This window comes from Trachurus trachurus, assembly GCF_905171665.1.
Source record: "Trachurus trachurus genome assembly, chromosome: 17".
NCBI lineage: Eukaryota > Metazoa > Chordata > Actinopteri > Carangiformes > Carangidae > Trachurus > Trachurus trachurus.
In genome coordinates this window covers 10627436-10739808 of record NC_139900.1, presented here as the reverse complement: position 1 = coordinate 10739808, position 112373 = coordinate 10627436, and the positions used below count along the sequence as shown (strand labels likewise).

General features: G+C 41.6%; 1 protein-coding gene across 1 annotated transcript; it reads right to left on the bottom strand.

Annotated features, from left to right (window-relative positions):
- Window positions 1-307: 307 nt before the first annotated feature.
- st6galnac3 (ST6 (alpha-N-acetyl-neuraminyl-2,3-beta-galactosyl-1,3)-N-acetylgalactosaminide alpha-2,6-sialyltransferase 3) lies at window positions 308-105198 on the bottom strand (the record flags this gene model as incomplete). Its single annotated transcript, XM_083991668.1, has 5 exons — window positions 105072-105198; window positions 69465-69659; window positions 58410-58819; window positions 4432-4539; window positions 308-497 (listed from the first exon to the last, which is right to left on the bottom strand). Exons 1-5 carry the CDS (start codon window positions 105087-105089, stop codon window positions 308-310), a joined length of 921 nt encoding a protein of 306 aa, XP_083847794.1. The 5' UTR covers window positions 105090-105198.
- Window positions 105199-112373: the final 7175 nt, after the last annotated feature.

Here is a 112373-nt window from a genome sequence, read left to right as displayed (position 1 = left end):
GAAGATATGTTTTAACCGTCCAGATGAACCGTCCAATGAGTGTGCAGCTGCTGGATGTTGGAGCTGCCACCTCCGACCAATCAGGACTCGATGTGGACGTGCAGAAAAAAGTTGTTTGTGCACATCATCAGGGGACACTGTGTGTGTCAGTGTAGCGATCCGGTCGGTCTTTCAATGATGATGATGATGATGATGATACCAGTGGTGATGATGATGAAGATGATGAAGGTGATACCAGTGATGATGATGATGATGATGAAGATGATGATGATGATGATGTGGGATTTCCGTGCTGGTTCAGCCGGGGTCATGACAGCTGCCACGGCGGGTTGAAGAACTTGATGGCGTGAGTCTTGGCCCACTTGGAGAAGACGGACTTCTCCGTGATGAAGCGGTGTCCGCCGTAGGGGGCGCTCTCGTGGAGCAGGTACTCCGCACACTCGTCCCGGCTGCCGGCCTCGTAGTAGTGGTACGGGACCTTCCTGTAGCCCTCCGTCCTGGAGGAGGAGAGGAGAGGAGAGGAGAGGAAGATGAGACCAAAACCCTGAAATATGACTTTTTATCTTTATTATTATTTATTTTCATTCCAGGTTGTAGACTATGATTTATTTTGAGTCCTCTCTGGTACCGATCACCTTTATCCTGTAGCCATTTACTTCAATTATATTATTGCCTACTGAATGTCTCATTTGATATGTTAATGTGTCTTGAACTTACCCACTCAAAATCAATAAAAATTGAATTATATATGTATAAAAAAAGACAAAGATTAATTAAAGGGATACTTCACCCAAAATCGATAAAAGCCACGACATGAAAAACTCTGTTGATGTTTGATTCCACTGGGCTACATCAAGGCTAAAAACAGAGATCAAATTAATTTTTTCCGAACAACTTTTTCATGTGGCGGCTTCAGGACACTTGGGTCAGTACAGACGAGCAGTATGGAGGTATCTGGATGTTTCATGGTGTGTGTTTTGGACGATTCAAAAGTGAGCTCTATCCACTGCCATTATATGAAATTCCGTTGCCAGCCGGACCCCCCCTGGAACTCCTAAAGCGTTTTCATAACTCTGAAAGTTCTCCAAACCCTTCCTTGGCATGACGGTGAGTAGAAAATTGGTGAATTATTGAGTTTGGGTGAAGTATCCCTTTAACCGTCTGTTGATGTGGAGTCAGTTTCCTCTGTAGCCTGATCCTCATCTCAGTTTGAGGCTACATTAGCTGCTAGCATAACACACCTGAGTCTCTGACCAAACTGTGGGTGATGGTGGCGCCAGAGAAGGAGAAACATGTCGAATACAAACAAGGACAATATCTCTGGTTGTGGTGCATCAAGCTTGACCCTGGTTTTGTTACGGCCGTCTGTCCTGAGCCTGACGTTGTTACAGGAGTGAAATGCTGCGTCTTCGGAGAAATGTTTTAAAAACAACCAGAGCAGAACATTTGGTTTTATGTCTCCAGGAGCTGTTTTACTCTGCTGCAGGAGGCTTTTTAAGTGGAGTTTGATCCCTGCTATCTACAATATATGGTCAGAAGAAGATAACTGAAACCTTCACCTGAGCGTTTATAATGAATATCCATCACAGCAACGGATTAATATTATTTAACACATCAAATTTCATTGCATTATTCTCTCTTTTTCTATCCTACGTGGGTGTAATATTCACATTTAAAAAAAATCTATTTCTTGCCCCTGTTTTGATCTTGTATTTCTGGTTAAAGAAATAATGCAGCATAAATAAAACATCTAAAGAAACTTCATAGAGAATAACAAGTTAAAAGTTCACAAAATTAAAACAACACATTGATTGGATGATAAAACATCTGCTGACTCCAAGTGAGACATATATTTACTGTCAGAAAATGCTTTTGCTCTGTCTGTGAAATATCAGTTTAAAGCACGACTGGGATTTTAAATTTGACGGTTTAATATGAATAAAAAATGTGAATAAGATTAAAATAAAATAAAAAAAAGCAATAAATACATTTAATTGCACTAGTGGAGGTTTATTTAAAGTCATCATCTTCTCAACCAGTTTGGGACAAATCCCAGTCTGTGCTTGGTTCCAAGTGTCTGTGGTTTTGATTGACTCAGCTTTACAAACTATGAAGCCAAATAATAAGCAAACTAAATTACTAAACTATTAAAGCGAAGATCCTTCAGGACAGCGTTCAGCAGTTTGAAATGAAGTTGCCTCAGGCAAAATTCTCCACTCAGCAGGTCCTCTCATTTATAAAAAAAAAAGTCGCTGTTGGCAGCAGAAAAATATTCAATAAATACTCCTTTAACTAAACTGCATTTATTTGTAAAACATCAGGATAATATTAATTTTCATTCTGAGCTGAAGTGAATCTGAACACATTCAGAAAACTGAGTGAAACGGAGTCTGAGAGTTAAAACCTCTCTGACCTCAGTTGTATCTGCATCCTAAAACTCTTAAAGGGATAGTTCAACATTTTGGCAAATTGTCCCATTGCCATAATCCCTATAGCTTTAGGAGTAGGTTCGTTACCTTTAATTGTCGGTGCAAGCTATTTTTAGAACGGCAGAGCAGAGCTGCTCAGAGCTACGGAGGCTAATGGGATTTCTTGGTTTCCCTCATCAAACTCATCAAATACACAATCCAACAACTCCAAAACGCTCTGGTGGACAAGTTGTGACCTGCACATTCACCACGCTATGAGATAATAACAGAATGTTACCAGACAGAGTTGTTTTAGAGGTAAATTCATGCAAAACCGCTGATACGCGTTCCTGTTGGGAGCAGTTTTTCACAATCCAACAACTCCAAAAAGCTCTTGTGGACAAGTTATGACCTGCACATTAATTGCCGAAAAACTGCCCGTGACGGGAACATGCATCAGTGGTCTTGCATGAATTTACCTCAGAAACAACTTTGTCTGGTAACGTTCTGTTATTATCTCATAGCGTGGTGAATGTGCAACTTGTCCACCAGAGCGTTTTGGAGTTGTTGGATTGTGTATTTGATGAGTTTGATGAGGGAAACCAAGAAACTCCATAACTCCATCAGCCTCCATAGCGTAGCTCTGAGCAGCTCACGGCTCTGCTCCGCCGTTCTAAAAACAGCTTGCACCGACAATTAAAGGTAACAAACCTACTCCTAAAGCTATAGGGATTATGGCAATGGGCCAATTTGCCAACATTTTGAACTATCCTTTTTAAAAGACGAGAATAAATAAAAGCAGGTGAGGTAGAACAAACTCGTTGTGGATTCTGCTGCGAGTGTTTTTCTCTGGGAGAGGACAAGACGATTTCATTGGGAGAGCGGATACAGATGGAGGAGAAACAGCCATCACAACAGCCAGCCGAGTCCACAGAGAGAGAAAACCCGACGGTGGCTGTCTGCCAGCGCTCGGTGATACACAGCCCAATCAGCGCCTCCCCCTCCCTTTGTGTCACACTGTGGTTCGTACCAGTGTTCACAAATAAATTCAATTTCACCCTCTCTGCAGCACCTGTTGAAGTCCCATTACAGCACAACTGCTGGGGTCAACTCTTGACTATAGAGCCTCCAACATCATCACACAAAACATCACTTCTTCTGCTTCTTTGTGGAGTGGAGGCTGGGGCTGCCAGCGGGAGAGTGTGACACTAAATTGTCCATTCTGAAAATTTGAGGAAACACAATATCCGCCCGTCTCACACAGGAAGGAAGGAAATAAGTGAGCGGCGGGCGGGAAGAGGAGGCCGGCCCTTAACTGCCTCAGTGAATCATAAAATCCTCTGTGCTGGTTAAATTATCGCTCCTTTCTGCCGTGTGTCTGGGGCTGTTTTTATGTCCTGCTGTGCGCGGGGAACACAGAGAGGATAAAAGACGGGATTTTCACCGTGCATTAGGTAAAAGCGTTTGATTCGGGGGGAGGATTGAGGCAGCTCAGGTTGAGCTGCGGGGAGAACACAAACGCAGAGTCCGTCTGAGAGGAACTTGAGACTGAGCAGCCACGCTCACAGCGACAGCATCTTGTTTGTCTTCCCTCCCACGGCCTCGCAGCGACAGGAGCTCACTCACCGACGAGTCAGAAAGACAGAGAGAAGACGACAGGACAATACACAAATAAAACTTTAAGCAGAGGAGGAGCCGGGTGCTGCAGCCCAGCCACCCGCAGCAACCCAGAGTCTGCAGCCTGCTGGGTTTCCAAGGCAGGAAGACATAATGGTATTCACGGCACAGAGGACCCAATATGGATTTCAGCATTGAAATTCAGCCATTAAATCCAAACTGAGGCGTTGGAAATGTATTCCAACAGACCCCAGTTATGGGGGAGGCTGCAATTGGACGGCGCCGCTATGAATGTGAATCTAGTTTTCTAAGTTTTGTGGGAATGTGTGCATTTTTCATCGCAATATGGGGAAGCGAATGGCAGTGGGGGGAGCGGGTGGTGGTGGTGGTGGAGGTGGTGTCTTACTTGCAGTAGGTGTCATTTATCATGCCGTAGATATGGATCTCTTTGCACATGTCCATGGCGAGGATGAGGGTGAACCAGCCGGTGCTGAGGTAGGAGCCGGACTGGATCCTGCAGAAACACACACATACAAAAAAATAATTTAGCTGTAATATTCATTTGCATTTGAAAAAAATCATAAAAATCCCTTGCATTAACATAACAACATCTACAGAGTTTGCAGAATACTGTTTCTCTGACCTTTTGTGCTCTTGGCTCTGGTGCGCTGCTTGTAATGCAGTTGATCTGAGAATTGAAATTATTCTAACAGATGTTCTTATTGTACGCTGCTCTGGAAAAACCGCCTCAGCGAGGGATCAGAAATGTAAATGTGAATGTAAATGTTTCTGCAGAGCAGCAAGACGTCTCCTCAGACGTACTGTAGAAGCATATGTCTGTCACACTCTAACTTTTAACATGAGCCATTTGCCTAATTTTAAAGACCCATTTATAATTGCGTGCATGAATACTTAAAGAGGTTGTGTGCGTTGAGGAAATGTGTAAAATTCAGTATCTTCAGACAGGAAGAGAGAGAGAGAGAGAGAGACTTGTTGGTTAGCCGAACAGCGTTGCACATGTCGTCCCCTGTGAGCGATGCAGAAACCCCGAAGACCAATCAATAACAACATGCATAATTCTTTCATCAGCATCAAACCTGCAGTGTGTGAGTTATATGACCTATCAAAGAAAAGAAAAAAAAGTACTCTTTGATCATTTTCAAACACACAGCGGAGATGCATCGAGGTTTTTTGCCAAATCCGGACTAACAGCATCTGAAGTGGGTCATAAAGTATACGCTCCCCGCCCCGGCGAGGCGGGGGGCTACGACGGCCCTGCCTCTCAGCGATGCAAAATACTATGAGAAGCCTTAGACCTGGTGTAAATTAGAGAGCATATGCACAGCATGACACTGATAATGATGTAGGGGAGAAAAAAATGGAGCGTGATCGTAGTATCACCACAGAGAAGATGAAAGAGCACAGGTGTCATGTAAATGGCGATAAAAGAGACTAATTACTTTAATTATTGGATATTTAATTAACACGTATCGACACTTTAAAAAGACAAGAAAAAAAACTGCATAATTTAAAGTCAACTTTCCTAAAATAATAAGCATAACTCCTCCAAGCTGTGAGTCAGTGTCACTGTATGAAGCACCATGGACAGCTCCTGTAGCGCTGGCTGATCCAGGATCAGCACCTTGGACAGCGACCAACACAAACACTGAGTCACAATGATCTAAACCAGCGCTTTCACCACATTTTTCGGCTTGTGACACATAAAAAAATATCCATAAAACATTTCTGCGAGCCCTTTTTGACCCCTTATGAATTATATGATCTGCAAAAAGCTTGAGCATGATATTACAAGTGATTGTAGATCAGTAAATGTCGGTTCACCGTCACCTGAGAGGAGTCTACACACCCAGGTACAGTGAGTTCACATTGAGAACTGCTGGCATATGAAATCACAAAGACACAAAGACCGGTTGCTGATAAAAAAAAAAAAAAAAAAAAAACCTGAACAAAACTCTCCCAAAGCTTGAAATGATGAATATATGAATCATTGAGTCTTATTTGCATTCTGCCTAGTGTCAGCTGGTTTCAGCTCTTTATCTGTTTGCCTCCCTCCTTCTCCCTGTGCTCACATATAGAGAGTTGTGGTGCAGCCAAATTCCCAATAATGCTGCTCTAATTTACTGTACAAGTTGTTGTTTTTTCTGTTCCAAATAAGTTCAAAATAGTGGAAGAGGATGCTGCTGCTGCTCTGCCTCCCTGTGCCAGTTCAGAAACAATGGAGGAATCATGATCAGTCAGTCAGTCATAAACATGTGCAGTTACATTGTCAGGCCTGCTGTGGAGAGAGGCCTCCACTAAAGGCAAACTGCACCAGACCTCAGGGAGTTGTGTCGCTGTGCTGTGTCCAAAATGTTGCATTTGGGTTTGAAATTTTGACCTTTAATTAACGTGACCTCATACGACCAGCAGCTCTCATTTATCATGTGTGCAGCAGGTTCTGAGTTCCTCCGACAGCGTGGAAATGATTCGCATTCGATGCATTGATTGATGGATCTACAGAGCATATTGATCCTTACATGGCCTGAATGTGTTAAAGACCAAGACAGACAAAAGCCTTAAGACGGAAGATGACCATTGTCTAAAAAATGTTACATTCACTTGGTTCACAGAAGGCAAAATTCACCGGATGCACTGCAGTGGCCTCCTTAAATATATTCTAGTGCTACTGCAAAATTTTATGCAAACAAATGCATCATTAAATGCAAAGGGGTCACATTTTAACACTGGAGAAACATTTACATATTGTAGGTTCCACATTTTTACATTTCACGGGTTGCCGCCGCTGCCGCCGCCGCTACTGCTGCCGGCAAAACAATGAGCAGGTGGAGGATGCTGCGTTGTGTTCAAGGACACTTGGACAACGACAAAGCTGTTGAGCCGCTCTTTGTGGGAGTGAACCTGTAAACTTTCTGATGACGCTCGGCTCGGCCTCTCGGTTTAACCACACGACCACCTTTCTTGGCAGCGCTGCTCTTTGCCGTTTTGCTGATGAAGTGCGTCTGTCTTCGGTGCTCGGTAATAATTGCAGAGGTATTTCTGCTCTGAGTGATGCTCTTCACGTCCGTGTCCTTGGTCTCCGACTCTGTGAGCTCAGTTTCTGTAGGTGGAGCGTGCACTGTCACTTCGGCTGTGGCTTTCTGCAGATTTATTCAGAAATTAACTTCTGCATGTTCCTGCTGATTAACAAGTGAAAATGTGTCATGTGCAGCTGGGGATCTGATTTTTAAGGCGTTAGCTGACAGAGTCATTACTGGGAGACATTTTAAAAAGATAGATCATGATTGAGTCACTAGATACAGGTTTGCAGCCAACATTTTCAAAAGTCCAAATGGGCCAAACAACTCCCACTCCACCTCAAGTGCAGATCATTTGCGCCAGATATCTTTTTTTAATGGATATTTTCTGTTTTTCTTGGCCTACAATAGTCATATTAAAAAGCATCTTTAATGACTCTCCAGCTCATTGTTTTCGGTTTCTGGCTGCTGCTCTCATAATGATGTGCTACTCAAGAAAACCGGACAGACAGAGATTAACTACCTCCTGCTCACTGGAACATCTGGCAGCTACAGAAACAGATGTTTTTACCTGAGGAACCAGTGGACACCACAACACAAATAAAGAGGACTTTATCTGCTGTGGGGGCAAAAAACGTTGCCCTCTGGTGAAGAATACGAAACCATAGAGGCCTGCAGAGGTTTTGAGTATTCATTACAACCCTTTATCTAACTAAAGTTCTTACTATTCGGCCGAATAGGGTGCAGCATCTCTTAACCACAAAGGTCTCAAGAGTCTGGACACCCACTGTCAGGATGACTGAGCCTTAAATACAAGATAGTTACAAGTAAACAAACAGTTCAAGTATATAAATACCACTGTCTAGTCCAAAGTGACTCACGACATCAGCTACAGCTCAGAGCAGCAGCTGACCCTTATTGATTAAACAATCATTCCTCTGTTTCTGAGGTGATTAAAGGCAGCGTTGGAGATCTTATTCTGGAGCATTTTTTTTTTTTTTACAAAACTGTCTGAAATCCTCTTCACGCTCCGAGCGCAACAAATTAATTCAATGCTTTTTCACAAAAATGAAAAAAGTCAGTCACCTGTGGGACGGACAATCCTAAAAAAAAAAAAAAAACATCCAATCATCTTGAACGCGACGTTCAAGTCAATTGGATCTTGATGTGTCAATCAAGCTGCCGTCTCTGTCCCTCCCTCTCTCCTCTGCTCGTACCGGTCTATTGCACTAAACGCGTGCACAATCAGAGTCACAACATGGAAAAGACAACGACAGTGATCAAACGAACCACACTGAAGTCTGGTTGGTGGCAATGTAGCTCTAAGTTGGATGTTGGGTGGTTTATTATGATGCTAGGTGTTTTCTTTCACATGAATGAGCCATGAGAAAAAGCTGGAGGAAAGTTAGGGAGTAACTAGCTTATTTTCAAAATGTGGCCTGCTAGAACTGTTTTTCCAGGACCTCCAACCCAACCCTTAAACAGATTAAAACCAAAACTTTCCCTTACAAACTCCATCATTGCTCTGTGTCTATTAGATGTGTAAATGTGCATCACCAATATCAACTTAAAGGAGCTTTTTGCTGTTGCTACATGTCCAGCATTAGGAGATGATGCAAGTTTGGCATCAAGTTGAATTCCTTTTCTCCAGTGGGAAACAACCTCATCGGTAACTACTGAAGTTAGCATGCTAACCAGCTTGCTCTCAGCCCCACTTTTCACTATCTAACAGTGGCTCACCGCAGCCTTCAACCTATAGCCCGATGGTGTAACACTGCTCTGAGGGGCCTATTACAGCCTCCTGCCTACAAAATGACCGTCTGGCTGCGACAGTACAGTATATAGCATTTTTCAAAGTAGCCTTCATAGAAATAAAGAGTAATCCAATACATTTATATAATAGACCATCACACATGTTCAACAGTAGAATAAAACATTTCAAAACTCAGTATCCTCTATGACCCTATAACTCATTGAAAGAAAAGCATCATGTTTTGGTCGAGTGCTGCTCTTTCAATGGCTCAGTAAATACGGTGGTGCACACTCCAAACACTCGATTGTGACCACACAATGCCGATGCACAAACAGGATGAAATTAATTTGGGAACTAATTAGCAAACTAAACTAAACTTGAAACGTCACAGCTGTGAAATGTGCATTCATGGGCACAGTTGTATTTTGGGCTTTTGAGTTTGTGCAGCAAAGCAAAGTATCTCTCTCTCTCTCACACACACACACACACACGGACACGGACACTGAGGTTGTTGGGAGGTGAAATTACAAAAAATGCAATTTGTTGAAATAAGGGTGTGGAGGGGCACAGACGGGAAATGGCACATTATCACTGATACACAGCTCGGCAGCTCTCAGCTGTCAGAGCTGTCAACACATCACTATTACCCTGCATTATTCATTAGCCATTTGCCACTCCAGCAGCAGACATACAGGCTCTCGCACACAAACACAGGCACACATTCATACTTCCACACACATACACCACGTCCCCGGTCGAAAGCTGAATGTCCCGAAGCAAAAATAAAAAAGAAAAGAAAAGAAGAAGAAGAAGCCAGCTGGAATAAATGAATAAAAGTGGGCGGGATCTTCTGCTGACCTGATAACTAACAACTCAAAGCAGGAAGTGGAGACGCGGCCACAGCGACTGATGGAAGTCAAGGTCTGGAGCAGGCTGTGTGTGTTTACCTATGACAATTATAATGGGACAACTTAGTTGAAAGGATGCTCTTATTGCATGGCCAATTTAAAAAAAAAGAAAGAAAAAGAAGATAAGGCAGAGTGTGAAGCTGCTTTGGCAGATGACAAATAACATCCAGAGCCCGAGGACAGAGCGAATGCAATTTGCTTGTTTTGTTAAAGCAGAAAAAACGCAACCTTTTACTCAAAGACGGCAAACAAAAAGTGTCATGAGGTCTGGCTCGACGCTGCCTGGCTTTCCACCAAGTCTCTTTTAGTCCCCGCTGTCACAGTTTACTTGAAAAATGAAACATAAAGTCCTTATGTTAAATCTTTTTTTTTTTGTCTCTGCAACACAAACCTGAGACAAGTGAGGCAGGAGCGATTGGGAGTGACATGCTGGGACGATGCAGAGCTACCGGCATTGAGGGAAATGACGGGTGTTTGAGAAATGAAGTCAGACACTCTGAACGGGGTCTAAGTAAATAATCCCCTAAGTCTGACTGAGCTGCAGCTTGTTGTGCTTTACCTGCCGAGCGCCAGGGGCTAAGGAGCGATGGAGAACTGCCCAGGATCAGTGAGAGGCTCCTCCACCGCCGAATCTGTTCAATAATTCGCACTTGACATTCACATCAGGGGAGCTGTCCATGTGTGTGAGAAAATCCACAGTGACAACCGGTTTAGTCGAACTGCGCTTTATGATGCCTCCGCGGCTGCACAAATATGATACGACACCTGTCAGAAACACTTAGTGGAATATAGCTCAGCTCCATTGTGATAGGGCCCGATCCGCACTCCGCCAGGGAATCATCTCGGCTGCGATAAGCTGTTTTACGTCACACAAAAAGTAAACGATAAAGTAATATTAGACCAAATCTTCATATTATCACAGCAGGACACTTGAAAGTCACCGATTCACTTGGACGTCCAAAAGAAGCACCTGGACTCCTCCTGCACAGACCAGAGAGTTGATCTGAACAATGAAAAACTTATGGGACTTTTAGATGTTTATAAATCTGCATGACACTACATTTTGAAGCTTGTTTGCCTCCAGAGTAAGATGACATTTTATTTTTAAATAATTTATTTTAAAGGTCCAGTGTGTAAAATTTGAAGGAAAACCGTGATATCTAGCGTTCAGATTCTAGTTTGCACTGCAGCACTCGCTTGTACTCACCCCTCCTGTCTGCAAAGTGACGGTGGCCTCCGAGGACAAAAAACTTGTTTACCATGACTGGGAGTATTTCAGGAGCATGGAGCGATGAAGTGAAGATCTAAACCATTTTACGATATGTCTGCTGTTTCCTCCTCCTTCTTCTTTCCTTACGCCTTCTCCTTCGTTGGTTTATTTATGAATGTGAAACTCATGAAACGTGCTCTCTGGCTGGCTGGATTTACCATTCGGGCTGCCGTACAAACATGGCGGCACAAGATGGAGACACTAAAGCCAGACCCTTGCTATATGTATATATAAAAGAACAAATACAAGGCTACGAAAACCAAACACATGTTTTTTTATAGCGGTTATAAACTTATACAAATTTATTCATGGGTAGTATATTCAGATTTTGCCAATAAACCTTGCCAATTATTACACATGGGACCTTTAATTATTTAAGTGTTCTGTACCTAATGGTGCCTAATATAATTCACAATTCAACAACAATAATCAGCATGGCCTCAGAGCAACTCATGATTAAAAAAACATTTCAAAGCAGTTGATTTCTACAGCAAACTGGATGTAGTTTTCTCTGTGATTGGACAAATTACAACTATTATACTATAATTCTCCTCTATGAAAGGTTACCCAGTATATAACAAGGAGTCTTGGGTACGGTTGTAAAAGAATAGTCCCCCGTCAGTATGTTTATGGGTTGTGAATGGCCAACAAATGGTTAAATTTGATTTGAAGCTTTGTTATTTCATATAGTGCTACATGGTGTTGTAATACTTCCAGTATAGTTTAGTTTACGTCTTGGTTTATTGTCTATTGTGTTGTACACATGTTCATGTAAGAACAGCTCCCATAAAAAGGTAAACAAATAAAAAGTTAAACTACTCCTTTAAGCTTTAATATGAAGCTTCTGTTGAATGCAGCTGCACTATTTGATCTTTTCATATTAACAGTGGCTCAAATAACCATGTGAGCGGTGAAAGTGTTGACTGATGAACCCACAGAGAATTATCACACAGCTGTTTCCCCTCAGGTCTCATTTTCACCACAATAACCCACTGACTGTTATCGCCACTAAGTTCCAGTGAGAAGCTTTTAACTATCTCTCAGCTCGTTGTTTTGATTTTCTAACCCATAACTTTGCTGTTTTTGGTTTCCCCCCTCGCTGCTGTAATCAGTGTTATTTGTAGCAGCGACAGCCAGCTGTTTTCATCAAAAAAAAAACCCTCTAATAAACTCACCACAGCAGAGAAACGAGTGGCAGACAGAGTGAGAGAGCAGCTGGTGAACGCAGAGCCGCTACAGAGCCAGATATTTTCTCTCACAATCTTTCAGTTCAATTTAAAAAAGAAAAAAAAAAGAAAAACCAAGAGTGAATATTGGACGTGGATTCATCAGGTGGACAGAAAACACAGCTACAAACAGATGCTAATGTGCCTCTGGATATGTAAATATGCAGCTGTTTGCTAAAATATTCACTGTATCAATTTTTATTAGCTGATAATAATGTTAATGTCGTGTTTACAGCTCGTTTCACTGCCACAGTGACCAAAAAGATCAATCCAGGAACATCAACTAAAGCTGTTTTGGATTTTCATTATTATCACTTCACTGAGCATTTAAATATTTCTTTTATTTTGTTCTTATTTTACACCTCATTTGTCGTCTTAATGGGTGTCTGATTCAAAATTTTCCAAGTGAAACCACAGAGCCTAACACATGGGCTTACGTTATTTATCTAGGTTTCATACAACAATTGTTTGAACAATATTTTAATGATCATATTTTCGCCAGTAAAGAATTCGCAAAAAAACGTTCAGACACCAGGACTGTTTTCCTATTGTTCTCACTTCATCAAATCAATTTCCTCAGCTCGACAGTATTTAGGACCCGTTTTATTCATTTAAAAGCTGCTGTAAAGCCGCGTCATTCATTTGTATCAAAAAAAAAAAAGCACCAGTGTGTGGGGATCTATACACAAAGTCTGTAATTATGTTTTCACAAAAAAACTGAATTGTTTTCATTAGTGTAGATTAAAGCCTTTCATACCAAACACATGTTTCTACAGTAGCCCACAGTGGACAAACTCACCAGGAGTCTAGAGGAGGTATTTGTGTTTTATGATACCTCAGAGCTTCCGTATTCTCTCATTTATGTTTAGAAAGGGTAGAGAAGAGGAGGAAGGGGGGGTTTGGTTGGTTGTTCAGTTCATTACAATCTGCTGCCTCACCTCGAGACGCCTCTAAACAACACACTGCTCCTTAGACGCCTTTTGACTTGCAAATCAGCAAACAGGTGCTTGCTCAGAATCTCTAATGGCTTCCTCTTGTTTTCTTGTCTTTTGAAGGTGCTATTTTATATATTATTAGTATCATTTTTTGTTGTTGTCATGATGCTAAAGGAGCAGGATCAATGCAGTAGCTCTAAACCACGTCTGCTCCGGTTCAGTGTGGGGTGACCCGGGCCCTCCTCCTCCATCCAGTTAACTTCAGACACAATCTCGTGAGAGCATTTCATCAGACCAAACCGCGGCTCCCTCGCTCCTCAGAAGAAGGGGTGGACATTATATCAACCATGTCTGTCTCTCTTGATCTCTCCTCCATCTCTTCTGTTCTGCTTCAAAGACGCTGCCCCCTCGAGCAGAGCTTCGCTTGTAAATTGTCCGGGTTCGCACAAGTACCATCGACTACGCACTGCAAACAAACAATGTTATTTTGAAGAAGGGCTTTCTCCCGCTAGATGTACTGCTTTAAAATTGATCTGAGCACCAAGTAGACTCTTAACTCCAGATATGTGATTTTCTTCTGCGGGCAGGAAGCAGCCCGATGCAGAGGAGTCTTTTGTCATTAATTGATTATTTCCTGCAACTACAGGCCAGGGGACAAGTGGTTGTGTTTGCCCGTGGGCGGTTTTTTTTTTTTTTTTTTCCCGCGTCCTGAACCGGGCCCAGAGCCTCTGGGACAAAACAGTGACAAAATCCTGAGCAGAGCCGCGGGGCGAGAACAGGCTCGCTGAGGCGTTTCTTAATGCTGCCAGGAGGCAATATGAATCGTCTGGGGTGACCTCTACAACCTGCATTATGGAAAAGCCTGTTTGCTTTCCTCCAGTCTATTTTGTTTACTCCCGCACCAGGCGATTATTCACCAGGAGGAGGACATTAGACACCTGTTCATACTGATGCTGCATCGCTTTTTGAACGATGTCAGGTCACAGAGAAACTCGCTGTTTATGTCTCTGAGCTGTTTTGGGTCTTTTGGCTCCTTCCCACATCGACTCGAATAAGGCAGACAAAATAATAGGAACTACGGTTGAAAGATACATCCATTTTATCCATTAATTCAGATTCATACTTAAAGGGATAGTTCAACATTTTGGCAAATTGGCCCATTGCCATAATCCCTATAGTCATAGCAGTACTGTAGGTTCGTTACCTTTAATTGTCGGTGCAAGCTATTTTTAGAACGGCGGAGCAGAGCCGGGAGCTGCTCCGAGCTACGCTATGGAGGCTCATGGGATTTCTTGGTTTCCCTCATCAAACTCATCAAATACACAATCCAACAACTCCACAACGCTCTGGTGGACAAGTTGTGACCTGCACATTCATTGCGGTCATCAGCTGTTTGTTTCCCTGTAAAACAAGTCTGTCTGGTAACGTTCTATTATCTCATAGCGTGGTGAATGTGCAGGTCACAACTTGTCCACCAGAGCGTTTTGGAGTTGTTGGATTGTGTATTTGATGAGTTTGATGTGGGAAACCAAGAAATCCCATGAGCCTCCGTAGCGTAGCTCTGAGCAGCTTGCGGCTCTGCTCCGCCGTTCTAAAAATAGCTTGCACCGACAATTAAAGGTAACGAACCTACTGCTAAAACTATAGGGATTATGGCAATGGGCCAATTTGCCAAAATGTTGAACTATCCCTTTAAGACGTTCAAAAATTAAATTAAAATTTGACTTACTCTTGGTTAATTACAGTACCGAGCTGCTTCCCTGAGCTCCAGTAGTTTGTATTAGCATGAAAGTTTCTTCACACACAGGTGAAACATCGACATCAAAGCATGAGCCAATAAAAGTGAAGAGATTGTTCCCAAACAAAGGGGAAGCCTCTGCAGATGTTCCACTAGTAATTTTTATCAGTTATAAGGATTTCTGACAGAGGCAGCAGCTGAGTGGGAGGAGTGTTCAGCACTGTGAGTTGCAGAAGACGACAGCAGCTCGACAACTTCTGCAGAAGCTAATATTAGCAGATTAATTTTATTCATCTTACTGTATAAGAAGAAGAAGAGACACTGGCGGAAAGACAAGACAGATGAGGTGATGTTTGTAAAGATATGGTGTCACGTATACAGCTGACTTTTGCAGTTTGTTATTAAAAGGGATAGATCTAGGTGTCGAGAGAGTGCGTGCTATTTTGAGGTCATATCACCAGCTCTAATAAGATAATGTATTACATGTTAACGTGCTGCAGTGGAACAGATGAACCAGTACCTGTTTGTCAGGACACTGTTGAAAGTAAAGTAAAATGATATAAAATACAGTATAGAGACAGTAAATAATCATGTAACTTCAACTACTGGAGCTATAAATCTGAACTGAACGTACAAATCACAGTTTAATAGATAAATTAAAAATAGGACGGAAAAACACCAAACAACATGATACAGTAAAACACTGAGGCAGTGTAATGTCTCTCTCTCTCTCTTGCACCATTTCTGTGTGTCTCCACCAGAGAGGGAAGCTTTTCATTTTCTGGCAGTGTTGTGTGAATCCTTGAATATCTCTTTCAAAGCCCTGATGAAATTTCCTTATTACAGTATAGTGTATTCAGAACAGAAAATGTCGCTGTCGCTGCTGCTCTTTGTAAAATATTCATGTGGCACTGATTACACACAAGTTTCACTGTTTGTCTCCATTTCTAAAAAAAAAAAAGAAAGAAAGAAAGAAAAAGAAAAGGCCACTTTTACCCTTATGGAGTCCTTGTTTTGTTTAGATTCAATTTTCTGATTTTACTTTGTAAAGATGTCGTTGCAGGGAACAAAGAGCACAGCGGTTTGTTCTCTTCGCTTCTTTTCACTATGTTTTTATGGATGAAGAAAGTTTGTGGCTCTGAAACAGTTTTACAGTTAGTTTGCACAAATCTCACTCCCCACACATTTGGTGAAAAATCATATGTAAGAAGCAGCTGAGAACGAGACAAATGTTCTGTTTCGCTTCTTGCAACATTCTGCTAAACTTCTTCATCTCTCCAGGTGTTTTTACTCTTTTACTGGCCCTTCTTCTTATTTTTGAGCTAAAAGGTTTTATAGATCGTTGGGTTCTTTGTTATTGTTGTTGTCATCAATAGTATTTTATCTGTTGTTTGTTTGGGTTGTTATTCTCTTGTGATGGGCATTGAATTTATATTTATTGCATTGAACTATGATGTAATGTGTTAGTGCTACTTGGGCGGTGGCTGATGGGCATTAAAGGAAATGAAGGAAAATATCTTTAATGCAAAGCTATGAATCTATTTGATATATATGATAAATATAAAACTGAACTAAAGTGAAATTGAATTCCTCTTCACAGCAGAGCTCAGATTCCTCCACTTCACTAAAAACAGATCATGGATTTAAACGAGAGTTAAAGCAGAAACGCTGCTGCAATTTTCTAACTCCACAGGCAAATTTTTTGAAGCGACTGGAGGACTCAGCTCCTACGGGGTGAACACACACACAATACACACACACTATTTATAGAGAAATCAACACACAATCTCCCAAATCGACACGAGAGTGAAGCCTTAAAAAACCAATTAAATCCGAGTGAAACAAGAACGAAGCTACAAAGAGGAAGCAAGAGGTCACCGAGAAGAAAACAACAGCTCTCACAATAACAGGTGGTGAGATGATATTTCAAGTTTATTCAAATAATTTTTTCCTATGATGATGATTATAGTGCTGCATAAAACTCATCATGTATAAAACTGCTCCTCCTCCTCCCATCTGTCTGCTTCGTGTCAGTACGTCTCAATGACAATAACGCGTTGAAAACACACGGCGCACAACCAAAAACTGAATGAGTCACACTGTCGCTCTGTGTGTCACGTCCTTTTTATTACTACAGCACATTCAGGTGAATTCCTGCACCCCCACTCCCACTCCCACTCCCACTCCCACTCCCACTCTCTCTCTGCTGGAAAGACCCACCTGAGCTCCACATGTGTGTTCATCTGCAGCCGAAAATAGTTCCCACCCAGCGAATCCACTTTTTTCCCCTCCTGTTTTAATATTTGCTTTAAAAAAAATGAAAAAATGGAAGCGAGCGAGCGAGCGCACATCTCTGTCAGGATATAACCGAGCCCCTTCTCAGAAATGAAACATAATATTTGTGAGCTGTTATTACATATTTACTTTCTCAGAGGGAGCAAATGGGTTTTTGGGGGGCGAAGTAACAGACAAAACTCAGGAAGTACACAAGAACTGAGAGGTTGTGTTATTGTAGTCTACAGGCTTCACTGCACACTTCATTTTCTGTGCACATGGAGTTTCTTCTTTCCCTGTTGAATATATTTATATTGAGCCCAGTGTGACACGTTGGATCAGTTTCCCTCTGAACGTCAATAAAAACCATGAAAACGCATTTCTGCCTTTATTGTTTTCCCTTCGTAATTATTAAATCTGTCTGCTTTTTGGAAAGGAACCAATTAGGTTTTTAGTTTTCAGAGCTTTGGGACAAAGAATCCATCCATCCATCTGCAGTACAATAATCATAGTTTTTTGGCAATGACATTATAATCAGCATATTTATTCTCAGTCCTGTTAAAGGGATAGTTCAACATTTTGGCAAATTGGCCCATTTTTTCTGCAAGCAGTCTCTGCATTTACCTCTAAAACAACTCTGTCTGGTAACGTTGTGTTATTATCTCATAGCGTGGTGAATGTGCAGGTCACAACTTGTCCACCAGAGCGTTTTGGAGTTGTTGGATTGTGTATTTGATGAGTTTGATGAGGGAAACCAAGAAATCCCATGAGCCTCCGTAGCGTAGCTCTGAGCAGCTCGCGGCTCTGCTCCGCCGTTCTAAAAATAGCTTGCACCAACAATTAAAGCTACCCTAAACTAAGGTCCCTAAACTATAGGGATTATGGCAATGGGCCAATTTGCCAAAATGTTGAACTATCCCTTTAAGTAAGTTTAAGCACTCTTCTAACCTCCATCCATTGTTTATTCTTTATTGCCTTTATATATAAAAAAGAAAAAATCCTTTAAAAGACGTCTGTTGGGTTGCTTTCTCCAGTTTGTCTTCTGATATGTAATCCATTCTTTCCCTGGAGATTAGTCATTTGTACTTCAGTCCTCTGGGGCCTCGTGATATTGGATTTTAATCCCCCTGGGAATCTCTTTGTTCCTAGTTCAATATTCTTGGCTGTTTTCAAATTTTCTTTCACTCCAATGACCCTTTTTTCACCATTTCCTGCTCACGCTCAATCTCCTCTCCTCTGTTTTTATCCCCTCTGTCCACATTTTCTCCTCCTGACCCTTTCAACTCTCTTCTTCCTCCCGTCTCGCTCCCCTCACCCCCTCTCCGCTGTACTCTCTGTTCTGACCCTCTGTTCCCTGCCTTCTCCTCTCCCTCGAGTAAATGGCCTCGTTGTCCTCCTAAAGCAGATGCCGATACGAGTGCAGAGAGAGGACAGAGGGCAAAGAGCTGGTAGAGATGGACAGACAGGCCCTGAACTCCCCGTGTGGAGGCTGATGCCCCAGCAAAAGTCCAACAGTCGTGATACCGCGCGAGCTCACATTTTGTGGCGGTATCCTGAATAATCCTGGGCACAATAAAGCTTTCACTTTCACTGCAGTCAAATTGTGTTCCATTTTAGTGACGACACAGAGGAAGAGGACAAGAGGACTCTGTGCCGACACAACCAAGATACAAAGAAAATACCAAAGTCGAGTAGGATTTTACTCCCTGAAGTGTCCCAGAAAAATGTCAGAGCTTCAAAGTGTGCCGCTGCTGATGAGACATTTATTCGGCTACATTATTATCATTACTCAGCCTTTTCCAAAGTGAGATCCCCACTTAGATTGTTAAGTACAACGTCGGCCTATTTGGGCTGGGAAATGTCATGATTTATCAGCGGTAAAAACAAACTTTTTAGGGACTTTTAAAGGTTGATTTTCTCTTTCAGGGTAAAAATACAAATGGGAATCCGGCAGTAAAATATTCCACAGTAACTCTATTTCAGCGAAAGAGAAAAGCATCAGGTTTATATACGGCTGAGGCAGCGAGGCCTGGCAACAGTTCGGACTCTGCTAAGTCTGGTAATGTGGGATCATTTGTAGGTGTTTCATGCAACATCAGCTTGTGCAGGCAACAAGAATCGAAACAATCAATCCTACACGACATGAAAGCAATAAATACCGTGCAGCATCAGCCCTATGGTACAAACCTCACTAAAAAATAAAAAAAACAATGGCAGATAAAGCCACAAAACAGTTAATTGACACATTTACAATTAAGACAGGTCAAGTTGTCCACAGTGGTGTCCTCTGATCCAACACCCACATCTCTAATCTCATCAGCAACACCACCACTTACTCTTCCCTTATACACGGCTACAAGTACAGATGTTGTAACAACTCTAACATCTGTATCGCTCACTAATGAGCCACCCCCTCCCCCGCCCCTCCAAGCACGAGCAAAACCACAGTGTAAATCTTATGATCCAAGTCTCATTGTGTAAACTGACTAATCTGGACCAGAGCTTTTCAACTTGACAAGTGGCTCTTGATTTTGCACTTATTCAGTAATGAGCTGCTTGTATCACTAGAATCACTTCCTGGTCCGGATTTGATGTCGACTTGAAATGAGAGCACTTCAGAGTCGCGCATATTCGTGTTAACGTCGCTTGGATCTATGATATGAACACACAGAATCTATTATTGTAATCATCCATGGAGGAAGGCATGCATGGAGTGCCAGCACTGTATGTTGTCTAATTATATGTGGCTCATTATTATAATTAGCAAATCGGCTAACATCTGCAACGAGTGATTCTGAAATTATGATGATCATGATCACATAACTGATGTTGTCTGTGCGTCTCGCATGAATCTATAATACCTGAGGCGTTTTCTACAGTTGGTGTAGGGATGAGGATTACTTATTTACTCCTGTGGACATTTATAACAACCTTAAGCATGTGACTGGGGAGGATGAAGAGGAGGGGGAGGAGGAGGAGGGCAGCTGTGCCTCTTTTTCTGACACATGGTTCCCAGCAGACTGTCTGTGCTGTTAGCATGAACCAGGCGGCTGTGTCCACAGACACTCTCTGCATGTGGAGAACATCTATCATCCTAACTTGCTCTGCACTCGCAGCACTTGTCCCCTGTCGCATTTACAGAAAAAAAAACACACAAACACCCAAATGACCGACCAGATGGTGCTAAGTAGAAAAATCAAATAAAAAAAGAAAAAGCCAACAGCCAACATATTTCCCTGCCTGCCCCGGCCCCTTGCATCCTCACGGCTATCTCTACTCTCTCCCCCCCCCCCCCCCCCCCCCCCCCGTCCTGACACACACCGATCTCATGGCGAGGGGCTTCCACTGATCTCCTCATCTCCGCCCGGCAACCAGCACTTTAATAATTCTCTCAGAGCAGAAGTAGACATCTGATGCTTTTATGCCCACCATCACTCCGGCAGTTTTCTCTCATTAATTTCACAGCACCCAAGTGAGTCTGAGGCAGAGACACGAGGAGAAGACAACACACTTACATCTATATCTGTTTTTTTTTTGTTTTTTTTAATCATTATTTATTTTGGAGGTGTAAGGTGAATCTGTCTAAGCTGTTTAAGTCCCACAGCAAAAATAAATGCATGATTATGTCTCTTGGATGACATTAAACCCTTGTTATAATTCATAAATCTGAGCTATTCAGTATTAGATCAAATTCATTACACTGCTGCATGTAGCTCTGACAATGAATCATAATTAACTTCCTGCCTATTCCCTAAAATAGACAGGTGTCAGGTGCCATTAGCTTTGATGAAAAGATCTTAAGTCTGACAAATTCTATGACAAATTTCACATGATAAAAAAAACAAAACAAAACCTATTTTCCACAGCCCCCGAGGAGAAGATAATATTTCTAACCATAGGAGAGAAATATGCGGATGATTTGTAATATCGTTACTATTTATTCTTTTAATTGAGTTCAACTGATTGCGCTCAAATGCCTCAAAAGTGAGTCAAAGTCAAAAGCAGTCTGCCTGCACTGATAGCAGTTTCACACAATTACCACCCACAGATAATTTCCCCTGTTTCAGTCACACTCCAGCTAAAACTTCAAAAGAAAAATTTCTCTACTGTTTCGTCTGAAACAACCGGGCAGATATTTCAAACTGATTATATAACCTCATCTCTCATTTTAAAAGACAAAGCCAGATTATTGTCAAATTGAGCTCAGCAGTGAATCAAAGTGCACCACACACGCTAAGCATAGTTTCATTTTCAAGTAATTTAGCTGACGTAATTAATCCTCGGCGACGTACAATGAGCAGAACGGCACATTTCCTACTTCCTACGACTCATTTTAGTATTTTTAGTTATTAAAAGCTCATGTTGTGATTCAGTGCTCGCAGTACTTTCAGTAATCAGAGTCTTCCCCAGATTTTCTCTTTGTTTTATTGTAGGAGAAACTCTGAAACAACATTCAGACCTCTAGAGGCAACACTTCATCACATAGATGAAGTTCAAAATTTCTTTAAAGCTCACATTTTCTCTCAGGTAAACATGCTAGCAGCTATGTAAACAGTTTATTAAGGTTAATGTAAATATAAGACAATGGGCCCTAGTTTCTTAGACCGAGCGAAGTCTAAGCTCAGCGCAGCTTCGCCACGCCAACGGGGCGTGGACCAGGTCCATTTCGCAAGATTGGTGGGCCGCGCAGTCAGACTTAGACCAGCGCAGCCCCTCCCCTCGTCCCTCCCACCGGCGCAAACGGCGAAGAGGGAGGAGACAGGGCGGGAGGGAGACAGGAGGAGGAGAGAAAGGCGTGGAGTGGGTTTGACACAGCCGAGTCAGATCTTCACCAATCAAATGAGCTCCTCTCCTCACCTTTAACTGCGCGGAGGGCGATGCGCGCTGCAAGTTTGTCATTTTATACTTGGACATGGACGGAGGAGACAGCGACGCCAGAGGCCGAACCTCTCCCCGGAGGAAACAGCTGTTTCCCCGGAGGTCCGAGCTCAGAGTGACCAATAATGAGTTTACTAATAATAATACAAATATCCTTGTTTGATCAGATACACTGAGAACCCCTGCCCAATGAAAGAAACAACAACTAATAAACTAATAAAGAAACTCACATTTATTCAAACCCTGTGAAGCAAGATGAGAGGTGTAATCACAACATAAACAAACACCATGCGTAACGGATGAAATCAGCGTAAAGGACGCTCTCTCTCTCTCTCTCTCTCTCTCTGTCCGTCTCTTTTTTTCTCTTTTTTTTCTGTGATGGAGATGCATACTGTAGTAGGCTATATACTGACTATCTGATACCGAGGCTGTGGTGGACTAAGAGAGATGAAGATTTGTGTTTTGTTTTTCATTACGGCTGCCTGATGCGCTAATGAATTAATAAGTAAATAAATAAATAAATAAAGCGATCATCACAAGGGCAGAGTGGTATCTCAACACGGCAGCGACATGCAGTCATCCACCCTCAGTCCTGCTTGGGACATCCACAGCTGCTTTTCAGTGCCAGTTCGTCCCTGCTGTGTTAATTCAGGTGGAGTTTCCATTACGCACCGACAGCCTTTGATCTCTGCTTTGATCTGACGTCAGATGTGACGGGACAATCTATATAGATATAAATTCACGTGTTGATTCCATTAGTTGCATTAAATAGTGGTTATTGTGGATATTTATTGCATTGAAATGTGTCTGGAACTGTGGAGATCTGCCTGTGAGGTCTTGGTGACGTGTGTGCACTGCACGTCAGTCAGTCAAACTTCCACTGCACCTGCTGCGCTTCGCCCTGCGCTGAGACTAGACCTGGTTGGAGGTGGCAAGCTTTCAGCGCAACCTCGGCGAGACATTTTCGCACAAAACTTCCACTGCACCAAGCTGAATCTGTGACGCCTCCCCCTGCTGCGCGGCCACGCCTATCTCAGCGCAGCGCGATCTACAAATCTTCCAATCTGACTTTGCGCTAGGCTGCGCTGGTCGAAACTTGCATTAGACCAGCTGCGCTACCTTGCGCCACCTGCGCTGCGCCAGCAAACTAGGGCCCATTGTGACAAAACCAAAGCTAACACACTGATGTTTAACATGTACAATGTTTACCATGTTTGCAACTTCAGTTTAACTTGTTAGCATGCTAATATCTCACCAAAACCAAAGCTATCAGGCTGATGTGTGATGTTAGCATGCTAAATTAATCAAGAGGGAGCATCAAGATACCACTGCTAACAACATGCTAGTGTTTATGCCAAAGTCCTTATAGGCAATATACAGTAGAATTTCTCTGTTTATGATGCGTTCAAGTTTCCGCCCTCCTACTTGAAAAAGTGCAATCGAATGCCACCTCATGTCGGAGCTCCCACTCGAGGAAGTCGGAGAAAAAAATCTACCCCGACTTCTCAGAGAATCGGTTTTCTGATGTCAGACAACAATCTGCATGCTGAACCACCTAGTCAACGGTAAAACATAGATTAAAATGCATTGTAAATGCCAAAATACATTTAAAACATTATACAATTTTACTTCCGCTTACAGATTACATAGGTTATTGATGTTGTGGAACACAGTAGGCCTAAATTCACGCTTCTCTGAAATTGTTTTTGTGATCTTTGTACTGTTTTAATGCCATACTGGAGCTGCGTGAAGCACTTTGAATGCAAGTTTGTCCCAGTCTGCCATGTTTTTGGTTATTTTGGCCTCTTGAACGCTTTGAAGCCTGAAATCTGAGACTTCAACTGGGAGATTTCAAGTTGCGAGTTGTCTCGAACGCAGCATTAGCACATATGTTTACTACGTTCTCCATTTGAATTTGGCTTGTTACCTAATCTTTGTGATTTCACACACCATTCAAGCTTACAGCCTAAGTATAAATTGACTCTGCATACAGTACCTCGATGTGCTAACCCCCTGGACATCTCTTAAGTTATCTGGAGTCACATTTCTCCTCTTGTGCCTTCCCCTGCTCAGACACAGCCCAAAATTAGTAACAGGTGAGAGGAATCTTATGCACTCCAGCACTTCCACTAATGGAGATCGTTGCTCCCGGAGTAGGACAGGATATAAATCGTTCAACGGGCCACTTCAGAGCGACTGAACCCAAATGAAACAGTGGAGCACACCGATCACTTCAGTGGCCTAATGATCAGGTGTGAACCACTTTTCGTCAGGTTCAGTCGTTCTGAAGTGGCCCATTGAAGTTATCAGGATCGCTACCCCGCCGTCTAAATCCTGCAAAGACAGCGAATAAATCGACCTCCAGATGTCAAGGTCGGGTCAGTTTTTATTTGCACAGTACCACAGAAGTTATCTCGAGGCACTTTTTTCGAATAAGAGCAGGTCCAGACCTTCTCTTTGTAATATTATTTATAGAGACACAACAATTCCCACCAAGAGCAAACACTTAGCGACATCAGCAAGTAAAACCTTTTAAGAGCACAAGCACACTGCGACTGTAATTCCTGATGTGTGTGTTTAATGACAAAAGGTTACAAAGGTGAATAATTTTAATTTAGTTATTGAATATCACATTCTGTAGTATAACTCTATATTAGGAATTAATAAGCTAATACTTCTTCCTACTCCTTTTCAAACATACAAAGCATTGTATCAACCAAAGTGCTTCAAGTGTGATATATATCATTCACATCTTGAAATACAGACGTCATTCATTCATTCATTCAACACTTTGAAGTCTGAAATCTTGTTCTTAGACCGACAGCATTAAAGGTATTCAGAAAAGAAACTGTGGGTCTTAACATTAGTGTAATAACTCATCTATCAGACGATGTAGCCCAAACTTTGTGCAAAAATCTATTTTCGAGTAAATCCGGGATGAAAGTGTGGTATTTTTTTTCCGCATTGGATATAATGCAGGCGCACAAATTATGCATCACGCTGCTCATGATTCATCAGCCACTGATATTGGATCCGTCATCCGTCAATCAAACGTCTGAGACACACACACACACACGGAGCTCGGTCTCGCCCCAAACATTGAATATCCCGCCCGCTCGATAACGACCAATCAAATTTGTTTTCCTTACTCGGGTAAACTCGTGCGGCAACTCGTGGAAACTCGTAGAAGGAGGCGCGACAAACAGGACAAACGGCCATTTCTGAACACCTTTAAAATCCAATCTACTGCAGGAGTCTGAAACCTGTAATGAACAACCATTATTCTGATTTTTAATTCTAATAATAATAATAAAAAAATTCTACATACACATGCCAATAACTGATCACAAGGGGAACAAGTGTCTGACTCATCAAACCATGCACCAGACATAATAGCTGAACTCTCCCACCTATAGGCCGCTCATGGCCAGGTAATAAGTGTGTGTGTCTGTGTGTGTGTGTGTGTGTGCTCCGGTGTCATGGAGACAGGCCACCTGTCAACCGGCAACCTTCCCACAGCCCACCTGTCACCTGTCAACAGCCACTTCATTTTATTTTTCAGGTGGGAGATCGAAACACAGGCAGACGTGAATGGCAGGTTTGAATTTTAATTGTCTGGGAGAGAAAAAAAAGGGAAAAAAAGGAGCTGCAACACCAATAACAAAAGGAATTTTAAAATGCCTCCCCTGCTGCACTAAACCCAAACTGAATGTGAAGTACGTCGTGCTGCTTAGACAGAGGAATTATTTGGTTTTTCGTTTTCAAATTCTTGGACGGCAACGCTCGATAATAGTATTGATTCTTGTAGCTTGCGCTGAATTCCCAGAGTCAGACTGCATCTTCGGTGTTGTAAGTGCTGTACTTTGCCTCCAATAATAACCTTAACAAGCCGCACACAGCGAATGTGAACTGGTGTCTGACATGATTGCATTAGATTTTGGATGGACAGATAAAGCTGAGAGCAGAAGATTATACAGCTCCAGTTCATCTTGAATTTCAAGTTACTTCAACTTGTGTTTCTTCGGCATCTGCAGCTCAATAAAACAACAACTAACCTCAGAGAAATAATTTTAAAAAACATATGCGAGTTTCATAAAATGGCCCTCATACCCTTAAATTTGAAGTGCTCTACTAAATTGACTGAAAAAAAAAATAACAAATTGACAATTTTAAAAACCAATTGCTGAGTCATGCCATTTGTGGATCAATAAAACTGAGTCTCGGCCTTGTTGCCTGCTCTTAGCACAGTCTTGCTTTGAGCTAAATGCAAATTTTAATATACCAACAGGTAAATGCTACAGTGTTGACTATGTTTAGTCTAGTTTGCATTTGTGCTACAGTAATAATGTTTCTAACGTGGACAAAATGGTTAAATGATTACAGAAAAAGCTAATTAACAAATCAATCAAGGAGCATATTTCAAATCTGTCACAATATATATACGTTGTTTTTCACTTCAGCGCTGTGAAATTGAGTTTTAAATGTCATCCGTGCAACAGTTTTCTCTGCGGTTCACAGAACAATACGTTGATAAATAAACCTGGTGGTTTATAAGCCCGTTAGCTCCACTTATCAAAGCTCTGACAAACAGCCCCGAGTGAAAGAATCCCATCATTATCCACGACCCAGCCAAGACCTTAACTCACTTCACAGGAATAAAGGCCGTTTGTTTTTGCTCAAAGAGCAGAGTTTGATTTATGCATTATTCAAAGTGAGTATAAAGTGTCTCGGAAAATGAAAGCCTCATGCAGGTTGAGATGTTTATCTTAACCCACTTTAGTCAGAGGCATAAGGAATATAGACTTCTACATCGCACAGTCTTTACCTCAAAGAGAAAGCAAAGCATCAAGCAGCTTGTTTTTATTCTGCAGTGATTTCACCGCCTGCCATTCTCACCCGTCTGCCTCTGAAACCAGTACAGTCACCTGACCTGCTGCTCCTTCCTGCTCACTTGTTGCACGCTCCCTCATCAGCCTCCTACTGTAATATAAACAGTTATTGCTGTGACTTGCATCTTAGGCTGGATATACACACTGGACCAGTTTAGGCCTGAAGCGTCACCAACCGGATGTTGTAAAGCACTTTGTGATTTTATCTATGAAAAGTTCTATATAAATTAAACTTACTTACTTACTACTTACTTGCTACTTTCACAGACTCCAATGGAGAATACAAGAAGAGCAGCAGTTATTGAATTTATGCCTTTATAATGTCTCAATACATTGCAATACAGCCCATAATAGGATTGATGCAGAGAAAGGTGGATGCATGTTTGATCACGTGAGTTTCTGAGAGATTTACAGAGATTTTGTGTCTGTAAAATCTCCTCTGTTCAAGTTGTTACTACAAACGACAGGTGTGTGGGTTCACGGTCTGGCTGAATCATCGAATGTGTGTGTGTGTGTTCACAGGATTATAATGTTTAAAACTGATTGAAACTGTCCTCATGTCCATGGTCTGCAACACTTTTAAAACTGATTAAGATTTGAAAAGTGTCGGGTGTGTAGCCAGCCTCAGGTTTTCTTCTTCAGCAGCCCGTTGTCGGCCTGATTGTGTTTTCAACTTATGCCTTTGTATTTTTTTTTCCCCCGCCTCAGTCTGACCTTTTGTACTTTTGTTGAATCCTTTCTGAAACTCTTTACTTTTTGCATCTGCCTCCCAAGTCGTGCTCTCGGGTCCCTTTTTTCTGAGAACTGTGACAGTCACCAGCCACCGTCTCCGTGCGCACAAGCACCATAAACCATTTATGAAGATTTATTTGGTCGAAAAAGGCAGAATAACAAATGGCGGAAGGTCAGAGGAGGAGAGCACAAGTCTGAATGGGTTTGGTCTAAGTGAGCCATTTTTATGACTCCGGGGTAGACAAAAAAAAAAAAAGCAGTGACGAAATTACAAAAACAGAGGTAGCAGAAAAACAGTCTGAGGAGAGCGGAGGAGTGGAGCAGCTCTGCAGCCTATTCAACATGTAAATGCGACGCCTGTCCGAAAGCAGGGAAGTAAAAGCCAAAGGATTAGCAAAACAGATGAGGACCAACTTAAGAGATTTCTCCAGGGACAGAGATCAAGACAAAGACCTGAGATCCAGAATTACACACAGAACTGCTGATGATCATTGATTTTAAAGCTCAATAATCAATTAATCTCACCGGTACTGTTTGAATAATTTAGAGAGGCAGCCTCTCTCTCTGGTGACACACCTTGGAGAGCTTCACAATAGGGAGTAATCCCACGCACAAGTCCAATAACCGTGCTGCTATTAAGCTCTCCCCGACTGCTCAGGCTGCTTTTAAGCCACACCGGGTCCCCTCTCTTACAGTAAAGAAGATTTATGGCGGCTCACAAAGAAATGTGTTACGACCTTAATATGCAAAAAAAAAAAAAAAACCTTCGCTCCGACAAAGCAGCACAGCTCCTGGTTTTACAGGAGGGCTTACAGCACACGCTGCCATGGTTTTACATTTTCATGTCCATCACACCACGTTATGAAGAAGGTAAATGATGCCGCGCACACAAATCAGAAATCTGAAAGGTGTGACAGACGGAATAATGGAGTGATTATTCTTCCCTTTAACAGGTAATACATTCAGCAATTTGACACATTTACACAATGGACGACGCCACATCTCCTTAGATTCATTTTCCACATCGGTACGTTCATGTGCTCCATCTGTCCATAACTCCGCTAAATCTCAACACACACACACACATCATACACATCATACACATTTTCCTTTTATTTATCTTCAATGTGACTTCACATCGCCAAGGATATCATCACCTCTAATGTCTATAAATCCTGAAAATTATCACGATGCTTAGTTTTCACCACTATCCAAGTAACCTAGACCAAGGGGAATTCACAATATGGAGCTAAAGTTGTAGCCAACAGTGAGTCACCAGTGACCCAATATACAATATCATAATGATACTATTTTACCTTTTTGCAACTGCAAATTATGTCGCGGAAAGAAAACTTCATCAACATATACAGTATTTTATCTGATAAGATGAAGTTTTCAGTCAGTTCATCTCACATAAATCAATTTTATTCTGGCAAAATAGGATTGTCAGAAAACTTTGTAGATAGAACTTTGTAAATAAAGTTTGTATTTTTAATATCTACTGTATAGTAAAAGTTAATTTATACAATATTGCCACACAAAATATAACATTATTGTTTTACTTCTGCCCCTTAAAATGAACTCCACCCCTATTAGCTACATTTGTTGTTATAACTCTCCTTTTTCTAAGCATAAATGCCAGGAATTCACTGGCTCCAGCTTCTCAAACATTAATTTTCTACTTTATTTTTCACTAGAAAGTTGAAAATTTAGGGTTTAATTGGATGGTTGATATAACAAAACAGCCATTTGAAGACATCTCCTCAGAGTCTATAGTCTAACACTGATGAGCATTTCACATAATTCAACTGACACTTTAACAAAACATTTACTAGATAAATTAAGAAATAACTCGGATAACTCAATACTGAAAATCTAATAGCCAACAGTCTGCTGGGATCATTGTGCATAACAACACATTTTCTCTTTTGCATTTTAATGAGATAACCTTCTGTACTTTTTGTGGTATTATTTAATTTAGGAGTCCTTTGTGCCACTGTTTATGAAGTTTAAACTGGAGATGAGAACATGTTGAATAAAACTGACATTTGTAGCTGTTTGTACCTTTTTAAACATGGGTGTAGCTACATGTATAATATAATATAATATACATTTTCCTGAGACTTAAGGCTCCAGATCACGGGGAGCTGCTCTGCACGCTGACCAGAGAGTAAACCAACTCACTTCACACAGCTCTGCAGATGCACACGGAATTCTCTGTCTGGGATTATTACTATGATTATCATGTCAATGCATTTTTTTTTTTTTTTTTTAATCGTAAACAAAATATGACGCTGTAACTGTTGAAAATCACCCAGAAATGCTGGTGTTGGTCAGGCAGAGCGGCCGGCTGAGTGACTGTTTGTCGCTGGCTGAGGAACTCTCTCGAACCGGCGTCGCTCTGTTTGAGGGCTTGACAATTTTACAAGCAGATTTTAATGCGGCTGCCAGGAGGTGATTGCTTCCCTTTTCACACAGCGTCGTGCGACTATAATCTGAAGTGACTAGTTCACATCCAATTTAGAGCTGAACATATAACAGAGCATCAGTGACAGGATGCATTACAGCTGATGCTGCACCGAGCCTCGTGGCTGCACCCATTCCTCTTTCCTTCGGACACCGGGAGGAGATATAGTATCCTCGTCCGGCCGGCCGGCACCGGGCTGGAAGCATGTTGTTTTTATGCCTGGTTTTGCAGATTATTTGATTGTGATTCCACAGCGCGGAGAGCACGGAGAAACAAGTCCTTAACCAGCCCAAACATCAGAGAAAAGCTTGTTTAAGTCAGAAGGTGTTAGAGGATCTAGGAGACATGTAGAGAGAGGAAGTTATCTGCTCTGTCGGAGGACTTAGGATTCAGCACCTGCTGCAGTTAAAATGTCAAACACCGGCCTGGGAAAAAAAGAAGAGGAAGAGGAGGAGAGAGAGGAGAGAGGAGGAGGGCAAGTGTTAAAAATTTACAGTGTTACACCTGTGAAACACTCTGAGGCCTGACCACAGCGCTCCACATTCACAGGCTCTCACCTTCACGGCAAAACAGCCAGCTCTTAAACACACACACACACATACACACACACACACACACACACACACACACACACGCACACACACACACACACACACACACACACACACACACACACGAGGCACTGGCTCGAAGCCAAAGTCACATTAATTGCTTTTTCGCTGCAATGGTTCGGACAAAACCAAACACTTCCAGTGCATACATACGTACGGCCGCCGTGTGTGGACCAGATTAATGTGGAGACAAAAGATATTTACAGACCATTACCATCGCTGCAAATTCTAATTACTTCTCTATATTTACACTTAACATCACGCTGCACATACCAGCACTTCCAGTTCTCAGAGGCAGATGATTTATGTTACTCATTTTGCATTTTTCTTAGCCAACGCTGCGGCGATGTTAGAGCCGAAACTTGCAATTACTTTCGAGCTCGATTAGTTTGACAATTATTTTCACTATTGTTCGGTCTTAAAAGAAAAAACCTCAGCGTTTCCTCAAGACACAGATGGCAAATGTCCTGTAGCCTATTGTCACATTAACAAAAACTTGAAGAAAAGTGAAGAAAATATCCAATTCCTCTCATCAATTGTTGACATTTTTGTTTGAAAAATGAATTTCAATTGTTATTTTGACAGAAAACGTCCAGATTTATGTTGTTGTTGTTCAGTTAAAGTTGTAGTCTAAAGTACAATCTATGGCTGTCTCTCCATTCATTTGAACACTGACTGTGTGCACCAATGCCGTCCAATTTCAAATGCTCCTCCAAAAATATGTCCGGCGACGAACGCAGCCTTCATCCCCTGAATTTGAAGGATCCAACTATCCAACCTCTCCCACAATGCATTTCAGCCCAAAGGGATTACTGTGTGGAGATGGCGGCGATGGAGAAAACATCAATTTTAGATAATTCTAATAACATTTTCTATCTTCGTGTCCTTTGTGTTGCATTGGTCGAGTCTGCGTTGTATTCCCATCGAGTGTCCGAACTATAGACCGTCTCATTGAGCAACGATGTGCTCTGGTCCACCGGTCTACAGAGGACAAAGTCTTCATAGAAAATGTGAAAAATGATGTAAAAATATTAATATTCTTGATGTTTCCACACTTATCATGACCTACTTTATATTCTGGTGCGCCTTCTTTTGTTTCTCCAACTGGATTCCAGTTATTTTTTGCTTCTTCCATCTTCTCTGGTCTAAATGTGGACAATACCGCCTCATATGAGTGAAAAATAAATTTCCTATATAAAAGCATAAATATTCAGGAAACTGTCTGGGTGACACTGCTGCACAGACATAATGTTAATACACACTGACACACAGTGTGGAGCTCTGTCTTATGAGGTTATTTTATCTCTTTAGAGTGTTATTTTTCTGAAGCCACAGAAGCATGTAATCCAATAAGGCTCGTTAGATGGCTGGGTTGCTAGGCGACTCATGATGCAGGTGCGTATGTGCGATTGGGAGATGTCGCCCGCTGAAGCTTGTGAGCTAACCATCGTGTCTGTACCAGCGTTACTGCCCGGCAGGTAGAATAAGTGATTCATGTGAGTCGGACATGATGTTATTAGCGTTCTGCTGCAGACGGGAGGATTTTTATTCAAAAAAGCAGGAAAAAGCAGAAATGGGCTTCTCCAGAAAGAGCTACGAGAAATATGCATCATTTCTGTGACAGGTATTGTTGGTGGCATGAGAGTAATTCGCCTTTTTTTTTGACTGAGCTTTTCTTTTTGAGCTTTTTGTGCTTTTTCTAACACTGAAAATCACATCAGGTATAAAAAATGAGAAGAGAGGCCAAAAAATGCAGCCACAACAGTGTGTGGACAGTCTGAATGACAATACCAGAAAACCAGACCTATAAAGAAAGGGTTTTCTGTTTGTTGTGGAAGACCTAGTTTGGATCTCAGTCTTTTTTTTAAAGGGACAGTATGTAGCTTATTTGGCTTTTTATGAGCAAAAATCAAAGTATTGCTTTCATAAATATGTATTTACCGAAGTCTAATCACAACCGCATACAAATGAAAGCTGTCTCGTAGCTTGGAATGAGTTGTTTTATGTGGCGGTGCACCCACCGGAGGCTGTCATGTTGCATCGCCATCTTTGAATACGGTACGCGAAAGCGAACAAACTTGGCTCAACGCACTATTTAGTGTCTGTGACTTCTAGGCTTGTGCCCGGAGGATGATCGACGTAGTTGTTTTTGGTACACACACGGTGCTACAGCTGAGCAGCATTAGCAGCTAGATAGTTAGCGTTTAGTTTGCGAACGTGTTTGTCCCATAGACTGTAAAAAGAATGGCCGTAGCATCCGTGACATCACCCAATGGTTTTGGAGAGTCGTTTTTGTGACTCCAATATGGCGGCCTGAACAGCGCCATGTTGGATTGGCCGGCCGAGAACCCGCCCACTGGCCCGAAGCAGCCTGTCTCCGGACCGCTCCGGACCTGTCACTCAACGTTTCCGCGCCCTAATTGGCCAGAGTTTTAACCTAATAACAGTAAAACGGTACAGTTAAAAAAAATGCACCCCCCTCAGAGTGTGTGCGGGGTAGAAACTATCGATTGAGACCAAAAAACGTGCTGACACCAGGCTTTGATCATGTTTATTGAGGATGTAAAGTCGGCGATTTTAACATGGGGGTCTATGGAGAATGCTCCTTTCTGACACCAGCCCCCAGAGGAAGCCGAGGGGATTGCAGTTTTTTGAATGCGGAAGTGAGCTTCACTTCTCACACCGACAACTGCCCCCTTGGTTTGTCCTCGGCAGCCACCGTCACTTTGCCGACGGGAGGGGTGAGCGAATGAGCTCTGCAATCTAGAATCTGAAAAGTTGGACAATGTGAGGTTTTTTTTTTTTTTTGTGAAAGTCTCACCTGTATTTTTTCTATACACACTTCAGAGGCATCGAACATTACTCCTCATTTACAAAGTGCAAAGTGAGACTGAGCTCCACAGTGATGTTCCTCTGCAGTCCGACGTCCAGGAACCATTTCTTTACCTCTGAATATGAGACCACTGCAGTGAAATTGTTGTGTTAACGTCCTGTCATTACTCTTACTCTAACTTGCGAGGTGTGTAAATGTGTGTGTGTGCAGCAGTAGGTAAGTGAGCCTTTCTTCTCCTTGTTTACTATCATCAATCTCTATCTCCTTTTTGCTGCAATACATTTTCTTTTTTGTTTGGCCAGATGAAACAAGTTTTGAACACCACGCCGACACAACACCGTCTTGACATTATCACCCATTTGGTTTTTACGGCCCATTGATAAATGTAAGTCCACTTTTCACAGCTCATCTGGCTCCGTATTTTTGGTCTCTGCTGTAGTCCGTAAATAAAGATGGACGTGATGTAGCCTTCGTGACATCAATCACAGGTTTCTGACAAAGCAGGAAATTAGCCGTGGAAATCAAAATGTTTTTGCACCAGGCTGTAAACATTGACATTTTTTTAATTCTGTAAACTTAGATGGGAGTTAAAGCAATACTAAAGAACTTTTTGGTTGGGTTTGGTGGCGCTAGTGGACCAAAGCGGTAGTGTTTTGCCTGAAGGAAGACCCCATTTCCCAGTAGCACCAGCGCGTAGCGTCGTAAACATCCTGATCTCCCGGTCGTGTACAGTACAGTTGGATTGGAAATTAACAGAAGACGGGTCCAAATTACATTTCTGTTTCCAGCAGATGTTTGAGGGATGAATAGCGATGAGATAATGTATCTAACTGTGGTTAAACAATATCATGTGACGATGTTGAAAATAAGAAATGTTTAACTTTGTTTTAATACCATTATATGTAGTATTATGTGAAGGTTGACAAGTTAGTGTTGGTTTAATGGGAACTTAGTCACTGTTGACTCCACTAGTTTTTGGTTCTGTGTCGACTTCACTTTGGAGCCTCTGTGGTTGTTCCTTGTTCTCCACCAATCCCTGGCTCTTTAGCTGCAAAACGCTCCACTATGTTCACTTGTCATTCAAAGTGAATGACAAGGATCTCCATTAAAGCCTCCAACGTGTATGTGAGAGCGCTGAATAAAGCTGAAGGGGAGCTGCAGCTTTTTTTTATTCTCTGAAGGTTCATTACTACAAGTAACACCTTTGACAATGTTGACATTGGCATTTTATGCGCTGATATTATGAAATATATCTATTATAGCAGCTTGAAGGTCATTACGTGGTTAAGCCATCATGGCTAATACGTCCCTGACGTGTAGTTTTATTTTTAAGGAAATGTCAGTGAAGCACCTTGGCTCCTCAATGCACATGTACTATAAACCACCCGACACCATCAACCAACCTCAGTCCTCATGTGGCTCAATGGGACAATATCCTGTGTAAATCTTTCATAGATGATAGAAAGGTTGTGTTATTAGTCAAGTTAAACACTCACAATGGTGTTATGTATAGATGTCCACATTATAATTACACTACAGTGGCAATAAATAGGAGAACAGTGAGAAATTAAGACATGGAGCGAAGACTACTGTTATTGAATGGTTTTCATCAACATTTAACTTATTTTTCTTTTTTGGTTGCTGTTGTAGCACTTTGAGATTTTTTTGCTATATAAATATAAAGTGCGTTATAAATAAAATGTATTATTAGGGTGAATGCTGAAAGCATTCACACTATTGTTATTCAAATCTTTATTATTATTATTAGGGTGAATGCTGAAAGCATTCACACTATTGTTATTCAAATCTTTATTATTAAAATTATTCTGTACACTTCTTCCGTTTTTCGGTCTTTAACTACTTCTTCATACTTTCTACTATTCAAACAATTCATATATCAAAACGTGCGGCTTCTTCAGGAGATCATTGGATGCATTCAACTTTTTCATATCATTCATACTTTTCAAAATATTCAAACTTTATTGAAATTTTTTTCCCATAGGAATACATTGAAACGGTCTTCAAACTCTTAAAATCTTCTCCTTCTTTGAACTTCAACTGCTTCAACATACTTTCACCTACAGACCTCATTCAACTTTTAAAATGTTCACAAAACTTTCAAGTATTCATGTTGCATTCAACTTTTTCATATCTTCTACCATTATTGATCAGTACCCTTCAACTGTTCATGATCATTTTTTGACAAAATTCAAATTTAACATGCAAGTCAATGGCACGGAATGTTCAGAGCTAGAGTGGTGATGACATCAGCTAGAGTGACAGAGGGTCTAAAAATCCTCTGACACTTTGCTCTCTAACCTGTCACCACGGCCACAAATTTCACTCTGGACACATAATTTCCCCCACTTTGGTAGACAAACTTGTGCTGTGTCTCACAGTGTGCTCGAAAACGCAGAGAGACTAACAGAATTTAAACTCGGAGCCTCTAAGTGCAGCCAGTTCCCTCTCTTCCTCTCATTGACTCCCATTGAAAAGTAGGAGCAGATTTTCTGAGAAAAGCAGAAATGACCTCCTTATATTTCTTGCGACTGTGAGAAAAGTTTTTGCCCTACAAACATTTAATGCACATTGGCTCGCTCAGGAAGGTCTCCTTGCCCCGATAGTCATGACCAAATTCTGATAAGAGGTACGGTTCTCTTTTCAGAGGCTGTTGTTCGGGAGCTGCACGGAGCTCAAATCTCACTGCTCTGCTCTGTGTGGTGCAGACACAGAGAGAGAGACACACAGACACACACACACAGACACACACACACACACACACACACACACACGCACACAGAGAGAGACAGACACAGAGACACACTGGCTTAAAGCTCATAATCAGCCTCTAAATGAGTTCATATCTTTGAGGGGAATTTTTAAACATCTCTAATAATTTATTTCTCTTACATTTCAGTTTATTCTTGTATTGGAGATTTCAGGATTTGGAGCTTCTTCATGTCCTGACTTTCCTCTTTAACCCTTTACTTTGAAGGACTTGAACTTCTTTTTCCAACAATTAAGACCATTTCTCAACCATTTAAGGACTTTCACATTTTTCATTTATAAATGTATATCTTCACACTCTTTTTTTTATACACTTGTCTTAAACAATTCTGGCATTTGCATCCATTCCATATCATTCAGCCTCCTGCTCACAAGTTATACACTTCAGGTATTGCTTCATCTTTATACATATTTGTTCAACAAATGCTTTCAAGCTGTTAATAATATATTTATTTATTTGAGAAGACTTAAATGTTAATTTTTTCATACTAATCTTCAAAAATTCAAGCAATTTTCCAAACATTTCATACAAATTCAACACCCTTCTTATAAGTTTTACTTTTTAATATTTTCTTACCTATTTCAGATTTCAACCATTCAACTGTTAAACTATAAAGATGCAGGATTTCTTCATTTTCCTCAAATTTTTTATTAACATGTTTAACTTTTACCCTTCAGATATGTTGTAATTATTTTTAGTTATTCTGCCCTTTAACGGATTGTAACTACTTCTATATTATTCTACTTTTACACTTCAGATATTGTTTCATCTATATTAGAAATGGTTCGAAAATGTTTTCAAACAGTTTTAAATAAATCTGAGTGAACTTTAACCTTTCAAGTCATTCATACTATTCTTCACTAATTCAAGTAATTACCACCCATTTCATACATCCTCCATCTTTCATCTTCTACTTTTACTATTCAGATATTGTTTAATCTACATTAGTAATGGTTCAAAAATGTTTTCAAACTGTCAGTTTTAAGTAAATCTGAGTAGACTTCAGACTTTCAATTTCTTCATACTGATCTTCAACAATTCAAGTAATTTCAAACCATTTCATATTCTTCATATATTGTTTCATCTCTTCAAGATTTCTTCAGCAGTTTCTTAACATAATTCAGCAAAGTTTCAACAATTTATTCAGCTCATTCAGCTTCCAGCATTCACCCGTATTTCCTTCAGGAAATGCATTTTCTAGTTATTATTATTATTCTGTACACTTCTTCCGTTTTTCGGTCTTTAACTACTTCTTCATACTTTCTACTATTCAAACAATTTATATATCAAAACGTGCAGCTTCTTCAGGAGATCATTGGATCCATTCAACTTTTTCATATCATTCATACTTTTCAAAATATTCAAACTTTATTGAAAAAATTTTCCCATAGGAATACATTGAAATGGTCTTCAAACTCTTCAAATCTTCTCCTTCTTTGAACTTCAACTGCTTCAACATACTTTCACCTACAGACTTCATTCAACTTTTAAAACGTTCACAAAACTTTCAAGTATTCACGGTATATTCAACTTTTTCATATCTTCTACCGTTATTGATCAGTACACTTCAACTGTTCATGATCATTTTTTGACAAAATTCAAATTTAACATGCAAGTCAATGGCACGGAATGTTCAGAGCTAGAGTGGCGATGACATCAGCTAGAGTGACAGAGAGTCTAAAAATCCTCTGACACTTTGCTCTCTAACCTGTCACCACGGCCACAAATTTCACTCTAGACACAAAATTTCCCCAACTTTGGTAGACAAACTTGTGCTGTGTCTGACAGTGTGCTCGAAAACGCAGAGAGACTAACAGAATTTAAACTCGGAGCCTCTAAGTGCAGCCAGTTCCCTCTCTTCCTCTCATTGACTCCCATTGAAAAGTAGGAGCAGATTTTCTGAGAGAAGCAGAAATGACCTCCTTATCTTTCCTGCGACTGTGAGAAAAGTTTTTGTCCTACAAACATTTAATGCACATTGGCTCGCTCAGGAAGGTCTCCTTGCCCCGATAGTCATGACCACATTCTGATAACAGGTACGGTTCTCTTTTCAGAGGCTGTTGTTCGGAGCTGCACCGAGCTCAAATCTCACTGCTCTGCTCTGTGTGGTGCAGACACAGAGAGAGAGAGACACACACACACACAGACACACTGGCTTACAGCTCATAATCAGCCTCTAAATGAGTTCATATCTTTGAGGGGAATTTTTAAACATCTCTAATAATCTATTTCTCTTACATACATTTCAGTTTATTCTTGTGAGGGAGATTTCAGGATTTGGAGCTTCTTCTTGTCCTGACTTTTGGCTTTTCCACCTCTTTAACCCTTTACTTGAAGGACTTGAACTTTTTCTCATTAATTCCAACAATTCAGACCATTTCTCAACCATTTGAGGACTTTCACATTTTTCATTCATAAATGTATATCTTCACACTCTTTTTTTTTTTTTTTTTTTTTACACTTATCTTAAAACAATTCTGCCATTTGCATCCATTCCATATCATTCAGCCTCCTGCTTACAAGTTATAGACTTGAGGTATTGCTTCATCTTTATACATATTTGTTCATGCTTTCAAGCTGTTAATAATCTATTTATTTATTTGAGAAGACTTAAATGTAAATTTTTTCATACTAATCTTCAAAAATTCAAGCAATTTTCCAAACACTTCATACAAATTCGACATCCTTCTTATAAGTTTTACTTTTTAATATTTTCTCACCTATTTCCGATTTCAACCATTCAACTATTAAACTATAAATTTGCAGGATTTCTACATTTTCCTCAAACTTTTTATTAACATGTTTTACTTTACCCTTCAGATATGTTGTAGTTATTTTTAGTTATTCTGCCCTTTAACGGATTGTAACTACTTCTATATTATTCTACTTTTACACTTCAGATATTGTTTCATCTATATTAGTAATGGTTCAAAAAATGTTTTCAAACTGTTTTAAATAAATCTGAGTGCACTTTAACCTTTCAATTCATTCATACTATTATTCACTAATTCAAGTAATTACCACCCATTTCATACATCCTCCATCTTTCATCTTCTACTTTTACTCTTCAGATATTGTTTAATCTACATTAGTAATGGTTCAAAAATGTTTTCAAACTGTCAGTTTTAAGTAAATCTGAGTAGACTTCAGACTTTCAATTTCTTCATACTGATCTTCAACAATTCAAGTCATTTCAAACCATTTCATATTCTTCATATATTGTTTCATCTCTTCAAGATTTCTTCAGCAGTTTCTTAACTTAATTCAGCATAGTTTCAACAATTTATTCAGCTCATTCAGCTTCCAGCTTCCAGCATTCACCCGTATTTCCTTCAGGAAATGCATTTTCTAGTTATTATTATTCATCATAGGTTTTTATAAAACTTGGTGATGAATTTCAAGCTGTTTTTGTTTTTAAAGACACAGAGATCATACGGAGGCTGTGTCTACATCCAACACAGATGAGGAGTAAGAGGTTTTTTGACTTTCTGACATTTCCTTTTCTATTAACCTGTTTTTAACTAATTTCTTATCTTTGTATGTGTCTTTTTTACCTTTGCTGCGAGTACTTGTACTTACTGTATGTGTGGTTGTAGGAATGTGTACTGTTATTATTATTGTGTTGGGTATGTCTGTGGTATGTAGGGATGTGTGGAGAATAGTAATAAACAGAATAATAAAGCACTTTTGAATTTGAATTGAATTGAAATATACTGTAGTAACCCAGCGTCCCTCACCCACTGCTAGATTTGTTAGCATCCTCTAAGAAACATTACATCATTAGGTTATAAATGCAAATGGACTTTGAGGAAAACTGCTCTTTGCCTCCAGCCATTAATCTGCCCCCCTCCAATGAACCACAGTCACACTGACCCGGCCTCTCCCCTGCTCTCCCCCCGTGGACGCTGTGATGGCTTTCTTGATTTTATGAATTGACCGGCTTTGACCTGTTGAACAGCCACCCAGAACGCCGGGGTTATTTGTGTTTCAGGGTTTCCAGTGGCTTCGTTTTAATAAGATAATTTCACAGCAATTACGAGCTTTCAACACAGAAATGTAATGTCATTACACGCTCGCTCGACGACAAGCCGCTCGCTCTCGGTTTGGATGGAGAGAGGGCTGATGTTTCGGGGGGGGGCCTGTATACGGCGGGAATCACGGATCCACGTGGAGAGGCACAAAAGGACTCCTCCTGCTCTCTTTTCTTTTTTAAACGGCTCGTCACGATAAGCATGAAATTACAGTTATGTGGCGATGCGGCGAACACCGTGTTTCAATCTCCAACATGAGCCAACAGCAACGTTCCTCCTATCTGCAGTTTTCTTCTTCTCTTGACATCCAATACACAAAGCAATTACAGATACAGTCGCCTCGCACGCACCCCGTAAACAAGCCTGTGCACAGTTGGAGAGTCATTTGACATCGAAGCCGGCGCCTCCTCTCAGTCACATTGGGACACAGAGTGCATCACCGAAGTGCAGTGATCGGCGTTTTCTGTCAAATTCCCCCACTTTGAATTACTTCAGGGTCAGGCGGCAATTTTCATCCTCTTTGTCTGAGGTATCGCACATTTCAAAAGATACATGAGAAACTTTCTTTTTTTTAAAAATATCATTATAAAAGCACAATGAAGAAGTCGGGATGCAACAAAGGAAAGAATCCCATTTCTCTAAAGTGAAATTTGGTTTTTTGTATTAAGTGCAATTGATTTCCCTGCAATGATCGGACTGAAACTTGACAGTGTACACGCACGGTGCCCTCAGCAAATGGGGCTGTTATTGTTCTCTTTGTGAATGCGACGCAGAGGAAAGTGGGCGAGCCGAGCTGAACGAATGAGCAAGACACCAAAACATCTCAGAAGAAACGTTTGGACGTGGAAGCATTTCAGACTCTGCATCGCATACAAAAGACTCATAAAGATGAGTAAAGACTTTTCAAAACTGCAAATCTAACTTACTTTTTTTTTTTTTAAATGAGTCAGTGGCCTCACAAATTAATGGTGCAATATCAATTTACAACTTTGACTTTTAGTAACTGTGATCAATTACTCATTACATTGATTACTCCTGCTGCAAAAGTGATGTTACATTATTTTCACTACTCATCTGTCAGCTCTGCCAGGCTGCCTGTAAATAACACAAAAATCCTTTCACCCACACGGCTTCGCTTTTAATTTAAAGGTTCCACATTGTATAAAGGCAGATTTCCATGTGTTTATAAATCAGCTCTAGGTTCTATATTAATACTGTGAAAGGATCGAAGCCTCGGCCCACAGAAAAGCACACAGTCTGCATTCAAAGACTGAGCCTTAAAATGAGCCGTCTGGACTTCCTGTGTCTTTGTGATGTCACAACAAAGCAGTCAAGCCCCGCCCATCTTAACCAACGATCCAACCTTGCAGCATTTTGTTTCTCTTTTACCTAAATGCTATATTTTTTATTGAGTCACTCAGTAAACAGTGAACCAATCAGAAGAGAGCCTCAGAGCCTCCTCTCTTCTGATTGGCTGACACAAACCAGCCTGAAAGAGGAGATGTAAAGCTAACACTGAGATGGGTTTTTTGGTTCTTAATAAAAACCACAGATTTACTTTCTCCTGGACCAACACTTCAAATATTACTCACAGCAAAAATCCATAACAAGATGTTGTGAGGACTCATCCAGACCTCGAGCAGCAACACAGCAGCTCCCCACAGAAAACTGAACCCACACGCACTCAAAATCTAAACAACACACAGGAAGTGAATACAACAACTCAACAATCGTCATGTTTCTCCTCTTTGTCTAGAAACTCCCTCATCTGATCCTCACCAGCAGATCCAGGATCAGTCCAGAGAGCAAGCTGGTCACACACACACGTTTTCTTATAGTAATCACATTACTACTATAGTACACACCTTATTGCTCAATAACGGTTATAATTCCCTCATTCCTACAAACATGAAAGTCCCAATGCTGAGGTCACTAGATGGAGCTCAGTCTGGATCCAGATCCACATCCAGACGTCATCCAATCACCTTCAATCTATTAATTATTAAGAATTATCACATTTTATCAGAGTTGTATTGCAGTTTACAGCACCTTGTCTGTCTGATGGTGCTACAGGAAGATGATAAACTGCCAAAGAAATGAATGAGGACAGTGGGATATAAAAGCAAATTTAAAAAAGAAGGTGTTATGTTCTTTTTATAGATCTCATTTTCCTTGAAATGACAAATATGATAATTATCATTATTGAAGTTATTTATAAACCATCCAGTCGACTCGATTTTGCCTCAGCTACGCCCACGCTAGCCGCTGCCAGCAGCAGCCACCGTGTCACAAGCCTCCAGCTACATTTATAAAAGGAAGCAAAGAGCCTCCAGTCTCTCTGAAGGCTGTGAAAATGAATTTCTGCTGCGTGGAAAAACAAACTGGATCAGACTCAAACTCGCGAGGTCATCAGGTGTGAAACCTTGAGCTCTTTCAATGAATGGAAGACTGAATTACACTTTTGTTTGAGCGTTTATGTCTATGTGAGTTGCTTTATTCCGTGGGGATGTTGTCGATTTAACCCTGACACCACTCCCTCATCCCTGCAAAATCCCTATGGGGTCTTTCTTTACTCTTCTTCTTTTTGTGTCTTCTGATCTGTTCTGTTCGGAGCTGCTTCAGGCGTAACATGATAAAAATTAAAGCCGCAAGCGGCGATGGCGGGCCCTCGCTCGCCCATGCCACCGCGGGGCCTGAGGCACGCCGGTGCTGTGGCGCGGAGCAGAAATGGAGAAAAACCTGGAAGGAGGCCAAAAACGCAATGTTTCGTTCATCCACCAGGGGGCAGTCACCGCATGTGGTGTGGTGCGTTCAGGGGCGGCCCCTCATCACTCGTGTGAAGTTTGGAGTGAATCGGACAAAGCATGAGGGAGTTATGAGCAGTTAAAGGTTCGTCCACTAGGGGGCAGTAATGGGATGCGTGCAGGTGCGTTCAGGGTCAGTCCCTCATCACACATGTGAAGTTTCTTGGAAATCGGACATAGCATGAGGGAGTTATGAGCAGTTAAAGGTTCGTCCACTAGGGGGCAGTAATGGGATGCATGCAGGTGTGTTCAGGGTCAGCCCCTGATCACACATGTGAAGTTTCGTGGAAATCGGACAAAGCATGAGGGAGTTATGAGCAGTTAAAGGTTCGTCCACTAGGGGCAGTAATGAGATGCGTGCAGGTGTGTTCAGGGTCAGCCCCTGATCACACATGTGAAGTTTCGTGGAAATCGGACAATGTTGATGTAAAATATGCCACTTCCTGTTTCCACTAGGGGGCAACATGAGTGAGATCGCCTATGAGCATATGGAGACGTTGAGGTCGTGACCCTGGACCTGTGTACCAATTTTCATGTTGATACGAGTTCATTAAAGGCATCATAAAGCCAAACGTATTTTAATGGCGAGGAATGGTCACCGCATCGCCACACGGTCGCCATTACGCGTAGCTTCACAGCGTTCATGATGTAGCTTCACCACCTTAGTCTGCATGTTTTAGAAGTGGAATGAAGTTGATGGGGTCAACTATGTGGCATCAGTACACGTTAAGGTAAAACCTGGCCACTTCCTGTTACCACCGGGGGGCGCTATGAGTGACGTAGGAAATTAATATATCGGGGCGTTCAGGGCGGAGCCAACATCATGTCCAGCAAGTTTGAAGTTGATCGGATAAAGTATGTGGGTGTGAGAGCTGTTCGAAGGTGAAATGGCGAGCAAACGAAAAGTCGCCAAAATCCTCAAGGCCCCAGAAGCCACGCCCTTTGACCTAGAGACCTGCGGAGCACAACTTTTGATCAGAGTGGCATCTCGGTGGTCTCTAGCCAATTTGAAGTCAATCGGACAAAATCTGTAGGAGAAGTTAGATCAAACAGGTCAAAAGTTCAAATCAAAATGGCCGACTTCCTGTTGTGATTTCACCATGACATTAAGAGGCTTTTTTGTGTGTCTTGCCATGTTCTATAAGCCCACCAAATTTCATGCATGTAGGTGAAACGCAAAGGAGGGGCTGATGTTTTGAAATTTTGTAGGGGGCGCTATAGAGGCATTTGGCCACGCCCATTTCCAACGACTTTAAAATATCAAATTTTTCGCGAGTCCTGATGTGCATGCCAAAATATACGCGTTTTGGGGCATGTTGAAGCCCCCAAAAATGCGATTTTAGGGAGAATATAATAATAATAATAATAATAATTAAAGCCGCAAGCGGCGATGGCGGCCCTCGCTGCCCATGCCACCGCGGGGCCTGAGGCACGCTGTGGCGCGGAGCAGAAATGGAGAAAAAACCCGGAAGGAGGCCAAAAATGCAATGTTTCGTTCATCCACCAGGGGGCAGTCACCGCATGTGGTCTGGTGCGTTCAGGGGCCGCCCCTCATCACTTGTGTGAAGTTTGGAGTGAATCGGACAAAGCATGAGGGAGTTATGAGCAGTTAAAGGTTCGTCCACCAGGGGGCAGTAATGGGATGCGTGCAGGTGTGTTCAGGGTCAGTCCCTCATCACACATGTGAAGTTTCGTGGAAATCGGACAAAGCATGAGGGAGTTATGAGCAGTTAAAGGTCCGTCCACTAGGGGGCAGTAATGGGATGCGTGCAGGTGTGTTCAGGGTCAGCCCCTCATCACACATGTGAAGTTTTGTGGAAATCGGACAATGTTGATGCAAAAAATGGCACTTCCGGTTTCCACTAGGGGGCCACATGAGCGACACCCCTATCAGATGGAAGAGGTCTCCACCCTGGACCTGTGTATCAATTTTCATGATGATACGAGTTCATTAAAGCCATCAAAAAGCCAAACGTATTTTCATGGCGAGGAATTGATGGTAGCCACGCCCCCACAGGGACGCCATTACTCGTAGCTTCACAGTCTTCATAATGTAGCTTCACCAACTGGTTCTGCATGTTTCAGAAGTGGAATGAAGTTGATGGGGTCAACTATGTATTTTTAATGAATTTTAGTTCACTTCCTGTTACCACCGGGGGGCGCTATGAGCGACGTAGGCAAATAATATGTCGGATCGTTCAGGGTCTCGCCATAGATTTTTGCACCAAGTTTGAAGCGTCTACGATGAAGTATGTGGGCGTGAGAGCCAATCGTATTACATGGCGAGCACGCCAAAGTTAATTGAGCGCTGGAAGCCACGCCCTTTGACCTACGGACTCACGGAGCACAAGATAAGCTCAGCTAGGTCTGACGATGTTGTGTACCTAATTTCAACTTGATCGGGCGAACGCTGTGGGAGGAGTTAGTTTTAGGCGGGAAAAATCAAAACCAAAATGGCCGACTTCCTGTTGACATTTCACCATGACATTAAGAGGCTTTTTTGTATATCTGGGTATGGTACATATGTGTACCGAATTTTGTTGGTCTACGCCAAAGTAAGCAAAATTGTCTATGGGACTTTTTAAAATTTGTAGGGGGCGCTATTTCGCCATGTCGCGTCGGACATGTGCGACCGCCACATATATCGAATTTCGGATCAGGCCGGACGTCCGGGCAAAAGTTCACGCATTTTCGAAGTCGGGAAAGGGGCCAAATTGGGGCATTTAGGTGACGGAATAATAAGAATAATAATAAAAAACAACGCGATTTCAATAGTCCCTCCGGCGAGTGCTACTCGCCGCTCGGGCCTAATAATAATAAACAAAGCAGAAACAATAGGGCTTTCGCTGGGCGACAGCAGTCGCCGCTCGGGCCCTAATAAAAAATAAAACACACACACAAAAAAAAACCTTGTGACATCTATAACACATCACTTTGGTAAAGAGCTGTTCACATTCACAAATATTGAAGTGAGTCTCTCCGCCTGTGATTATAATGCAGAGAAGCTGTTGAACTAAGTGCTGTTTCATTTTCCACCCCAAACTATTTTAGGATGAGTAAGCGCCGACTGCCGGGGGCACGCACAGTCATATGAAGTGGACGGCTGCAGATTATGAAGCATGATTACACAGCCGTGGCATTCACGCTAATAAAAACAGATTAAAAATAAAAAAAATTCACCACATATTCCGAGGCCCGAGAGACTGGAGCATCTGCTATTTAGTTCATCTCTGATTAGACCGACTCACCTCTAATGATAAATTGGAGATGAAACATCCATTTTCGGTTCCTGCGTCTGACTGATACTTAACCAGAGGCATCAGCGAGCCACTTAAGGAGAACATCTGCGCTTTTTGTTTGGTTCCTGTCTGACATTCAGTGATTCCAGTCCGTCCGGCATGAAACATCCATTTCCTCACACTCACGGCTCAAATGTGAAGACTGGTGTGTAACGCCCGCCAATGTAATAATGCCCACAAACGTAATAAACCACAAACGTAATAAAAATATGCAGCTTTTAATGTAATAATCCTGCAAACGTAATACATTTTCCACAAACGTAATAGCCGCTGCCTACTACAAACGTAATACGCGATTTCCCACAAATGTAATAACTATTACGTTTGCAGAGATTTATTACATTTGTGGGGAAGTGAAAATCTTCAATTTTCAATGTAATAAAATGTAATAACGCAATGACTAATGGTCGTTGTGTTGGTTGTTGTTGTTTATATCTACTAATAGCCTACTGACTGTGCGAAATCCAGCTGCTGACTCTCCGCTCCACGATCACGGAGAGCCCACCCCACCCTGCCCACCCCTCAAACAGCGCATCTCTCTCTCTCTCTCTCTCTCTCTTCCTCCCAACCATGTACCTATCACAATCAATCCTAAGCAAATGTTTATTATAGAAGCATCTGCAGGGGACAGCGCGTGTCATAAGCAGGAGGACAAAAATGTACGCAAAAGAAGCAAAAGAAAAGAAAGAGGTATCTCTCTCTCTCTCTCTCTCTCTCTCTCTCTCGGGCAGCGACACGCTGTCATTCATTCATATTTCAGCACTGAGACAGCGGACAGCGGCTTGGTCATATTCAGCACTACTAAGACAAAATATCAGCAGTTCCCCGATAAATCCATGGCACTGTCCATAATAGTTATGAGGCAGAAAGAACTCAACACTGTCTTCTCCCGAAGTAGAACAATATTATATAAATAAATAAATATATGATAAAGACAACGTTTCGAGCGACTGGCTCTTCGTTGTATTTGACTCCGTACAGCAACAATAATAATAATCATAATAATAGCCTAATAATGACTATATAAGACCCCCCTACAGTGGAGCAGTTTGCAAGTAGCCTATGGTGTGTGTTTTAAATAGATAGCCTGGATAGTTTTACGCATGCCTCTGTCAGGCATACAACAACCACTTCATGCAGTTTAGTTAATTTTTTAGTTAATTTTCGTTTCTTTTGAATTTTTGTGCGTATTATGGAGCCGTTTTGGTCCATGTTTGTAAGTCTTTTTTTCCCCCTGAATTATATTTTCTAAAGATGCAACAAGCGGGGTCGGAGTGTGTGACTGAAAACCACCACGGTCTGCTCCCCGTTCACGTATCGCCTCCTTCGGATGCCGAGACTTTGTGATTATTAGTTTTAAAACATCATACGTCATATATGTCAAACAAGAGATTACAGTTTACGGAGCGCGTTTGAGCCGCGGACTCCGAGACAAGAGGAGAATGACACCGGGTCCGAGCCTCTGATCAGCAGGTTTGGTTTTTAGCCAGGAGCCTCCACTCTCCCTGTAACAAGCTCCAAGTCATTTGTCAGTACAATTAGTCCCAAGCAGTTTAAAAAATGAAACATAAGGTAAATATCCTGCATATTTTCTCTTTTGCTCCTCTGACCAGGTCGCGTCCATAGCGGTGTGTTGGCAACGGTCTGTCATACAGAAATAACAAAGTAACACACACGCATCACATTATGAAAGTGCTTGTGATTTTTTGGGGGCTAAAGTGGGGGACAACAGAGCTCAGCCTGGTGGAGAGCGTAGCTATAGCGCACACCCTAGTGTACATTCCAATGATAAGTTAGTTTAACATTAGGTCGGAGGGTTTTCCCCCTACCTGTTTATTGACAGGGCTGATACTGACAGAGGACACATATTGTGATTGACAGAGGGAGATGGCCTGATTTTTTTTTTAAAAAAAGGTAAACACAACACTTATCAGTCTAAATAGGCATCTAAAGGTTTATTAATTCAATTCAATTTTCCCGCAGACAGCGGCGAGAGAGAGAGAGAGAGAGAGAGAGAGAGAGAGAGAGAGAGAGAGAGAGAGAGAGAGAGAGAGAGAGAGAGAGAGATGCGCTGTTTGAGGGGTGGGCAGGGTGGGGTGGGCTCTCCGTGATCGTGGAGCGGATCAGCAGCTGGATTTCGCACAGTCAGTAGGCTATTAGTAGATATAAACAACAACAACCAACACAACGACCATTAGTCATTGCGTTATTACATTTTATTACATTGAAAATTGAAGATTTTCACTTCCCCACAAATGTAATAAATCTCTGCAAAGGTAATAGTTATTACATTTGTGGGAAATCGCGTATTACGTTTGTAGTAGGCAGCGGCTATTACGTTTGTGGAAAATGTATTACGTTTGCAGGATTATTACATTGAAAGCTGCATATTTTTATTACGTTTGTGGTTTATTACGTTTGTGGGCATTATTACATTGGCGGGCGTTACACTGGTGTTTTAGTCACAGTCTCTCTGTCTTATCTTGTCTTATCCTTATTTCTGGAAGTTGTCGGATGAGAAAATCTGACAACGAGAAACCGTGTGTACGAAATAATGTCACCTGACAGATTCTTTCTGTCACATCCAAGTCTTTTTTTTTTATACCTGACGTCTCAACAGGAATTCATTTTTTCAGACAGATGTAACACCATGAAAAACATTTCTGTGCAGAACAGCGAGTCCTCCGCTTTCATGCTGGATGTGATGAAATGTGCAGCGGAGTAGAAGAAAAAAAAAAAGATGTGAATTAGCTTCGACTAAACAAAACGTGGGGCCTGTGTTGTTCTGAAATTAAAGGTCACCTGTGGAGTTTTTCACCACGAGCTCTGCTTTTGAGTAATGGTCTGAAACTGTGATATGGACGCTGTTGTATTTACAATACTAACACGAGCGTGTGGATGTGCAGAGCATGACCAGCAGGAGCACAAGGCCGATGTGACAAACATTTCTGCCGCCTGCAGTCGCAAACACACAACATTAAAGTGTTGCGCTGGTGTGTCTAGAAAAGTGAAATGGCTCTAACAGTTGTTTGCTGCTACATACATGTTTGATCACAGACTGTGTTTGAAACCCACAGACAAAATAGACTATAGCAATATATTCTGTTGTTGTGTGGGGTTACTGTGATGATAAATGATTCCCTCTTTTTGCAGGCTCCACTTAGAGAACAAGAGACTCAGACGACTTTGTTTGCAGGACACAGATTCATTTTGACACTAACATCCTGGTTTGATCAGATATGGCTGAAAGTGTCCTGGCAATCCAAGTGAACAATCCCACAACTGCCATCAGATTTTAATTAAAACACTGAAAAACCTTGTTGCACAGAAAGAAAAAAAAACCCAAACAAACAGAGAAATCTAATCTCTCATGTGTAAGAAGCAAAGTTGTTGTAACTTTGGCAGAAAATATTCTGCTGATGTAAAATCACTGACCCTGTCCTCATGGGAAGCTGATTAAAGGACAATTCCAGGCGAATTCAACTCGGGGGTGTATGTTCCTATCATTTTAGGTCTAAAAGAAGGAATCTGAAGATTTTCAGTTTAATTGCTCCTGTTTTGCGGTAGTTGTGTCTATCACTCAAAGTCGCAATTTTTTCCACAGACAGCGTCAGATGGCGACTCAAACATGCACCAAGAAGTTTATTTCAAGCAAGCCGACATATTTGTAAAACTAGATCTAATTCAAAGTCTCCCAGAGTCTCGCGCGAGACCCAAGTGGCCGTGCTCGGTGTGTTCAGCTCCCGTTTGTGTCATAAACACAGGAATATCAACTCTTGCCTTGCTTCAAGTAAACATTTTTTTCCAGACAGCGTCAGGTGGCTACTCAAACATGCGCCGAGAAGTTTTTTTTACTTGAAGCAAGTCAAGAGTAGCCATCTGACGCTGTCTGTGGAAAAAAATGCAGCTTTGAGGAATGTAAACAGCAGCAGAACTTGCATCCGCTACCATTCATTGCTGCCGTGGCGATGCGGGGACAGACACAACTACCGCAAAACAGGAGCGATTAAACTGAAAATCATCAGATTCCTTCTTTTAGACCTAAAATGTTAGGAAAATACACCCCAGAGTTGAATTTGCCTGGAATTGTCCTTTAAGAAGCTTGTTACATTGTTTTTTTAGAGCTATTACGGTTTCACAATCTAAACAAATAAAACCTCGTACATGGCTGGACCGTGTTCTGTATAGACAATGTGTGAACTCAAGGACGGAGCTGGAAGCAGCTGTGAACAACTCATTTCAAAGGAAGGTGTCGTAGAAAAGTGACCTATTATTACAGGTCCTGCATCACACTGTTGGAGCTTATTTTACTAATAATTATTCCACTTAAGAAGCCAAACATTAATTAGCCGGTCTTACATTCTGCAGCTGGAACTGCGTCCACAGCGAAGCACAGTGTGTAACCTTCACTTAAGATCGGCCCACACAGTCTTGTTCCACTTCACACTTAAAATGAATCAGTTCAAGGTTCAGCTCAAAATGAACTACTTCACAGTCATTTGTTGTGTTGTTTCTAATAAATAGGCTGCTACTCTTTTCCAACAATCAAACCTCCTTCCAACACCAACACCACTGTCCAACTAAATGACTCATAGTGTAGCTATACCACTGAAGAATCACACATTACTGTACATTTAAAAAGAAAAAAAAAACAAGTTTGAGTATATATTTTACTACTTAATGTGTCATACTATTTTTATTTTTATTTTATTTTTTAATTAATTTTTAATTTTTGGTGGCCTATTATTATTAGTACTGTTATTGTTTTTGCTTGCTCTGTAAAGCACATTGCGCTTCCACAAGGAATGAAATGTGCTATATAAATAAAGTTTGCTTGCTTGCTTGCTTGCTTGCTTGCATATTCTGCTGAAAGTGCAAAGCAAGGTGCAGATAAGATTTACTACGTATGGAAAGAATCAGCGGAACAAAACCCTGTGTTATTTCCATCTAATTGTTCACTTGTTTGTTCTTAAAACTGCTTCAAATGCTTAAAACAAAGTGGCATCAGCTGTAGTAGATGTGTCTGCAGCTGCTGCAAATCTGTCGTAAAACATTCATAATTGGAAACTGATTTATATTTGTTTATATTTCACATTGACCTGAATGTTTCCAGTGATGGTTAAAGGGATAGTTCACCCTAGAATGATATTTCGCTCATTATCTACTCACCCTCATGTTGACTAAGGGCTGGAAGAATTTTCAGAGTCCACCGTCCCTTCTCTGAGTTACAGGGGGTCTTGGCGTAGCAGTGCATTTCAATGCAACGGTTGCAAAGGGACACCAGAGCTCTTCGTAAAAAAACACACACAAAAAAACATCCAAATACCTCCATGATGCCTTGTTTGTAGCGGAAGCTTCTCGAAGCTCCTCTTCCTGGTCCGTCCAAATCTCGCGTGATTTGCGTCGGCGTCAGTGCGGTTACTGCGAATCACGCGAGATTTGGACGGACCAGGAAGAGGAGCTTCGAGAAGCTTCCGCTACAAACAAGCTTAAAATATAGACTTATTTAATTTTTTCGGGACAATTACGCAATTTGGGGCTTCAGCACAAGACGGACATTACATACGAGCATCATGGAGGTATTTGGATGTTTTTTTGTGTGTGTGTTTTTACGAAGAGCTCTGGTGTCCCTTTGCAACCGTTGCATTGAAATGCACTGCTACGCCGAGACCCCCTGTAACTCAGAGAAGGGACGGTGGATTCTGAAAATTCTTCCAGCCCTTAGTCAACATGAGGGTGAGTAGATAATGAGCGAAATATCATTCTAGGGTGAACTATCCCTTTAAGTGAGATCAGGTGAATGGGACTTCTCTCTCTAGGAATATTGAAGTTGATGGCACTTATCACTACATTACTTTGCTTTACAGGCAACACAGAGCGGCCCTCACTGGTCCTGCTGCTGTTGTCTGGATTGGGCGACACGATCTCGCTCCACTTCCTTCCTCTCTGAGCCCGGTATCTCCCGGTATCTCCTCCACATCTGTGCCGAGTCTCAGGCTTATAATCTGCCGACTGGGAGGAACCGGCCTGAGAGAGGAGCCGGACAGCTGTGCTCCTCTGGGCTGTGGTCGGTGTTACCTCCTCGAGAAGCCCAGCTGCCCTGCCTGCCCGGCTCATTTGGGGTGATGTTTGCCCAAGGAAGCTGTGAGGCCACACGGGCTCACCACAGCACCACGTGGCCTGTCTGTGCAGAAGCTGTTAGAGGTAGAAAGCTTTAGCTTCAGGAGGGCAAAGGGATAAATACAGTTTTTTTTTTTTTTTAAACTGGCAACAGGGCAGTTTTTGATTGTCAGTCTCTCACAGCCTCAGTCTGGATAACACATTCCTGCTGAGTCTAGAGAGCAGGCACAGAGTGAGATTTGTCCGAACAGTCTGCTGACGTAATAGAAACTATTTGCACCAAATCATTTGGATTGAGCCACAGCAGCCAATGGGAAAAGCCCAACACTTGGCTGATCAATGATGTAACTCACTCACAGACACTTGGGGATGAGACACCAGGTTGTTTTCAACTAAAAGGTCGAGACAGTTAAATAATCCTGATTCAATGCACTGACTGGGAAACAACATCCTGAAGCAACGAATAAACCCCTCGCCCACAGAAAGCTAAAACACAAACATCCTCTTCCACTTTTAAAGGAATAGTAGCATGTTTTTTTTAAGTGGGGTTGTATGATCTACAAATAGCCCCTAAGTACTTTAATTGCAGTAGAAGACTCTCTACACTTCTCCCGTTAGCAACGCCAGCCCAATGCCCTGCCCAGAGATTTACAACATACATTGTTGTGAATGGACCCAAAGAAACGGCCTATTTTCGCGGCCTAAAATAGGTTTTACGTGAAAAAAAATACACAGTTCCATTGTTTACTATAATATAATTTTTTCCAGCCCTTCAAAGTGCAGGAAAAACACAGTTTTTATTTGGACCTAACCAACTCACGTATCCCTCCGCCCAGGGTTAGCGCCCGACGATCAGCAGTTGGTTAGCTCCAAATAAAAACTGTGTTTTTCCTGCACTTTGAGGGGCTGGAAAAAATTATAGCGAACTATGGAACTGTGTATTTTTTTTCAGGTAAAACCTCTTTTAGGCCACGAAAATAGGCCGTTTCTTTGAGTCTGTTCACAACACTGTATGTTGTAAATCTCTGGGCAGGGCGGGAGGAGTGCAGAGAGTCTTCTACTGCAATTAAAGTACTTAGGGGTTATTTGTAGATCATACAACCCCAAAAAATGCTACTATCCCTTTAAACTGGAGTGCACATAGACACACATGCTATGAAGGAGCAGCTGGCTGGGAGGCAGAGAGCCAGGTCACGCAGGCCCAGGCAGGCGGCGGCGGCGGCGGCGGTGGTGCTGTAAAGTGACAGTGTGATTTAAGTCCAGTCTCATGGTATGGTCCCGTTATCTACCGAGCGCTAACAGGGGCCGCTGCCGATACGGCCCCGACAGCCAACCACTGCAGCTTGTGAGGTAGAGCTGATAACGGAGAGGGTGACGCCTGTGTAACTTCCAGCTGCCGCGGCGCAATTACATGAATCGTGCGTCGAAGCGGCTGACAGACACATTTACATCCAGGGCTCCTGTTATTGATTGGACTGAAATGTGATGATTTATTCTGGGGTTGTTTTCTCTTTTCCTGCTCGGCTCAGGAGAGAGGAAGAAGAAGAAGAGAGGATTGATGGGGGCAGAGACAAGAACGACAGAGGACAAATTTCCTCGGCTGCATTTGAATCCAGGACGCTACACGACATTAGACAGCTGAGACCTGCAGACACAACTTTGTCTTTGTCTAGAAATACTTAAACACAGATGTTTTATCCTGCCAACTGACAAAGATAAATCTGTTTGATCTGTGTTTTCAGTGACCGGATGTCACTGACGTCTTACTAAAGTCCTAACATAACATCACATTATTGTTATTATCCAGAAGATCTGCTTCCATCCTGACATCAAGTTGCTTTTTTACAGTTTACATATAAAAAACATAAAAAAAAATCAATGTTCTTTGCCGTTTTATTCTGGGACAATTATCTAAAAGTCTTTCCCAGGGCTTCATTTACTCTGTGACTTTAGAATAACACCGTTTTCCCTCCCCAGCAGGTTCATAATGTTTGTCTGTGTGCTCTCAGAGGTGTTTGTGGCGCTGCCTTTCATTACTACCACCCATTACTATTTTCTTCCAGCTCCTCAATTTCCTTTGAGGAATCACATAGTATAGTACCGGCAGTTATCGGCTGCACCTCGGCCTCATACTACATGTCTATTATAAACATTTCCCAACTCTGTTGACTCTGAAAAAGTGTGAAAAAATGAGTATGTACTGTAACAACTCCTGCTGCCATCAGAGGGATGTCTTTACTGTCTCTGTTCATATCATCACTATTTCATCTCACCAACTTTGTTTTTTCTTTCCTGTAGTCGGTGCTTTTCTCTCTCTGTCTCTGTCCTCATTCTCTGTTTAATATGAAAATACAATCAATAAAGACATTATAAATTAGGTTGTTAATCGAGATTTAAATATTCATAATCACATTTATAAATTACGCACTAATTAGCATCAATGGGGAGTGACATATAATGATGTATTTGATGAATGGCTTATCAATTACCAAGTTAATTAGTGCTTAGTGTGTGGTCAGTACAAAGTGTAGGGATTGTGATTTGGCACTAAATCAATTGAACTGAACTGAATTGAATCTTTTATTGTCTTTCTTCCTGGTCTTGCTCAGTATCTGAGGTCCTGGTCTTGACTTGGTCTTTGATCCTTGTTTTGACCTACTGAGGTGTTTTTAAATTTTTATTATTATTATTATTTTATTGTAGCTCCATTTAGATCATTGGTTCCCAACCTGGGGTCCAGGCCACAGAGATTTGTCTGTTCTGAGGTTGTGAGGTTATCAAAATTATTATTTGTGCAAATTGAAATTTTAAAATCCCAATAACACACTAAGATTGGATAATCAAAATCATGTATAAACAAAGACAACAGGAACAAAAACCTACAACCTAGTTTCTTATAGGGACATGATAACAGTTATGACACAACAAAGGAAAATGGACCGAAAGATAAAATAAAAATAAAATAAAACAAAATAAGAAAGAACAATAAAGAATCAGATTAATAATTCAGGATGGATTCAAAATGTATATGGGGCTCCTTATTGTAATAACATGCCCATGGGCTCCACCTTTTATCAACTGTTTATTTTTGTAAATAAAAGTTTGTATTTTTTGACGGTCTGTGCAGTCAGGGGTTGTGGATGGATTGTGGAGGGGGGGGGGTGTCCTCGACAGAAGCAGGGTGAGGCTTCAAGGAAAAAAGGTTGGGAACCGCTGATTTAGATGATCATAACCCCTCCACCTCTGAGTCTCCTTGAGTTTTCATGTGGACACCTCTGTCCAGAGATGACCCATCTTCCTGACACTTTTGACTGATGGATTTGGTTTTAAATTACTGGCTGAGGGACAGTTACTTGGACGACTGGACGAGTCAGTCAGACAACGCTACAACCCCCCTCCCCCTCCCCCTCCACCCCTCCACCCCCACCCTAACCCACTCCTATCTGCATAGCTGAAAGTCTGATGTCACGTCGTGCAGGCGGCTCACGGCAAACCTGGATAATTAGAGCTGTGTTCGATCACTGTAGCATCTCAGGCGAGCCGATGATTATCCCTCGCGCCGAGCAACGAGCGCTGACAGTAAACCAATGAACACGCACACGCAAGTGACAGCGTGGAAGGCAAATGAGCTGCTCCAGCGAGTACTTTAAAAGAGCGTTATGTTGTTGTGTCCTTCTAGACATTAATGAATGTATCTAGCAAATAAAATAAAAAAAAAACAAAAAAACCAATCTGGCTGTTTGTTAATGATTGTTATGTTGCTGTGGACTAACACAGAAAGTGATATCATACTCTGAGCTCATTGCTGTACGATCATAACTGTTCCTTCTCTCTAATTACATTAAAATATATGGCGTGTTACTGCAAACAGATTTCAAACGAACACATATAGACACAGGCGAGCATATAGAAACAAAATCCTCTCGGCGCTCATCACATATTCATTAGATACGGTTCATTGTTCCACCCTGAGTTTGGTCTCTGTTACCAATCAGTAATGACTGAAGCGCTGCATCACACCCTGGAGCATTATGTCCTGTAATGAGATTCTTCTCCCCGAGCATCCCTCCCTAATCCAATGTCTCTATCCGGCGCTTTGCGGACCTTTCGGAAAAGCTGAGTCAAGCCGAACACGGACGCTCTACATGAAATTCAGTGTTAACCCTGCCATCCTGAAAAAGAGCAAGACAATGGAGCTGGAATGGAAAGGATGCTGTGCCCATTACCGAACATGTTAATCCTCTTAAGAAGTTAAAAGAGGTCTTGATGACATGTGGGAGAGACGGTGGGTGTGGGGCTCAGTGGAAGTGAGCGCAGGCCGGTCTGAGAAATGAGGTTCATCCTAAACAATAGCTGCCCGGGAGCCCGGCTCTCTAAGTCATTAACCTGTGATTCTCTTTGGGGAATTGGGTCTGCCTTTAAGTCGCTGGGTGCAATTGTTGCGTATATTGTGCCAAATGGGAAACAATCATGATAAATTTCTCTCCTCTCCTCTTGCAGACTCTCCGGGTTCTCCTTCACCGCTCTAGTCTGCAGCTTGAACAATTGCACCATTTTTGCACTTTCAGATTCTGCCAAGACACAGTCGGATAAGTTTTGAGAGCAGCTGCTATATACGAGAGAGTTTAGAGAGAGGCTGCCAGAATAATGCTACCTCATTAACCAGATTTCCCCAGACCGGCATTTGGCTGATGTCTATAACCCCGACAACACATCACTTCTGAGGATCCCCATAAAAGCTTCTTTTGAGAAAATCGCCTCCTGGGCCGTGTCGATCCTCTTCAGCGGGGGGGAAGTTGAGTAACTCACTTTGATTACGCCTCATGAAAGGGGAGATGTGAGACAAGGAAAGCGCGGAGCAATGAGCAGACCATCAGCGCCGATAAGGTCGATATTATAGCGGCGGAACAGAACAGTGAATGTCAAAGTAGTGAGAGGTAAATTTGTCAGAGTGATACATCGGAGCGTCTGCTGAGGAATGTGCTGCCCTACAAAGGCAAAGTGCAGTATCTGCATTTTTTCAATTTTTTATGTTTTGACCAATCAAATTTGGTACTGCTAAAAATTATTTAAAGGTCATAGCTACAACTTTTTCATCAAAAGGATAAATTTTTCAAAAATAATGCATCCACAGAATGTCTAGAGAGGTGCAGAATAAAAGTATTAATTTTACTGAATTTTTAAAAAATAGTATATAAATAATTGTTTAATACATTTTGGCGGGTCCGAAATATGTAAATATTTACATCTGGTTACGTTGGCAACGTCGGCATGGAATGATCTCTGTGGCAACAGCATTAGTGCGTTGATGTCATGTGTAACTGCTGTAACTGTAAACCAGTAAAACAGAAGGTTGGAGCGAGAGCAGGCAGTTCTACACCTACTGGCCAGGAGGAATTAAACTTGTAGCTATCACCTTTAAGTAATTGGGCTTTTTACTTTGCTGTCCATCCAAAAAAGCACTGTGAAACCAAGGCAAAGAGCTGTATCTGTAGCTAATAGCAAGCCAATGTGCAGTATTTGCACCAAAACTAAGGCAAAAGTGCAGAATCTGCCATAAAACGGTCAAAATTGGTCAGAAAGACAAAATACAAAATACATTTAATTCAGTCCTCCTTTATCTAATCAATTATAGACTTGGTAGTTATTCATAATTTTATGCTTAAACCTGACCATGAAAAACACAAAAAGCTGTTTTTCTCCGTTTGGCATTTTTACAGATACTGCACTTTGCCTTTGTAGGGCAGAGTAGATCCACAAACACAGGAGATCTCCCCCCGAGCCCCGACTCACCTGTCCTTCCCCGTCTCCTTCTTGAAGACCATGTCGCAGTAGTTCATCCTGTCCTCCGTGGTGACGTAGATGCGAGCCTGCGGGTAGTTCTCGGCGGCCTGGCGCAGCATGTTGTACACGATGCCCTTCCCGTCCTTCCGCATGTTCCGCAGCGGCCCCCACACCACGTAGATGGTGTCGTTGCTCTGCCCGAAGAAGTACTGGGGCTTCTGCAGCAGCAGGGGGACGCTGGTGTGGGACACCACCCTCAGCGTGGTCCGCCGGCCCACGTCGTGCTCGAACCCTCGAGTCGGCGCGTTGTTCATCCGCCAGATGCAGGGAGAGCGGTCGATCTGCGGGCCGGCCGCCTGCCCCAACATCTGGCCGGAGCTGGACACGATGCTGCAGAGCTCACAGTGCAGCTTCAGCGGCTGGAGGAGAAGGAGCAGGTGGGTTACAATGAAGTACTGAGTGAAAATATTTAGTTTTGGCAGTATTGCTTTAAAGGGATAGTTCAACATTTTGGCAAATTGTCCCATTGCCATAATCCAATGCCAAAATAGTTTTAGGAGTAGGTTCGTTACCTTTAATTGTTGGTGCAAGCTATTTTTAGAACGGCAGAGCAGAGCTGTGAGCTGCTCAGAGCTACGCTATGGAGGCTTCTTGGTTTCCCTCATCAAACTCATCAAATACACAATCCAACAACTCCAAAACACTCTGGTGGACAAGTTGTGACCTGCATATTCACCACACTATGAGATAATAACGTAACAACGTCATTTAGGACATTTTTTACAGCCTAAACTGTCCTGTATTAAATTTGCCTGGGGTGATCTCTCATGTTCATGCAATGCACACGTGAACGTGAGAGCGCACCCCAGGCAAATGACGTTGGTTCATGTAAACTCTGGACTATATCCCTTCAGGACACTTGGATTGCAGCGAATGAGCAGTATGGAGGAATATTACAAGGTTTTTGTGTAGTTTTATGAACCTTTTGTGTCTGGTGCTATTGACTCTCATATTTCATTGGACTACGAACCCCCCTCCCGGGTCTCCAGATGAACTTTGAGTAATAAAAACCTACTCCGGAGTATTCATCAGCATGAGGGGTGAATATCATTTTTTGGAGAACTATTCCTTTAAATTAACAAAGATAAATCAAGTCGAAGTCAATGTAGACACATTCAGGTCAAGGCTCGAATCAAAATCTATCAAGAAAAGTCAAAGTCAATCAAGACAAATCAAAGAGAAGCACCAAGTCAACTGAGACAAGTCTACGTTGGGTCTTCAAGTGCAAGTCTCAAACTAACAAAGACGTCCAGCTCAGCTCTCATGTCTCTTAAGACAAATCCATGTTCGTGTGGAAACTACGAGTCAAGGTCAAGGTCTTTCAGAGACACATGTTCACCAGTACAATGATATTAAAACATTTCTCCTCTCCTGCCGTACCAGGTTTTTAACAGTCACTCCAATAACAAAACGCCGTTGTCTTTGCTGGGACTCTTCTCTGTGAGTCTGACTCGGGTCCAACTCTCAAGGCTGCAGCCGTGGTTACAGAGACAATAAGTCACTTAGTAACTTCTATCAGTTACCAAGGGAACGTCACTGGGCCTGTGCTTCTGCGTACACAACAAGAGGACACAACAAAGCAACTGATAATTAGAGCAGAGACTGAAGAGAAAGGATTTATATCAGAGTGTAAAAATACTGTTGTCGTGTCTGTATAGACTGGTTGCAACATCCTCCATCTGTTACAAGTGAATAAAGAAATCATCATGGGAAAACATTACACAGACCACCTGCGGGAGGTTATAGTCAATTTCTGTCCTGCAACAGAAAATAAATCATTATTTCTCCCATTTATTTTAAAAATATATAGAAAATAGATACAATTTTATTCTATAATGAATTAATTAACAATTAAATTTCCCATTAAGGCCTTAACTGCTGAATTCACCTGCAGACAAGTATGTTTGACTTGTGTCCTCTAATTAACCTTCATTCAATTCTAATTCAATTAAGCCCATTAAAAGATAAAAAAAAAACTAAATGCCAAACTCTGAGTGTGTTTCTCTTAAAATATACTGCGGCATCTCATGTTGTTTAAATTGTTTTAATGTTGTGATGACATATTTTATATGTGTGCAATATTATTAAAGTGCAGTTTTGGCAAGCCAGTTGTGTGATCAGAGCATAAAGTGAAATGCATTTGGAAATTACGTATAAAAAAATATTCATCAAGGTTTTACAGCCTCTATATAACTTTCTTTTATGTCCCAAGATTAATGCCATTGTGCCCAGAACTAACATTGATTAAGTTAATTGAATGTGGGACCTCAGAGTTACGACAGAGACTTACTGCTACGACGCAGAGCAGAGACACCAGGAAGTTGCGTCATTTATCTTACTGTATTTTTTACTTTTTTGTATTTCATATTATACTTTGCTGGAGAAAGGGGATTTGTAATGAATCTTGAATAATTGCTCTTAGCTGTGCTTTGCCAAGGGAGGAAGAAAGCCCTCTCTGAATCTGGAATGAGAGATTTACCTAATTGAAGATAATATGCTCGGTTTGTTTTGATGAGATTAAACTTACTTACGTGAATGAATGCAAGGAAAAGTTAAAGAAGAGAGAAGCATTGTGTCATGACTAAGCCCTGTTTGATCATTTGCTTAATGGAGAATAAGTGTAATGTCACTGGTTTGAATACAAATTGCATCTGTGTTGAATTCTTGATGGTTTTTTGGGTTGTTTTTCTTTAGCAGCAAATGTGAAACTCTCCCTTTATGTTCTGCAAAATGAATCCCACAAGACGATCCAGTAAATTCAATTACAACGACTTGGCTCATCAGCACTCATTGTTTTACGCTCTGAAGATCAACGGGCGTAGGAAAGGAAACGTTACACAAGCAGAACTCTTAAGGTGAATTACTCCGACACTGCTACCTGCTATCGGCTTTTCTCCCATGAATGGATTTAATCACGGGTCAAGAAATGATCCCTGGACTGGACCTGGGGCTGGTGAAGCTTCTCCATTCTGCCTGGTGGTTGAGACACACGTCACGGCAGCCTTGAGCTGTCAGCAGCTCGTCCATCACCCCCCCCTCCTTCAGCCCATCTCATAACTCCATCACGCCTCTCAGCACACACAGATTGGCTGGGCTCTGCTGGCTAACTGCACGCCAGACACATGGCTGCAGCGTGACTGGAAATACCCACCGCCGCCGCTGAGGAGCCTCTGAGCAAGGCACCGAGCTCTGGGATGCTGCAGGGGAGCAGTGGAGTGATAAACAACAAAAGACCAGTGTTGGGCATGTTACTTTTTAAAAAGTAATCAGTTACTCCTTACTTTTCCCCAAAAGTAACTGAGTTGGCAACTGAGTTATTACATTAAAAGTAACGAATTACCAGAAAAAGTAACTACTGTGTAAAATGCTCAAATATGTCAAATTACTTGGACTTTACCTGGAACCAGTGTTGGGAAGAACGGCGTTATAAAATAACAGCGTTTACTAACAGTGCTACTTTTTTTAGTAACGAGTACTCAAGAAAAGGACAATAAAATGTGCCGTTACTCGCCGTTATTTGACCCAAGAAGTCCTGTCACAAAATAATAATACACCCGTGATGGTCTACGTCAGGGGTTCTCAACTAGTCTCACTCTGGGACCCACATTTTCCCATGGTCATTAAGTCGCGACCCACTTTTATAGAATTCAAACCAAGATTTTTTTTTTAAAGCCTTTAAAAACTAATTTTGCTCTTTATTGAGCAAAGTGCAATGAAACTGAGGAGGACCATGACAACTGCATGTACGGAAGTGAATAAAAAAATATCAAACTGCACAAAATGGAGACCAACAAAACGATATATTTGACTTCTAATGCATCTCTGCATTCAGAGCATATTTACAAAAGTGAATAAATATCAAATTGCACAAAATAAAGACCCATAAAACAAAACAAGATTCACTGCATTCAGGCCACATTAATAAGAAACAGATATCTTTGCATTCAGAGCAAATAATAAGAAACTGAGGAGGAGCATTACAACTGCATGTGTTCACGTGTCTCGTGCCTTTCAATATAAGTTATTTTTCAAAATAAAAGACATGTCCAACATCAGATGTGCATTAAATATTATTTACTTTTTTGACCAGCTGTCCGCAACCCATCCAGAACGGGTCCGCGACCCACTTTTGGGTCCCGACCCACCAGTTGAGAACCACTGGTCTACGTTATATACAAATTTTTTTCAGTCCATCAACTAGTCGGAAAAAAGCAAACTCACTCCGTACTGAGTGCGTTGGTTAGCTCCAGATAAACGGGAGCTTGGGGGGGGAGCGACTCCAAGCAAGACAGATTCGAACATTTTATAAAAAAGTAACGCAATAGTTACTTTTCCTGGTAATTAGTTACTTTTATGAGGTAGTAATTCAGTTAGTCGGTTACTAACCAACTCACTCAGTATTCCTCCACACATTCACACTGTGCGGAGGAAGTTAGTTCCAGACCAGTTGATGGACTGAAAAAAATGCATAGCCTACGTACACTTAAACGGGTGTATTATTATTTTGTGACGTAACTTCTTGAGTCAAGTAACGATGCATTTTATTGTCAGTAACTGTAATGGCGTTATAACTGGAGAAACAGTAACTTTTTTGATTACTTGTAACTGAAAAAAGTAGCACCGTTAGTAACGCTGTTTATTTATAACTAAGTTATTCCCATCACTGCAGAAAACTGGGTTTTATTTGTATTGAGGTTAAAAAAAGGTCACATGAGCATTTCCTTGTCTGAAAAAGCTTCATTGAAATATAAAAACAGACATCTGCTTAGTTTATAGTCACAAATATCTGAAATGACACTGAACATTATTCGCTTCCCATTAACACTAATCACATTTACACGCATTAAGGAAGTGTCTAAAAAAAACCTTAAAATGTATTACTACAAACTCCACTGGAGCATTTTTATTCCAGCACACGCTACAAGACTGGAAATCCAGCTCCTGACAAATCCATTAATATTACATCCTGTAAATCAATAAAACGTTATAGCCTCTCCCTCCACTCAGCTGTGATTCACATTTCAGCCTCGCATTCACGACGGCGGAGCTGTTTCAGTGTGCCGCGCCGCCATAATCGGAAAACAGAGAGCACTTTTATAATCCCAATAAATTTGGCACTCCATGATAAGCACAGAATCACACAGCAAAGCCTCAGATTTTAATGCATGAGTGTGCTAAAAATAAAGTGGGTTATTTAAAAAAGAAAAAAAAAAGAAAAAGCAGGCTTAATTCCGGGGACACGGTCTTCATTAAATTGCACCGCCGGGATGTGAACTTAACCTTGACGTTCATTAAAATGCTCTAAACACGATTAATTAATAAGCAATAATTATTACGCTAACGTGCCAAGTCCCAGTGTAAGACGCCTCGGTGGGAGCTGGAAGTCCTTGTGTTTAAAAATTCATTGATTAGCTGGATGGTGCTGGAGAGTGATTCACTCCGAATGCTCTTCCTGTCGGAGAAAAACACACTGTGCTGAACTGGAGAAATGCAGCTTCCATGTGTGTGTGTGTGTGTGTGTGTGTGTGTGTGTGAAATGTCATCTTAGAGAAAATAATGGTGAAAAAATAAAGAATTATTTCAGATAACTATGTGAAGGTTTATCTGCTTAGTTTTAGTCACATGTCTCCATAAAAGGGATGTTAAGAGATTAGACGTGTGGCTAACAAAGCAAATGACAGCTAACCTGTTTATTGGAGGTTAATATAGTGGATAATAAACAATATCTGACCTGACATTTGATCATTGATTAGTTTAAACGGCTAAGAAGCAAAATGTCAATTAAGTTAAATGAAATACAAAATACCAATCAATCTAGTTTAGAGGAATAATACCTCTGGAACATGTGTCTCTATTTGTGAATGCATAAATAAAACAAAGCCGTGTTTTCATTTTCTTGTTGGTTTAGCAGAACCATGTGGCTCCTCTATTAAAATCTGTGTTTTGGAAGTTGTGTTGCAGCTTCTGATGCTGCAGCGGTTTCCTGTTTCCCCCAGTTTAATGCTTTTGATCATAAGGCTTCTACAGATGTTCCCTGTTTACTGATTTACACATCACTGAGGCCTTCGCCAGCCGAGGAACTCCTCGAGTTTTAATGGTGCAACTAGCTCGAAGCTAATTAGCTGGTTGGTGCTAAGGGAGCCTTGGATCTACCAACAGATGGAAATCATCCAAAAGAAAGTAGAGGCACTTTTCCTCCATGTTGGTTATTGTGTACATTTCAAAGGGCCTGTAAGTTTTCAGGTCTAAATGAAAATATTGAGTTTCTGTCTCCGGCTCTGATAGACCAGAGGCATGAATGTAAAGTGCCACAAGACAAATGTTTTCTATTTCTCCTGAAAAGCAGAGCGGGAACAATTTATCACACCTGGAGACAGACTCAATCAAATGAGGAAAATAAGGCAGACCATTCCCATGCTGCCGGGTTATGCATTATACATGCCGGCGAGAGGTTTATAACACCTCAAATGACACCTCGCTGTGGATCAGGTAAGATTGCCTCACTGTCCGGGGAGAAATATTACTGCTTCTTAAGGTGTTGCTGTGTGCTTAACACAGGCTGACAGCTCGCACAGCGGGATTTCATCCTGGACTTAATCACTTCTGACACCATGCATGCGCGTATCACCTTGACCAGACTTCTGCAATTCTGTCCATCCTTTGTCAGAAGTTTTCAGGCGTGAGCAACGAACGCTTTCGGCGCTCACGTTCAGTCAGGCCGATCGCCGCCCGATCTGATTTGCTGCTGAAAACACACACTGGTGGGTTAACACGAGCCGAGAGGAGGCCTAATGCTGCAGAAAGTGCCAGTCTCTTCCTATGATTTGCATAAATATCCATGAGGAGAGGGCAGTGATTTAAGCAGGCTTGTCTGGAGGCAGGAGGAGGTGCAGACGTAGAGACTGGTGTAAGACATGATTGCCTCTGGGCCCGTGTTGTGTGGATGAAACTCTCCGGAGATGGGGAGGAGGGGGAGGAAGAGGGGGGTTGACGCTTCGCATTAATCTGCCAATATCAGACTGCGGAATATGAGGCATCCACTTCGCATGAAGGACCAACGTATGCGTTTGCGACTCCAACTCCAGATGTATCGCCGCCCCAAACTGAAAGCGCAGACCCCCCCACCCCCCGTCAACCGGAAACGTTGCACGCTTCTCTGCATGATTTTCCAGCGTGACTACTCCATTTCCACCAATATGAGCACGATTTCAGTTCTTTTCGCCAGCTGCCTCCCCAAATAACAAATACACAGCTTGGTTTTTTACATTTTGATGTGGTGGGAGTTAAAAGGCTTTGATATTTCAATTTCCATAAACTGTGCGGGGAATATACAGCACAGAGCTGTTTGAAGGAAGGATGAAGAATGGGATCACGGACACGGGTGTTTAAAATTACAAAGAAATAACGCACACGAGAGACATCAAACAGGCGTTTTCATATCCATCACAGAGACCCCTAATAAAATAAATGTAAAAAAAAAAAAAAATCCTCAAGGAGGTGCTGTGCATTTGCATGAGTGCATTTGAATACGGCTTCATTATGGCGTGGATGCTGTGTGATGGAAGGTTAATGTTAATGGATGGTTATAGAATATAAATGCACCATAAAAGAAAAGGTTAGCGGTGTTACAACACTCACACTGAGACAAGACGAGCGGAGGAAGGTTAATTGTAGAACGTCAGAGGTTGGAAATTAAAAGTTTTTACATGTGTTCTTGTGTGTGGATGTGGATCCTGCTGCGTGGAGCGATCTAAATAAAGAAATACAGAATATCAGGGTTGGGGAGGAATGGTATTCCATCACAGTTACAGTTTAAATTGGTGTATTCTGAATACAGATACTTTCTTTAAGAAAAATGTATTACTTGGATTACTTGAGCCAATCGCACTACACGCAGGTTGCACTGACTGTGCAGACACTTGTTGCACTGTGGCGAAGTTATAACAAAAGGAGGGTTAAGTGCCGGCCGTCTCTGCTGAAGTTGGCTTCATTTTGGTAATGTAATCAGGATGCCCAGCATATTCCTCTTCAATGTCCGGTCTCTGGCAAACAACATGAATGAACTGTGACAGGATCACGTTGTTAAAAGGATCCTGGACTGTCGTGATGTTTATAATGAGCATAGTTTAACAGCAACGTCACGCTGTTTCCAAAACCACACCAACTTCAGCAGAGAAGTGAGTTTAGGTACAGTGGCTCCTGTCGTTACTTTATTTTTTTAATTTATTTTTTAAATGGGAACAGGCATATACAATGTATAAACCGACAATACACTGACCAATAAACAAACAGACAGAAGACAAAAGACAGAGCAGACTCAACAACACAACATACAACAAAAACATACCTCTTCTCCCAAGCCTACGACCTCCCCTACCCATAGCCGGTCTCTCCATCACCTCGCTCATTAATGTCTCACTGTGTACTGTCTCTCCCTGGTCTCCCCCTGTATGTCTCTACCCTGTTTCTTTTGTGTCCTTGTAAGCGTCTTTGGGTTATTGAAAAGCGCTATATAAATTAAATGAATTATTATTATTATTATTATTATTATTATGATGACCAAAACAGGACAGAAAAAAAAATAAAAAATAAAAACACGCACAAGAAAATAAAACTAAACTAAAGAACAAAACTACAATAAAAAAAGGATGTGAAACTACTAAAATTAAATTAACAGTAACTACTTAGTATACCTTCACTCAAAAGTCAGTTTTTCCCATTTTTTGTTATGCATTTCTATCTTGCCTTGATTGGATGCGATCCAAAAGAAATTGGCGTTGCACTTTATTTAAAAAACAAAAACAAATTCAAATTGTCGTTCATGACTTTATTTTCAAAATATCATCATGTTGCTTGTCCTACACACCCAAACAAAAGCGATGTTAAATTGTGTATTTTTTCAAGGGCATTCTGCATCAGTATTAGAGGTTGAGGGGCTGTAGTCTGGACTGTAGAGCAGAGAAAGCTGCTCAGTTTTAATATAGCCTAAGCCTACTAATTTAATGTGATTGGCTATTTAAAAAAAAAATCTTAACAAATTAAACTGTGGTTTGACAAATTCAAACATTTATTAATGCTTTAGTTTAAAGGAGCCACGGTAGCCTAATGTATAAGATCATGTGTAAGATCATTCTCTAAAACAAATTAAAGGTTAAAGCAAGTTAAAGGCACTCATTTTGAAGTAATCTAAAAGTAATCCAGAAAGTATTCAGAATACATTACTTTACTTGAGTAATCCAAATACATTACAGATTACATTTTAGGACATGTAATCAGTAATCTGTCAGGGAATACATTTTAAAAGTAAACCCTCCCAACACTGCAGAATATACTGTGGTAAATGTTCATGTCAATCAGCTCTTAGTTATTTTCTCTCACACACTAATTACTAATAACAATAAAAACTCTCTCAGCTTGCAGCATCACCACTTTGTCCTTCATCACCATTTATCAGCTGTCATGTTTATTTCCATCATTTCACTACATGTTGTTGTGCTTTGTTATTTGTCGCGGTCCTGACTTTCACTCTGCTCATTAGGGTTTTTTCATTCACTGAGTCCAGTTGTTTGTTTGTGCACATGGTTTTAATCTGCAGTCGTTTCAGACGCTGCCTCCCCCCCACACAGACCGGTCCACTTCCAGATCGTCTTTGCACCATGTGCCTTGGTGTTCCAGTTTTTTATTTTTGTTCTGAGCCTGGTTGTGTTTTCTACTGTGCAGGAGAGGAGGGGGGGGGGTTGCCTCAGTCTGACCCTTTGTTCTTTGTTTGCCTGTTCAGTTTCTTGCATCCCAGTTTCTCTCTAAGTGCAGATTATGTACTCGTACTCTTGTACTCTCTGGGGTCTCTTTTCTGAGAATCAAGACAGTTATTTGTATAACTCTATAAACATATCACCGCCGTGAACACACACACAAAAAAGATGCTTTCTCTCCTTGAGTTGTGTCTGTGGAAAAATGAAGGTTTCAGACGCTCGATCAATCGGCTGAGCTGAGCAGAAGTGTCCTCAAACAACCAGGTAATGTCCTCGGTAATTTGTTATTTACACACTAAAGTGAGTGTGACATAACAAACTAAAACAGCGTAAGATGTTGTTGATTTTGTGTTGTGAGAGTAATTTCACAGTAATGTATAGTACATTTAAGTCACTTTGTGTGTGACGGCTCCACTTTGGCTTGATTATTCTGCCGAGATTAATGAAAGTAAAAATCAGCAGCGCAAAATACAAAACTTAAAGGGATAGTTCAACATTAATCCCTAGAGTTTTAGGAGTAGGTTCGTTACCTTTAATTGTCGGTGCAAGCTATTTTTAGAACGGCGGAGCAGAGCTGCGAGCTGTTCAGAGCTACGCTACGGAGGCTAATGGGATTTCCCCCATCAAACTCATCAAATACACACTCCAACAACTCCACAACGCTCTGGTGGACAAGTTGTGACCTGCATATTCACCACGCTATGAGATAATAACAGAACGTTACCAGACAGAGTTGTTTTAGAGGGAAATTCATGCAAAACCGCTGATGTGCGTTCCCGTCGGGGACAGTTTTTCAGCAAGCAGTCTCTGCATTTGCCTCGAAAACAACTCTGTCTCGTAACGTTCTGTTATTATTTCATAGCGTGGTGAACCAGAGCGTTTTGGAGTTGTTGGATTGTGTATTTGATGAGTTTGATGAGGGAAACCAAGAAATCCCATGAGCCTCCGTAGCGTAGCTCTGAGCAGCTTGCGACTCTGCTCCGCCGTTCTAAAAACAGCTTGCACCGACAATTAAAGGTAACGAACCTACTCCTAAAACTCTAGGGATTATGGCAATGGGCCAATTTGCCAAAATGTTGAACTATCCCTTTAAAAAAACAAACCAAAATGACATACTTCAGGTGAAAAAACAACACATGGTGCATCTATTCATCTGGGCTTGTGTTGTGACTGTGTTGTGTTGTGTTGTGTTGTGTTGTGTTGTGTTGTGTTGTGTTGTGTTGTGTTGTGTTGTGTGTGTAGCGCCCCTCACCTCCTGCTTGGGGATGCTGACGTAGCCCAGGTGAGGCTTGAAGGCCTTGTACGGCTGCTTGGAGAATATCCAGTGGCTGCTGAACGTCTGGCCGAAGACGGGCTGCAGGAGGAAGTACGGCTTCTCCGAGTAGTTCACCACGACCACGAAGAGCGACACCACCACAATCAGACTGGTGGCGATGACAGACTTCCTCTGTGGAGAGAGAGAGAGCGAGAGAGAGAAAAAAAGCTTTTAAGGACGAGTCAGAGAAACGCAGAGACATCACAAAATGAGCCGGAGCATTTTAATCAGAATTTAATTTTCATTTCTTCATTGTCAGGAGCTTAATAGTTTGAATCGAAGAGTAAACAAATAGAGTAGAGGCGCTCCAGCTGCATCATAAATCTGCCAGCTGCTGCAGCCGACAAATACAGTTCTCTGTTTAATAACAGTTAGATCCTGTATTAAAACAACACACAGCGTTTAATAACAAACAGCCAATATAACGACCAGATGATTGGAGAATATTTCTAAAGCACAGTTTTTTTATATACAATATAGTTCAGGTATCAAACCGGTGTATTTGATGTTGTGACTGATTTCTGTATTTTTCAAACAGAAAATTATTCAGAATTAACTCTCTTAAACAATCAGAAACAATAAAACCAGTCATCTGCTTTAATGTTGTTAAAGGGATAGTTCAACATTTTGGAAAATTGGCCAATTGCCATAATCCCTATAGTCATAGCAGTAGGTTTGTTACCTTTAATTGTCGGTGCAAGCTATTTTTAGTGCGGCGGAGCAGAGCCGCGAGCTGCTCAGAGCTACGCTATGGAGGCTAATGGGATTTCTTGGTTTCCCTCATCAAACTCATCAAATACACAATCCAACAACTCCACAACGCTCTGGTGGACAAGTTGTGACCTGCACATTCACCACGCTATGAGATAATAACGTTATGTTACAAGACGGAGTTGCTTTCAAGGTAAATTCATGCAAAACCGCTGATACGCGTTCCCGTCAGGGGCAGTTTTTCAGCAAGCAGTCTCTGCATTTGCCTAATAATTTATAATAATACAACCTATCAAAACTGTATTTGCCATGCTCATCTTTCCAATTGCCTGCCAGTCAAAATATCATTCATGACATCATAAACTGTTCGTTATGTTGGCATGGCGGTTTGCTCCTGACATCAAGCCTTCAAGAGGAGTCTCTTGGCCTTGGCATGGAAGAGTTTGGGAACCCCTGCTTTATCACACTGCAGGAAAGCTTCACGGTGCAGGATTGTGAGCTGCATAAAACTTGATGATACGATTTCGTCACAGAACGAGTGACATCCTCAACTTTCAGTACAAACCGATCCAAAGAAGCAGGGCAGCGGAAATACGTGGTGCATCCAACAGTGATGTGATTCTTAAAAGGAGAGTTTAATACATCCTGAACCTGTGAAATCAAATCTGCAGCTTGATTTGATTTTCTTTAAGTTGAAAGAAGAGAAAGCCTCAGTTCAAGTATTTCACTTATAAAACATATTCTCGGTATAGCGCGGTGGTTAACTGACAAAAGTTACCCTGGTTTTTTCAAATTGTATATAAATATAGACATTAGCCAGGAGAAAAGTATTACATCTTTCTTCCTTCTGAATATATTTTTCTGTCATTTTTGTCAACACTACTTTTTTTTCCCTCTGTTGTTACTTTGCATGTGCACTTGATGCAACTAAACAGAGTAATTGAGAGGCGTCTTTGAAGAGATTTCAGTCAAGTCGCTTTCTCCTCCAGAGATACAGTTGACGTTTGTGTGCTTTGACTGTCTCTTCTAAGCCCGGTCGTGTTTCTGACTTTGTGACAGTTTGCTGCTTTTGTTCAGATCATTCACCACTTGGTTAATTTCTCTCCACGAGTCTTAGATGTCGACGGAAGCCGTGGTATCACTCGCTGTGTAATCACTGGTACAGATCACTTCTGTCAGCGTGTCTGAGCTTTACTCAGATCTTCGTTACAACTGACGCTGATTATCGGAGATTGAACACTATTGTCTGGATCTGTCTCTGTCTCTCAGTCAGTTTGCTGTAGATGCTGCGGCAGACGAATGTGAGCTACACACCTCGTCCACACCTACGCAGGTGCTATGTTCTGACTTTTTAAACTTAGTATTAAAAAAAAAGTTGGTAGATAAAAGTGCATCAGCTCAGGTCACTTTGAAACTGTTTGAGACGACAGCTCTGTCAGAGTCAGGAGAGACGTTTGCGGAGCGGCGGAGAAAGCTCATAACGTGGAGAGAAGACAGTGTTGAATTCAATCACTTCAGTTTTCGACTGAACACAGACGACTCACGGCGACCTCCTCCCTTCACTTCAGATGTGACGAGCATGATGAGATCTCTCTATCCCTCCTCCTCCTCAGATCGTCCATTTGCACAGATTTACACTGAATCTCTGCTAATTGAAACTCCTTCAAAGACGCTCACACACTGTCCCATTTCAAAGGCTCCTACAAATATGACCAAGATACACAAACTTCTTCTTCTGGACAAGGACGCATCAACAGGTGGATCAGTCATGGTCTAACCTATCCCAAGATGCATTGCTTGCAGGTAATGAAAACAACAACAACACTTGGGGTCGGGGCCCCACGTGGGGTCGCCACCAATTCAAATGGGGTCACCTGTAATGTCTAGTAATTGATAAAAAAAATTCTGATAAAAATAGATTTTTTTTATGATTAAAAACACCACAGACAATCTTAAACAACTATATTCGATACTTTCCCTTTCTTGAATATAAATTCAAAAAATGTTCAAATAAAATGCAGCATATAAAAATAACTGAGCTTGCGCATCTTGATTGAGGGTCACCAGAAATGCACAGATACTGGTCCATTTATCTAAAGTAACACTGAATTAGTAGGAATTAAATGTTAGCGTGTCATTTGTATTGTGAAAAAAATGATTAAAATAAACTTCAACATTTGATATAGATGACAATTAATGACTTACTGTAAATATAACTGGTCCTATATTAAGAGATTAGTAATGTAATTATATTTTGACTATATTTGATTTTACACATTCATAGTGCTGTGAAATTTATTGATGCATAATAATCGTGATAATCGTAATACCGTGATTATTTCTCTGACAATAATCATACCAAGAAAATCTATAATCGTGACATCCCTACTTTACACATTATGTTTCATGGGGTGCTCGCTAGTAGTTAAATGTTGGCATGTTGGCGTAGTCCAAAGCGGTGATCGATGGTTGAATTCTCGACCAAGATGATCTTTACCAATCGTTATTCCCCCCAAAAATCTAAAAATGTCCCCAAAATATAACTTAAAATAAAACAAAAGCATTGTGGTTTAGTACACGGGTTAAAGCCAGGGTTTGGTCTCTGATGACAACAACCCCTCCAGAAACAAAGAACACTTTTTAATGCTGTTGACCAAATGGTATTTGTATTTACATTTAAATGTGTACAGAAATGGCCGTTTGTCCTGTTTGTGGCGCCGAGTTGTCACGAGTTGCCGCACAAATTTACCCGAGTAAGGAAAACGAATTTGATTGGTCGTTATCGAGCGGGCGGGATATTCAAAGCTTGGGGTGAGACCGAGCTCGGTGTGTGTGTGTGTGTCTCAGACATTTGAATGACGGATGACGGATCCAATATCAGTGGCTGATGAATCGTGAGCAGGCTGACATATAATCCGTGTACCTGCATTATCCAATGCGGAAAAAAAATACCACACTTTCATCCCGGATTTAATCAAAAATAGAATTTTGCACAAAGTTTGGGCTACATCATCTGATAGATGAGTTATTACACTAATGTTAAGACCCACAGTGGGCTCCAATTCAATTTTCTTTTCTGTACAGCTTTAAATAAAAACTATAAAACAGTAATAGGTTGCTGATTAAAAGAGAGGGAAACATCAAGAAATGACAAACAAAATTTTTTGTATCTTTTCATCCAAAATCAACAAGTTGAAATTCGTGGATCGACAACAGTAAAATGCTGCTAATCCACTCGTGCATCACTTTGGTACAGTCCAGTAATGAGAGGTCATTTTAAATCCCAGTGGCGGCTGAATAGTTGACAACCTACTACAACCACCTCTGGAATGATGATTCATACAGCTGTGACCTCCCAAATACTGATAAAGACATGTCACTAAATCCATCTGCAACCCTATACAGCCTAGGATAAAAACCAATGTCAAGTTTTGTGAAAAAAGTTACATGTTGTCATGGTGACAGAAGCTGCACTGTGTGATGCAACGGTAATGATGCCACAGCTGGTGATACATTGTCCCAACCCCTACCACACCTTTGAATGCAGCACAGGGCCTGAACTGAGCCGCCACGGCTTTTGTCTAGTGTGCACAAATATAATAATAATCTACTTTAGCGATAAAGCCACAGCTGAGACGGCGTTGTTCCATACATTGAGAAACTGCACAATGATGGTCTGGAGGTGAGGGGTATTACTGCACCGGCAGAAAGAGCAAGAGAGAGTGATGAATAATGGATAAGAGATGGAGGACACAGAAAGGTCTCACAGAGGAGGAGCCATCGGCAGGGCAGCGCTGGAGATCAATGCACAAAGGAGAGAAAGAATCAGACGGAGATGAAATAAAAAAAAAAGTCTGCGGCGTGTAACACCATCTCAGAGTGTGAGGTGATGACAGATTTCTGTGGAGTCAGAGACAGTTTTTTTTCTTCTTTCCTCCAGGAAACTTCAATAACGTGCTGCTAATCTAACAGACAACACCAGTGGGGAACTCTGGATTTTTTAGGAAGGTGGTATTTCACAGATTCTTTGAAGTTATCTGATGGTGAGAAGATTGGATGTGGCACGACATAATGGTGAAGCCCCCACAGCCAAAGTGCCTGCACCACCACCAGCTCTGATCTCCAACATCAAACATCCCAAGGGAGCAGCCGGAGGCTTCGCTTCTCAGAGACGAGATCAAACATGCGGCGGTGGTGGTGGTGGTGGTGGTGGGGGGGCGGGGGGGTGTGGAGGGTGGATGAAAAAGACGGTGGCCATTTGCTGCCCTGACAAGCGCATTTTACCAATTGCATGCGTGTTACATCACGTATCATTTCGTGGCATTACCATCCATCTTTGATCACAAACAGAGGGGTCTCAACTTTGATCTTGTATGAGGCAGCACAAAAGGGACAAATGAGAAATTCTCCATTGCCACTCAATACTTTAAGTATTTTACAAAATAACTCGTCGCTCTCTTGAAGGGACTTTTCAGTCTCGCTCTCCGCCGTTCTAGAAGAAAAAACAAATGGCAGGTCATTTTCTGAAAATGTGCCGTAATAGCTAGTCATCAAGAGTCCATTATGGAGCATGAAACCAATCCCTTATGAAGCAAGATGGTTCTTCAAGAGTGGACTGAAAAAAAGAAAAGAAAAGAGAAATAAAAAAAATAAGAAACAACCCTCGGCTCGAGCCGCGGCGCCGCAACATCCATCTGTTCTAATGAGGACGGAACATTTCCTTGTCTCCTTCAACCTCAATCTGGCCACAAATCACGGGGGAAATAATGTGTCAAAGTCTGGAGGCGATTGGAGGCTCTGCGTGGGCTATAGCAGGGCGCTGAACCTCCACCAGCTCCCAGCGCCATGCAGGCTCCACCACTCCCCTCACCGGTTGGCCCATCCATCAGGGTGATCACGAGTCGGCCTGTTGAGCCGTTTGACAGAGGAGCTGAAAGCCCCCCGACGCCGAGGAAGCGGTGCGGTGGTGGAGCGGGGGGGGGGGGGGGGGGGGGATGGGAGACCATTAACACCAGCAGAGACGCAGCGGAGCGGCCATAAAGCTTCAACATTAGAGCTTTCGGTCAATGTTAAAACATTTTGCTTGAGGAATACGACTCCATATGCAGCTGCAACGACCTTGTTTGTGACCATCAAATCAGACAATGATGGCCATTAACTGCGGTGCCACTTATGGCCGCCAGTGGCCCCGGGACGTTTCATTTAAAGGGATAGTAGCATTTTTTAAAAGTGGGGTTGTATGATCTACAAATAGCCCCTAAGTACTTTAATTGCAGTAGAAGACTCTCTGCACTCCTCCCGTTAGCAACGCCAGCCCATAGCCCTGCCCAGAGATTTACAACATACAGTGTTGTGAACAGACCCAAAGAAACGGCCTATTTTCGTGGCCTAAAAGGGGTTTTACCTGAAAAAAAAACACAGTTCCATTGTTCACTATAATATAATTTTTTCCAGCCCTTCAAAGTGCAGGAAAAACACAGTTTTTATTTGGACCTAACCAACTGCTGATCGGCGGGCGCTAACCCTGGGTGGAGGGATACATAAGTTGGTTAAGTCCAAATAAAAACTGTGTTTTTCCTGCACTTTGAGGGGCTGGAAAAAATTATATTATAGTGAACAATGGAACTGTGTTTTTTTTTTCAGGTAAAACCCCTTTTAGGCCGCGAAAATAGGCCGTTTCTTTGGGTCCATTCACAACAATGTATGTTATAAATCTCTGGGCAGGGCGTTGCTAACGGGAGGAGTGCAGAGAGTCTGCTACTGCAATTAAAGTACTTAGGGGCTATTTGTAGATTATGCAACCCCACTTTAAAAAAAATGCTACTATCCCTTTAACACACCAGGACCAAGAGGCTTTCTGGTGCTGGAGGGGCTATAGTTTTAAAAGGTGCTAAAACCTATACTCCCCGAGCAGGTATTGATCTCAGTCCGCAGACACAGCGTGTGGGATCACCGGGACCCGGGACACCAGGGAGCCATAATGTTCTCCCTGGTCTCTCCTGCGGTGAGCTTGTGTGAGCGGATCACAGACAGCAGGAAAACTAGCAGAAAGTTATTGATGGCCTCCTCGTCCATTTGTGGCAATGACCTAATTGAACCATCGTAAAGTGAGCAGCCGCAGCCGCAGCCAGCGTGGGAATGTGAGCAACAAAAGGAGCTCAAATTTAAGAAACTTGTTTTTTTTTACCTCAGTGTTTTCATTTTCTGTGACTTTATGCTGTATTTGACTTTTATATATTTTTTATATTGCCTATAACAGAGGTGTTCACCGGAGGGCTCATTACAAGTTATTACATTAGTTATCAAAAGGAGATCAGATTTATTAGTCTAGATGTGTGTGATTTGGTCAGAGAGATACTTAAGAGACGCAGTAATTTAAAGGAATTTAATCTTTTTTTTCTACTTTCCCAGAGTCAGAACCTGATTAAAGTCTCCACACAGACCTTTTTAATGTATTTGGTTTAGTGTCACGTTATGTCAAACAGGCAATTTTGAGAGTCTATAATCATGATCCAACAACTGAGCAAACATACACTTAACTTGTAGAGTATAAACTCCCCACAGGCTTTAAATGTACAGTTAAGCTGCAACTAGTGATTATTTCCAATATTAAAGACTGAGTTGATCATTTTCTATATGTAATGTGAAAAATATGAAGCCAATGTTTCATCTGGTAGAAAATGAAGGATAAAATATTCACAATTTGAAAATCTGGTGTTTTCTATTACAATTAAATGATTATCAAAAGTGTTGCCGATCAACTAATCTGTTGATTGATGAATCACTACAGGCAACATGACCTCTGTGTCTAATAATAACTGAAAGAGGGGACTTTCATGTCTTATTCCTTTTACTCAGCACTTTAAAGGTAGAGTCTGTAGGTTTGTTGCTGCAGTTTGTCTGCAGACACAGTCACCACCACACAAGAGTACATGTAGACGCCCATAGGTGATGATTAAGCAGGATTTCTTTTGTATATATATATCTATTTTGATTTTTAGGAAAATCCTACAGACCCTGCCTTTAAAGGGATAGTTCACCCAAAATTCAAATTTCACTCATTATCTACTCACCTTCATGTCAAGAGCTGTGAGAATTTTCAGAGTCCTCCATGTCTTCTCTGAGTTACAGGGGGGTCCGCGCAGCAGTATTTGTCCATATAATGGTTGTGAATGGTGCTCACTTTTCTTTTTCCAAAAAGACACACCAAAAAACACCCAAATACCTCCATACTGCTCGTCTGTAATGTCCCTCTTGTATTGAAGCCCCGACATGAGAAATTGTTCCGCCGGAGGAGCAGTGAACTGAGACACTGGGAGCTTCCGCTACAAACAAGCTTAAAACATAGACTTATCTAATTTTTTTCGGAACAATTTCTCATGTCGGGGCTTCCACGAGGGACATTACAGACGAGCAGTATGGAGGTATTTGGATGTTTTTTGGTGTGTCTTTTTGGACGAAGAAAAGTGAGCACCATTCACAACCTTTATATGGACATGCAGTGCTGCGCTGAGCCCCCCGTAACTCAGAGAAAGCACGGAGGACTCTGAAACTTCTCCCAGCCCTTAGTCGACATGAGGGTGAGTAGATAATGAGTGAAATTTGAATTTTGGGTGAACTATCCCTTTAATAATATTCATTCCCAGTGTATTTTTATGCTGTGGTTGTAGCATGTTGAATACGAAGATATAACGTTTTTCTGCTCACCCTTTGGTCCCTACAGAGATGATCCGAAAACAAACATCCAAACATTAGTTTCTCTATCAATCACGGCACCAATCCTCCCACTTAATGTACACCAAATAGGCAATAAATTTGTGAATTACAGAACGATCAACAAGTAGCGCCCCATTCACTAGTGTGATGAATGAAAACTCAAAGCAAATTAGCTGTTTATTTCCCCATATATAACGTGCAATCAAAGTTTCACCTCCATCAGGCTCTATCTGGGCATGAAGAGAATACAATTTCCCCACAAAGACTCGGGGGCTGCAGCTCCGTAAACAACAGGACCACACTGAAGTTCAATCCAAAAAAAGCTAATCGCACTGGGTATTGGAATAATGAGAAGCTCAACCTGAAGAAAATGGCTCATGAAAAAACATATCTGGTAGCGATTTTCGAGTGCCTCCTGGGCAACGGGCAAAGGAGGGTGGAAAAAAAAACAAAAAACAAAATTACATTTGCAATGCAAAAGCGCTACCTCCCCGATACCTGATTTTTGCCACCACGGTCCAGCGAGCAGTTAAAATCCAATTTCAATTAAGGCATTTGAGAAAATATTTACCAAGATTTTTTCTCTCACTCCCCCCAGCACCACCTCCTCCTTTCTCCAAGCCACAGCCTCTCCAGGGCAGCAGGAGAGGGGCCATAAACAAAGAGCTCACTCCCGAGATTGAGCGAAGGGTCCAGACACACGACTTCATTCGTGTCACATTTCCACCAAAGGTCTCACTTCAAAAGTCATCCAAGTACAAGATAACAAACTATTCTTCTCCCTCGAGGAGGAGGAGAAGGAGGAGGAGGAGGCGGGGGCTCTTTGCTGCTGGTAAAATGGTCACGCACAAGTTCCCCCTCCAAATTTCACCCACAGGAGCTCTGAGTGCCACGAGAACTGTGAGAGAGAATTAATACAATTTGTAGATGTTATTGCATTTAGATTAGGTTTGTGATTAACTCCATTCATGAGCCGTCTTGTGGGTTTTTTTTTTACTCATCACACATCCACTCTCTTTGTTTTCTTTCCATTTCATTTTCAAATGAAAGCGAAGATCATTAACTTCATAGTGCAAATCTCACTTAAGTAAAATTATGTATGTATAACGTACATATTATCAGCAAAAAATGTGCTTAAAGGCCCTTTCATGGTGCTATATACCGCATATTGTAGGACTTTTATCACCTTTATCACCTCAGAGTTAATGTGAGAGCAGCGTTTCTGTAGCTGTCAAGGTGAATGTGATGTTAATGACTTTGTGTCAATAACTGAGGTGATGAAAACTATAATTTGCACTTCAGTAAGAAGATTTTAACTTTTTAATTACAATATGTGTAAAACCGCAACGTGTTGTCAGAACAGCGTCGTGCTTCACATGTGTCTTCACTCAACAATTCTTCCAAAATATTATGGTAACACTTTATAATAACTTAATGCATCAATTATAAAGCATCCTACACTGATACTAGTTAGTATGTCGTTTATAAACACAATTATAAATGTTTAACTCCGGTTTAATACAAAAAGCTCATCTATAATGTGTTTTGTATTTTCATACTTGATAAACGATGTAGTACGAGATCATAGCATCTCCGTAAGATCATTCATAAAGTGAGAGTAAACAATTAACAAACTATTTAGATTAACATTTATGCTGCACTTACACATACAATGATTTAAACGTGTTTTATAAAGTATTTAAATGACAAGTAATACCTGAATTAGTCAAGAATTACAATATTATCATTGAAAAATACAATTATTAAGCACACTATAGCTTATCAAACATTTACAACTGTGTTTATAAATGACATAAAATCAGTGTTCACGAAAAAGGACAACGTTTTATGATGAAGTAAAACTGAACTAAAGCCTCTCAGTGTGTTACAGTGAAGTGTTCCCCCCTCAGGTGGTGTTTTGATGAAGATGCTGAAGACCACAGTGACCTCCAGTCACATCAGGGCTGAGATGTGGTGACCAGGAAAGGCCACAGGACGTGATTCACCTCATTTACACACTCGTCACATCCTCCAGCGAGGCCTCGTCCCCTATGGATGAGAGCATCATCATCATCATCATCATCATCCTGGAGGAGGAGAGGAGGAGCACTCCCACCAGGATAGAAATATTTCCTCTTAGGGGGACAAGTGGACCCGAACCATCCAACCCCTCCTTCCCTCAGCAGCATAATGGAAACAATGGACCGCCCTCGTCGTCGGGGTCAAGCATCCGCGGCCTGTGCTGCTCTCCTGGCGTCTGCCACTCATGCACTCGCCCACTTGTCAAGAATATGTTGAAGCGATGACTCCTCTGACCATCTCACCTTTTCTCTGTCGACCAGTGTCTCTGTATTTTTTTTCTTCTTTTTTTTTGCACCGCTGAACTCTCAAATGTGCAATCACCTTCATAATGAGGAGTTTATGCACTGCGCCCCTACTGTAATATCTCTCTCTTTGTCATTGTCGACGGGGCCTCGTGCTCTCCCTGACACAGTCTGATCACGTCCTGCGCTGACATCCTCAGTCACCCGTGAAGAGCTGCTCCTCTGTTTTTCCTTTACATATCCTCGGTAACGCATGAGCGCCGCGGTCATCGGATGTGCTGTCCTCAGCTACTTACTGAAGGCGGACCCCCATAGATCTATACGCAGAGACGTCACCTCACCTCGGTCTTATTCAAACACTCGTCAGCTGAGCGTCTCCGACCCCTCCTCAAAGTCACTTAGATCTTTTCCTCTTGATTCAAGATCAGAACTGGGCCTGCTCAGCATCTTTACACACACACACACAGCTCAGCACATGATTGGGTGTTAATTACCTTATTGTGCCATGCAGCAGTACACAATGCACCAGAGATCCAGAGATGCACAGAAGGGGCTCTCTGGTGCCTCTTTGCATTAGTTTTTCCTTCTCTTCTGTCTCTATATCTGTGTTTTAAAACCCTGCTGCAGTAGAGTTATGACTTTCAACAGAAAATCAAACTTTACAAAGAAGGATATTATATAATTGAGTAATGTTTCTGCAGGTTTTGGCACCTGATTATGTGTTAAAAATCTAATAATCTGACAAGTAACAACAGCTGTCAGATTTTCATTTATTTACTTAACTAGGTCATTAATCTCTTGAGATCCAACATCTCCTTCACAAGAGCACACGTTGTGATAAAAATATTAAAAATTAAAAACAACTGACAAACAATAAGTTAATAAATTCCTAATAAGTTCAAAGCAAAATGAACTAATGCATAGACAAAGCAGCACTCTGTATCACTGCAGCCTTATGAATGAGCGAGCAGCAGCTCAGTTCATGGCTCATGTGGGAGGGGGTGTGCAGCCTGCTGGTCCCTGCTGAGCCCAGTAGAGGGGGCAGTCACCTCACTCAGCACGTCCCGTGGCAGTGGGCCGGGACCAGAGGATCTCCGTCTGCACCTCCTCCCTTCATCTTAAAAAACAGGATCTGTGGAGATCCTCTATCTGCTCCGAGGAGGAAATCCTCCCGTCATCCACTCCCCCTTCGCTTTTTATTCCTCGCTGAGTTACCGAGCATAATAATCAGCCAGACAGACTCCTGCAGCAGGAGGTTTTTATTCTCTGACATGCAAAGGCTTCTCCCTCTGCAAATACAAACAATCCACCTCATTCATTTGCATTTCGCTTTGCAGGGTGTTTGTCAGTCGTCTGTTTAGGCAATAACACGTCTCTGGTAATCCAGCTCCTCTCACAAAATGGCTTGTTAAACTTGCATGCTGGGAAATCCACAAAATCAACAATGATATTTTTCAAAATATCAACAGGTAAAAAGACAGTGCCTCGACAGAAACTGAAATCTGTCAATCAGTTGTATATAAAATACGACACACTGGGTGAGGAAACTGTATACGACACCAAGAAGAGCTTGGGTATAAGTCATCTATCTCTATAATGAATGGAACTTTTTACAATAAGAAAAACAACAATTTTTATAACTAATCAGTCTTTTCGGTGATTTACAATGCAAAAAAACAACAAACATTCACCATGTTCAGCTTCTCAAATGTGATATTTGGAAATTAAATATCTTTCAATTGTGGACAAAACAAAGTGGACGTCAAGGTGATGGGCGTTTTCCATTATTTTCTGACACTTGGTTGTATTTTGTATGTTTGCAGCGCTGAATAATCTGTCAGCTGCTGCAGATTTATCCAAACCACTGCAGCAGCTATCTCTCTGTCATCTCAAAGAGTTTTACAGTATTATGATGAGATGCCACGAATCAATTAGCACAGCAGCTTTTAGGACATATTGGATTTTTATAATGTCATCGCATCAGTGTGATACAGCACTGATTTGTTGGGTTATTTAATTTGCTGGATTAGCCAAAAATCCAAACATCAACATGGAGTTGGAGAAACTCTGAAGACACAGAGCAGCCAGTGTGTGAGAGGAGTTTCCCTGAAAGTGTATCATTGCAATATGTCAATATTACATTACATAAACAGTGATAAAGAACTTAAATGTTCTTCTTGTACTCCATTGAAGTCCAACAACTACAGCTAGGCAATAAATTAGTTTTATTGATTGATTCAATTTTATGCTTCAGGACAATGTTTAAAGATGAAAATCGAATTTCACTTCAATGTAATTTACTGTACAGAGCCGCCACCGCTTCTCTGAGTCTCAACAGTTCGTGGTAACACAAGTGTTCTCATCAACATCGACATGGCAGCCCGCTCTAATAAAAGGCGCCGTCTCCTCGGTCGTCTGGAAGTGGTTTTGTCGGGTTTAGAGCACAATCACAAGCTACATTTCTGTTGCCAAAAGTCTGTGGCAACTGTTGTGGTGTGACATTTTATTTTAGGCCCTATCACCCAGCTCCACCACCAATCCAACTATTCTGTAATGTTTTCTATCAAAGGACAGGAAATGACGACGATGCACATGTGATAATATGATAATACGTCCACCTTTCCTTTTTGAAGGGTTGATAACTCCCTGTTCAGGGATCAGTTTCCAGCTGGGAAGCAGCTCCAGTCTGCTTTCGTCCGCTTCGGCGTGTTTTATAAGTCTAGAATAATAAAAGACAGACCTAGAGAGCAGCTTTAAATGTCTGTGCCGTGCAAATGAAACTTTAGATTTGCCTGACGTGCGTGGTGTTTCCTCCCTGTGGTACAATAACAACATGTCCCTGTACTGCTGCTGCTGCTGCTGCTGCTGCTGCTGCTGCTGCTGTTGCTGTTGCTGCCACTTGTGTTGTATCACCCTTATCAGCGGTGACATGAAAAGAAAATCCTTCAATCCAGGTCAAATGAGCACTAATCTGCTCTGGTGGCATGATACTGAATCATTATGCTACAGACAGAGCATCATTAAAAAAAAAAGGAAAATCTTAATCTGGGACCAAAAAGAGAATCTGTTTGTTTTCATGTGGATGAAACTCAGCAGGAGGCGACAATAGGGAAAAACACACGTCTCATCCACTTGTTTTTTTTCACATTAACAATGCAAATCCCAGACTTACTGTAAATCAGCAGATATGAATATAAATGTGTGAGTGCGTCCATGTGTGTGTGAGCACACGTGTACTCGTCGTATGCGTGCCTGTGGTGGGGAAAGCAGTCAAAACCCATTTGACTAATGCATATCTGATATCAAATGGAACATAATCCCCACAAGTATAAAGGATTAAACACTCTGCAATATTCACTTCCCCTTCTGGAGCCAACAAACTTTAAGGTTGAGGTTAAAAAAAAAGAAAAGAAATAAAAGAAATAAAAACAACAGCATATGTTCACAGTCACAGTGAAGCTCCATGTTCTGCTGCGTAGGTTGAGGAAGTTACGAATTTGTTGAAAATAGAAAAAAAAAAAAAAAGCTGCTCTTTGTGGCACTTTAGGAGGATGAGAGCCTGAACATCTGTGTGAGCAGACACAGCCGACAGGGATTTTACATGTGACTGGAAGTTATTTACAGAGTGATTGACACCGCTCTCAATTTCTGCCTCGAGGCACTTGAAGGAAGCCGCGTCTCCCACGGTGACGCTCCGTATTTCATTAGATGAGCTGGATAACGACGACACGCCGTGTGACCCACTAAACCACTGGAGCAAAGTACAGTCGCTGGAATACATTTACTCAGGTACAATATGAAGGAAAACTTAGGAGAATACTTAACATTTTGTTTAGAAGTTTTAGTTCCTTGTTACTTTGTATCCTGATCATTAACTACAGCTTATTATTAATATTAACAATGGTGACATGTTATTATGAATTAAGGGGCAGTCTACAACATTATTAAGTATGAAGTTTTTAAAATAACCCAAACCTCCACCAGCTTCAACATTTAAGTGATGTGCACATGAATGAATCAATAATTCAATATTAACATCAGATAAGAGCATTTTCAGTGATTTTAATATTCAAGTACTTTCATTACCTTTTCAACAAGCACTCGACTACTCGCTAATTATATACAACATGTACTGTATATAAGGACGGTAACAATTAAAACACAGGAGGTCCATGTCTGACTGGAAACTTCATTGCTAAATGTAATTTAAAATGCATTTATTTAACAACCATAAGAGTCACTTCTGTTTCTTCAGGTATGTTGTTATTACATTTGATTGTTAAATGTCACAGCAGTAACCAGCGTATAGACTTCTGTACTGCGCTGTAACTCAATTAAAAGCCTAAATCATAAGTCAAAATAAGTATATAACTACTGTGGCAGGTGCATCAGAAGTGAAACATCACTGAATGATGATAAGCACTCGAAGACTTGTAGCCATTCCTGTCATTTTGGTTTCTGATATTTTCTAGTTCATCTGGATGTCTGTTGGGTTTTTGCTCTACACTGCAGTATTGTTATAGATGTGAGTGGCAACAAGTGACTTTTTAGACAAACCAGTTGCTTTACAGAATCACCACTACTTCCAACTTGTTCCATTGTCTGAAATAGCAACAGCTGTACTGGGAGTCCAGCTGTGTTCATGTACTGTGTATGTGAGCACAGAGAGTTGAAACTGGGCGACACGAAGCAGAATGCAAATACAACACGACGACTTCACCACAGTTTTTCCTCATTACACCGTCCAGCCATGTAATAGGTCCAAACCTAGTGTTGTTAAATTACACAGCAGGATTTTATCTGTGTGGTCAGATAAAAGGTTTCCGATATGCATTAAGTCTTTGAAACCGATCCAAAACTGAAATTTTATTCAGCTCCTCTATAATTTGAACAGAACGGACACAATATCTGTAGCGATGTAAAAGCTCATATACATTTAAACATGTAAACTGGGTAATGTTTGTTTTTTTATGGATATTTATCTTCCATTCAACCTCTCCGTTCTTGTTTTTATCACTATTTTTATGTGTTATAGTCTCATCTTGTCTGGGAGCTTCTGTTTGTTTTTATCGCCGTCGAGCTGTTGAATGTGTGTTTGCTGAACTTGGCTGAAGCTAATAAAGTGTAAATCAGGAGCAGTGTGTGAAAAGACAGCGACAGCCTGGCTATGAAGATGCAGAAGCTCAATTTTTCAGACCACCTGCTCCACTCACTCGTGCTTCACGGCCAAATGGAGCCTAAATGTGGCAAAAAAAAAAAAAGCGACTGTTCCCCGTTCTATAAAACCAACAGCTTCTATTGTCCAGGGTTATATTTAGAGGAAACATGGAGCCAGAGCGTCTCGCGGCCAGTTCAGCCAATCACAGAGAATGACTTCTGCTGCTCGCTCTGGACAAGAGCAGTTTTTCTTTTTTTTAGCTTAAAAATACTGTAATATTTGAGATTTTCAAGTGCTGCCTCTCACGGTCGCAGATGGCCACCGGGCAGAGGAGAGACCACAAGGACAAAGCTACTGTGTGGTAATAAATCAGCTGCTCTCCATCCACCACAGGTGTCCTAAACTTTAAAACCACAAACCAGGGCAGCGGACGACCGGAGGATCCTCGGTGCACAATCACAAATTAAAGTAAAGAGCCGGTGCTGCACATCCACACGCACAATTTTGTGTTTTCTATGAAGCACTTCACAGCAGAATGGCAATTATTCTCCCCGTCTCCTTGTGTTTGAAGGGCGAAGGCAGGATGGAGGGGAGTGGGGGGGGGCGGGGGGGGTCTCTCTGTTGAGAAAAACATCGACCACAGAAAATCCATTTCAATTTGCCAAATGCCAGTGCAGGATTACTGACATTTAACAACTGATATTTCCCCTGAAACTCAGTGGTATCCCTCCATAACTCCACAATAGAGCCTCATCTCATTGATAGTGATTACACACAGCATGAGTGCTCACGCTGAGAAATCTGAGTGTATATATATCACCGGTGCAAACTACAGATTCGGAAAAGGGATTAGACAGAGAGATGCGGCACATCATCTGGAAGTCGGGAGGGGGGCGGAGAGACAAAACGGTGTCGCCAATTTCCTTCTCCACTTGACTAGACAAGCGTCCGGCCTCTGCAGAGACTTTCCTCAAGGTGTTATTTGTTAAAGAAATGTGCCCGACAAGGAGACTTCTACTCAAGGCTGCCAGCGACAGAAAGCAGTATGTGTACACTGAAGTTTCCGAGTGACTGAGCAATAAAGGGAATTTGTCCTGTTTGGTAGCTCAGGCCTTCACAGGGGCCAAGACTTTGATACTGTACCTTCAGGTTACGAGTGCACTGTTCTAGCTGGCAAGATGATTTGTGGCGTCTGCAAGTGCTGTAACTTTAAAGAGTTGACAACAACAACAACAACAGTCTGTCTTTTCATCCAACAGAGGGAGGGAGAGGCAGGCCAGCAGCTCTCTAAGGCTGCACTGATCCGACACGGCACTAGAGGAAAAGTCAGAGAGGATCAACAAACTGATTACAAGTAACTCTAAGGGGAATATATCAATATGTGGACCCAACTGTTGGATTATCTTAAACGTTTCCCTGAAAGCCACAAAGATGAATCTGAGTGTAGCTCCAGAGAGTCAATAGGATTCATCCTCTGGAAACCATGAACGTTTCCACAATATGCCAATCCATCCAGTAAAAGTTGAAATTTTTCAGCCTGCACCAAAATGTGGACCAGACCAACAGACCACGGTCACACCTTGAGCCCAGAGTAAAAGGAAAGGTCACAACAGGTGAAAGTTGTCTCTTCTGCAGCCAAGCACGTCCAGTTTCTAAGGGTGCTTTCACACCTGGATCGATTGGACCAGTTGTTCCGGAACAGGGAGCGATTTACGTCGTTTGGTCATATGTGACCATAGCAATCGGGCTCGGATGCGGAACAAAACAAGCGGGCCGAGATCGCTTGGGAGAGGTGGTCTCGGCTCGTTTCCAATCGAGCCCAGGAGCGGTTCGTTTGCAGTGAGAACACAATCGACACAGAAATCGACACAACCCACTGCACGCTGCTGGTCTACGGTGATTCTCAACGACCAGGCTTGCTGGTTCATACTGGCCCGACCGGACACGTTAATTCAGGCGAGTTCTGGTCGAGGATCACTCCAGTCGCTTCTTTTTCTTATTTTTTTGCCGTGTTCGGGGCGGATTAAGGTTGAAAATATAGGCTACACAGAAGACAAGGATTGGGTCTGGTCTGGGCTTCAACCGCAATTTGGACCGTGTCGGATTTTACTAATTTTCATTGGGATAATTCATTTAAAAAAAAATTCTGACCAATAAGAGAAGTTTCTACCCCGCACACACTCTGAGGGTTTTTTTTTTAACTCTACCGTTTTACTGTTATTAGGTTAAAACTCTGGCCAATTAGGGTGCGGAAACGTTGAGTGACAGGTCCGAGCAGCTCCGTGGACAGCTGCTTCGAGGCCAGTGGGCGGGTTCTCGGCTGGCCAATCCAACATGGTGCTGTTCAGGCCGCCATATGTGAGTCACAAAAATGACTCCCCAAAACCAATGGGTGACGTCACGCTACGTCCATTCTTTTTACAGTCTATGCTTTGGACCTTTTGGAGCTGTTACCATGTGTGAACACAAACGATCCAGTTGTATCGGTTTAGTTGCTGAATCAGAACAAAGCAGGTGTGAATACGCCCTTAAAGAGGATTCCTACGTTAGTGTTCGATCACCAGTCACTGATCAATCCAAGGTGAGTTTCAGGGGAAGCGAATCATGAGGACAGATGAATCTGCACTGTGGTAAAAGTAATGATTCATGTGGCTAATATGTGACAGTATTGCAGTATTTTGTGTGGCAATATTTAATTGATGCAGTATCAACCTTATATTATGTAAACTGCCAGAGCAAACTGAAGTTTTTGTAGTAATTTGAGTGACTACGTTTGTCTGTCTGTTAGATTGAAAATGCCATTTTGCAAGAATAAAAATGATGGACAAAGTTTCTGTTTCAGGTCATAATAAACAGCTGCAAAAAGCTAATAAATCACAATCAATGATAACGTGTTATTGCTAAACTCAGGATTCCTGAAACAACAACTAAATTATGCTGCATGTGCAAAACGCTCCGATCAAGATGTTCCCACCTCCATGTCGGGAAAAACCCTGTTGATCTTGGAGGACCGTCCCTTCAGTCGGCACTTCCTTTGATACATTCACTGTGTAAGTCCATTTCAAGCAGACGTGCTCCTTCCCTAATGATTAATGAATCCAGAGACGTGAGCCATAATACTGTCTGTCAGGATGAGGTTACATGACAGCGAGCGCCAAGCATAAGAAAAGACGGCTCTAATCTTCCTGCGCTGCGGAACAAACAGGATATGTTGGATTGGATAACGGATCTGTTGCATTAAAGACATATTTTTAAATCGTGTCTCACTCCCAATTTATTGTCTGTAGTTTTTTTTTTTTTTTGGAGAAGAGAAAAACCGGCTCAGCTGAATCCTTTTTGTTCCGGGCTGCAGAAATGTTTCTGAGATTTCCAATCACAAAAACATTCAGATGATTTGCCAGCGCGGCTTTTTTGTTTTTCATTAATCCTCTTTGATTGTGAAGGTTCTCCAAGTGCTGGAACAAGCGCCCTGTGAAACACACAATAAACAAACCAGCCAGGTGAATCGAAGGCCACCAAACAGGCCGGCTATGAGGCCGCGCAGGTGTTCCTCCTGCTAAAAACAACAATCAAGTTTGCTGCTGTTCTGTCAAAGCCTCTGTGTGTGGGCTGCACTGTGCTGGCAAAATCTGAAGGACGGGGATATGTGGCATTTAATGCGAGTATGTGAGTGTGTGTGTGTGGGTTAAGGTCCGGGAGGAGGCAGTGGTGTCAGAAACAACGACAAAAACAAAAACAGCAGTGATCGGGGAAATCAATAAGAAGGCAAAAAACCAAATGTGGACGCATAAAAACCGACGACGCAACCTCAAACGCAACAGCGTGACAGGACAAAACAACAGCAGGCTCAGCGAGCAGATAGGACGCGGCATTTTGAAACCGCTGTCCATTTCCTTTTTCCATAATGACCACAACAAAGGGGAAAAGTTTTCGGGGGCAGAGGGGAGCACAAAAGCAGATGATGCGGGGGGGGGGGGTGGATTATATTTCATGAAAAAAATTGACTGCACTTTATTTAATACCCTCGCTTAACCGCCGGGCTCTATTTGTGTCTGTCAACCTCTTCAGTTCATGGAGGTAATCAGCCTCCCAGCGCTGGCGCCCGGAGCAGCGCCGGGTTTCCGCCGGGGATAATAACACTGGCACTGAAACCTTTTATTAGCCGGCTTGGTCAAGAGCCCTCAGGACGGGGGCCTATACTATGACCAGACCTGGCTCCCGCTGAGCCCATCACTGACTTTATAGCACAACCTGACGCTTGAATGAGAGAGAGGGAGAGGGAGAGGGAGACGAGGAGAGTAAATCAAAGCTGCGTCAAGGATATCTGATGCTGCTGTATGTGTCATCCGCAATTTTGCAACAGGATGAAAAATAAATCCGAACATGTCAAGGCAATAAATTAAGCTAAAAAAGCCGGTCTGGAGGGAGCGGGTGTGGCACACGGAGGGGGGGGGGGGGGGGGGGGGGGGGGGGGGGGGGGGTTTGCAGTTGAACAACACTAATGCAATTACAGGGATTTTCTGCCTGCTCCGAGGGCCTCGGTTCAAGGGCGGAGCGCAGAAAAGCTCAAGGCGAGCCGCACAAAATCAGCTGTTAGTCAGAGAGTAACAACCCAGCTTGATCTTGCCACCTCAAATGTTTAGGAAAAAGGCTGTTGAGAAAATACATGTAGGATTACAGCGGCGCGGCTGGTAGGATCAAGAGCGCCCCGCACCTCTGACGCATCCGGGATGGATCAAATGAAGCTCTGCTGGGTCGGATGCAAGTTTTGAGACGGCCTTAAGACGGTGTCCTGCAGGATTTTATGAAACCGTGACACCGAGATGATGCTCCAAAGAAAGACTTTTTTACTATCCACGGCCCAGGAGAAGCTAGAAGCGAGGCACCACGGGAGCTAAATGGGTTTCAGTGTTTTGCTTAAGGACGCTTCAGCAAGGCAAATACTTGAACTGTTGCTTTAGACTCTACACACAGTCGTCCCCCTCACTCCGACGCCTCCCGCTGCCCCTTTTGATTCTGTATGACTTCTTTTTTTTTTCGTCACTTGGACAGCATTTCTAAGCCTCGTCCGACTCTATGGAGAGCACAACTCCTTATCAAACATGGCCTCTGCTGCTCCGTCTCTTCTGGGGCTTTGGAGCGCCCCAGTGCCAATGAGCAGAAAAACCCCTTGCCAGGAGTACAACAAGCTCTCAGGCCTTGCCAAGTGTACAATGTGCAGGGGGGCACTTGCCAAACGTAATCCAGCAATGGCGAAACGTGTTCAAATGAATCCAACTGGCTGGGAGTTGTATGACTCTGTAGCTACTTCGCGTTAGGAAATGAACACAAACCGAGCACATAAATGCTCCTGGAAGTCGACGGGACTGCCCAGAAATGTGTAATTAAGACAGATGAGAGCGAAGCAGGGAAGGAACACAGCGAACGGATTCAGATTTTCCAAATTTCATACCAAGAGAGTGTCGCAATTAGATTTCAATACAGTAGCTTGTTTTGTTAATGTCTTAAAATAACATCATGAAAATTACTTTTCTTTCCCTCTTTGGAAATATCTCTCGTCTATGGTACAAAATGGACAAGAGCTTGATTAACTAAACAGAAAATAAATCAACAGCTATTTTCATTAGGGCTGCACCTAATGTCCATTTTCATTGTCAGTTAATCTACAGATCACTTTCTCAGTTGATTAACTACTAAATAAAATATTGGATGAAATATTGGCGGTGAAAAATGCAAATGAAAACTTATTGAAGGCCAATCCATCCATTAGCCACACCACTTATCTTTACTGGGTTGAAGCCCACTGGCCACTGTGCGAGGGCGGTTACACCCTGGACAGGTCTCCATTAGTCCATCACAGGGCCGACACACAGAGACACAACCAGTCATGTTCACATTGACAGCAGCGGGCAACGGACCTAACCTGCTGGGAGGAAGCCTAGAATAGAGTACCTGCAGGAAAACACAGGAAGGTTCAAACCATAAATATCTGGCAGTGAGGTGACAACGTCAACCAGCTGCTGCCCTTTAGGCCTGGATGTAGTTTTCAAGGACGACAAACAAAGCATCTAAAGGTGAACTATGCAAGTCCGGTCTCATTTCCACTGTTTTGCTAACCCTCCTCTCGGCCATGTGCATTTGTTTTTTACAAAGCCGGCGAGAAAGCAATCCATGGAGCGGTGGATAACCTTATTTATCAAATACGATGTTACAACATGCATATTTGTGTAGTCTTATCTGTCATAAACAAGAAATAGTCATTTATTTAACCATCACATTTACTCCGAAGCTGTTCAATTAAGGTAATATAGCATGTTAAAGGGATAGTAGCATTTTTTTAAAGTGGGGTTGTATGATCTACAAATAGCCCCTAAGTACTTTAATTGCAGTAGAAGACTCTCTGCACTCCTTCCGTTAGCAACGCCAGCCCATAGCCCTGCCCAGAGATTTACAACATACAGTGTTGTGAATGGACCCAAAGAAACGGCCTATTTTCACGGCCTAAAAGAGGTTTTACGTGAAAAAAAAATACACAGTTCCATTGTTCGCTATAATATAATTTTCTCCTTTAGGCCACGAAAATAGGCCATTTCATTGGGTCCATTCACAACGATGTATGTTGTAAATCTCTGGGCAGGGCTATGGGCTGGCGTTGCTAACGGGAGGAGTGCAGAGAGTCTTCTACTGCAATTAAAGTACTTAGGGGCTATTTGTAGATCATACAACCCCATTTTAAAAAAATGCTACTATCCCTTTAAAGTAAAAATCTGCATATCCTCTTCAAAAGAAGATGATGTTTTGGTGTTCTGTTTTCTTAAAGCAGAAGTAAGCGATCCGGTGGTTTTGGCTAACTTCTTGTCAGCCGATGGAGTTAGCAGTCCCCGCCCTCGTCCCTACGTCACCACATTCACGCGCATCCCTTGGCTGCACACACAGAGAGGACCGCCCCTTTATGCCGTTCTCTCTCCTCATTGGATAAAGGTTGTAGGATACAAGGAAAGTTTTCTCCTCGGCTTACAGCAGAGCAGAGTGACTGACAGACCCGTGTTTCAGACCAAACACTCTATGTAAGTGATTGCTGTCGGAAGATAGAACTATTTAAGACTTATATTAACACAAACATTCCGCTTACTTCTGCTTTAATCATGAATGTGATCCTCTAAATAAGTGAAAATGAAAATAATCATTGTATACTGCATTGTGAATCTCCTGCCACCCTGGAACATGATTTTAATTGCCAACTCTACTGTAACACAAACAGACACACGTCATCAGTAATGACTGGTTCAACAGAGACATCAGACCACACCACAGCTCATCAGACTGAGCAACCATTGGTCCTCGTCATACATACAGTGTGAAGTCCATCCGCTATTTGTCATTTCCTCGCTGCAGTGAGTTGGCCAATCGCCTCCTGGATCATGTTCTAACCCAAAACTCCAGATTTCGTCCAGGGACCCATCGGGGCCGGATGACGCCATCTGACCACCGACGATCTGCTGTCTTGGCAGCTCTGCTTTACAGATTGTAGGGAAGGCGCTCAGTCAGTCAGTCAGTCAGTCAGTCGCTCAGTCTTTATCTGCGAGCGGGAGTTCACATCTGAGCGGAGAGTCAAGTGTTAAGAAGCCAGTCTTAATCCTAAAATGGTGTTTGACCCTTTAATCCCTGAAGAACTGGCTGCTGAAGGTGTGTGCGCTGACAGGTGCAGCTCAAAACAAACACTGTGGCCGCCACATAATCTGACAATTATCCTTCCTATAAGACCAACAGGACACACACACTTCCACATTATTAATATAAGAACCAGAGGGAATAGCTGCTGAACGGAAATTAAACCGTGTTCCTAACTGTTTGGACCCCCGAGAGAGGTAGAAGATAATTCAGGAGCAGCTTGAGATGATTAATGAAAACTGAAAAAAAAAGAAAAAAAAAAGCACAGCTGATTAAAAAAATATCATTTTTCCGGATCTTGATGATTAAAATGTCTTTTCCCCAGTAAAGAAGGAGCAGTGGAGACTGAAAACAGGAGCTGAAATGAGTCATTGAGTCAAGAAAATGTATCTTCAATGGTTTTCATAATCAATTAAGTATCTAATTCGCTTCAAAAAGCCAAACATCACCTTGTTACGGTTAATTAAATGTGAGGAAGTGCTGCTTTACTTCGTCTCTAATGTGACAGGGAATTGGATTTAAGGCTGTAAATTGGACAAAACTAGACTTTTTTTTTTTTTTTTTGTATATTTTTTGGCTCTTTATGCCTTTGATAGCCATAGTGGAGATAGACAGGAAATGGGGAGGCAGCGAGAGGGGGAATGACATACAGGAAAGGTCTGCCCGACGTGGGATTCGAACTGGGGACGCCTTAACCACTGCGCCACGCACCGCCCCCAAAACTAGACATTTGAAGGAAACTGTGATTAAGACACAATATTATCTATTGATAGACAACAATGACTTTGGCCAGTCAGTCAGTCTTTTTGTGACGAAAAATGTCAAATAGTCTCTTTTTTCAGATTCTTAGATGCACTTCTTTGTTATATCAGACATTAGTTGAATGTCTGGGGGATTATGGGTAAGAAAACCCAAGCAAACTGATGACTGTCCATCACCATCAGCATTTCATAGACTAAACAAAAGAAAACAATAATCAATTCTGGTAATTCAAACTTTTAAGATAAAACTTTGTTGCCAGTTCAACGTTTCACCCAAAACTATGGATCAATAAGTCGTGGAGAAGTATTTGCTTTGTTCTGGGGAGTCGAAAAAGAAAAAGGAGAATTAAAAAAACTTCCACAAAAGATTTTTAACTTTTCTGAAAGCGGAGATTTAAATGTTTGGGTCCCTCAGGGAGTCAGAAGATAATTTCGAAACAGCTTGATATGAGTTATGAAATGTGAAAAATGCCCCCGTGACCATTTGTCTGATCTCTGTGATTAAAGTTCGTTCTTTCTCTCCGTGAAGCCAGAGACCTACAAATTAATAAAAGTATCACAGAAAAAAAGAAAAGAACTGCACTGCACGATTTTCCATCTGTGTTTTTCGCACAAAGCAACAGGTGATGGAGGTGAAAGCCAAATCTCTCACAATGTTTTTACTCAGCGAAGGTTGAAGCTCTGCTGTTTTCAATAGTCCGGACACGGCAGGACGTAACCGGATAATTTAAGAGCAGCTTGAGCTCATTTATTAAATGTGAAAATAGTCTATTATTTCTCTCATCTTTGTGATTAAAATGTGTGTTCTCTCTGAAGAACAGAGAGCGCAGACTGTGAACATTAAAAACTAGAGAAAACACCACATCACTACCTGGTAACAGTAGTTCATGTAGACATCACTTGAAGCCACTGGTTTTGCCTTAGAGAGTTGAAATCTTAAGTAAAAGCTCAGTTTCTCTCTTATGAAAGATGGTTTTTCATTTAACTCGGGCAATTTTCACTTTAATGGACGTGCAGTTATACACTCCACTGTACCGATTACGACAGGTTTGCTCTTGCTCCTGATGTGCAGGCAGAAACTGTGTATTAATAACTCATTCCTCCATCAGTATCGGCTCTGTCCTCTTGTTTTAGAGCAGTCAAAGTACCAAACCTCAACCTTGACGTCACGGCTTCAGACGGCTCCTTTTGTACAGTAATAAAAAGGAGCAATGGCCCAGAGGTTCTTTGCGAGTGACATGTAATTATATGCTGCTGACCGTGACTGCAATTACAGAGGAACTTAATTTGTAGGCTGCCATATCACCTCTTTCATTAAACTCTGGCTGTCCTCTCTCTTTGTGTTTTTTCTTTTTTCTTTTTTTTTTTTTTGGGGGGGGGGGTGTCCAAACGGGAAACGGGACAAAAGCTGCCAAGGAAATGACCAGCACTGGCAGCACTAGCAGCACTGGCAGCGTCGTCAGCGAAAGAGTTCAAGCAGCAGCAGCAGCAGCAGCAGCACCGAACTGGCACATGATTAAAAACCAGCGGGGGGTTTAGCGACCACCTGAACAACATGACCAACACGCAGCGAGATCAAGACAAGCTCTAAGCCCCCCCAGATGTTGATAAGATTCGCCGTGTGAGCGAAGGGTCAGCCCGCTGGCCCAGTTACTGCTACATCTGCTGCATCGGCCTGGATTAATGCCAGATCTGGAGGGAGGTTATCACCCCGGGTAACCGCTGTGAATACGCCGACCCCCCCCCCCACACACACCTCCCTCCTCGCACCAACTTCTGCAGCAGTGTGCGCGTGCGCGTAATGTGCGTGCGTGCACAACAGATGTAGGTTACATTAGCATGATAAAGCAGCCGCACGCTAAAATGGTACCCTGATGGCCCGGACAGGCTTTAAAGACCTGATGGCAACAGCAGCGTGACAGACAAAGACTTCCTTTTAGGTGATTCAGCCAGGAAGAAGTGGAGTGGGTTAAAGTCAAGCTGAGATTTGAATTCCTCTCACTTTGTGTGCTGGGGAATAGAAACAGTGATATTACTGCAGCTATACTGTGCATATTATTTTTCCATTCTTCCAAACGTTCTTTTGGACATATTTGTGGAAACTGTTTATGCATGGTTCCCCCCACTGACAGCCCTGCAGTCCAATCATTTAAATAGCCCGAAATAGCACGTAGTCTTACGGTGTATGCCTCTGAATCACTTGCCTCCCAGCTTTTACAGGGGTCTAGTGAGTTTCACCTCAGTGTTTAGCTGTCCACTTTACTGTTCTCACTGCTCTCTTAGCAGGCTGCTGCTTCCTGCTAAAAAAAAACAAAAACAAAGCTGTAAACATCCAGAGCACACGACCTGCTCAGCGCCCAACAGCAGACGGACACAGGTCGCAACAACAGAGCCGGATATTCTCTTTCTGGAGATGGTAGAGACCAAAACACAAGCGAAAAGAGAGTCAACAGTGGAGTTTTGGATTCACAAGGTGCAAAGAAACACAACTTTTTTTTCTAAAATAACTTCTAGATGTGTAATCAAACAGTTGTTAGCTAAAATCTCACATGGTACGACATGCTAGTCTTGTTCCACCAAACTCCAGGAAGTAGTGGAGCTGTGCAAAGAGCCCATACAATCTGTCTTTCAGGTTCATTCCTTGAAAAAATGAAGCATATTCCTGATTTTACTGTCCATGCTCTAATGGGCGCCTGAGATATTTGTGATTTTACAGACAACTACTTAGTGAGCAGAGAAAAATAGGACATAGTACAAATACAGCTCCCATGAATAACAAACATAACAGCGTCACTACTTCTGTTTGCATGCTCCTCTTCTTAAAATGGGTTACCAGTTTGTAGGTGTGATATCTGAAGTCTAAAACCTTAGTGTTCAGTCCTTTGTGTCGAGCCATCACGTTTATCACATAAGTCAATCGGTGTTGAATAATCTTTAAAGACCTGTAGCTGACATTATGAAGACTGGGATCTGAGAAAGCTGACTTCATGAGTTGTCCGGTGTCCAGATGTCAATTATCTTATCTCCTGCATGATTTGAACACGGCAGTGACGCACAAGAAGTCAAATTACCGTTCTGAGCCATTGCAATGCATCTGATCTGGAACAGAGGCTTTAATTAACAAATGTCAACTGGATTTGAATGAGGTTTACATCAGGAGGAGTTTCACTTTGGTGCAGAGCATTGAGTTTGCTCAAAACAGCCACAAAGCAGGATACAGTATATCAATATATTCTGAATTTTGTCATATGCATGCATTTATTAATAATTTGCATATTCATCAGTAAAACTAAACTTCTGCTGTAGGGCCGCATGCATTATGCATCACTTTAAAGAGATCATTACTGCATGAAGGGATCTATCTGTAACTGATCTGTAATACTGTGGATTAAAAATGAATTAAACGTCTCCCTTTAGGACCCCGCGCTGCCAAACAGGAAACTATAAAACAATGGATTCCCCAAAGTTTCTCGTGTAAACTTCACACTCAAGAAGTGAAACAGATAAAAGGAGCCAATGGCACAAAGGGAAATCTGAGAGCGGATTTGATAACACCCTGAATATAAACCAGGGGCTCGGCCTCATTCAACATCCTGTCAGTGCCCTGTGCTTTCTCTCAAACTGTGGCAGGGCACTGTTTATCAGCCTGCCTTCTGCTGTAACACAATCACATGGGACGAGAGGGACTGAGAGAAGTGCCATTCATCCCTGAACTCTTGAGGACCGGGACACTCACCACATTCCCCCCATCGCTGGTGCACATAAAGACGCACACAAACAACACTGTGCGCTTGTGTGAGCACGCATTAATCCAATAAAAAACCTGTATTATGTGCGCATGTGAACTCGTGTGAACCCGACATCGCTGAGTTTTGATGAGGAGTGATGGAGAGCTCGTCCCGAACGGTTTCGGACGGGGAGAGACAACAGCAGCAGTTTTTTTTGCCTTTCCCAGCTCAAGCACAGTTCTTCACGCATGAACTCACTCCAATTAAAACACAAGCTAACAAACAGAGGAGCCCTGCTCTTCAGACCTCTCTCTCTCTCTCTCTCTGGCCTCTCTCACCAATTAAAAACACAAACTCAGAGGCCGAGTGCGAGTGAAGCTGCTCTCAGTCTCATGAACCATACTGAGGCAGGTGGGCGAGTTCAGACGACCGACTAAATGCTCAATTTGTTGACAGAAATCAGGACTTAAAGGGACAACGAGGAGTTTTGGAAAAGCAAAGCATTTTCACACTACATTTATGAGCCTCCGCGCACACCGTGAAATTCTTTGACCGGCGCAAGACAGACTCATGCATGTTTTCATTCATCAAGGATTAAAGTCAGAGGTTAAAAGAGGTTCAGTTACCGAGTTCCGACCATAAACAGCGATTCGGCGGCGTTATTCTCATGACTCCCCACGAAACCGAAAGTAAGGAAACGCTGGTCGGCTCGCCCAGCATTTCCACCACCACTAATAATAACAAAATAACGATAGAGACAAAACGATATATTTATCGAAAATGGGCCCATTAACAAGTGTGGGTAGCGGAGATTCATCAACATTAACGTGAGACTTTTTAATAACCAAATAGAAACTCCTCGTTGTCCCTTTAAAGCAGAAGTAAGTGATCCGGTCGTTTTCGCTAATGCTGCGTTCCAGGTAGGCTTTTGAAATCGTAAATTACAGCTTCAAGTCACAACTTACGACTTTGTAGCGTTCCAGGCAACCCACTCGTGTTTTTCCGACCTGCTTTACCTGTGAAAGTCACTATAACGGCCACTCGTAACTTCCAACCCGTGAACTCGTACCAGATCAAACTGGTACGACTTCACAGGACGGAAAAACACGAGTCTACGAGTTTCCTTGAACGCACCATAACAGTCCTCGTCCCTACGTCACCACGTTCACGGTGTCCCTTGGCTGCACACACAGCCCTGCATGCCGTTCTCTCTCCTCATTGGATAAAAACTGTAGGATACGATAAATGTTTTCTCCTCGGCTCAGAGCAGAGCAGAGTGACTGACAGACCCGTGTTTCGGTCCAAACACTCTATGTAAGTGATTGCTGTCGGAAGATATAACTATTTAAGACTTATATTAAGACAAATATATCACTTACTTCTGCTTTAATAAAGGAAAGCGATAAAAAAAAAAAACCCTGTTAGTGCCACAGATGAGTTTTTTTAAATTAAAGAAAATATACAGCATATTTAATAAAAACATGATTTCACAGTAGCTCAACACTTTTTGTTTTCTCGTTCCGGTTTATATAATATCAGAATATGAACTCAACGGCAAATGATACGTGAGGGATGAACAGAATAGCCAATATTATCTCTATCTAATAACACACTAATTATGTCATCACTGACAGCAGCTGATGAGAAAACAGAAGATATAATGCAGATGTGTCATAGGTTATTTAATCCATATGTCCTGGTGTATTTATCTAAACAGGGGTATGCCTCTTCAAAAATCAGTATGGATATATATAATAAGCATCAAGCAACGTTGGCCAATCAGAAGCTTGTCTCTGGTTCTGGTAGATAAACACCAAACACAGTGGGCAGAGTTTTAAAGGTCTGTTTTCTAAGACTTTAAATGGAGTTTAAGTAACTGAGTAACTGAGTAATCTTTACTTCTATAGCACTTTTCACAGACAAAATCACAAAGTGTTTTACAAAAGTGCAGGGACGTGGCAAAATAGGGCAACTTAAAATAACACAACATAATATGACATCAAAAAACATAAAGAACATAACCAAGGCATCCAATCAACTGAAAGCTTGTCTTAATAACAGTGTCTTTAGCTGTTTTAAAAGAGTCAGCAGAATCAGACAGACACAAAGTCACTGGGGGAGCGTTCACAACCGAGGAGAAACAGACTGGAAAGCAAGGTCAGAGTGATCGACCTGAAGAATATGGGGTTAAAAGACACAGACGTATTGTGAGGTTGTCCATGTTATACTCTAATAGTCTAAACTAAAGTTTTGTTTGACTGGTAGCTAGTGTAAAGCAGTTTGATTTAGGACAAAAGGCCAAATCAGAAATAGATTAAATACTGTTTACCGAATACCGTACACACAGTGTTGTGATGACATGGTTTTTATTTAAAGAGGAACTGTGTAAGTCTGGTCGCTTATTCCGCTGATTTGCTAACCCTCCTCCTGGCCATGTGCATTTGTTTCAACGAAGCCGGTGAGAAATCAATCAACAGAGTGGTAGATAACGTTATATAACATATGATGTTACGATGTGTGTATATTTGTGTAGTCTTGACTCTTATCTGTCATAAACAAGAGATTACGGGTTATGGGACGCCTTTGTATCGCGGTGCGCATCTTGCAAAGTTGTTTTTCAGCTAAGAGACGCAACAAGTGACACGCACATGGAAGGCAGAGAGCCTCCATTCTCCCTGTAACAAGTTATGCCATTTATTAAACCACCACAATTGCAGTACTGCAAAGCTGTTTAATTAATTTAAAAATGTAGCATAGAAAAGCTACAAATCCTGCATAATTCCTCTTTAAATGTCCATTTCAGAACATATCTTGTTTACAATTAGGTCTGAAATGGCCCTTTAAATCACTAATAATAACACTATGAGTAGATAAACTGCTATCATTTTTTCAAACTCTCTGCTGGCCTCAAAAATCTCTACCATGTAGGTCCAGCAGAGAGAAAAATAGCAAAGAGCCCCAGTTTGCGAAACACATCATGTTGAAAAGTTCAATAAAGTAGAGCAGGCACAACCTGAGGAGACATAAAAGTCCATCCACCCATTTATCTTTCTATCCTCAACACCAACACCATCCAAGGAGTACGAACTGATGCCTTCAGGCAGAAGGTACAGGTTACCCAACTGTAAGCTTAATAAGTACAAGTTCTCATTTATCCCATTATCAATCAAGCTACTTAACAGCAGGAAATGAATTGTGTGTGTGCGTGGGTGGGGGGTGAGAGACAGTGAGTGTGTTGTTGTGTCTAAAGAGGAAAGTGCAATAATGTGACATCAGCCATTGATGCTGTAGCAAGTTGTCACATAGGGCATCTTACATGTTCGTGTAGGGCACTGTGTAATCATTTCATCTTCCGTAGTAAGTTTCTCTCATGTAGAGCATTGTGCAATCATCTCAGGACGTTGTGCAATAATTTTTTGTGCAGTAATTTCCATGAATCTGTGGGGGGGGGGGGTGCATGGAGCTTTGTGGAGCTTTGAGGAAGTGATATGGTAATGTGTTATGTTGAGCAGGTGTTGTTTGTATTCTTAAATATTGATTGTTTATGTCTGTATATTTGTGGCGCCTATCTCATTTCATCTCATCATCCCGGACCGCTCATCCCAGCACATTTTTCTCTAAAGGCAAATTTACGCCGGGAGATTTTTGTGCTGTTGAGATGTAACTTGACATTTGTGAGAGAAAACTGTGTGAAATCTGCAGGGTGTCGATCCAGATCCAGTTGCCCCGCCCGGACCGCACCGAGAGAGACAAACACATCCACCCAGGGCAAGATCTGAAGCTTTGGCAGCCAAACACAGCCCACGGCAAAATTCAGACACTGTATGAAAATTTAGGGCCAAAGTCTCACAGTGTGACCGCTTCCATACTCAAAACAACCAGTGAGTATATGGAATGGAAAGATGCAAAATACACCAGACCAAAGAGCTGGATGCAAAAGGGTAAAACAAAAAAAAACAACTAAAGTTTGTGACTTTGGCAGAGCCGCACAAACAAAACCTGCACAGCTGCAACTTTAAAGCAGAGGAGCGCAGCAGATGGATGACATAATGACATATATTTTATCTCTCAAGCCTTAATCAGATATCGTTTAGTCTCACATGTGAGACAAGACCAAGAGACCCAAGACTTTATTAAACACATTTACGCAATGTGACAAGCAGTTAACTGTCACACAGTCTGAGGGCGCCCTGGGCAGCGCCAATGTAATAAAACAAGGCATGACTCATGATGTAACAACATATAACAGCAAAGCGTTTCCATATGTTGTTATTAAGTGTCAAAACTGCCCCATACAAAACTCATAAATGTCCATTAACACAGTGGATGGAACAAGCTGACTGGAGGAAAGTGGATTACCAGAGGAAGGCATGTTTGCTCTGGCTTGTCATCACTTTCAGGCAGCAGCTTACTGAAAGATATAAACATTTGTATTATGGGCATCTAGAGTCTGACACAATGTGCCGAGCAGGATTTATGAACCTAATCACCACTTCTCAACACAAACCAGCAGGAAAACAACTGGTGGCGTTTTACTTTAAAGTTACAGCTCATTTACTTTGGTCCACTTTTCCTACTTTTTAATATAGTGAAAGAGTACGGCGTCAGTTCTAGTTTGGGACTAAGTGCTCTCTCCGATAACAGAAACAGCCCTAACGAGTCTGATGTGACAATAAAGTCTGTGAAAGTGACACGTTGTTGAGAGATCGCTTCCTGTCATAGACGCGTTTCTTCTCGTGGGTGTCGGGGGACTGATGGGAACAAAAGTGCTTTTCAATAAATAAATAAAAAAAAAGCTCTCAACTTTGGCACAATGAAATATGGATAAAACAAGAAGTCTGAAGTCTGACAAAAAGCCAAACTGAGGCGGCGTGTTGGCTGTGACGAACTGTCTGACGCTCCACCAGCGTGATGGATGGAGGATGGAGGGGAAAACAACTTTCTACAGGCTGAGCGCAGCAGTTGTACCACCGCAGCAAACTGAGTATCTGCTGTGCTGTGGATTAGACCCGAGGTGATGATTCAATAAGAGCATTTATCAGGTTTCAGCAGAGTCATACTGCGATAATATGACCTCATTATGCGAAAAGTTTGGAGAAGCACAAGTGGGACACGACTCCACGGCTTTGGAGGTTTTCACTGTGTTTTCTTGTGACTTCATACATCATGATCAGAGCTGAGTATCAAAAACAACACCTGTGCCAACACACTAACCTACCTACGCTTCAATGGCAATTAAAGCTGCCGCGATTAATAGATTAGGAGATTAGTTGCTCAACAAAACAATCATCTTTTCAGTCATATTTCAAGCAACAATACTTGGTTCCAGCTGCTTTAAATGTGAGGTTTAAGGTTTTAAGCGTAAATTGAATATAAGTGGGTTTTCAACTATAGATCCAATAAGGAAAATGTTTTAGGAACTCCTGACGTGCCCGGGCAAGTTGACAAGTAAAACAAGAAAATAATCAGCTTAGTTGCAGCCTCTGAACAAGAACCAAAATCAAACTTTTTTTCCATTCCTGACATTAAAGAATGTAAAACCAGAATGAAATACTGTCAGAACTCTTGAAAGCATCACATTAATCAGGAAATATCTGATCCAAGAACAAACAAACAAACAAACAAACAAGACTTGGGATCTGAACAAACATCCAGTGCCAACATCCAGCACTTCCATTATCAAAGCTTCATTTCAGTAGGAGACTGGACTCACTTAAAAAGGAAGAGGACGGTCCAAGCGTTGAAATGTAAAGCAGAACATTTTAATGCTAGTAATTGTGGGTATTTACATGCATGGGCTATAAAGTAAGTTGTGTGTGATGTGAGTAGTAAATACAGTTTGTTCCTGTTGATAGAGACGCTAACATTCATACAGACAACTATTGTGCAGGAATGTAAAACAGCACAAGCATGCAAATGAAATAAACAGAGATGCAAAGCTTTTTGAGTGAAGCTGCTTTTACGACCCTGCTAAACACTGCCCATCTGGTTTATGTCAGGGTCAACTAGGTATTTTTTTTAAGTTTGGCTGCTGGTCAGACAACAAACATTTATCAACAACTACAAGAACTTTAATAACGGATTAAGTTACTTCTCAAGAAAGTTGATCAAATGTTCTCTGGTCCCAGGTTAATATCTGTGGCTTTTAGAGTGACCACCACACAAACCAGAGGAAATAAGTCAAACTATTAATTGTTCAAGTTCTTCTCAAGTTATGATTTGCTACCCTCTCTGTTGTAAAGTGAATATGTTTGAGTTTGAGACCTTAATTAAACAATTTTAGCAAGAATAAAGTGGTGCAACTTCTAAAAGATGAGGACTTCTCTTTTCTCTCATATGTTTGTTTGCTGAATATGTTAATGTTTTAGACAGTTTAACATACAAACAAACCACAGGTGTCACCCAGGAAGCTTTGATGTACATTTTTCACTATTGTCCAAAACTTTATAGATTAAAATACGCCACTGAAAAGTCAAGGAATTACGTCTCGCCACTGGTGATGTTGAAACAATAAGTTCTGCAACTATCTCATGAAACTGTTTATATGATTCATCCACTACTGGGACCAGTTCCTCATTTCCTCTGTTTAGTAGCACTATAAATTCACTATGTTTGGGTTTTAGGTTGTTAGTCAGACATAATAAACTATCTGCAGATGGCACACTGAACTCTAGGGAACTCCTTTTTTCAATGATTTCTGTTATTTTAAACTGAACATAATTGTTTGTCTTTATTTATTATTAATTAATAATAAAATAACTGTCAGTCACAGCCATAACTAATCCTAAATGTGTTCTGTGTCACTCATGATCAATTACACCATAACCTCTGGCAGTGTTGTTGATGTCAACATCTGTAAATGTGCACATTACTGAGATTAACTGCACTGAATTGAAAATAGACAGAGTGGGAGGAAAAGAGTGGGAGTCAGTGAGGAACTTTTCATTAACTTTCTCCTCATCTGTCTTCAATGTGTCTCCTGACATCATGTGAACACCTGAACGTCTCATGAGGGATGTTGGTTGGCTGGCTGGCCTGCACATGCACATGCACTGCTGTCTCTCCACGAGCTGCTACAAACACAAACACCGACTTGACTGGCTGGCTGGCTGACTGCACAGCACTGACACCTGGGCCTAGTTTCCTCTGTGTTTCCTGTCATGTGCACGAACCCCTCAAAAATAATAATAAAAAAAAAATCATAAATCCAGAGACCAAACCCAGACCAACATCCAGAAACCAGGAGAGGCTTCATCATTACCTCCACGGAGCATCACCAGCAGCAGCAGCAGCAGCAGCAGCACCGCCACAGCCTCCTGCTCTCATTTCACCTCACATCTGTAAAAATGGACACTGACCTACAAGACAACCACGTCAGGAGCTCCTCGTCTGTCTCTACCCCCCTTTTCCCCCCCGTTTTTTTTTTTTTTTTTTTTTTGGACTGTGATGTATGTGTGAGAGAAAGCCCCACTTACCTTCCACATCCAGGCCATTCTTATTTCTACGCAAACAATGGTGGACCGCTTGTTTTCGTCAGCTCCCCGAAAAACGCCGCTCACCGCGTCCGCTTCCCAACGCGTTTCTTCATGTACGCATCACGGCCGGGGACGCGGTTGCGGTGCGGTTAAATGCGGCGATCGGCTCCATAAATATTGGAGAGTACCGTTATTCGTCTCCTCTGTGGCTCTTTTTTTTTTCTCCCACGGAGCTGCTGGGACCTGGACCGACGCTGCGCTGCTACTGGCCGGCACAGACGCACAGTCCCGCCCTCCACCGAGTCACATGACCGCCGCTGATTTCCTCCTGACTCCTGCCTCTTACAACGTGCACAGTGTGGAGAGAGCTGCTCCATACCAGGGTTCCTACACAGGGCCGTTGTATAGGGGAGAAAGGTGATGGTAATTCTAGGGGCCCAGCGCCCAGTAAGGCCCACACAAAAACCTAGTAGTCTAATCTTTGTATGACTGATTTATTCTGCATAAGACCCTGACTACACTGTAAAAACTCAAAATCTTTCCAAGAATATTTGTCTTATTTCTTGTCAAAATTTCTCAAATTTTAGTCAAAACTAATCTCTTTCCACTTAAAATAAGACTCATAACCTAAAAATGAACTTGTTTTTAGACAGTTTTCACTTGTTTCAAACAAATATTCAATTGAAATAAGTAGAAAAATCTGCCAGTGAAAGCAAGATTTTGTGCTTGTTATAAGAAAGAAAAACTTGCTTCACTATCAGATTTTTCTACTTATTTCAAGTGAAAATATGCTTGAAAAAGTAAAAAGGGTCTTAAAAACAAGCTGCTTTTTATGTGACAAGTCTTATTTTTAGTATAATTAGATTTGTTTTGACTAGAAATGACATTTTAACTAGAAATAAGACAAATATTCTTGGTAAGATTTTGAGTTTTTGCAGTGTAATACTCATATGTAATGCTGCATTAGCATCAAAACAAAGTAAATAAAAAATTATAATACATACGTAGTCTAAGAAAGAAGGGGAAAAGTCAGGGGGCAGGGGCCCACTTTAGTATTCTTTCAGTGGGCCCAGAATTCCTAGCAACGGCCCTGTTCCTACAGCTTAAGCCAAGTTAAATTTAAGACTTTTTAAGACTTTTTTAAAGCCACTTGAAATGAAATTTAAGACCGACTTCATAATAAACACAAATGCAGAAAAAAAAAAAAAAACCCCACATCAATTACATAGGGTTAGGGACAATTTTACCCACTTTCCTATGTGGTCCAAGGTAAAGTGACTGCTACATGAACATTGGATTGTGTCTCTTTCCAGCTGTCCTTTCAAAATAAATGCATAAAAAGTCTGAAAAAAAAAACACTGACTCGGGAGCTGGTGGCGGTGAGAAATTTAGCAGTGAGGGCCGCCACTAACTTCTCTATGTGTTACCAATTATTTTGAGATTTGAGACTAATTACAATCATAAAATCCCACTTACCATGTGTTAACATTTTTAAGACTTTGAAAAATTGATTTAAGACATTTTAATGCCAATTAAGGCCTTCTTTTTAGATTAATGAATTCAATGCCTTTTAAGACTTTCCGTAAGAACCCTGCATACACTGTTAGATTCCCCCCCCAAAAAAAACGTGCATCAGTGCTTTTTTTTAATGAGTGAAGACATGAGAGTATCTAAATCTAAAGGACTCTTAATAGAAGTTTCCAAATATGGCACATAGTATTATAGACTGGCAAAAATGTCCCTAATATTTCACATTAAAAAAAGTTTCTGAGTCACAATATTGATGTCTAGGCTATATCATCTATATCATCACTTTTTTAGTTAACATGGTGAACTTGTTTGCAAAGTTTTCATATTTAAATCGTTCAGCATTTAAAGAGCCACATTCCCATTCAGGTCACTGAGTTCATGGCCAACAGGTGAGTTTAGGTAAAATGCTTCACTCTCTCTTTTAGCTTTTCTTTTGGTCCTTAGCGACTCGTCTTGGTAAATGCTCCACTATGTTCACCAGCTGGTTGCTACCTGTGGTTTCTGATGCGGAAACAGTGAGTGGAAGTGGGTTTTTAGCAGGCCAGAAATGATGCTATGTGGTATTAATTTTAAAAAAAAATGTAAAAAGCAGCGACTGAACCAAAACAGTGCACCGAAACTTCATATAAAGCTACATAAAACTACAAATGTTAATAACATCAAGAAATCCTTCATGGTGGAGCAATACACAAGCTAAATGTCCAAAAACATCATATATGATCCGTCTTTTAAGATCCATATCTTGCAGGAACATGATTACATCCCACAAGATTTACTTTGAAATTACTCTGAGTTATATCAGTAGCAATAGACACATTTCTAGAGGCAACAAGTCAAGGTGGAACAAGATCAATTTTCCTTTTTTATGTTCTCAAGAACTGAATAATGAATTCATCAAACAAGATATTTTGTGAAAATGAATCCATGTTCAAAGCTGTGTTCACACTGCTGTTGGTTTGGACCAGCAGAGCATCTTAACAATAGAGGACGAGGGATGCAGAAAATGTGGAATAATTCAATTTTGCTAGCGAGTCATTCCTCTGACTCTTATAATACAAATCTGTTGGGATGCGGCCACATCGCTGCCAATTTCTGTATGTGATGAAGAGTCTTTGGAAACAGAGGACAAATGTAAGCAGCCAGAGTCGACCAGACAACACGGCTGACTAATACATACAAAGTCACAAGGGTAAAACCAAGAGTGACAAATGCTGAAGTCAGACTCTGTTTCTACAGGGAGATCCTCTCAGGTTAAATGTTGCAATGAATGAGCCACACAACACAATCTGGAAAATACAGAGGAGGCTAAAATGGTCATAAAACACCGGAAGATGAATGTTGACATTGTTAAATTAAGTTCAAGTAAAGGGAGGTTTTTAGGACAGACACAACTGGAATCTAATTAGGAACAAAACACAGGGGCAACAGGTGGATGTTGTGTGTATTGTGATGCCTCTGTGCTAATTAGCCCTGCATTGACTGAATGGGATCATGTCAGTCAGTATTTTGTGTGTGGCTAGTACCTGCTTTTCCTCTTTCATCTCCTTCACCTTTTCGCTTTTCTTTTTTTCTCCATTTCCCCATCCTGTCCTGTGTCTCTTTCCTTCCCAGTACTGAGCTCTGATTGATGCAGTCTGGGAAGGTAAACACAGTGTCTGTCAGCTGAAATAAATTCACATGCAAATGATGATATTGGCCTCTGCCGCGGCATAATCTTGCAATTCAAATAACTAAGACTCTCTATAGTGCTACCTCACTTTCTCATTTTAAAATGGGTGTTAACACAAACTAAATTAAGAGATACGTTTTTCAACTCTCATTAGGCTAACGTTAAACGTTTATTCCATTCATCTAATATCGGCTAACTACTAGCTAGCTAACATTCACTCATATGAAACTCAAACAACAGGTCGGCATCATGGTGGGCAGCCTGTGTTTACTGTAGCACATCTGCTTATGAGAGTTGTTGAACCATGAGTTGGTTGAATATAATGTGAAACTCTGAGGTTACCTGTATCAAGTTACCTGTGGATTTCGCTCCAACTCCAGATCCGTTCTCTGATCCGTTTCAGTGACGCACCGCCCACTTCCGCATGACGACACAATAGATCCTTGACGACTGCGGTGGTTACCACGGTTACCCGAGTTTTTGTTTTGTTTTGATTTGATTTGATTTGATTTACAGTAATTTGAGTTTTTTGATGATACAATGTAATTAATTTGAAACATGTGTTTTTCGAGGTGTGTTTATACAGAACAATATAATAGGGCTCCAGACTGCCCCTAAAATTTGAGACAGTGCAAGTAAATTTTTCATCTAGCCTACTTGCACATGTGCAACCAGTAAATTTGCTGGGTTTTCTGTTTGTTTGTTTTTTGTTTTTGTTTTGAATGAATGAGGAAATGTGAATATTTATTTGTAAAGTGCGCCCCAAAATGTTCTGCTTGTGCTCATAAAATTTTAAATTAGGGGCCTCGTAAACTAGCCTAAAATGGTTAGTCTGGAGCCCAAATCTATCTATCTATCTATCTATCTATCTATCTATCTATCTATCTATCTATCTATCTATTTATCTATCTATTTATCTATCTAGCCTATCCAAGTCTCATGACAACCCTTGGTCTATTTTATCCGTACTTGAGAAACTTAAGTGTTATTCTTAAAAGTTTGACAGAAATCGGTTTAATTTATGTTCAGGGTCACTGAAGACAAGAGGCTACAACCCAGCGTGTCCTGGGTGAGAGTTGGGGTATAGTTACTGTCACTCAGTGGTGAAAAAAAAAACACATTCACCCAACCTAAAAACACTATCCCGTCCAGTGCACCACATAAGAGTCTTTTATTTGGACTGTGGAGGAAACCAGAGCGCCCAGAGGAAATAGGAGCTGTCACAGTGAGAGCAGACAACCCTTCACAGGTAGAGTCCAGCTGACAGGATCAGGTTTGAAGAGGTTGTAAAGTGACAAGGATAACCACCACCAGGCCAGTGGACTGTCACTGTGTGGACTCATCAGTGTGGTTAATGACTTTGTTGTACTTTTTACAGTATAATAGCCCATGGTATCAGTATAATATTCCTGTAACACTTCTGTAGGGAATACTGCAGATTTATTGTACCCATATTCTTCCTTTACATCCTCTTTTTTTGCAGTTGTGTGTAGTATCCCTCTACTATTTACAATAGTGTAGTAAAAGTTACTTTTGTTAACAATAATTACCTTCCTGGAGTTATTTCCACCCATAAGTTTAAAAAATTTTGGAGGAAAGAAAGAGATAGCCTATAATCTAATCTAATTCCTATGTGACAGATAGTTTTGCAGCAGGGCTGGATCACTTTTATTGACTTAGATTAAAAGTTTTGTCCATAGGCCTATACCTCAAGTTTTTCTAGAAGCTAGCAGGGACAGTGAAGGAAGTGAAAACCAGAAGCAAATGTTCAACTTTTCTGAGGGAAGAGAAGTATTAAATTTGCAGAGGCTTGTATATACAGCATTAGAAATAAAGAAGGGTCAATAAAAATACCTCTTGTACCATAAAAAATACATACTTGGTACAATTACATCGGTCTCTATAGACAAATACAGTGGGTTCTTTACAGCACAGTGATTCAAAACATTAATACTGAATGTACAGGTTTGGAGCAGGAACAAACTATTCTATATTACACATACAATTATTAATGAATAATAAAAGTACATTTAACCTGGAAACACTTGCACTAAAAATGTTTGTGTGGGGTACGAGATTTGGCTTACAGCGCTGAACAATGCACACAGGTGCTGTGCAGAATAATATGACGTTACAGTGAACTGGACCTTTGACCTTCTGGATATGAACTGTATCATTTTAGACACCAGTGTTGTGTTGTGTTATATTAACTGTATGAATTATTGAGCTGTGGCCAAACCCATGTTTTATAAGGTCACAGAGGCCGTGACCTTTGACTATCAAATTATAGTCACCCTTGAGTCCAAGGTTGAGTACGAGAATGGGACGGATGTATGGACAAAACATAAACATTATACTGTGGGAAGGGAAAGAGAGGAGCTACAATATGTCTGAGTATTGCAGTTAGAGAAGATGGGTCACAATCAAATCCAGTTATTGTGAATGATCTTAAATTTAAAAAAAAAAAAAGGATAAGAATAAAGGTTAGTATGAACAATTTGAATGTTATCAGTGTCTTGACAGAGCAGCAGTTATCACATATCTTTATTGAAAGATGATGATTTGAATACAATGTATGAGCCCGTCTAAAGATCCCTAGGACACAAACAGTCTGACCACAAAAACAACCACACAGCGCATTTCAAGTTGACCTTCCCCCGATATATTTGGAGCAATATGAAATAAATCTTTTCAGAAACCGTCGGAATTATCAGAGATAGTCAAAACAAAAAATACCCCTGTCTGCCTTCTCCATCATGTTATTCAGGTGCCGTCTTTGTGTTTCCCCTGCCTGTATGGGAGGCTGTAATTGAGTTCAGCTGCAGCCTGCCTTCCTGCCAGATGACATGACACCTTGAGTAAATAGAAATTTTCCAAGATGTCAGTCTTGTTTGCAAATGAAAGAAACCAATCTGAGTTTTTCTTCCTTTCTCTCTTTTTTTTTATTTCAACACAAAAATAATGTTTGATATACACCATCTGCAATTACTGAGACACAAACAGGCACGAACCCACTGAGGTACAAAGTGGAAATAAGGCACACACACGCACACAACCGCATATAAATCCTCTAAGCAGGTAACCGCAGGCTGCTGGTACACCTCACTTCTTTTCATTAGCTGTCGGCACATTGATTAAACTTCTCAGTTATTTTCTCTTGAATCTTGCCATGTGTGAAGCAGGTCCTCTCACCAAATCAATAGCTCTATCGGGGGGTTATCACCAAATCTCCCCCTCTCTCTGTCTCGCTCTCTTCTTTTAAAGCTTTTCAAACAGAGCATGAAAAAAAAAAAGTAATCCTCAAACTCGGCGAGTGCCACATCACGGATTAAACTCTCAAGAGTGCGCACCCTATTTAAAAAGAGAAAGTCAAGGTCACCTGCAGACCGTGAATGTGAAATTACCTCTGGATGATTAAGAGACTGAGGGGTGATACGCATATTTTTTTTTGGATGTGATAAAGAGCTATCTAGCCAAGAAAAGCTGACGAAGGTAACTCTACATCTACAAGATTAAAAAAAAAAAAAAAAAAAAACTCCTTTTTTTTCCAGGTCTCAGACAGCAGCCTCAGCTTTGTACAGTAGATCTAATGATAGACACTTCGCCTCCACCTAGAAGCACACGTGCAGTTTCTTTGTCCAAAAGTCAGACACCAATCTGTGTTCACCTCCACTACATGAATGTACTGAATATGATATATAAAGTTCATGCTCTTAGACGATGTTTTTTCAGTTAGTGCACAACAGTAAAACAGTGAAACAAGAAAATGATTCACAGCTGCTGCATGTCAATCAATCTGCAACTAACATTTGACACCACGGATTTCCAAGGATTTTATATGTATTGCTTGTTTGCTTTGGTGTTCAAGGAGCCGTTTCACATTGTGTGTTACATGTTCGTCCTTGGCATACTGTAATGGGAAAGAAATGTCCATTAACATCAAACTGAAAAATGACAGATGTTTTCAATGAACGCTGTTGGTTTTCGAGTACATGCAGGTAATTTTCCTTGTGTGAGCAAATTAAAAGTCGGCAGAGGTCTAGTAGTTGTTGTCGTAGTCGTACTAGTAGCTCTGTGAGGCTGTATTTAGAAACATAAAAGCT